At 40.7% G+C, this 130798-nt stretch overlaps 3 protein-coding genes across 4 annotated transcripts; 1 reads left to right on the top strand and 2 right to left on the bottom strand.

Moving 5' to 3' along the window:
* Nucleotides 1-23760: 23760 nt before the first annotated feature.
* On the bottom strand, nt 23761-26976 carry LOC115903074 (vitelline membrane outer layer protein 1-like). Its single transcript, XM_030947235.1, has 4 exons — nt 26919-26976; nt 25318-25433; nt 24754-24851; nt 23761-24046 (listed from the first exon to the last, which is right to left on the bottom strand). The coding sequence occupies exons 1-4, from the start codon at nt 26974-26976 to the stop codon at nt 23761-23763; spliced, it is 558 nt and encodes a 185-aa protein (XP_030803095.1).
* A 17512-nt stretch (nt 26977-44488) lies between these two features.
* LOC115909266 (vitelline membrane outer layer protein 1-like) lies at nt 44489-46168 on the top strand. Its single transcript, XM_030958442.1, has 3 exons — nt 44489-44659; nt 45217-45320; nt 45874-46168. The coding sequence occupies exons 1-3, from the start codon at nt 44489-44491 to the stop codon at nt 46166-46168; spliced, it is 570 nt and encodes a 189-aa protein (XP_030814302.1).
* Nucleotides 46169-67948: 21780 nt separating this feature from the next.
* Nucleotides 67949-127343, bottom strand: CWF19L2 (CWF19 like cell cycle control factor 2). Of its 2 annotated transcripts, XM_030949029.1 has the most exons (18): nt 127252-127343; nt 115499-115609; nt 114649-114768; nt 113148-113255; nt 111610-111729; nt 110419-110512; nt 109054-109169; nt 108035-108765; nt 104161-104254; nt 101079-101168; nt 89324-89449; nt 87943-88080; nt 78417-78629; nt 76775-76891; nt 72512-72667; nt 71078-71158; nt 69105-69206; nt 67949-68217 (listed from the first exon to the last, which is right to left on the bottom strand). In XM_030949029.1, exons 1-18 carry the CDS (start codon nt 127315-127317, stop codon nt 68077-68079), a joined length of 2724 nt encoding a protein of 907 aa, XP_030804889.1. In that variant the 5' UTR covers nt 127318-127343; the 3' UTR covers nt 67949-68076. The 2 variants fall into 2 exon arrangements, with proteins under 2 accessions (XP_030804889.1, XP_030804899.1); XM_030949039.1 differs by lacking the exons at nt 67949-68217; nt 69105-69206; nt 71078-71158; nt 72512-72667 and adding an exon at nt 76370-76541.
* Between the last annotated feature and the right edge of the window lie 3455 nt (nt 127344-130798).

Below are 130798 nucleotides of genomic sequence, written 5' to 3'. Positions count from 1 at the left end.
CAAGGTTGTATCACAGTGACTCTAGCAGCACACACCCCACCTGCCCCTAATCAGAAGGACGTGGACAATCCATCCTTGTAGACACCTCTGGGACAAGTTGTCATGCAGCTAGACCCTGGAACAAGTGTTTCAAAACTATTGCACATCCTCACAGTGACATCAAAACTGGTGACAGAAAAAAAGAAAGAGAAAAGGAAGATCCCACCTGGGTGTCTTCACAGCAAGAGCAAGAGAAAGGAGATGCTTAGCCATGGCTGTCATGCACAATATAAGTTCTCCTTTGAGTATTCATAACATTATCTTTGGTCCCCATGAACTAAAAGCAATTAGTACATGCAGCAGTTGTTAAAATATAATAGAAGTAATCCATATGGGACATGCTGACTTCTACAGTGGTTCTGCTGCTTCTTAGCAAGCAGGAAGAAATAACTCATCATTATAATATTTACACCCCATTCTACAGTCTGTCTTAATGCAGGCTCCCAGAACCATAAAAAATCCTCAAGGCTCTCAAGACTAAACTTCATATCATTGCTCTAATTTGCCTTGTTGAGAAATATAATGATGTGTCAACACACTAAAAAAAATGTAATGCCTGCATTGCATAAAAGAGAGCTACTTACTGTCACTATCCACAGGGTTTTATGAGTAGTTTGAAGAGACGACTTTGCATCCATGTTGGCAGCTGGTAGTCAAAGTTATGTGCATGCTTAGTCTCAGGGGCACATTTTCATCCCACGCTGTACTGGATTAATGCAGGTAATACAGACAAAGAGTATGATGGAAATAATCTACAGCACATATAGTCAGTTTGCAAAGAAAGGAAGGTATTTCTTCCTCCTTGCTCAGGAAAGAAACTAGCACAGCAAGCTGATATGAGCTTCATCCTGTGCAGGCTGTGCTGTGGTGGCTGCAGTGTCACCTTCTATGAGGAACACAGAGGGAGGATGGGAAGCTGTCACCCAGCTGGGAGTCTCTAGGGGAGCATGGCCCCCTGCCCTTCAGCACACACTCAGGGCTTCATTTAGGCAGGGAAGGAGTATGGGCCACTTCTCACACGTTGCAGGTAAAAACAGCTGGGAGTAGGTCATCAGGTAAATGAGAACAACTTATGATAAGGCTCAAGTAGCAGGTACAGTACAGGCTGCCCACAGTCTCATCTGGGGCAGGCTCAAGGCAATGAGAGCACTATGGAATCAAATGCACCTTCTCAGTGGGAAAAGAGGAATAGCAACCACTATGTCTAAATCTTTGTAGATCCTTGAACTTTCAGGTTATGGTATTCTCCCAGGTGGGGCATGCAAAGAGAGTTTGATATGTTTATACCCATCAATTTGGAGTGAAACCAAGTGATGTGACATGTAGAAATCTCTTGCTGGATCTGAATCTACCAGCTTGAGTCCCATAGGAGAAGGGAGCCATTCTAGTGAAGTCTTGGACAGTCTCACAGATTTCTGTGCTCTGCATTACATGTGCCTCACAACAACTGAAAACGTGGTCACTGACATCAAGATGGGACATGCCACTGACCTCACACACGGCCTGTGAGTGCAGCCATAGCTGGCATGGACATTTTCTCACTGGAACTGGGCAGCCAGGAGAGCCAACCCTGTCCTGGGGGCATCAGGCACAGCATGGCCAGCTGGGCAAGGGGGGGGATTGTCCTGCTCTGCTCTGCACTGGGGCAGCCTCACCTCCAGTGCTGGGGGCAGTTCTGGGTGCCACAACATAAAAAAGACATTAAACTATGGGAGAGGGTCCAAAGGAGGGCAATGATGAGAGTGAAGGGCGTTGAGAGGAAGCCTTATGAGGAGCTGCTGAGGTCACTTTTTCTGTTCAGCTTGGAGAAGAGGAGACTGAGGAGAGACCCCATTGCAGTCTGCAGCTTCCTCATGGGGGAAGAGGAGGAGCAGGCACTGATCTCTTCACTCTCATGACCAGTGACAGACCCGAGGGAATGGCCTCAGACTGTGTCAGGGAAGGTGTAGATTAGACATCAGAAAAAGGTTCTCCACCCAGAAAGAGGATGAGCATTGGAACAGGCTCCCCAGGGAAGTGGTCACAGCACCAGCCTGACAGAGTTCAAGGAACATTTGGACAATGCTCTCAGGCACATGGTGTGAGATGGGTGCTCCTGTGCAGAGCCAGAAGTTGGACTCAGGGGATATTGATGGGTCCTGTCCAGCTCAGCATGTTCTGTGATTCTGTGAACTCAAAGAGGGATGTTTCACACTTCCTGCTCCCAATGGTCCTGCATTTCACAGGGCTGACAGCCGCCAAGCCCTCTCACAACAGGCTTTCTTCCAGAATGTCACCAGATGAGTCACAGCTGTGATTCTGCCTGCTCTGCCACCCCTGACTTGCAGGGGTAAGAGCACAGCTGACATGCAGGTCTATAGACTTGCTCCCAGCCAACACTTTCTAACTGATCTTCTGAGAAGGAGATGTAATTTGGGGTATATTAACCATGCTGCAGCAGGATAGAAAGGAGCTTTTCTCCACCTGCAAAGACAGACCTCCTCACCAACTCAGATAGTTCCCAGATACAGTTAGATAAAATTTCCTAGTTCCAACGTGTGCTGAAATTATTATGGCTGATAGATTACAGTTGTCATTTAATTTATTCTGGATTTTAGTAGTGACGTTTTTCTTTGGAGAGTTCAACCAAGTATGCTGGAAAAATTAGCATGACTGAGGTAAGTCCATGCTCAGCAGCCCTTCAGTTCTTAATCAGTGAAAGCAAAGCTCTCCCAGAATAATTTCATTTCCTCAAAATGTCATTTGCCAGTATTATTCTTCTGCCTTTCTATCCTGTAAACAATCAAGTTGGTCACCTGCCCTTGATGAGTGCTCTGTCCTTGGCTCAGGTGGTGAGGCTCGATGCCTTTACTGCATCCCTCATACCCAAGTTGCTTCAAAATAAGCAACCTCTCTCCTGACTGTGCTTTGTGACACCTCATTTACTGATTTGTTTCTCTCACAAAGTCAAGCCACGTACTTGCATAAGCTCATGGAAGTTTGACTACAGTAAAAGCTGTTCTCCAATGTGTGATCCATGGCTGTGCAAATCTCCTACAAAATGCTATTGCCCTGCCTTGCAGGAACTGACCTATTTCTGTGGCTAGGCTTTTTTTTTTTTTTTCCAGTCTAATGGCTAAGACTGCTTTTTGCCCAGGTGATAAACACCCTGTAAATAAGAAATAGAAGTATTTGCCCTCTTGAGATTGGAAAGAGAGGTCATATCAACTTGACAGGTTCTAATAAATGGCCTCAGAAAGGATGCTAGCTGGAAATTAGTTTCCATTTCTACTGACCAGGGTGAATTTCTAAGTGCTAAATTCTTCATAGCAGCCTCCATACACTTGCCCATAGTTTGAGCCATTCAGTCCCCTCTGAGTATTGATTTTTTCACCCTGAAATATTTCTATTCTGCACAAACATGTTATCCAGTAACTGTTCCATACAAAGAGTTTTTATTCTTACTTACAAACATTGAATTTTGCAATAAGTTACAGAAATATTTAAATCAGAAAGAAGAACTTTGTATAATTACGAATGTCTCCCTTGACACTTTCCCTATTTTCAGATTTCTTTTTCCTCCTTGCTCTTTCTAAGACAAGAGTTTCACATCTGTACCTCAGCAAGTTTGTGGGCTGTGCTAGTACAATAAAGAAAATTTTTTTCCCCTCAAACCGTGGCAGGCAGGAAAGAAAACATTGTCAAGAGCTACAGACCCCCAAGGAGGTTTAAGTACCACTGCGGGTTATTTTGCCTGAAGAAATGTATTGAGAAGCAAAGGCAGTGCCTAAATACCATTTTATTTGTTCATCGCTCATTTGAATAACATCAGCATAAACATCCCTCTGACGTGAGCCTTTTCTCCCTTCTGAGAGATTGAGGGGGGTCTGGGAGAGGCAGGAGGGAGCACAGTGTTGCTTTACACTGTGCAGCATTCAGGCACACCACGGGACCCTTCCCTCTCAGCACAGTGTGCAGCAGAAAATAGCACTATGATTACCATAGGGGAGTGAACAAGAGAGAGCTGCCTCAGCCAGATTTTGAAAATGTGCATCCCCCACAATGGGCTTGTGGGAATCTCACAGCACAAACAGCTCAAATAGCACTTGTCGGTCCTGGTGAGAGTGAGCCACGTGGAGTCTTTTCCTGAAGAGATTGCTGGCACTGAGCATGCAGCAGGAGAGCATTTTCTAGGCACAGAGCTGGGCTGCCACAGCATGCCTGATGCTTATGTCCACCAAAGGCTTTACAGGTTGATATAAGAAGAAAATGGATTTGGAATGATTTCCCCTGTCTCTGAACCCAGCATGTTCAGCTATGTCCCTGAAGTTTCACACCCATCTTTTCCACCAAATCCCATGGCACTAAAAATCTCTTCGTTCCTAGAAAAGTTGTTATCATGTAGGGGGTAAAACCTAATACATCTGCACTCATTCTTCACTGCTGCTAGCAGCAGCAATCATCTCCCACTGTTACCTTTTCAATTCTTCTCATTCTAGGTGCAAAAAGAATCCAAGCCTGCAAGAGAGCAAAAATGTCCCTAAAGGGTTTGAGTGCTTCCATTACTCACCCAACTGATCTAGATAGATATTTTTATATTCATTAAAAAGAAGAAACCACTTAGTGTCATTCATCTGTGAGGATTCTCTTTGCTACTTGTTCAAATTACATGTTCAAACAAGAACTTCCTCCCATATAGCCAGATTCTTATGATTTCACCTTGTGAAGAAGTCATAATCCTTTGTTACAGTGGCTGTACCTTACTTCTACCTTACATTCAGCTCAATTATAAGAAAAAGCAACCTTTAGTACACCATAGAGGAGTAAAAGGTGACTGCACTGCTCAAGGAGGAAAAGGCATGGCACAGACTCCTGCTCAGAGTGGTCCCTTTACTGCAGCATGCATTTGACTCTGGAAATTAGGGGCATGTTCTGGGCAAAATTTGAGGGATGAATAATTTACCAAAGATTCTTTTCAGAAAATAGGCTGCTTTTGTTTTATGTAAATCATCATCATCCCTCAGCATAATAATTATAAGATCAATAATGTCACAGAAGCCAGCAATGGGTAATGTTCATACTGCAATCTGTCAAATGCTCTTAAGGTACATCCCCACCAGTGCTGCAGATAAGATCAAGAATGCACACTGCAGCCAGCCACACACTTTTTCTGCACACCACAAAGTGTGTCTCAGGGGATACAAACTGGATCCTTTCAAATAAAGGTTAGCTAGAGGGCCATGCCTGTCCTCCCCTCCCACCACTGTCAGCACCAAAAGGACCAACACTGAAAGCAACACTGGTGTCCATAAATGTTCTTAGCCTGCTGAGAGGAGCAAGGATTTGGGACCACAATTGTGTTTCTGCCCCAAAGTTACTGGGATCAAAGTGTACTCAAGTAAGCATAGGGAGGGATAGGAGTGTCCTTTGTCCTTGACATGGCCACAGTAGGGAAAGGTCTCTGAAGCTACTAACCTGTCCAAAATGCTGTGTCTGTATTTGGAAGGACAAATCCCACTTTCTTCCTCTGTCCTTGGATTGCAGGAACAGACTGGCTCTCATACAGACACCTAGAACTAGACCAGATCACTTCTATCTTTCATGGCCAGGCACGTGCAAAGAGCAGAGGACAACTTGACTTTAAAAGTCAGACATACCTATGAAAAACACATGTTTCTCTGGAAAAGGCACAGGGTCTGATGGACAGGGACAACCTCAGCCATGGAACCAGTGCAGCTGGAGGTGCTCAGGGCCCCTGAGAGCCTGGGGCTCCCTGCATCACAGGATGGATACTGCCTGTGACTCAGGTGTTGTCTGGCATGGGGTAGGAGACACCTGACAGCGGGCCAGCAGTACCATGTGAGCAGGAGGCTTCTGGCAGGAACAGGCTTCAAGACAGGAGCAGGCTTCTGGCAGGAACAGGCTTCAAGACAATCCAGAGAAGTTCTTTTGAGTGGAAAGGGCAGATTGATTCAGCAGTATTAAAAATGTATGCGTCCCAGTGAATGTAAGTTAGCACTGAAGCTGTGAGCTGGGCTCTGTCTGCCTCCAATCATTAAATGAAATAGGCTTGATTTTAAAAAACAGCCGTGTGGGGCAGCGGAAACCTTGGGCTGCTGGGCAGGAGGGCTCTTTGTGTTACTTTGAGCCTCTCAGTCAGACAGAGATGCATCCTGGGAAAGTCCCTTACTGTTCTGTATTGCTTAGGATGACATGTTTAAATAGCAGAAAATGAAGTGGGTTTCATTTAAAGAAAGCTGTGAACATCTGCCACAAATCCCCCAGCAATGCAGCACCACTCAGAAATGGCAAATTTACCCCTGGATGTACTGGAGCAATTTTTTCCACATTCCAGTTATTTCCTTTTCAGATGTGTCACTGCTGGTCTGTGCTCACCTGTCCCTCTGCAGATGGCACCCACAAGGTGTCTCAGGCTTCCCTCCTGAATGAAGGACCACGCTGTGACAGTCTGGGGCAGCTGGAGGGGCTGCCACCGGCCAGGCTGCCTGCACGGGGACAGGACAGAGCATCTCTGCTGCCATGGAGAGCTGTGACACAGCTGAATGTATCAGACAGTCACTTATTTTTCACCTAGTGCAAAAGGTTGTCACATACTTGTCTCAAGGTCACCGGTGTCCCACTCCACCTGATGCTTCTCATCAGAGGAGAGAGCTGAGGAATTCTGCTGTGATTAATAACCTTATCTATCCCCTTGAGCTTATTTTTTCCCTCCATTTTTAATTTTATGTTCTGCTTACCAGCTGCTGTTGCTCATTAAAAAAACAAACCCTCTCTAGTTCTCATTAGCACCATATGTCTGCTGGTTATTTGAGAAATGAACGCAAAATATATTTAAAGGATTAGTCAAACCATGATAGGCAAAAAGACTGAAAGGCAAAAAGCTAAGGAGATGCTGTTAGACTCTGTCTTCTTGCTGCTTGCTGCTTGCTGCTACTCTTGCTGCCCCCAGCTAAACCCAATACAACACCCCACCACAATCCTCCCTCCCTGCTCCATCAGTGCCTCCACAGCCACAAGGAAGTTACAGCCATGTCTCTGGCTCTCATTTAATCCCCAAGAGAGGTTTTTTGTCTTCTCATTCCTTCTTCAGGGAAGTTAATAGTGACCCAAAACTGGCTTTCAAATAGGAGCCAAGAACTAGTGTTCATTGGAGACAGTTGTTTCTAAAACTTGCAAAATTTCTCAGGGCTGCTCTGAAGCATTCAGAAACCTGTGCAGCACAAAACACAGCTGGCTGCTGTTCTCTGCTTCCCCCCTGACAGCCCTCAGCACGTGCTGTCTGAAGCATTCTTCTTCTGAAATCTCTCTATCACTCCACAACCAAACATATTTATTTAATTTAAACTGTGAACGCAGATAATCACTTTTCTTTGAGGCATAATAAGGCAAAAGGTCTAACCTATATGTCACTCTCCAAGATCTTCTGTCATGCAACAAATCCCACTCCAGTATTTATAAATTCAGTCTGCATCCTGATACCCTGATTGGTAAAGAAGAATATAAACAGCCGAGAATTTGGCTTGTCTTAACGCCTCTGCACTTCTTCTGAGAGTGTGACATCTCATCTGATGTGCATTACCTCCAGCAACACACGATCCCTTGGCAAAATGAACGTGTCCAGATTTCTCAGACAATCTATTACCATCAGACCCAGAAGCAACAGAGCTGCTGAGCGACGCTTTCACAGCGCTGGCATTGAAATTCTTTGTTGAATGCAGACCTGCAAACGGCTGCGCTGACGGGAATGAAAATCTGTATGTTTATGTATACATTCACAGAAAAATTTTAATATACCTAACTATATATTTCCTCTGGCAATTTAATCTGTAATATGAACAGCATTACCAGTGAGGATCCTTTGGGTTTTTGTTTATTGTTTATTGTTTTTCCATAGGAAAAAATAGCAAGCGATTAATAGCCTGAGAAGAGACTTCCTGCCCAGAGGATACAGGGAACAGTAATGGCTCTAACTGGATCTTCTGAAACAGAAAATCTTGTTTATAGTAATAACAAAAAACTTGCAGTTTCTCCTAAGAGGCTGAGTCTATGCTAGAGGTGGGTTATTTTCATTTTTCCCTAAAGCACACCTGGAAAAAACTGAACCATATGAGTCACTGAAGATAATGCATGAAAATTTTGAAAAGGAAGGAAAAAAATCCAATTCTTCTGATCACTCAGTCAGCGTGCTGCACAGAGGACTTCTTACAATCCATTACAGAATATTCATGTAATAGATGGATAGTAATAGTTTAGGGGACTGGACAAAAGCAGTACGGGAGAAATAGCTTGCAGTGGGTGCTGCATGATTAATACAATGTTCATACTGGCCATGGGGGAAATTATAATATCTGGGTATAATGGTTTATAGCATCAAATCTTCCGAAGGTTTGCATAAAGAATATTTAATAGCTGACTTGATTGATGTGAGGGAAAACTCTAAATGCAATTTAATTATATTCAAACTATTTCAGACCATGTATTAATTTCTTAGATGTATGATTTTTCCTTATTGTTCCTATTACTCTCAGCAAGGTTTCACTAACCCTGCCTCAACCCAAGGATGGAGACCTCTGACTTCTGCAGCTGACAGTGGATGCCAGACCCATGCAAATATAGGGCTGCACCCAGGCTCCTTTCGGCACTGCACAGGGCCAGGTTTGCCTGGAGTGGGTCCAGGAGGCAAGAAACATCCCAGGACTGTGCTGTACATCCAATCACCCCCCCACTCCTGACTTCCTATTGATCCTGGGGCTCTCTCTGCATCCTGAAGAGCCAAACTCACCCAATCAGGCTCACCAGTCCAAAACCCAGCATCACCCATGGCTCCAGTAGGACTCTGTGGGTGCTCTGAACTAACTAAGAATTTCATCATGGGCAGAAAGGCCAGGTATACTTTACCTTATTGCTCCTCTTGATAAAAGGATTGTTGCTTGTAAGAAGGAAAGCAATGCTATGTGGTGATGGTTGATAGGTTTTTTTTTAATAAGTCTATTTGGGGATTGAATTTTAGAGATTGTAATTTGATCTGTTTTGGGAAAACTGATAGTTTGAAGAATGCATTGAATAACTGCAGCATCAAGAACAGAACTAGTTGACTTATGGCTCTCAGTACCAAGAGATCTGTCTGCACTCTGTTGCTAACCAAAATGCATCTGTTGGTTCCTCCATGGGCAAACTGTGATGAAAAGAGAGTACATTTTCAGTTTTTTCTTTCTCAAATCAGAATTTCAGGCCCAGATTCTTTAGGGTGTCTAAGAATGACTAACTGGTCTGTATCTCAGGGGACAAGGAGTCTGTGGTTTTGTATAGCTGACACAGCATTTTACGACCAGTCTAAGTTGTTGAGCAGTTGTAAATTAAGTGTCATCTCCCTTCCCTTCCCTTCCCTTCCCTTCCCTTCCCTTCCCTTCCCTTCCCTTCCCTTCCCTTCCCTTCCCTTCCTTCCCTTCCCTTCCCTTCCCTTCCCTTCCCTTCCCTTCCTTCCCTTCCCTTCCCTTCCCTTCCCTTCCCTTCCCTTCCCTTCCCTTCCCTTCCCTTCCCTTCCCTTCCCAATCCCTTTTGGCACAACTATTTTATTCTCCCAGAAAAAAAACCTGCACCATGGTGCATTTCCAGACACTCACAGCTTAGACAAATTTTTCCTTTACCCATCTTTGAAAAATGAAGGGCACTTGGGATGAAATTGGCAATGAAAGGCACTGAGTGTACCAAACCAGTATAAATCTGATATTAGAACAAAGATTAAATACCACTATTACCATGTGTCAACAGATTTATAGGAGTTTGTAAACTAAGCTGGTGTAGCTGTAATTATGGAAAGAACTCTTCTGCCTTTTTTAATGCTCTTTCAAATTGACATGAACCCTACCAAAAATAATTTTATTAAACATAAATAATGCATCTTCCAGGGGTTGCTGTGCTCAGAGGCAGTTTGGAGTCTTTTCTAAAAAGCTGCGCACTTTTCAGGAGGGAAGGGTAAGAACTTAGCCTGGATTTCTGCTGAGATTCTTGCACAATTGCAAGCACCCAGGCAAGACTGCAAGATGCTGTTATGATTCCATGTGTAGGACACTGATGGAAGGAGAGCATTAGCATGTGAAACCATTCCTTCGCAATGTAATCGAAGAGCAGAGTGCTTCTTGGTATCCATACTAATAGATCAGCTCAGCATCACACTGCCAGTTTATTGTCTGAACTGGCTGGCCACCAAAAATACATTTATTATTTTCTTAAAAAAACAGACAAAAATAGCTTCTCTTGAGAGAGAGTCAGACCACTTCAAAAGGGTTTGTTCATTACGGTCCTGCAAAATTTAGTATTTCTTTCGTATATTAAAATTACTGCATTTATCTTAGTGTGAAAATTAAGGCAAGCACCAAATCAATGTCTGAATGCACAGATGTGTGTTTTTGCACAGGTAATTTAATCCCTTACCTGGATTTGGTATTGCAGGGGAACCTGTGGCATAAAGCTGAAACTAGTTCATTCTACTAGGGCAGAGGTTAATGCTGTGGTGAATCTCAGAATGCAAATGTAAGGTCTCAGATTCTCCTGTGCCATTCCTGTAAATCCCTGATGACCTCCCTTTCAGTGCACAGGCAAGGACGTGCCTTGTCTTTATGCAGCAGAGATCTCAGCACAGAGTCTCTGGGTCAGGGACAGCAGGAGATTGATTTCAGCCTGCCTCTGATTAGGCTGCCCTATTTTCTGCATCTTCCACTCAAACCACTCCTTGGTATTTGTTGTACAAGGCTTACTGGCACATAATGGTTAATTTTAAAGGAAAATGGCACCTCTAGCAGCAAATTATCCTTCTGGAAAACTGATCAGTCTATCTATTATAGAAAATCTACTTATTGAATTAAATTAGTACCACCTTAGTGGTACTAATTTAATTTAATAAGTAGATTTTGCATTTCTATAGCTCCCATAGGTGTCAAGCTTAGTGAAGTGACAGGCAGTACACTCAACCAGCCTTTCTGCATGTGCCTCTGCTTGATGCATGTGTCTAAACTGGGGACTTCCAACACAACAATTGATGGCTGCAGCAAGATGAAATGAGGTCCCATTCCGTTTACTCACTGATCCAGAGTTTAAGTCCTCTTGAGAATAGTGGATTCCTTCACCTCACCAGGGATGTCACAGTTCCCACAGGATATTCTTGTTCTCCTCCTCAAGCCTGACAATCTGTGTTCAGTCAATCTTCCAGAGGAATATCCTGCTGATGTTGGGAGTCCTCCAGAGGTGGAGACCCTGTTCTTTCCCTGTCTGCCTCCTCTAACAACTATTCATGTCAAGTTCATATCAGCACCTTATTTTTTCCTACTCAAAAATTTTCCATTTTGAGCATCCAACTACTGTAATTCATCCTACCTTCCTCTGCCCTGAGCTTAACGAGCCATTCACTAACTGATATTTTCTTCCTTTCCAGGTCACAATCAAACAATGCTTCAGTTTTATTTCCAGCAGTCTGAACATCTCAAAATCTTTGAAGCTCCCACATTTCAGCATTTCCTCTACATGTTACATCCTTTTTTATGGTGCTTTCTGTGTTTTCAGCAGCCTTTCTGCATCCTTTATAAAGCCCATGCTTTAGGCTGCAGCTTGTCCCTCCCCAAAAGCATCTTCAGAGACAGAAAAGACAGCAGAAAATCCTGGCTCAGATGACTACCACCCTCATAGTGAAGAATTTTTTCCTAATATCTAATCTAAACCTGCCCTCTTTCACTTTAAATCCATTGCTTGCTGTGCCCTTGTAAAGAATTCCTTTCCAGCTTTCTTATAAGATTTTGCTGTATTTGTGCAGTTAAGTTCTTTGAGCCAAATATTTAACTTAAAACAAGATGAGCGCAATTGTTTACTAAGAGAAATTGAAGTTTGAGCTGTTAAAGGACACATATTCCTACATGCTATTACAATTCCTGGACAGGATAATGTCTGGTAGAGCATCAGCAACTGAGGAGCAGGGCTGTGAAACACAGACAGAGTACTCCCAAATGTTTTGGTTGCTCCACATCTTCACCTTTGATATGGGGGCCATGCCTTGACATCTGATCTATGGCAGGGATTTTCCTGCTGGCCTCGGTGTGTGGGGAAGTCTGAGCAGAGCAGATCACAGAAAACATGAAGAGCAAAGGTGAAGAGCAGCAGTCCTGCAGCAGGACAGGAGAGGAGAGGAGAGCACCAGTGTGGTTCAGCAGCCAGAGCTGTCTGGAGGAGCGGGAGAGGGGCTGGGACATGGTTGTACGCTCAGTGGAGACCAACAGCAGATACCAAGTGTTAATGCAGATCTCCCTTGCTATCATTTTTGGCTGGAATGGCCAGAATAGAAGATGGATCCTCATTTAAGGGAGAAAGAGGTGAGAAGTGAAGCATGGAAAGAGTACCCAGTGTACTAATGACAGGTAGGTGACAGTGCATTTTGCAGAGCAGGGCTTAGAGCACAGTCTATAAAATCCTTGCCTAGTGCTTATCAGGCCTGCCTCACCACATCCAAATCATGTATTTCCATACAATTTGCATTCCTTCAACCTTTTTCCTGCAGCCCCATCTTACAGGCCCATTTCACATCAGCATCCTTCTGCAGGAGCTCTGTACTGACAGCCAGCCATAGCAATCTGCAGCACGTCATTCCTGATGGGAATCCCCTGGTGAACATACACACAGTGTGGTACTACACAGTATAATGTACAGTGTTGAGGAGAAACTGCTGCAGCACTTCCCTAGCTATTGTCCAGCTGGTGAGCCCAGCAGGATTGCTGCTGCAGGGGTCATGCACCTTGTACATGGTCAGTGTGATAGCACATGGCTTGTGCTGTCAGCTAAAACACAGCAAACCACTTCAAGACAGGTCAGGGATTTTGAAGAACACTGTTTGCACATTCTCTTTCATGATCTCCCAGCTCTAGCTGGAAGCACAACAGAGGAATCTCACTCTGGACTGGGAAGTTCAATGTTTGCCGCTTTTCTTCTGTGCATTTAGACACCAGTGTTTGCACGCTGACAAGGCAGCTCACAGGTCACAAGTGTGCTCTGTAGTCAGAGTCACTGCTGACAAATGGATCAATTCACAAGGGGACAGCTGTTGCCATCAGGGGTCCAATGCTCCTCTCCTCAAAATGCCACTTTGTGGGGGTGAAGGCAACAACCTGGCAGAGCCAAGATGTCACAGGGATGCTCCTGCAGGTAAGGCAGGTTTTCAGGAGGTTTCTTGCCCTTCCCAGGAATGCGTTCTCCTCCTTCCCTGCAACAGCATGCAGAAGGAGACTTCTTCCTCTGGAGACCTTTTGCTGTACCTTGGTGAGTTCAGATGAATCTTATGGCCTCAGTGCTCCACAGGGTGACTGATGGCTGGACTGCTGCCTGTGTTGGCACGCAGCCATCATCTGCATGATTCAGGGCTCCAAGAGACAGAGTAAAGAGGGTGCAGGGTGAGTGACCACATGGATGGCATATCTCAAACTCCAGTTATGGGTAAATTATTCCTTTTCTGCAAGTGCTTAAAAGGGCTGTGAATAAACCAACCAGTACTTCTTTTGAAGATCACCTGGAGGTGATTCTCAGGGTCCACAAGAGAAAAATGCTGTAGGAAAGTACTTGGTTCCCTCATGGTGACTGACAGAAAGAGTTCATGGAAAGAGCTCTACTTCTCCTCAGTAGAAGTCCAGAAAAAGTATCCAGGCTTTAAAGCATTCCCAAACCAAGCTCTAACCCAAACTGGTCCTGCCTCACAGGCATTTAGCAAAGAGGCACTTGGTGCCAAATAAACATTGGGTCATAAAAGCAAGATTGACTTCAGACTGCAACATCATAGTGAATAGTCATCTAAGCTGTGGCTCTAAACAGTTCTTTCCCAAGAAGTTGGATTCCTAGTAGCCTTTGTCCTTTAATCTAAGCAGAAATTGGACTTCTTTGTGGTTAATGTTGCTACAAAGAAGGAAAGTATGCATCCTTAGCACTCTGGAAGTTATCAATATGTTAGGTGTGCCCCAGTGTGTCTAGGGTCCTTAAGGAAGCTGACAAGTGCTGCAGGCAATGACTGCTCTGTTTTGCCATAGGGATAGTGAACTTTCCTCCTTTCTCCCTATGTCTTGGGAGAGCTGGTGGCATTGCCTCACCTCAGATAAAATTGTCATCCAGCTTTGGCCATTTGGATCAGACAAACCATGAGATCTGACTTGCAGCTTACCTGATTAATAGCTTTATCCTCATAGGTAGCTCTAAAACTTGAAAGGGAAACATTGGCATTTGCATGCCTCTGGTCTTTTAGTAAGGATTTAACTTCTACTTGTGGAGTTTTGTGATGTTTTTCCCCTTCTCTCACAATCCCAGGAGGTGGCATGCACTTGCAGTAATGCAAGAGAAGCACTTTCTATCCTGCTGAGCTCTCTGTTCCTTGTTCAATTGGGGTACATATCCTACAAGACAGTGGCTCCTCTTATTTCATGGTCTCTAGCAGAAATTGGGAGAAAGGTTCATAAGAACATGTCTCACAGACCCACTTCCCATCAGACATACCACAAAGCCTTCAAAATCCATGGCTGTGGCCTGCATTTGCCTGCATCCAGAAGTGATGCTGTCAGGCAGTGCCATTCCTAGCTGGTGCATCCAACCCAGCACAGCAGAGAACCTGGCTTTCCATATCACCACCAGTTTGGTGCTGCTCCTGCAGCATCACTGTCAGTGCTGACATCAAGGACACAGCTTCCAGGGAGAATGGAAACAGGACACTTGTCATGTTATTGTATGAAATACACTCTAATTAAGTTACTTCCTTGTATTACTGTTCTTTATTCATCTCATGAAGCTTAGTCCCTCAAAGGACAATTATAATGCAGACTGCATACTATAAATATCTATGCAAAGAGACCACAGGTCTCCTTGGGAAGAGGAGTTTAAACTATAATTGCCTATTCACTCCTGGTTTTCCTACAACTTTTATGCCATCATTTCTTCCACTGATTTTTTTGGACATCATCAAAGATATTGCCTCACTACCCACCATTGCCTGTCCATGTTTTTCCTGTATTGATTGACTCTAGGCTGTTTGAGAACAGGATGGTTTCTCAGAGTGGGAACACACATAACACATCTAAGAGTGCTACCCACTGATACCTGCAGCTCAGGGACATGCATCCTGATTAGCTTCTTCTTAGGAAAGCCCCATGCAAAGGAGCAGAAGCAGAGCAGCAGGAAGCTTGCTGGAAGTGACAAACACCACTTCAGAGGCTCACACTGCTCCAGAGTACAGATCAGGCTCAACCAGCTTAGACTCCTACCCCAATACAACCTCTGGTGTCACCTACTGAGGTCCTGCACAGGTGGTGAAGGAGCCTTTCTCCTGCTGCAGTAGCTCACAAGCATCCAATCAGTCCCACCACAGGAATCCCCATCCTCTACTTGTTCAGGGATTGCTCTTTGTCATCCCCCCCTCCACGCAACACAGGGCTTGGGGTCTTGCCTCAAGGGAGAGTTTCCCTTCCTCCTACCTGATGATGTGTAGTGCGTTCAGCTCCTCCATCAGTCCCTTCACCTGGAGGTCCAACAGTTTGACTGGAACCTAACCCTGGCAGAGATGTGTAGATCATCCCTGCAGAGTTCCCAACAAGCTCGTAGGATACCCTGGCCTTGCCAGAGCAAATCTGTATCAACTGCCAACCTGCCTGGGACTTTCTGACATTAAGCTATCTTGAACTACAGTTTAAATTAATTGATTTAAAAAAAATTAAAAACCCAAACTTTCAGGAAGTAACTCTTGGAGGCAAGTATGGGGACATGAAACAATAGCTCATCTCACAGCTATTTCTCAATCTATTTTAGCTTCAATACACTGTTTGTGTCCTCTCTCAAGCCCCACTCTCTCCCGTTTTGCAGAGTCCTCATGAGCTGGGTGTCACCCCCAGGGTGAAGGAGGACAGCTCTAACAAGGGCTGCTCACCCCTCCTTCTCTCCCCACGCCAGGAGCATGGAAGGCACAGCCCTGCTCCCTCCCTGTCTGCTCTGCCCCAAGGAAAGCATGCAGGACAGCCAGTGAACCGGGGAGGGATTTCACCTTGTGGGAGCAGAGAGTCCCCAGAGCAGCTGCCATTCCTTGGGTCTCCACCAGCCAGCCCTGCTTTAGCCCAGCTGGGAAGGTACTGAGTTCATAGACAGGGATGTAATGAGAGCTGACAACTGTTCTGTGCTCCCACATGAAGTGGAGATGATGCAGAGTCTGGGAATTTTGTGTCCAGCCCTTGATACCCGCCTGGCTCCTGGCTGTGGATGAGGCCATCTGCTTTGCAGAAGGGACTGCATGCACAGAGAGCCCCCAGGGTCTGGGGGGCTGTGACCAAGCCATCAGTTGCTATTAATACCCATTGGTCATCCACAGCCAGCAGCCCTGAACCAGCTCCTTGGAAGATTTTTATTTCTCTGCCTGGATTGTGTAACCTAACTACAAGCTGAAAGAACTGCACTTACCCTTTAAACAGGGTTAGGTTATTGCTAAACATCAGACCTGTTTCCATAACAGAAGCAGAAGACAAGAACATTGTCACTGATGGACTATAAATGACAGGTGTCCATATTCACTCAGATAAGTTCCACCTGAGGGCACTGCAGCTCATATATTTGTCATTCATAATAAATAATTCTAGCAAGCAAATTCAGCCCAACACCTGCTTCTGTTTAAGTGTTGAAAGTGACAAAACTATCCGTGCACCTGCATTAAACTTCTGTTCAGTTGCTTAAATGAATTGCAGCAGCACTGTATATTTAAACTTCAAAAAAAATAAACAACTTCATACAGTGTTAATTAGATGAATCATTATAGTTTTGTCCAGATTTTATTTCAACTTGCTCTGCTCACACTCTTGAAAACACTAAAAGAGCAGGCAGGGCTAAACACAGATCTGTAAGAAGTCATCCTCCTGGTGAACTAGCAGAATTATTAAGGTTGGAAAAGACCTCCAAGATCATCAAGTCCAACCTTTGACCAAACACCATAATCCAAAGCGCTAAGTGCCATGTTCAGTCATTTCTTGAGCACTTCGAGGGCTGGTGACTCCACCACCTCCCTGGGTAGCCTGTTCCAGTGCCTGACCACCCTTTGGAAAAAATTCTTCCTGATGTTCAACCTGAACATCCCCTGGCACAAATTGAGGACATTTCCTCTTGTCCTGTCCCTGGCTGCCTGGAAGAAATGACTGATCCCGACTTGGCTACCTTCAGGGAGCAATAAGGTCCCTCCTGAGCCTCCTTTCCTCCAAGCTAAAGGAAGTCTTCAGCCATGGCCTAGGGGTCCTAAACTGCTAAGAGAAGTGGAGTGAAACTGCACAAGAGGAAACAGACTGTTGGGGGAAATCCTTCTGCCCAGAGAATCCCTGCTGCATGCTGGCAGTCCCAGCTATGAAGGAGAGCATTTAAAACTCATCATGAAGAACACTTGAAAATGTACCACTGAAAGCAATATAGGCCTGGGGAAACGATCATCAACATAATTATTGTTTCTGTTCTCATGGGTTTTGCACTTGCCAACATGCTTTGGGAAGACAATTAAGGTCTTTCCCACCTATAGGTCACACAGTTCTGTAAGGTCTCTCTAGAGCTTTTTAAAACTGAACTTGCAGGGAAATGGGATTCCAGAAAATGTCTGAATGCTGCAAGGCAATTCTGCTGTGTGGGATTTAAACTTATTTTGCCCCATGAGAGAAACTTGACTGGGTGACAACTGTGGCATTCTTTTTGTCAGCATAAAAAATTATTTGACTGTTCACTGTGTATTTTCCAGGTCTCTGAAAGCGTTTGGGGATTATGCTGGAGGAAAGATTTAGTTATGTTTCTATGGAAACCATAACACTTATATAAAAGCCTGCTTAACAAGCAAGAGTCTGACACTGTATCTCATTCAAGGTGAGCCACCTCTGAGGTAACCCATTGATAAACTTCCAGCTGGGTTTTAAAGCCCAAGAGGACACCAGTGGATTCCTTACAGCTCTAATTAATAGGAGTAAGACTCAGCAGGTACTGCTGGATAACTACTTAGCACCGCAGCATGGGTGTTATAATCTCACATGGAAAGTTGCAGTCGTTCGGTTGGACTTGAAAGGGAAATTTTTCATCAGGTTGTTTATACAGTAATGATTCCTAAGTTTATGTCTTTCTTCCTTCTCCCCTGCTTCAGAGATGTGCAACTTCACTAGCATGACCCAGAGGAGAAACACAGATATGTTTTTTCCATACACACTGGTGTGTTCCCAGATATTTGTTTGAAAAAACCTAGACATCGAAGTAATATTTCCTTCATTAGGTACTACTTTTCCTGAGATGAAAGTGTCCTTTAAAATTAGAAAAGCTTTGTCCCCTTGACACTGCTCTTCCCAGCAAGCACACAGAAGTTGCTGTCACACTGAAGTACAAACACTGTAGCTAACAGGAGACAAAATTTATTTTTGTCTTTTCTCCTCAGAAAAGGACATGTTCAAATCAACTTTTAGAATCTACTTCATGTTTTCAATTGACAGCACTTCTAGCCATATTGTGGATTCTATAGCAATAAACTAGAATTACTAAATGTGGTCTTATTTGATAAGTGGCAAAAGCTGAGACAGAAAGTTGCTTTTTCAATTACTTTTGGTTATCTCACTATAAAAAGTTCACTGACATAAAAACTGGTACAAGGATTGAAGGTCATTCCAGGCACAACATCAGATTGGGGAATTAATCTGTTAATCTACTTCTACTACTTGCAAAAGTGAAATTGGTTAAATTGTTTGTGAATGCGTGAAGAGACTCCTTTAGGGTAAGAGCGGCCCTTTCTGGATTTCAGTGAAGCAGTGATGTACAGTTTTGTCCATGGATTTCTAAGTCATTCATGGACAGTGGCAGAATGCTCCCCCTGAGAAAGAGAACAGCAGAAACACAAAGGGGATGTCTTGGGCCTGTTCAGGATCTGATCCTGAAATGGCTCCCAGAGTAACCTGACTTCTCATACTGTCCTGTCCCCTCTGAAAATGTTCCTTTTCACAAACTGAATTATTAAACTCCTGCACGTGTTCCTGTGGCACTGTCACTTTTCCCATTTCTACACAGCACTAAAGAGGTCATTGGTGTCCATTTTGTTTGTTTATGTTCATTAAGAAATGCACCAAACTACCACTACCCCATTGCTACTGTTGAACTGCTTTTGGATGATCAAAAAGAAATCTCTGTTGGGGATTTCAAAAAATCCTCTCTGTTGGAGAGGTCCAGGTGCTAGTGGAGCCAAATGTCACCCAGCTAGGTGGCCTGTGCCAACGCCACCAAGCCTTAGCAAGCAGTACAGAGGCAGTCTGCGTTGGAAGGGGTTATGAGGTGACTGATGTCTACCAAGTTTTGCTCCAGTAGAACATGGAAAGCTCAGGAAAAACACACCAAATGCAAAAGTCTCTAAGAAAGATTCTACATTATCTGCCCAGGAGCAATATGTTTGCTATATATCTGGTGTTGCTGCCTTGCTGCTAATCATGTTTATGCATTGCCAGACAGCTCATGCGTTTCCCCCAGCTTTCACTGAGCCAGCTACTCCTTCTCCCTGCTAGGATAACAGCTTCCAACATTACTTTCTGGACCCTGGACTGCCTTGGGAAGGCTCCCTTTCTGCAGAGATGAAGACAGAGCGGGCAGGTACAAACGTCAGAACAGCTCCTCAGACAAAAAGTAAGGGTTCAAGCTCAATACCATAGATATTCAGTCCTGCAGGGCACAGGCATGCCCACAGTGTTGTGGGGAGCATGGAAGCCAGAATGCAATCCTTCATGAATCACCTCTCCAGAGTCCTGATGTTTTTCATTTCATGTCCCATAGGTTAATGTTCTCTGCTCCTCACATTCTGTAACAGCATTTCCAAGTAATGATACTCAGAAAATTCAAAACCAGATGGTTTTAGTTGTTTCTTCATTGGCAATCACGCTAGTTAATTAGGGTTGGTTTTATGGGGTTGGAAAACTTGTTAACTATGACAGGTTGAGCTGCATGGTACACTCATCATGTAGAGTATTATCAATGAAATGTAGCTAAAGCATCTTCAGGTGTTTCCCCTACCTCTCACAAAAACTAACACCTTAAGCCTCAGAGCACTTTTGATGGATGGAATATCTATTTTCCTTGTGCAACAGGAACAATATGGCCATAAAAGCCAGGATTTCTATGGCCATCTTTCTCAGAGGCAGACTCAAAGCTTGGTTCACTGAAGCATCACTAACATCAGGTCTGGTCTCAGTCTGATTCAGTCTTACTCAATAGAATTGGCTTTTAAAAATCACTTTGGGAAAGCTCCAGGCCAGCTGCTTCTGCCAGTCTCCCTGGGAGCTGTACCATGTATGCATGGATCAGTGGAAAACTCCTCCTTGCCTTCCCCAAGCCTACTCATGCTCCAGATCCAAAATTGCCAGGTTATCAATAGATTCAGGATAATTCTTGCTTGGTCCTTGGTGTCGCCACTAGTCCCACCAACATTCCACAGGGACTATGTGATACTTCTTTAGCAACATATTCCTGACTTGTAGATGTGCCAGAGACACACAGTCACTTTTGTGAGTCATGCAGATGTAGCCACTCACAGATTCCAGCTAAGCACATTTTCAGCCACACCAGCTCCAGCACACTTAGATGATGGTTTTATACCTTCATTTCTGGTATAAGAGTGATTCCTCCACTCTGAGTGAAGTAAATGCCTGAGACCTACTTTCTAGTTTGTGTATGATCCATGTTTTGCAAATGGACCCTCAGAGGAGACCCAGCTGGTTCATCAACATTCAGATGATAAAAAAATAGCCATTCAATTTTCAAGTTGCTGATAAGTACATGAGAAACTATGTGAGGAGGAGATGGTATTCTGTTTTCCAAACATTTCTTGGAACAGCTCTCATTTGGAGTGTCTATTCACATTCCATTAGGAAGCTATGTTACACCTGGCATAACAGGAAAGCATAGAAGGTCAGTTTTGCTGGCCCTGTGAATAATTCTTCCCACAGTGAAACCTCAAAATTTAACTGAATAATTCATCATCTGCAAAGAAAGAGCAGATGATCAGAGTCTTCCAGCCTGAATTACCCTCTGGAGAAGAAATGCACAATATGAAGCTCCAGTTTTCCATCATCTACATTTACATATGCATACGCATATATAAGAAAACAGATACTGCTTCTTGAACAAGTCACTCAAAAGAAATGTCATTCCTTTTTTCAAGCACTTCAGCTCAGTGGCATCGGTCATTCCAAAAATTAACTCTCTTACAAACCTTCTCTAGATGGAGATGATGAACTACCTGACCTTTTTTCCTCCACATAATTGGCTGCACACACAACTTAGGTCCACTCAGTATATCTTTCACAAAACCACAACTTACTCACATGCTACAACAAAAGCACTTGGAATGTCCTGTTGCCAAATTTGCTGGTGACACCGATCACAGAGTGTTATAGTATTAATACTTGATGGGTTTTGCTTGTCCAGCGTGCTCTGGTAGAAGGTGACCAGCAGTTGGCCCTCTAAGACTGCATGGAGCTGCCTCTGCCTCAGCAAGGGAATTCCCCAGGCTTTGGAAGATGATGCAGAGAATCGTGTCACCACAATTCCTGCTCACTTTCATCAAATTAAGCCTGTTTTGCTTAGATCAGTGCAGCTATTTTTACTTTTATGTCCCCAAATATTGCCTCACTAATTACATTGGATGTCAGCTTGCAAGCTGAAATTATTCCTGTTTCACAAGAAAATGAAAGCCAAGCAACTAGATGCAAACTAAAATACATCCTCTTGTGGGGCTTGAAAATAGTAATTTTGGAAGTTAGGATATGGTGTGGGCACTACTAACTCCAGTTAACTCTGATAGCATCAGAATTTAGTTTTAGTTTAGTTTGGTTCCCCTTGTTAAGTAAAGGTTGAGATTTTGTGGTTGTTTGTTTTTGTGTTTGTTTTGGGGTGTTTTTTGTGGGGTGAGAGTTTGTTTTGCTTTTTTTTTTTTGCTAATTGCTAGAGCTGAGGGATTTATATGTTTAGAGAGAGCTGAATATATGATAAATAAGGATTTTTTCAGAAACTGCCAAATTGAGATGGAAGCTACAAAACAGTTCCTTGAAGCTAATAATTAGTATTTCAAGTGATGACTGGGGTGATTTTACAAAGTAAGCATTTCTTTAATAAAGCATTTGCACACTTAAAATGTCTGCAATCAAGAGGAAGAGAGAAAGCAGTTAAAGGATCATTTAGAAATAACAAATGTTAAGAAATAAGTCAAATCCTGAGATTAAACAAATCAGAACTATGAAAATTCGCAGCAGAAGTTCTGATTAGAAAATTTCATATTATTTTTTTTAAATAAAGTCATTCAAAGGCAATAATTTTTCTGAGATTCTTCTTACACTACAGAAGCTTTGCTGAAGTGCTTCAGTGGAAGGAAATACAGTTATTATTCGAGTACTTTTTGAGGTAAGCAACAGTAAGAAAAATTTGTATGCCTGAAGAGCCAGAGTGGTGATGGCTACTATGTGTGTGCTGAGGAGAGGATGTGAACTGGCAGAAGGAACCTCCACCATCAGCTCTGAGCTGCTCCACGTGGCTGTGGTCCCAGACACAACATCCCATAGCCCAACCCCAGGAGTCACCTGGAGAATGCCAACACCATGACCCTACCTTGTTTCAAGCACACAAAGAAGCATAATGCATTGCTTTGAGGAAAAAGCAACAGCTACACTTCCTAGGAGGTGCCCAGAGAGGCAGCAAGTCTTCTCAAGCTCTTGCCAGAGAGGCTTGGTGGCTTGATAGAGTGTGATAATGATCTCCAAACATTATTTTTCCCTGAACTGTGAGTACATTCTTTACATCTAGCATATCAGGACAAGGTAATAACTTCCAGCTTACCCAGCAAATTGGAGCATAAAAAATGGATGAATGACACAGAGTTTATTTTTAGTTTGGATTCTCCCCCATTCTATTCAAAGCATGAAGCCCAGAGGTGACAAACAAAATCCAAGTCCCATGAAAACGTTTTGCACTAGCAGGCAGGTGAGCCAGCAGAGCACACTGCAAAGCAGCTGTTAGGGAGGCCTGGGAAGCTACAACCCACCCAGGTGGTTCAGTGCCACACAGATGAATGCACAGTGCAAACACACTTTCTAACCATGTTTCCTAAGGCAGGAGCTCAGGCAGGAGCTAACAGATTGCTTGCAAAAAGCATGTGCAAATCTTGAGGCAATTCAAGCTAGGAGTGGGAAATGACAGCAAACCTTTGATGCTTCTCATGAACCCACCCAAACTTCTGTTTCACCCTGCTTATCTTTCATTACTCATTTTGGCTTTGGTCAGAAGCTTCAAATGCACTGAAATACCCATTCTTCCCTGTTTGTCATATTGACAGATCAAGTGTTACTTCAAATAGGGGGAAAATGGGCAGACCAAACCTCAAAGAAACTGGCCAGTCAGAGAAAAAGAAAATTGAGAAATCTGTCAGCTCTGAGCAGTTGCTAGAGATTTAGCATTTTCACAGCAACATACCAGCAGTACATGATGTAATGATTTGGCTATGCTAACTTAGCAGTAGCTGTAAAAGACATCATCATCTAAGTCATTGGCCAGGACAGCAAGATGCAAGCAGTCAAAACATCCTGGGCATGTCCCAGGATAAAGCTAGAGCAAAGCCTTACTGGCACTTCGCTTGCTGTGGGATATGGGATGTGTAGGCAGTGAGGAAGGTGGAGCAAGTGCTCATTTGCAGCAGAAGAACTTCACATCGTTGAGTGCTGTGTCATCCTGAAGTCCCTGTGGGGGCTCTACCTTGGTCTGGAGACCACATATCTTGCAGCTGTTGGTCCACGGGCCAAAGCTGCCCCACGAGAGTCCATCACCAACCAGCACAGCTTCATCTGAGCATCTGAACTGGATGTTGTTGGCTGCTGTGTCATCACCTGCTCTTTGGGACTTCTCTGTTCTCAGTGAAAAGGAGATCAGGTAGCCTCCAGGGCAAACTTGGAAGCTGGTCCAGGAACCCCACCTGACAAAAAGCAAATGGAAAAATGTCTGGGCTCTGTGAGCTGCTGGGAAATGCTCCTTCTGCTTGTCATGTCACGCTGCTCTGAAGCTTAACACTTCTCTGACACAGCATCCTGCTGCAGTCTGGGGCCCCTTACTTTCTCCTTTTGTTTTCCTTGCCTTCCAAAGATGTAGTTTTCTCTTCATTGATATCCCATCAAAAAAACACCAGGAAACCTGAGATATTTATGGTTCTGGTGGAAACTCCAAAGGCAGCCTGAGCATAGGTTTTATGATGCATCCCTGACAGGTGTGACAGGTACACAGCAGGCAGCCAGGAGAACAGCCAAAGGTGCAGCGCTGTTCCCTGCAGCATGGCCAGGCCTTGGACCTGGCAGTTTCCAAATGCATGGTTAGAAACCCTTCCAAAGGAAGACTCTGACCCTGGAACCATACTTCAGGTGTTCACAGTGCTCTGCAGGAAACCCAAGGGCAAACAAAAAGTAGTAAAGTGAAGTTATTTTAACTTAGGTTAAAGTAATTAAACCCTGTTTAATAACTCTCAAAAAATAATGAAAAACAACCCCTAACCATCTGATTTAATTCACTATACTACAGCACTATGAATACAGCGAGTCAGAGAGAAGAGACCCCTGCAAATGGTCACAGCTATGGGTGTTTTGTGAGCTGGTGCATGACAAACAGGAGAGAAACCACAGTGTCACTTACTCCCCCACCAAGGACTCAATGGTTATTGAGTCATCCTGGCAATGCAGGCGTATGCCATTCAGAGCCGTGTCATCACTTCCAAACTGGTCAGGCTCCACCTGCAATGGAAGTCACACAGGGACAGAGGTAAAGGCAAGGGGCAAAGGACCCAGGAAAAGTCCTTTACATGCCTGTCATAAACAGTCCCACCTCCTTTTTGTAATGGCAAAGAGAAAATGCTTTGGGAAGCACATTGGAAAAGACAGCTGTCAGTGGGAAACCACCTAACCCTTGTAACATGTTCTTTGTGTTTTCCAACTATTTCTGACCCAACAGGTAAGGCAGAGTCTCAGAGTCTCAGGAGAGACATTGGTGGTGGATGCTTCTCTCCCAGAATCCAGATTTTTGCACCCACATGACTTCTCCCAGCAACATCAGCCACATGCAGGCTATTCTGGTGTAGCTACAGCAGCAACACATGCCAGAAGACTCATAGCTTTATGTACAGAGTACCATACTCAAGAAGAGGAAAAATCTGCAGAAAATCCTTAGGGACAGGGCAGTAGGGAATGGAGAGAATTTTACCTTCAGTGCAAATCCATTGGCATAGCCATGAGGGCAGAACTGCTGGCTGCCCCACTTGCCCCAGTGGCCCCCGTTGGGCACAGAGAGGACAGAGGTGTAACCACGCACCCCTGTGCCTGGGGGCACAGGAGGAGCAGGATGAGGGTAGCTGGCATGAGGAACTTCATCTCTCGTGCTCTGCTTCTGCTGGAGGAGAGCTGGTGTATGGACTGCGGAATTTATACTCTCCCAAGGCTGCTTGCCTTTCCTTATCCGTCCATTGCCAAACACAGCTGGAACAATAGTTTCCACCCAGCAGTGACACAGCACTTGCTGACCTGCTCACAGTGCCCATGAGGAGATCCTCTGGGAGTTCAGCAGCTGACATGCAGCACATACTCTGGCCATAGATGCATCCACCACCACTGGAAGGCTATGGAAACATCTGTGTGCTCCTTCTGTAGAAGCTTAATATTGATTTCTGCTTCTGGCTACACAGATATTTGGCCATGGGAATGTTTGCCTTCTGGGAGTAACTGCCATAACCATTTTACCTCTTGCTATTTGGCAAGGAAGGTCAGACTAGATGAAGAAATACAAGGGACGTGGTCTGGAACAAAGAGTAAATAAACTCAAGGCCTGTGTCTCCCAATACCTTCTGCTGAATAGGATTCCTGGGAATCTCAAAAATTAGGTAATTTATGATTTTAATATCCTTCTTTTCAACAGCTTTCTTTAATCTTAATAGAGAACTGCATGCTTTGCTTTTGCAGCAAGCTTCACCAAAGTCAGATATGCTGGGATGCCCAAGTGATTCTCAGGGCTAAGCCCCACTGGGGAAAAGTAGAAAGGTGAAAAGGTGATACTGAGCCTGAAGGCACCATCTTTGAGGATGTCACGATGCAGAGAGAGGTGAATTTAAAACTCTGGAGCTGAGGTTCCCTTAACATAGAGTTAACCAGTGCTTCAGAGGGCCCTTGGTTGGTCTTGCAGCATCTGGCAGAAGTTTTCATTCAGTTCAATAGGCAAAGGAGAACACATTTTAGAGAAGTATCTTGATCCTCAGGATGTTAAAGCAAGATGAGGTGTCAAACCTTGAACTAACAGAAGACAAAGAATTACCCTCTTCTAAGTTTCTCTTCCAATCCCTGTTCTGCTCCATCTGTTCCTGTCCCACTGAAGGATGCTGCTGCTTTTCCCTTCTTGACTCTGCATTCCCCTTACACTTGTCAGTGGTCTGTACAGGTGGCAATATATGAAAATTAAGATGATGGGAAGTTGGATGATCCATTTAGTGAAAGGCACTGAAAGAGCACAGCACATGATGAAAGCACAACCTGTTTTCCTTTTTAAACCAGAACTTTTGTTTTACTTCTCCAAAGGGATGTCAAAGTCCAGAGGAGATTTTTCCCACAAGGACTGTGCAATCACATCTGGCAAAACCAGGTGTGTTTGTTCAGGCAGGGTCACACAGTGGTAGCTGAGGACACTCAGAACTGCCCTTGGCAGCAAATGGATGGAAAGGAGCAGAAGGAGTCAAAGGAAATGGCTGGGACCTAGTTAAGGCTACAAAAGGAGCAGAATTCCCTCTCATTTCTCCTTTGCTGGCCCTAAAACATCACCCTTGATCACTTCACCTCTAGCAGCAGTGATGCAAGTCCACAGCCTGGCAGGACCCATCTTCCGCCCTCAGACTCTGCTGAAATCATAAGATTCCTGCCTTTTCCCATTGCCAGAGGAGGATCCTGGGGCACAGGGAGCCCAGAGTGTGCAGGGGAGCAGGACGAGGCAGGACGTGAGGCCACCTTCAGGGATTTGGCCATGAGAAATGACTCCCGTGCAGAATTCACTGGTCCAGGAGAAAACCCAAGCCCAAGAGGAGAACTATTAGAGAACTATTATCCAGAAGCTGGGAAGGATCATTTTCCCATTTATAACCAAACAGCTGGTGACCTGGGCTGCCAAATGTGAGATGCCTTGGACTTGATTTCACAGTAGATGGCTTAGATAGCACTTAAGATGTGCAGAGCAGACACTGATTTTGCTACCACTTAACAGTGCCAATTTTGCTTGGATGCCTCAATCAGTTTCCAAAGATCACCTTACACAGACTACCAAAATCAAAAAAGTCTACAATGGTGAGATCCAGATCTCTTACTGACACACTCACCCTGCTTTCTTGATCCCTCTCCTGTATTTTAATATCCTTGAAAATGTCAGAACAGTTTTAAAGAAAATTGGAAATCTGATTAATTTGATTAATGAAACATGACTACAGCAAAATGATGATGATACAGGGTATTTCATCCTTTCATTATTCATCCAGCTTAATACAATTATTTTTGCAGGCAGAGGAGCATAAAAATTTTGCCACTACTTTTCAGCTTTTATAAAAACTTCTAATTTTTTCATAAATAGATTAACATAATGCTAATCAGTATATTGATTTCATAAAATTATTATTGTGATGTCATGACAATTTAAAATCTATATGGAACATGGAAAAATTGTCTATAACATACAGAAACATGTACCATACAAAATTTGCTTATTTTATGATGTTATTGAAAAGATTATGTATTAGCTGCTCTTGAAAATTCATTAATTTCTGATTTTTACACCTGAAAAAAACACACACTTAGCAATACAAACTTAGTTTGGCAGTGTTGTGTTGTCTTTCTCATATTCTCAGTTTCTCATATTCATGTAAACCTGCTGCTGCCCAAAGGATGGAGATCATTTGAGATGTTGGACTCTTTCGAGTGAGTTGTAGGAAGGGTTGAAGGCAGCAGGTGCCCAGGAACTCCAAATAGGAGGGGAAGTAAATAGCATTCCCTAAAAGAGAAGTCAATAAATAGAGGGGGTGATGGTTTTTACTAAATGACTGTGTGCTTCTGGGTGCTCTGGGCCATTTTACACTCCTCCCACACTGTTACCAAGGCACTGGTTGCCACCCATCAGCTCTCAGGAGCCACATTCCTCATCATCTCTAATGCCAAAACTGACCATTGCAATTGGGTAGAAATCCAATTGTAAATCACACAGCCTGGCTCTGCCAAACCTTCCTCACCCGCAGCTTGGAATGTAGATAAGACACTCCACAGCTAACTGCATCCTGCAATAGACACACTGTATCTCATGGAAATGGTACATCAGCAAACCCAGGAATCACACCTAGTGCCAAAAAACCATAAAAGGGCAATAAAGAATCTATTCTCTTCCATGGAAATATGAATTAGCAAAGGGTTGCATCATTTAGAAAGAAGGGGTAAGATTCTGAAGGAACACAGAAAGATTGCAGATGTCTCCATCTGAAATAATTGCAGTGGGCAATTGTTCATAGCTGCTGAGACAACATGATGACAATAGAGAGGAGCAGATATCTTCACATGAACCTCTCCCTGAAATCATCTGTTCATCACCACTGACTACAGTGAAGCATGATCCCATCTGAACTAGTCTTATAACCTCAGAATCTGTTTAGGCTTTTGCAGGCTAAAAATGGTAGTGCTGGATGAGAATTAGTTTTCAGTAATATGGGTAAATGTTTAAGGGAAAATGAGTAATCAAATTATGTGCTATCTGGTCCTCATTTTCTCATTTGCTAAATTGACTCAGATTAATAGGAAATCGAATGGCAGGAAAAAATATAAGTGAGAGATCTCAGAAATGAGACAAGACCTGGTATTTTCTAGATGCATGAGCAGAGAGAGAAGCTTTAAAGCAAATAACATAAGTATAGCCATTTCTCAGATATAAGGGGAGATAATTTCACATTAGTGAAATGATGGGATGTAAAGATGACCTTCATGTAGAGGTGGCTCTCCCCTTCTTGTGAAGTTATTTTCAGGTGGTTTCCCACTTGTCCACAACCCCCAGCTTTCGTATAAAACTTTACCTTGAAAATGTAGACAGTTATCTACTAAGCTGAGGATACATTATTGTTTTTAAAAGAGCAATTACAGTCTATAAATTTAATAAGCAAACTTTCTATTCTACTGTGCAATAAAATAAATAAAAATATCGAGCAATTTTAGACCTGGAATTGCCTCCTGTGGGACATGGCTTGATATGTGTTTTTACAGGCTTTCAATATTTTTTACTATTAATTCAAATTGCTAAATAACAAAAAACCCCACAAAGAAATGGAGAGGCAAACCCTCCTGCAGTGCAAATTTACTGACAGCCAGAGACCAAATGCCAATTGACACCCACTGCAAGTCTTCAACTAAAGATCACTTCACCTATGAAAACTTTAGCAACTTATTCTGAAAATTCATTGGGAAAAGTTCTCAGGAAACCTATCCTTAACCATGGCCACAGGGCTGTTCCACCCCCTTGAAAGTGAGGCTCAAGATTGCCAAGACAAAAAAAAAGATTAAGCTCTACTGAGGGTTGGGGGAGGGAGGGAGAAAAAGACTGGGGAAAAGAGAGAGAAGAAAAAGAAAAAGAAAAAGAAAAAGAAAAAGAAAAAGAAAAAGAAAAAGAAAAAGAAAAAGAAAAAGAAAAAGAAATTGCAAAAAGCTCTGAAAATAAAGTTGAATATTTGTAGATTATTTTGATAAGTACCAGATCATTCAAAGCTCCCTTTATTTTTTAAATAAAGGAATTTATTAACATATCCTGAACACAGGTGAAGGAGAGGATGAAAAGAAAGAGGGCATGTCTTTCTTTGACATCAAAATGTATGAAAATGTTTAGTATATGTAAATATATTTTTCCTATATCAACATTTTTTATCTCCTAAGGCAATTCAGATGTTGTTTGAAAATACTTCAGCCATCACTCTGAGCTGCATGCTGATAAACAGCAGATTACACCCTGATCTATGCCCAGAGCAAGGCAACATGATGGTGTAGACTATGCCTCCTGTTTTGACAAAAAAGTCTTGATGCCATTATCCATGGAGGAGAATCCATATTCTTCCAGGAAATCCACACATGGAATTACAATCATCTTCCAGTCCAGAGCAAGGTAGAAATAAATAAGGGTCATTGGGAACTACCATGTGCAATTACTGCTGGCCACTGCAATCTGAATGTTTGCACTTTGGGGGAAGACTCAAGCAAGAATCTTTTGTCTCCCACAAGAACTCTTCACAAACAGTCATGCTTATCCAGGGAATTTACTGTGGAACAGACCCTATTGTCTATAGTTATCTACCCGCCTCTGGAATTCTTGCTGCAAAGCCTTTAAGCACTGCATTAATGTTCTGGATTTCATTTATATTCCTAAAGTTCACAAAGTGTTAATAAGTTTTCTTCACTTGATCTTGCAGTGCCTTAAAAGCTCAGATCTTCAGCTATCAGCTTTCAAATCAAGCTCCCAATGCCCTCACCACTGACCAGTGAAGTGATGACTTGGGAGGCAGCCCTGGTGCTGCCACAGCTTCAGCAGCTTTGCCTGAGGGGTTGCTCTGGGGTCTCTGTCAGGAACAGATGAATATGGGGGAAACAGTGGTTAGGCACAGGTTAACCCAAGATATCCCATACCTGGGAGTAGTTTGGAGTGGAAACATGAAGAGTATTCCCACTGAGTAATGAACAGGTATTTCTGCTGTGGTTTTGAACCTGCTGCATGCTTGACTTCAGCTCCTACAAACACACTAATCCAGACCTACGTCCCTCACCCAGCTTCCATCACGGCTGTCAAGAGCAAGAATTGGTCACCACCTACAAACAATGGTAGCTGTCTGGGGCATGATCCATTTATTATTTACACTCTGTTAAAACCTTGATCTAGAAAGGTCCTGCTTGCTTGGTGAGTTTCCATAGTGTCCTTCACTGAGGTATCCAAGGACTCCACCAACATTACTTTCCCTTGGGAAGCAAGGGAGTGACATTTCTGCATGCAATAGTCCAGGCACCAAGGTGCACAGACTAAAGACAGAAGCATCCATTTACTCACAGTGCTAGATTTCTTTGACTAGATTTCAAAATTTTGAGTATTACATTGGATATAATAGTTCAAGGCAAAGATACAACTGCTTGTAGAAAATGCTGGTCTAAACTTGAGACCACAGTGCCTCATTGCAAACAATTCAGACAACAACCAGTGATGAGGAATTCATTTATAAGTGAAATAATCAACCCTGAACCACCAAGATCATGACAGAGATGCCCAAGGCAGCATTCACCATCAGGACACAGGTTTAGGTGCCCAAGCCCTGTATTGGTGACCTGTCATCCCAGACTAGACCATATCTAGACCCTGACTCCCTGCACCTGATCCCGGTTCTGAGATCCAGTCCCCTTTGCATTATTAAAATTGTGGGACTAAATGGGGCATGTGTGCCACATCCCACTAGCTCATGCTGTCATGGGTGATGTTGAGGGTTGCAGAGAGCAGGGAAGTCCTGAGGAGGCAGAAAGGATGTTGGAAGGGCAGACAGAGGAGGCAGAGCTCTCTGTCCTGGCACCAAGGTGCTGAACACAGACAAAGCAAGGAGAGGGCAGAACAGCCATGGGTAGGAGGCAAGAGAGACACTGTCAGTCCAGGAGAGGGTATCATTCACATGCTTGCAGTGCACTGTGGGACACAGGGCCCTCTCCCAGCTCTTTCCCCAGCCTTGTGAATTCATGGAAGCCCACCTGGAGAAGGCAGTATTGGCTGGGACCAAATTGCTTGCTGAGTAATGGGAAGCTTCTTTTCAATGGCTTACTGCAGCTCGCCTATCTCCTCACCTGGGGTGCTGGCTTGCAGCCAAGTGTTGGGGAGGGGAAAAAAATTGCTATGGAAGAGATGTTGAACATGAGGGAATCCTGCATCCTAGAAAAGGCAATGGTTTTCCTTCACCCCAGCTCCTACCTCCTGTTCCATGTATGCCTATTTTTTTCCACTCTCCCCATGTCTGCTTTCTGGCCCCTCTGTATTTTATTTGGGAATTGCTGAAGCTATACTGCCTGTGTACAGCTCAGGCAGATTTCAGGAACAGGGGAGGCTGTGTGTCTCCTTTCTGTCCAGCACCAAGGCAGGTGAAGTTGTGCAACCATATCTGCAGCAATACTCCTCCTCTGCTCAGGGCTGGAGTTTACCTCCAGGGATGGAATAACAATCCAATTAATGCAATTGCTGCCAAGGCACATCTGCAGAGGTGAAAAATGTTTTTGTTGCATTCAATGTTCATGCCAATTAGAGATGACAAAGTAATGTGGAGAGGGAATTCATATGATGGATACACTGCCGGACTTCACATTGTTCCAAAAACACCTGTTCCTGGAATTTTGACATTTTACAACATTGAAAAGTCTCCTTCTAAGAAAGGCCTGAACCCAAAGTTGAACAGACAAGTACACAGCACAAGAAGTTTCACCACAAGCCTTTCCAATGTGGCAAAGCTACAACCCACTGAAAATCATTGGAAAGGAACCTGGTCAGGACAGCTGTCATTCCTCCCCTTCAGTTTCCTCCAAGTCCTCTACTGCTTCTGAAAGACTCAAATGATTTATATCTACAATTCATTTTTTTCAGAAGCCACTTTCCCTCATCCCTACCCACTGTAACTTGCACTGAATCCAGCTGGTTTGTATCACTCTCCTCCTAGCTGAGCCAATGGGCACAAAATTCCTGATCCCTTCCTCTGCAGAGTCACCTCAGAGCAGAGGTAAGCCCCACACTCATGGGAGCTGGCAGTCTCTGAATAGAATTGGAATTCCTGTGGCAGTATCCATGAAAATCACCCGTCCTGACAACTTCTCACAGAGAGCATGGGTGCATGTAATGACACCTCATCCTTATACATGTTTGTAAATTTATATGCATGTAATAAGAAAGGGTTAAATCCTTTAGCAAGTTTAATATTGTTTAGTCCCCACCAAAGCCTGCCACTGCAGCTGATGTGTACAGGGCCTTGCCCACAAGCAGGTCTTCTACAGGAAGCCCACCCAACTCTTTCTTTCTCTTTGCTGCCACAGGCAGCTTTTCAGACAGCCACAAGAGCTCCTTCTTTTGGAAGACTCATCATGGCCATGCTGGGCTCTGCTTTGTTATCTCACTGCTCCAAAGAGTCTGCCTAAATGCACTTGGCAGTCATGCTGGTTTTGGCATGTCCTTGAAACCCTGACACTGCTGTGTCCGTCTCTTCTCCCAGTGTTCATCCCTCGTAACATACTGGACAGGGGAGAGACCCTCACGTTGAGCACAGGGGCTGAGGGAACACCAGAGCGCTTGCAGGGTGGTCCCTGCCCCCTTGAGGAAGGACCTCAGAAATAGCAGAGGGAGAGGAGAAAGCAGACAGCTTCTTTTTACTCCTTTTATGGCATCACCAGCAGGTCAAATCCCTTTCTCAGTGGTTCTCTTCACTACTCCAGTGGGCTGCACTCAAACAGCAGGTCTGGGTGTCCCTGGCTGCTGGTGTGTCACTGCCTGAGCAAACACACCTGGCCCTTCAGCTTCTCTCTGGGGTTCCTGCTTGCTTTCTTATTTCAGGGAAAAAAAGTGAGTGCCTTGATGAAAAATCTCCCTCTCGCTGCTGTTTTCTATGCTATGGTCCCTTTTCTTTGTGCTCAGATAAAACTTTGTGACTTCTTATTTCCTCCAGGGGAGGAAAATGCAGCTATAGACTGCTTGCAGGAAAACTGTTCTTGCCCTGCCTGTAAGAGCTGCCTGTGCGCAACACTCCAGGTTTCGCAAGCACAGAAACATTCCTTGGCAGAAGGTTTTGTTCACCAAGTACTTAATCCTCTGTTCATTTGGGGTTACCCCAGGTTCCACCCCTCTCTTCAGGACTGCCGGAAGCCCCCCACAGGGCTCCCCATTAGGGCTGCCAGGCAGTGGAGGGAGCAGAGGGAAGCTGCTGATGGAAACCGCTGCTCTGAAGCTGCCCAGCCTTCCAGAGCCCAGTGTCAGTGACAGCCAGGACAGGTCACTGCAGACCTGCTCAGCTCTGCCAAGGAGCAGTGGCTGTGCTGCCACCAGGCCAGAGCTCACCGACACCAGCACACCCAGGGGCTTGGTCTCCTTTTCTCCCGTTGCTTCCAGGGAGCAGGAGCACAAAGCATGTTTTTGTCATCCCAGTTCCTAAGGACAAGACCCTTGGGCAACCAGGGGAAATCCCCACTATCACTTTAGTGGATGCACTGGATTTGTACTACAGGTAAAAGCCTTCTTTGCTGCCAGTAATGCTTTATGCCAGCTACCCACATGTCTTTAAATCCCTCTGAAAACCCTCCTTGATCCCAGAACATGACTTTCCAACTGTACCACCACCTGCAGTGACTGCAGCAGTTCACAGTTCCTAGGCTGCATGCCAAAAAATAACTCATATCTAGGTTTCCCTCAGAATGTGCAGTTTTTCAGTAATTTTATGCAGCTGGAATATGGATTTCTTCCCTTTCTTGAAAATTTATGGACATTTCTCAGGAAAATCTTTCACAAAAATAGGCCTAACCATGAAGACACGAACCCTGTTAACCTCCCATACAAATGCCCTAGAGGTCAGCCTCTGTTTCCCTCACCTTTACCTATTTGTCCAAGTAGGAGTGCACTCAGTCTTTGGAGGGCTTTGAACACTACAAATGGTATCTGCACACTTCACTTGAGTAACACCTGCTTTGAGGAACTTCATCAGTGCTTCAGTCATTTTGTCCCTTTTTCACCCATAGTCAGGTATAGAAGAGCAAAGCCCATGAGCTTCTTGAAATTCAGGTCCAACCAGCTTGGCCACAGTGGCTTCACCGGTGAGGCTGATGTCTTTTTTATTTTAACTGTATCCCTACATGAGATGCAGTTACAAAAATTAAAAAACAAACAAAAAAGAAATTTCAAAAAAAATACCACCACAATCTTCTCTCCAAACTGGGTCAAGTCTCTGTGGAAAAACACTCCATTAACAGCATGAGTCTCTTCTGTGGCCACATCTGCACAATTTTATCACTTAATTAGACCTTGGCTCTGGCCAGTGAGGGATCTATTAGCTAAAAGTACCTCAGACAAAAGGGAGCCTTTGTGCATAAATTAATGCAAATCAAGCCTGGGCTCTTCCCTCCCGTGATGCTGGGAGCTGTAATGTTCTGTGCTGCTGCAAGAAATGAACACTGCTGTAGCCTGGGGACAACAAGCCAGTGAGAGGGGAGACAAGGGCAAGGCAGAATACAAGATCCAGGACTTCAGCTTTAAAGCCCAGATGAGAAAGAAATACTCAGAAAACAGCCAGCTTTGTGGATTGGTATTGAAACCACACCAACCATGGTGTGTCCACTTGAGCATCACCCGGAGGTAACAATTCAAAAGCTAGTCAGTGAAAATGCCTTCTTAGACAGGTTAGGAAATGAACCTGCCTTGACAAACTAATCAGGGATGGCTCAAATCTCCTTATCAGAACAGCCAAGTTCAGCTCCAAGACCCCAACAAGCCCCCAGTGAAATACACTCCACCTCTGCAGAGGAGAGCAGTGTTGATGAGTCTCAGCTGCTGCGAGGGCTCTGGCTGCTACTGGTGCATTGATCTGATGTCCCTGCTCCACCACATCAGGTTTTCACTGCTGCTACAGCAGGGGGACACAGACTGGAAAGGTCTTCTGGTCTCACAAAGCTGTTGCAAAAAAGTGAACATATACCAAAGCACACAGTGGGAGTCCTGTTCCCTAAATCATTCCCTTAAGTAGGTAGTCCATGCCTGGCAGTAGCAGAGAAGCTCAAGTGGGATTGGTTTTTTAGGTCTGGGTTTTTTTGAGAGAGTTTACTCAAGCAAACCACTGTTTCTACTCTCCTTTCCCCTGGTTGACCCACAAATGTCCTTTAACCTCCCCATCCCTCCATTAAAAAAGAGCTAGTGCCAGTCTGAGGGGGCGTTCCCTAACCACAGCCCAAGCCAGATCTGTGCCAGCGCTCAGGCAGGCTCACTTGGGCTCACCCAGCTCCATGAACAATGCTGTAGCTGGAGGAAAGAGCCAAGTAGCCCAGAAAATTGGCTCCATGGTATTCCTTTTATGTCAGTGCTAGGCAGGATTTATTTCTTTGTTTTCTTCAGTGCTGCTTGGGGGATATTTACCCTTTGCTAGGCTCACATTGCTGGTCAGGAAAAGGACTCCCCAGGCAGCAGGAATTTGATGTCCCAAGTTTCTTATCGGCAGCTCTAGTCCAGCTTGTATTAATAAAGGTTGAAGATTATTTAGGACTTCCATTCTGCTGGCCAGTTGCAGAGGGGCTGGGAAATTCAGGATGGGCTTACACTCACAGTAAAACATAACACATGCAATAATATGTGATTTAACAGATATTTTCATATATTTAATCTAATAAACACAGCATATGCTGTAATGTATATGTGGCCCTGGCTACTTACACTCTCCTTTAACAGTTTGTGTAAACAGATCCCAGCTGTTCCACTGCTTTTGCTCGTTTCTCGATGTTTTCCCAATTTTATCCTGGAAATACAGAGAAAATAAACACTTTGCAATGGTGTTTCTGGCAGCAGCCTTCACCCATTTACTGGTGTGAAGCTCCTGCAGTCTCCTGTCACTTGGCATTTCACACTCCCCTCTCTGAGGCACCGGCGGAGCCTCGGGTGCCTGGGAACACCCAAGTGATGCAGAGGCAAGCAGATGAGCAAGGCCCCAGGGAAAGCTGATCCCAGCAAGCCTACAGGCAAGTGTGACATGATCCTGCATGGCTGAGGGGGAGAATTGGCATCCCCCTCCCACCCCATGCCTTCCCTCTCACCTGTAGCAGGCAATACCTCAGGCTGCAGCGTCCCTGTGGTGCACCCATGAGAGCTGCACTGCTCCCCATCAGGCTGTGCCCACTTGGGTGCCCACCAGCCCCAGGACAAGCTACGTGCCCAGAGAGTCTCCAGAGCAGAGGGCAGCTCCTGGGGGCTCTGCCACAGCTCAGCAGCTGAAGGTCAGGATGGGCTCCTGGCTTGCAGAATTAGTTGTTTGATCAGAGCAAACTGGTCTGGAAAGATGCTCAGGAGGTCTTCTAGTGCATTCCTACTCCAAAGCAATCACTGCACACTAGGCACCACTGATGCGATTCTGCTCAAACTTTCCCAAAAATCCTGCAGTGATAATCTTGCAGCCTCCCTAGGCTTAATTATTGTTATTAAGGATACTCCTTGGCCAACCTTAGCCTGCTGCAGTACTCATCCATTAGTCTTTTTTTTCAGACAGAGTCCAGACCATTCCCTTCCACTGTACAGCAGTATTCTGCACTGTTGCAGGCTCTTATGCCGTCCTCTCCCACAGCAGCTGTGAGCTGTTTGCAGTGCCTGGGGACTTGTTAAGCTCCCTGCAGACCCCAGGTGACTGCATTCCTACTCTGATATGGTTTCTAAGTCCTTGGAGCAATGCCTACCTCCCCAACCTACTCCCTGCATCCCCCCCTTGAACAGGAGTCCCTGCACAGCCACCAGCCTCCCCCCTTGGCTCCTTCCAGCTGCCACCCAGCCTGGCTCTACATGGCATGGAGGGAGCCCAGTGAGAGAGAAGACAGACAAACCTGGGGTAGACTTTCTCCCCTGAGCTCCCTGCATTGCCCTTCCCACATGCTCCCAGGGCAGCAGTGCCTGCAGACCCCTGACTGAAGGGCTACTCCCAAGAACCCCTCTCTCCTGTCCTCCCACAGCCCAGTCACACAGTCCCAGCTCTCATGCTCGTTATGCACAGATCAGGTTTTCCAGACTACTGATGGTTTTTGTTGCTTTTTCTTGGACTCTATCCAGCCAGGCCATATCCTGCTGGAAGTTCAGTGCCCTCAGTGGAGCAGAGCAGCCCCACTGGGAGCTCACACTTGCTGAGAAGAAAACTCACTCCATTTGTCTCCTAGGCTGTAATTTGGTTCACATTTCTGAGCATGGAGACCACCTGACACCGCTGACTCACGCATTGCCATTGATCCTTTATGACCCCAGACCCTTCTCTGCAGACTGATGTCATTGCAGGTGTTTTAATTCATGCAGGTGCTTATTTCTGCAGAAGGTGGGAGCTCACCCTTGTCCCTAGAACAGAATTGCATCCTATTTTTCTCAAACTATTTCTCTAATTTGACAAGACCATTTGTCAAGCTCAAGCTGTGTCTTCCAAAGTACTTGCAGCCCGTTCCAGCTTGCCGTGGCCTGCAAAGTTAATAAGCTTGTTATTTATTTTAGAGTCCACCATTAATAATGGCCTGGCCTGGCCTTTCCCTGCTCATGAATTTCTTCCCAGAGGCCACCCTGCTCATTCTTCATGAAACTTTTCTGTGGAAATTGGATTTGGTCAGGCAAGAGAGAGGAGGAAACAATGCTAAACTCAGATTATTACTCATTTCCCATCTGAGGGGGAAAAAAGATAACACATAATGCATGTCATCTGCTTCATTTAGCAGTGAGAGCCATAGCAAGTCACAAATGTGTGTCCCTGTGCTGTGGGTGCGTCACACAGCCACCAAATCAAGATCACCTGCCATGTGCCAGAGCGTCCCAGAGAGGAGCTGAGGGATGGAAGAGGATGGTGCATGCAGTGCCTGGGAAAAAGATAATCAATGAGCCTGGGGGGATCACCAAAGCAGGACACTGCTGGAGGCAGGGGTCAGCAGGCAAAAGCCATGGAACCATAAACAGGGCTCTAAAATGGGAAAAGCTCTCTGGCTGCACCTTTGCTTGGCCAGCTGAGGATGTAACTTAGGACCAGTCTGTCTGTTTCTCCTATAACTCAAAAGAGCTGCCCAACTCTCCCAGGGCCTCAGCAATCACTGCCAGCTTTCCTGTCCTGCTGCTGCACAGAGCAGTGGCTGTCCCCACCCTGACAGCCACCACCTGACAGATGACACAGGGGCAGACAGCAGCAGCAGCCACAGGGGCTGTATTACCCAGTGGTGCTGCAGTAGAAATTCTCTCATTCCCAAAGCCAGGAGCTACCCAGTGACTGCTCTTTCCGTGGGCTCAAGATGAACTGTTCATGTGCAAACCTTCTGCTGGCTCTGCTCCTGTGTGCTCAGGAAAATGGAGCCCAGCAGCACAGCCCTGTCCCTGCTGTGCCCATGGAGGCTCCAAAGGGGCTGCTCCTCCTTGGCTGCACCAAGGGATTTGCAATAACAGTAAAGAACCTCTCTCCTTTTCCATGATCTACCTTCTGCCCTTGTACTTTCAATATCCTGTCTCACAATTCATTTGTGCTTGAGGTATTTTTCTTATGAGGTGCTCTGGGATTTTTTCTTCCCCTCTGTTTGCAATCAGCAAACGGGGCCTTGGAGTATAACAGCTACAAGAATATCTGAAATTCAGGTTTTAGACTGGAGGGATGTTATTAAAGAAGAATTTTGAAACTTTGAAGACAAGAGTAATGGGGATTTAACTATTCAAATATCCAAAGCTCCCAGACAACACAGAAAATACCAGAAGGAAATGCAAAGGAAGAGCTCAAAAGGATAAATCTGTGTGGTTTAGCAAAGAGAAGGGATGAGATAATGTCTGGAAATTGATTAAAGTAGAGAAGTGACTCTGTAAACTGTGAGGAAGAGCATAAATCAGGCAAAAAATGTGTTCAGAATTAACTCAGAGGACAAGTCCAGAGAAGAATGTTGCTGTCACAGTTATGGCAGTAACACTGCCATATATCTAGTTTTACACCAGTTCAGTCCCAAACAACATCTCAGCAGACATGGCTTTTCCACAGAACCTGAGCACCCTGCTCAAAGGAGGGACAACTTAAAAGAAAGGTGAAGATTCTGAAGGTCATATCTAGGTTTTGAAGATTATTATCCCCACCAAAAAAAAATATTTGTCAAATTTGTTTATTTTCAGTCTTCAAAGTGAGCAAGAGCTGGCAGCAGTATATCATGCTAGGATAGATAGGGCTTGGCTTGGAATGAAATACCAACAAAACTTTGCCAGTGATAAAGTTCCCAGGGCTCAGCACCTGGAAGAAATTTCTTGGTAGATTTCATACACAAAGAGAAGCACTTAATTCTCAGTTAATTTTAATTCACTTTTGCACATCTTCCCCCCAAACCCCCTCCCCAGTCCTCTCTTCAGATCTTCAGAAAAACTCTCCTGGTAATCTCTCCAGGCTGGCTGTGGGACGCCATCAGAGCTGCAGGATGCCCACCTCTCTCTGTATGTCAGGGCTGAGACCATGCTGCATGTCTCTGTTGCCAGGTCCTCAGGAGTGCTCCTGGCTCTCTGCTCCCCTTGCTCACTGAAAAACCACAGATACAGATCCTGCACAGGGTCCTTCTCCATTCCTCCCACCCAAAGGCAGCCTCCTGAAGGAAACCCATGGGTTTTTAGCCTGACTGACAGCAGGAGCAGCCTGAAGGTTGTGGTGCTGGAAGTACAGGACCAGGAAACACAAGTAATTAACTTTTACTTGGGAAAGGGTAAGAGAAAATTATCAGTGTTATGCCATAATGTAAAGGAGGCTGCAGGAGACAGTGAGTGCTAATATTGCAGCCAGATGGAAAAAATAGAAGTAACACATCTGGTGGTAGATTGCATGTGAAAAAATGGCAGACAAAAAGCACTTTGAGGAACAAATGGCAAAGGGAATAAATACTATTAATGTTTCTTCGCATCAAAGATTCAAGACCTTGTCAGAAAATCTGTAGGGCCAGCCTAATATTATAAAACATCACAGCAGATATGGCCATTTTAAAATTATTTATTTGCTCAGTGCTCCTAGTGGAAGAAACTTTGTGTTCAAATTACTCCAGCCATTCTCAGGGGTTATGGTTCTTAAGAATGATTAGGTAGAAATCGAAATTACTTCAGAAGAGAGATTATAAAAGTCACAGAGTGAATAGCAATGAATGACTAAGACTGATAATAAGTACTCAGGAGATCTATGTCTCTAAACTGGAAGAGCTAAGATCACAGCAGTGATGGATGTGTCATTTAAAATTACTGGAAAGTTAAACAGCGGCAAACATGAGGTCAATTTTAAAACTTTGCTCCAAAGGTGATGGGAGTAATTATAGAAACACAATGACCCCCGTGGCAGGGAGGAATGATGAGGAGGACTCCATCTTATCAGAAGGCTAATTAATTACTTTATTATACTATATTATTCTATACTATATTACATTACATCTAAACTAAATCTGCCAAACACTCAACTCTGCACATAACTGCACAGAATCCTGTGACTGTCAGCTGACAGTCCCGACACACAGTCGGCCCTGGTAGGCCAAGGAAACAAAACACCATCACTTTGGGTAAACAATCTCCATATTGCATTCTACTTTTGCACAAACACAGGCACAGCAAATGAGATAAGAATTGTGTTTTCTTTCTCTGATGTTCAGAGAACGTGAAACCCAGAAATATTCCTGGGAAGAACTGTGCCTTGCTTTTCTCTATGAAGAGAAATGTGGTGACAAGTAACTACATGCCTCTTATTCCAGCTTAGATACTAGAGCGGGATCAGCCAGCCTGTGCTGCATCTGTGTGCTGTGGCAGGTCTTTGTTAGGAAACTGCAGGGGTGGCTTCTGTGAGAAGATGCCAGTGGCTGCACCCACGTCAGCCAGAGCCAATGCCAGCCTGCCCCAGGACACAGTCACCAAAGCTGAGCCCATCAGCTATGCTGGTGGCACCTCTCTAAAACATATTTAAGGAAGGGTAAAAATCCTGCACAGCAGCTGGAGAGAGGAGTAAGAATATGTGAGAGGAACAGCCCTGCTGACACGGAGGTCAGGGCAGAGGAGGGGCAGGAGATGCTCCAGACACTGGAGCTGAGATTCCACTGCAGCCCTTGATGCAACCCATGGTGAAGCAGCTGTGCACCTGCAACCCATGGAGGACCAAAGGGAGCAGAGACCTTTTGAGGCACTGCATCTGCTTTTAAACTGACATGACAGCCACAGGAGTTCAGTGTCAGTCAGCTTCAAAGGCTGACTGATGCCCTTGGCAGCACTGAAGAATTCTTGATACAAGGTCTTTTATCAAAGAACTATCTTTAGTTTATAGATGTGGGAAGAGTTTAACTGGTTTTATCTCCAATGACATTACAAAGGCCATTGCAAGAATGTTTTCAGCCCACACACAATGTAAAATGTCTGTTTCCCACCACCATCTAAGAATGTTTATGCTCTAGAGAAGGTCAGCTAAGAACACAGCTCCTGGAGAGCCCCATCATCTTATAAATGGGCAGTAAATGACAAAGTACCTTCTGCCCTAGGAAAAGGGGGATTCACCTAACTGCACTTAGCTATCTACAATGTAAATGTGTACATGCAATGTCAATAAGGCTCCTGCAAGCTCTTCATTCTCTTTAATCTTGATGTTTTGGGTGTGTGATCACCTTTTACTGTTCTGCTGATTTCTGATACTTTTGAGTGCCTGCACTGTTTTTAAATATTTTGTCTTCGTTGTAACTCTGTTCTTTTTTGTCATAGGGTGGAGGACTTAAGTTGTCCAAAAAAAACCAAAATAAAGATATTTCCTTTTGGTTTATATGCTTGCAAAATTGCAGAGCTGATCTTCACTCTGCACTGGCCATCATGTCTTCAGTTGCTGAGTCTAACACTATCTTGGCCTTCCAATAGCTTGATCAAAAGAAGAATGGACATGTCACATATGAACCCTACCTCTAGCTGCCATAGCTTACCAGTAGAGAAGTTGCCAGACTCGCTGAGTTCAAACTCCAGCTTTCCAAAGTTACATAATTAAAAACCTACCCATCCTAGGCTTGCAGGCTGGTACTTTTCCTGCCTGATTAGCAAACTGCAGGTTAACTGAAAAAGAAGCAGTGGGTGAAGAGCAAGAGCTTTCCCAGATGATAAACTGTTAATTAGCAGGGATGTTAGAGGCATCACTGGATGCTCAGGGAAGTTCAGTGTATCAGCAGATCTACCCAAAAGTACTCATTGTCCCTGCACTCCAGCAGGACAAATTCAGCAGCTGATACTGATCCCATCATTTTTATTTCAGTCCATTCCTTCCTCCTAGTGCTGGGAAAGTTTTCTGTAGGGAAAGGGGTGAGAGAGGAGAGGAGGGAAAGTTCTTTGACCCACGAAGATTCCTCACTCTGGAAGAGTTAAAAATTAATGAGAGAAAGGGGAGGAAATATAAAGCTGAATTAGTTCCTTGTTTGTTTTCTTGCTCCCCACCGTGAAGTTATAGAAATGCAGCCAGTGTTCACTTTCTCCCACAGGCAGTTAATTACTTGTGTGAATAGTTTTCACGGCTTCCTGCTGCAATATCCCAGAACCAGCGACCCAGTGTCACTGTCTCTGCCGCCTCCTCCCCACACAGCCAAAAGGAATAACAAAAAATCAGCTTAGCAGGGTCTTCTTGCAACCAGGATCTCCCTTCTGCCACCTGCAGTGGCAGGACAGCTCAGACTGTTAGAGAGGAAACAGGAGAAGACGTGTGAAAGCAGAAGACAGAGAAAACAAGCCCTGTCAATAAGTGGGACTCAAACAGAGAAGGATTCAGCTCTGTGAATATAACTACAAACTGTAAAACATCTCTATTTTTTTTTTTATCAGTCATCTTGGAGTTTCCTTCTCCACCTAGTTTCTCTTTAAGATTCATGTACAGTTGTAGGTACCTCTGACAATGCTCAACCCTAACTTTCCATATATCCTAAAAGCCTTATCATGTAGCCAACATGGTTAATGGAGAGGGCTGATAATGTCACTTATTCACAGCTCTCCTCTGGACACAGAACCTGGCAGCAGCCCATTGCTCTTGCTTGTGCTTGCAGCCAACTCTTATGAAGAAATCCAGTCAACAACTCCAGCTTAGAAAATTCTATGCCACCAGGAGTGGCAAAATATCCATGAGCTACCCATTCTCCTGAGCAGGACCCTGATCACACAGCCCTTCATTTGTGTTTCTTTTCTTTCTGACAAGTTCCTGCTGCCCATGAGATACAATAACACAATAGGACATCTCTCTCTTCGTTGGCTCCTGTTGGGTGCTGTCAGTACCTGAGGTCCTTTACAATTCCACCCAAGGGGCAACCTCAGAGCAACATTCCCCCTTCACCTGCACTAAGTTGGCTCTTGCAGAAGCAGGCCGTTCCATTGGTAATTGAAGCTGGAATAACTTTCCTTCCTTTGCATCCTCAAGTTTTCAGAGCCCTGCAAGTCCCCCAGCAAGGGCAGCCCAGGAGGCCTCCGCAGAGAGGGCAGGCAGGCAGCAGGAGCAGTACATAGCAACAAGGAGCGCTCCCCGGGAGCTTTGCCGACACTCCCCACTCTCCAGGCCAATAAATTCCCCTGTGCCAGCCCTTCCATGTAGCGAGGCAGGGAGCTGAGCTGGTTCCCTGCGATGCAGCTGCTCATCCCAGCCATCCTCTGCCTGCTGGGCTCCTGCTGCCCCCGGGGCACCGAGGCACGGCAGTATGGGTCTGTCCTCACGGTGCCAAATGGAGGTCCCTGGGGCTCCTGGGGACGCAAGCAATTCTGCCCCAGAGGCTACGCAAAGGGATTTGCACTGAAGGTAAGCTTTGACTTCTTCTCCAGCGTGGAGAGCAAAACCTGCTGTGAGACAATGCTATTTTGTTCCAATCGCAGCAGGGCTGGCCACGGCACTCTGCCTCATCACAGCAGCTTGTGCTGTACCTGCAGCGTGCAGCCTTCTCAGCAAGAAATTTATAGTGCAGAGAATCTCTCCAGGCTCCTGCCAGTAGGTGATCCCTTAGCAGAGGGGTCTCGTGGGTAAGAAAATTCCTGAGGCTGGTACAGCAGAGCATGTTCCCAGGAGCAAGTCCCACCTGCCAGCGCTCCAGCTCTGGGTATCACAGCACGTGGTGGGAGGGTGGGCATGGCCTGGGACAGCAGCCACCAAGCATTCCTGTTTCCAGAGCGCCTGCTCCGCTGCTTGGAGAAAAACAGAGGTGGGCAATGGCAAAATGGTCTTCCTGAGAAATATCACAGGGCTGCCTCACAGCCCTGCTCAGCTGCACTGATGTTCTTGCTCTGTCCCCAAAGCCTCCTGCCATCCCTCATCACCTCTTTTGAAAGGGTGACCTCTCCCTTTTTCTTCCCTCTTCCAAGGTGCAGCCCTTCCAGGGATTTTGGCTGTTTGGTGATGACACGGCTCTGAACGGCATCCGCCTGCACTGCACGGACGGCACGGTCATCGAGTCCTCTGTGGGGGGGTGAGCGGCCTTCGTTTCCTCATCCTCCTCCCGGGCAGCAGCTCCTGGGGGGAAGCTTTCCTGAAGGGAAGCCAGTGCAATGGTTTCTCTGTAGGCAGCCACACCGCCTGTGAGGGTGGCTCAAAATCCCTCCTGAGGAGGTGGGTGAGTTCCCCTTGGCCACAAAGGGTGAAGGTTTCAGGGTAAAGGTCTGTTCCCAGGGAAAGGAACAGTGCTTTGGAAAATGAAGGAAAGATCAGAAATTACAGATCTTAAAGCTATGCTTTCCCCTTTTCCTCAAATGCTTACTTTGGAAAGCACATTGAGTAACAGGGACATAGCAAGCGCCTGAAATTGCCAGGGGGTTCTGCAGGAGCAGGGCAGACTGGAGCAGGTGGTGGCTGGGCATCCAGGGATGATGGGGAAGGAGAGTGAAGCAGGTGCTCCTAGAAACCTGCCACCCCCATGTACGCCCCTTGCCCCAGGACTGCCAGGACCACGAGCAGGTTGTAATGCTGACTGCAGCACTGCAGAGGCCGGACAGGCCTTGATAAGTTGTTTTATCCTCTGGCAGGTGGGGGAACTGGACGGAGGCCCAGCTCTGCTCCAGCAACAAGCTGGTGTCGTTCTCGCTGCGCGTGGAACGGTGGCAGTACCTGCGGGACAACACAGCTGTCAACAACGTGAGGTTCGCCTGCTCCAATGGCACCGACCTGCAAGGCTGGGGGCTTTCTGGGGGTCACTTCGGCCCATGGAGCGGCAACTGCACCTCTGGGGCCATCTGTGGGCTCCAAACAAAGGTGGAGAAACCCCAGGGAAAATGGGATGACACAGCTCTCAATGACATGAGAGTGTTCTGCTGTGAGTAAGCCTGGCTCCCCACCCTACGCCAGCATCTACAAAGCTGCACAGCATTAAACCTTGAATCTGTCCTTGCACCAAGAGGAGTGTACTTTTTTTAATGTCTTATTATGTCAAGGGTAGCCAGGTCCCATGGCTACAGCACTTCATAAGAAGGGTCTTTGTAATTATTGTGATTAAGCTTCTTAACAAATTTATAACCCACAAAATTCCTGTGAGGGAGCACGGGGGATTCCCACACCTGTTGGTAAGGCAGGAGGTGGGACTATAAGGGCTGAACATTGAAGTAGAAGAGGGATCATCTGCCCTGGCAGAAACTGTGGTTTCAAGGGAGGGGAAGGGGAACTCTTAATCCTATTTCCATTATAATGCTTAGGATATTCAGGGATCACTGTCAGACATCCATCCGTCCATCCATCCATCCATCCATCCATCCATCCATCCATCCATCCATCCATCCATCCACAAATGAGTTCAAATATACCATGCAGCCTGTGGTCCCAGCTCCACGCCTCTCCTTCCAGTCTTCTCAGCACATCTCCAGGTGCCCTGTGCAGAAGAGGCATTCCAAGGCATTCAAAGGCTGCAGTACATCACATGTATTGCAGTCAGAAATGTACCACTGCACAGGTATTTTTCCTGAACCCACCACCATCTCCTTCAGCATCCAAACCTCCTGCTCAGCTCTTCTCTGGAGTTCATATTTTGTGTTGCTGCCTGGGGCTGTAGGCAATGCCTTGAGGGTGAGGACATAACAAGTATGGGGCAGGGATTAGCCACAAATCCAGGTCTCACAGGGCATTGTGCAGGAACAGGTTGGTTGGAGAGCAGCTTTCTGGTGCACATGTGCAGGCAGGACTCAAGAAGGAAAGGAACAAACAGTGAGGATTAGGAGAGTTCCAGAGAGAATTGCAAATATTTCAGCAAACACTTTCTTCAGTCCCAGGAGTGCAAAGAGGACACAGAAATCTGAGAAAGACATAAAGGGGAAGGAGAATATCCTCAGCTCTGTAAAGGTCATTATGTTGCCCATAATCATGTATTTGAAATTTGTTTGCTGCAGTATTCTCTCTGATAAGAAAGTCTTGCTTAGGAAGACTGTGAATGCTGCTCAGTACCACCTGTGAGCCGAGGCTTAATCCCTGCTGGGATCCCAGATGTTCCAGAGGTTTCTGAAGCATTAACTGTACCATCATCTGCCCTTAGGCATCCAAAGGGACTACTTGCCACTTGGCATGCAGCCAGGAAAAGCCTTACAAAAGGTACATTTACAAGTATATTTAACCCTTTCTGCCAAGTTTTTGAAAACAGGTGTTTGAAAGTCCAAGCAGTTATATTTTTATTGCCAGTTTGGTCAGTTTCCACATGCTTTTCTTATTCCACACCTAACTGGTAAGCCCCACAGAGCCACCTGTTATATCAGGAGAGTACCAGATTTAAAATCAAAAGAGAAACACTGAATACGTGATCTGACAACAAGGTCGCACATCCTTATGGGTGATTTCCAATTTTAAGAGATAAAGGCACTCTGGAGACAGCTCAATTTTTGTTACAGGAATCTCTCTGTACAATTGGATATGAAAGGTAAATGCATAACTCAGCTTTTTTTCTGGAAAAAAGGTTCCCCTATGGCACTTTGAAATACACTGAAACAAAAAGGTGGAATTCTTGTCATTAATGTCTCAAGGGTTTTTATGTTATATTTGTGCTGTAATATCACTTTCATATTACTCATTATTCATTCACTTAAGCAAGTTGCTGTACACAGCACTTTACATGGCATTAAACATGAAAGAGTTTCTGTCAACAGGGAGGTTCCTGCACGAAAACCACTCTTTAAAGTCATTTCATGGTCTTCCCACTCAGGTCTTAGCCCTCCCCATCATAACAAAAACATTTGATTGGGCTGAATCCAAATGCCCTGGCAGATCCTCTTGAGTAATAAATATCTCATTTTCCAGGCAGAGAATATCTAACAGTGAAATGCTGGAAGAGATATCCCTGCCCATTACTCCTTCAAATTCATTATTTGACTAATATCAGATTTTCTGCTGTGTGTGTCACTAGTCTGCAGCAGTGAACCTCAGGGCTTGTCACAGCCCACCACAAAGTGTGGCAAGGCTCATGTCAAGCGCTCATTTCCTGTGCACTCACACCAGCATGTGACCACTTTTCTCTCAGGAACACGTGAATGGAATTCCAGATGGAAATCCAAGGCTCTTCCATAATCATCTTGCTTCTTGTGCAATTACTCACCCTGATGCACCAGCAAGAGCTGGTTGGGATGTTTAATCCCTCACTACATACATGTTTTGCCTTTAGGCATCTGTGGTGAAAAACAGCCAGCAGCACCCACTTTACCCCAGGCACCGGGAGAACACGCATAGTGCTCAAAATTGCGTGTAAAGACATTCACAGCCACCCTTCTTCAAAAGACACAGGTGATGTGCAGCAGCAGCTGTTAATGAAGTAACACCAGTTACTCACATATGGACGGGTTTGAGCATCTGGGGGGTGAGGCATACTAATAAAATAACTCCCAGGGCTCACCTTGTACACATTTTGTTGGATAAGGGGAGGGATGGTGGGCTTGTTCTACCCAAAATAACAGCTTTCCTCCTCAGAAAGTCCTAGTTACTTGTCCAATATGGACTTCAGCCAGAGAAGTGCCAATGGAGTGTCACTGCAGTAAAGTTCATCAGAGGATATCCTTGAGCTACAATCTTTGGAAAGGCAGCGAGTAGTAAAGGCAATTCAACGATGTAATTTACACTCCAGTGAGTGAAATACAAACTGTGAGGGTCTCTCCACAGCTCAGACATGCATCCAACAGGAGCATTCCTGTGACGATACTGGCATGTTGTCCTTAAGGAGACAGCTGATAGCCCCTGTTCTATCAGAGGGGCTCTGTCTCACTTTTACTGTCTGTTCTGGTGGCAGACTTCATTCATAAAAACCACAGTAATGGACCAGGGCTCCTGTGGCATTTGCCTTTGTGCAACCAGGGAGCAGAAGGAAGGTCCCTGCTCTAATCTTTCCTGCAACTCAAGCACGCACATCAGCAGGCATCCTCTTCACGTGCTACGTGAGGTGACAGTGCACTCTTAGAACGCACAATCCTGTCCCCCAGCTGTCACAACACCTGCAGCACCCTTCCTGGAGTGAGAGAATAAATGTGAGTAATTAATTAGAGAAGGATGAAAAACACCTTGGATATCTTCCTGTTGTTTTTCCCAAGAGCATTGAAAGAAGACACAGAACGTTTGGATCTTCCCCATTCTCATTCCAAGGTTTGGTTGTCCTGGTGCATTAGCAGCCTTTGGACATTGCTGTCACATGACACAGCTGAAATAATGAATACTAAACCTGGGAAAATGCAGTATTCAAAGCTTTGAAAAATGTTCATGTCATACATCAGGAACTCACCTCCAGGCACTGAGCATTTCAAACACACTACCTCTGTAACAGAGGTCAGCCCCAAAAGTCTCCTGGGAAGTTTGTTTCTTCCCTAAAAGCAGCAAGGGCTGGACTCCACTCTAAATTGCATATGAGATGTTGCAGCCTAGGAGATCTCTGGTGCTTATCAGCATTCTCATCCTCTGAGACCACCACATTCCCTTCAGAAAAACTGCAAAAGTTGAACTTGGCTCCACACTGAGCAAATGTCCCCAAAGTTCAGAACTCTTCCAAGCCAGTTTATTTCCTCTAGAACATCTTTAATGAAGTACTTATTTATATTTTCCTTGAAGTAGAAATACTGTATCTGATTTTATCTCTTATTTTTTATTTTAGTAGGAGATTTGGTTTTGCTTCCACAAGTGTGTCTTTGACCTGTAATAAAATCTGTACTGAAGTAATGGCTAATTCTGAACAAGTAACAATTCCAGTAAATCCAAGGAAGGGTACATCCCTCTGACCTTCCTGTGCCCCTTTTCAGTAACAAACATGTACTTTGAGCAAAAGAACAAATTTTCTTGTGCTGTGGTTCTGCAGGGCCATAGCAGAGTGCTGCCTATACCCACATAATTAGAAGGAAGGTTAATGAATTGCTAAAGCACATGTTTCCAGTGGATAATTCAGATAGAAAGCATATTTATGTGGCCTAGCAGTTTGTTAAATGAGATTATAATGGACACTATCCTCTTTGGCAAGTGTCATTTCAAGATTAATTGATGTAACTCTTTACCTCTGGAAAGTCCATTAGTAAAAGAAGGGCTGTAATCTCTACTGATGCAAACCAGTGTTAGCTGTCATTTCTTTGGTATTAATGTTTTTCCTTTTTTTCTTTTCTATCAGTTGATATTTTATATCCTCTCTTTGATTTTCTAGCAAAAATAACATTCATCCTCAGCCATGAGCTCAGATACACAATTTCTAACACTTACTGATGTATTGGAGATTTCCTTCTTCTGCTCAGCTTCACCACAGTGTTTGCAGGGAGTATCTTAATAGAAGGGGAAAAAATCTCCTCTCATTCTTCTTCTCTCTGGAATTATTTTCAACTATAGTAAAAAAAAGCAGAAAATTGATTATATGAACAGCACCATTTGCTGTTCTCATGGTGCTTTCAAGTCTCACATCTGGTTTTACAAGAACAATTTCATCATCTTGCTAATATCTGTGCCTTGTATTTGTACCCTTGTACTGCATCTACCAGAGTCTCATTATGCAGGTATTTTTTGCCATTCCATTACAATGGTCTGGCAAAAAACAACTACTGTCCAAGAACCCACTTGCCCTTCTTCTCTAAATATTGATTGTCTGCTTATACAGCTTTATCTAAATGCCCCTCTGTCATGTGTAATAAGGTAATAGGTCTAAAAAGTACTTAGTGTCATCTTGTGTCTTCCACTTTGGTACAGAACCCATTTAAAACCTCAATGATGCCTTTATTACAGATCTTTCTTTCTGCTCCTTGTAGCAGTTTCAGATGCCATGTCCCAGTAACTGCATTAGGAAGAAAGAACATAAAACCATTCCAGTGTTAGTGTAATTTTCTTGGGCTGAAAAGTCATAAAATCGCAGAACACCAGGTTGGAAAGGACCTCGAGGATCACCTTTCTTGGCAAAATCATCGTGTAGACAAGATGGCCCAGCACCCAGTCTGACTTAAGATCCACAGCTGGGCAGGAAGCATTTGTCCTGCTATCCATAAATGTCAGTTTTCCCCAACTTCTTTCATCAGTTTGGGCCTCGTTTTCTTTGGGCTTTAAGCTGTTTGGGCCGAGCGTAATCTTATTTTGTACATAGGGTGTTTACTGTAAGAGGACATCTAGACCCTGCAGCAAAGGGTTTGCCCCCTTCCCCAAGGCTTTTCATGCAAACTCAGATAATGCCAAGAGGAGGAAATGTTGTGTCTCAGAAGAACCTGCCTTTAACTAAGGAATCTGCATCTTTTATACTCCTGGATAATATTTCTAAGAAAATTAGGCAACGTCTTGAAGGTTGAACATTAAGTTGATGCAAATTTCAATAAGTGAGTTGGAAATCCCTCAAAAAATACAAGATTAAAATGGTAGAGAGAGACAAAGACCACAAAATTGGCTGCAGAGCAGCCATTACGGTGTCATACGTCTCCAGCATTAATTTTCATACAAAGTGAGTAATATACTTTTAGTCAGGCCCAACAGCTACAAAAACCTGAGTCATTCCTTTGCACAGGAGGAATAAATTTTGCTAGGGGTCAAATTGTGCTGAGGTTCCTCAATAGAAAAACATAATTAATAAATAAGCACAAGTCCTTGTTGGGTGATGTCCTGACAGCACAGAAAAAGCAAATCAAGAGCCAGTATTGTCCCTGGACTTGCCAGGAAATCTTTGTTTCTGACCTGTAGCCGATGTGTCAGGCAACCCATACCAGTTTGGTTAAAAGGCTGGTGAAAAAGTCATCTCCAGCTCCTCAGGTTGGATGTGTTTCAGTTATTTCTTCCTGTATCCTCAATTTAAACATCTAAAGAAACTTCTTTTAGTTTCACAAAGAACGATTGGCCAATGAAGATTTTTTTTTAAAAAATCAGATTTTATTTTCTTTCAGAAAAACACATTAAAGTAAGCAAGACCAAATCCCCTGCCAGGGAAGTGCAGACTTTTTTGTACCTAACCACACTGTTAAAATCACTAATTAATGGAGAAAATGTATTTCAGAGACACTATGATCTGCAGGTCCAGATTAATTAGGATAAACTTTAATTATTCAGTGGTAATACATGCCAGCTTTGAAACCAAAATCATCAAAAGTGGGTGCTTGCAAGCTCAGCAACTACCCCCAACACACTTCTTTCTGCTTGCACTAAGGCAGCAAGTAGATGTAATGCAATTCCAATTTTCTCTGCAGGGCCTAAAGCCACCTCAGATAGGCAGACTGATTCCCAGAAGCAGACCCTGAAGAGGAGAGAGGACTGTGCAGAATACTTCTCCCCCACATTAGAAGAGATGACTCAGACCTCTTGAAAACAGTTTTGTCTCTCCTAATTTTCATATTGATTGGGGTGAAAATAAGAGGGAAAATATTTGCTCCATGCTTCTTCTCTCAATTGCTCTTCCAATGTTTTGTTTTCCTTGTTATTTTCAAAACCCGTTTTTGTACTTTCTCCAAGCACCCTTAGCATCCGCACCCAGCATATTTTCAGGGCCAGCAGAGTTTCTCCTTCGTCCCCTCTGATCAACTGTGCCAGCATGCCTGGAGCAGATTCCCCTTTTGTGTCTGTCTCTCTTTTGGGATTCGCTTCTCTTCATGTTGGCAGGACTTCCTAGCACAGAAGCATTATCACCACCAGTGCCATTAATCAAAGTTCTGCCACAGGTAGGAGCAGGCATTAGCAGACTACAGGCAGTCAGGAAAACAAGAGTATTTTATTAGCAAATTTCAGATAAAAGCTGGACATCAGTCAACTGGATAACTACAATTCCTTCTGGCATCCAAATTACAGAGTAAAACAGTATCATTTTCAAGTCTGGGTCCAGCAGCACTGTGGGAAGTGCATAATGATGGAATATGAACCTGGAAGTGGTCATTTTCTTTATGTGGCTCAGCCTGTACCACCACATAAATCACCGATTTCTCCCTTAAATCTTACCGTTTTCTTGCTTCACTTTCTTGGCAGGTACAGCAGTTCCCTCTGAATTTTCTTGTCATTTTCTCTTCAGCTCTGAGTCAGTAGGTGCTGGAGCTGGGGATGGTGGAGGCATCCATCACTGGAAACCCCACTGGAAACATTTTTCCCTCAGCCTAATTCCATGCTTGAGCTCAAACATGCCACGGAGCAGAGTCATTATCAAAGTCATGCCAGTGAGACATGTTGTCGTAAATTGAGACCCCCACATAGGAACTTTGTAATTAAGGAATAAACAGAGGCAATGAGTCATTACATTTGGTGCTGTGGGAGTTTTAGGAAAGCATGTTTTCCGTAGCTCACGGAAATGAGACACGACCTTTACACAACTTTTCTTTTCTTTTATTGTTAGCAGTCGTAGGAAGCAGGACACAGATTTTTCCAGTTACTGGCATTTAGGTATCTCAAACACAGATGCTGACAACTGGATCTCCTCAGTCCTTCTCCAGATGCTGACACTTGGACCTCACAGTTCTCACAAACAGCCCAGGAAGATTACCAAGAAAGAATGGTTTGGGGAAAGGATTTAATACAAAGATAGGACAGGAATGCTGGGCAGGCGCTGGGTTCAGTGTGTTGAGCCATTTATATCCCTCTTTATCATTGCTTCATGCTTCTCACCCATTTACCCTGATCCCTTTCCTTCCCCTAAACTTCCTGTAATAAATTTTACATAATCCCACAAACCTCTTCTGAAATTCCATAATAAGCTTCACATACACTCAAAATCCCCCTCAAATTCTGAACACACTGGCAATAATCATGTTTTCTCTCTCTATCAGTGACAAAGCTGAGGCTGATGCCTTCAAGGCTGTGCCGGAGTAGGTTTGTAGGTTTTTGACTGGTCCATTTATCAGCAACTAAAGTTGCTTTTTTATTAACTGGATTGTGTTGGCTTGAGTTCCAATTGTCTCTGTCTCACCAAAGGAGGAAATATAATTCCGAGGTATAAAGCTTTTGATACAGGTAGTTAAAAGTTGTTATGTACACATCAGATCAAATGTGAAAGACTTGAAAGTACACAACAAACATGTTGAATACAAGTATCACAGCTGTAGCATAAGAGGAAAAGATATCTTTTTGTACCTCAGTTTCCCATCTCTCAATAACAGGCTGCGAATCTTTCCCATAGATTATGATGTGTTTGGCATAGAAACTGCTCTTGCTCTGTATAATCACAGCATTTCTTGTCTCATCCTCTTGGAGACCCAAGTAGTAATCAAATAGTGTATTATTTTCTCTGTTCTGTTCTTCAAATAACTTTTGTTTCAGCAAAGAAATAGCTATTAGACAATAAACTCATCATGCTAACAGAAAACTGAGTTAGAGGTCTGAAATCGATATTACCAGGAATGAGCAAAGTCAGAAACACCACTGCATATCATTCCTAAAGTCTTGAGCCATTCCACCAGAATAAAGTTATTAAAAAAAACAAAACCAAACAAAACAAAACCAAACCAAACAAAACAAAACAACAAAACACAAGGATAGAGGAAACTTCTTCTGTTGCAAATGCAATCACAGTGGCAGTCAAGATCCACAAAACAGTCATATAATCTTCTCAAGCTAAGGGAAATATCTGTGCTACTCTTTGCTTGGGGAACTTTGGAGGACAGATGCCACTTTGTGGGCTGTTTAGTCCGGAGCCAGGGACTCTTCCCAGCCCCTCAAGCAATAATTTTTAAAAAATAGAGACCATTTTGCAAATGTAAGCTGTCATGAATTCGTAATCAAACTTTTGACCTTTACAGCTGTATGTTGCTTTTACTAAATTTTCCATTTCCTGATGCTCCTGCAGCACATCCAGAAATATGAGCCACAAGGAACACTAGATCTTCCAAAGACACATATCCTATCTGAAATAACAGGTTCACTGACAGCATAAGAGCCCAGAGCTCCACACCAGCAACTCCTCTTTTTTGCTGTGCTCAGAACAGGTACAGAGACCAGAGCTATTGTGCCCCTGGGATTTCTGATTACTTGATTGAAAATGCCATATTATCCACAATGGTGTGAAGCAAGACATCTCACCTGTTCAAGGGCCTGTCCCAGGGAAAGCAAAAAAAAAACCCAAACAACTGAAATCATTAAATAAAATGGTTCATAAAAGTCAGAAAAAATTAAACACAGGGGCTTATCCAGTCAGAGGGAGAGGCTACTGATGTGGCCTAGGGGAATATGTACCACCATTTGTGCAACAAGGACTTGAGAACTTGAACCAAGCAGAACACAATTGGTATGTTTAAATTTGACCTAATTGGGGAAAGGAAAAAAAATCATATTCTTTTCATTAAGGGCAGGGAGACAATAAGAAGAGGCATCTGACAGCTTCTGTCCAAACTACATCCTTCATTATTTTCTATCACCTCTTCTATTTTAACATCTTGTTTTTATGTGAAAGGCAGCAAAACTACACTTCAGAAGCCTCACGTGTTGCTACAATGCCTCATTTCATCTTGAGCAAAATGTTTTTAAGAGGTCCTTCATCTTGATTGTGGATTCGAGTACAAACTGAAAGTAATTCCCATTCTGCCAAAATAACCTCCTTGTTGTTCTTCACATTTTCAGGATTGTGCTAAAGCTATAAAAAACATATTTCCTAAACCTAACAACCACATGACATTTAACAGCATCACACTGATCATCTGGATCACAGTGCTATCCAAAGATGTGAATTGAATAGTGGAATGTACCAACATTTCCAGAGCTTCATTATCCTCCTAGGTTGATTATGGAAGTATCACACATGAGTAACAGAATCATAAAAATTCCAAATGTGTCATATCTACTGCTTTCTCTGTAGGCCATTCAAACAAAAAACAGTCTTGAGGAATTTTCAAAATCCTTTTTGTTTGTTTTTTTCTTACCTATATACATCAACCATTAGAGGTTTACTTGCTTTTTTCCCAGTTCCAAGGTATGGGTTAAAAGAGTGCAGGTCCCTAGGTTCTCTTTAGTCTGATTTTAGAAAAACATTTTTCTTCTGCAAGTCCTCTGAGACCTCGTCCAATTCCTTTGACTTCTGAAATATAACTACGGGTTTATATGAAAACACCCTCATTTTCTGGGGACTGGCCTCAGTTAAAATCCTGTGGCTCTAGACAGAGGAGCGCTCAGTTCTCCCTACATACCTCATCCCTCATTAGAACATTAAAATAAATTACCAAACATCTAACATTCAATTTGTGAAACATATTAAACTTTCCCACCTTTAATAAGACACAATTTGCCTAATGTCTCAGAGCAAGAAAATTTAATAGTGTTCTGATGGCTGCTGCAAGACTCCCAGGAGAGAAGTTACATTCTAAAGGATGTAACTCCTATATAAGAGTAAAAATTAATGACAGTGATTTTCTACATAAAAACACAGGCTACAATCCACCCTTCTTGGATTTGGGTTTCTACAATGTAGGTGCCTCTGTGTGAGGCAGGTGTCCAAGCTCCCATCACAGCCCATGGAGAGCCAGGCAGGACAGGACAGGCTTGGAGTCCACTGACTCATCCCAAGAACACCACCCACTCTGAGGAGACTGAATCACTCTCAGCTTTGCTCACTATACTGACTGTAACAGGAGTTCAGACACCTTCCCCATACTGGTGGCAAATCACCCCGCCCCAAACTTAAGCTGAGATTCTACTGAGTATTCTACTCATTGCATCTCACTGCTGAGCAGCAAAAACCCTACACTTTTTGAAACATTTCTCAGTGAAACTGCAGAAGTAAGTTCCAAGTAAATTCTGATGCATTACAGAAGAATTGAAGGCTGAGGATTTCCTGCCTGCATGGGTAGCACTGCCTTTGGTGGCTTCTCAGAGGACAAAAGGTAAATTGTTCAATGTAAAAACTGAATTCAAGAGAGATAAGGGGTCTTGCTCAAAATACATCTACAGTTCTGCAGTCACATATCAGGGTCTCTTCCAGAGGATAATGGTGGACATTTGAAAGATATTTCTTTCCACATATGGACAAAAGTATCAAGCAGGGATACTTTGATCAAGTATCCCAGGTAACCACTGAGGTACTCAGAAATTTACTACCTCTTGCTGATGTCTGCCTTGGAAAAAATACACAAATGGTGCCAGCACTTTATCCTCTCAAGAAAGGTTGTCCAACAGAAGGAAGAGATGCAGACCTGGAATCACAGCTCATTATTTTTAATTCCCAAGGGCCATTTTTCTGTGATACTACAAAACTTGCCAAAGGTGACAAGAAAATGCTGCAGGACTCCTGCCTGCCTATGGCAGTTATTAAACATAAACAGAATGTCACGAGAGATTTACATTTTTTTTCCCCCAGCAGTGGTAGAGTACAGTGGAAAGAAGAAGAAAATTTTCATAAAACCAGAGAGTTAATGGAATATATCCTTTTGGAAACAGCTGTGGATTATTTGATTTTAGGAAAAAAGCACACAGATGGCTTTCAGAATCTGAACATTTTGCTTCCTGCAACAGTGTGTTCTGTCTACTTCAGGGAATTCAGGACTAAAAAAGAAGCTTCACAGCCACTGGAGGGTGCAAAATTATCCAGCACAAAGAGCAGGTTTCGTGCACTTCAAAACAACCTTTCTGCTGCACAATCTCCCAAGAGGAAAGTGAAAATTATACTCTCTTTCTTGGCAGTAAAGCTCTATCTGAAAGAAATTTTTCAAAGATGAATTTTATTTAGACTGCATAATGACAGAAAACTCAAAGTAGAAATACTGAAAGCCTTGCTTAGATGGAAAGGTAACTTTCAAAGGAAGTGTGAAGATTCTCATGAAGAGAACATAAAAAACTTTGAAAGTTTGCTTACTCTCCCACTCCCCTCAAAAGTCCTTGAGAACAGGAACAGAGCTATGGGATATAGGTCTAGGCAGCTTTACACATACCATATTTGAATGTACCTGTAATAATTTATTAATGGTATTTTCACATCTTCCCCAAATATTCTACAGCATCCAGATAGTTTCTTGCTGATTATTTTTTAGTTTCTTGCTGTTAATTTTTTTTTTTTGACACGCATGTAGAGTTACTGAATATTTTGTTCTACCTCTTCTTTCCTTACTGCTGACAACTATTTTCCCCTTTGAAAACTTAATTGTGTTTAGAGTCTGGTCAAAATTATTCTTTTTTATAAAGTTAAAAGCAAAAATTACTTCATATCTCTTTTGCACCATCAGTTATTTGAGAGTCTTCCTAAATCAGTAATGATGCCATGGTATTATTGCCTTCCTCTTAGTGCAGGTGTTAAACTTCTCTCCTTGTCTTTCATGAGCCTAAAAGTCACTGGATCCACTTCACATTTTAGTCCTTCTGATTGTATCCCTACACATTCCTGTTATGCCCTAACATAGCTCTCTAATAGCTTTAATTTCCCTAATTTTGAGTGGATTAGCATCTCTCCCATCAAACACTGCCCTGTGCTGCCCACATCTGCCCAGCAGGGACTGCACACTGTGAAGTGGAACCCCACCCCAGCTCAAACCTTCCTGTAGGTCACTCCTCATTAGCAGCATGGTAATGAAAAGTATGAACTTTCCTCTGCTCTGGGTGGGGTTTTTGTTAATGCTGTATGACATTCATGGCCTAATTATGTGACTGGGCAACAACCAGCACAGCAGCAGATTTGGTCTGCAGTGCGCAGATAGCAGTACAATATTTGTAAATTCCAAGTCATAACATGTTTGTGGCATTTGAGAAACAGTTTCAAAATGCCAAAATGAATACTACTCCTTTCCCATTATAATGAGCAGAAAGATATATCAATCAGAGACCTAAAATAGTATGATTTTGTTAACCGTTCTCAGTCTTCACTGCAGGCTGCAGATACCCAACTTTTCTAAGCCAACCAAATATTCTGAAGGTCAAACACTATGAATATTTATTTGCTAACTTCCAACTTGAAGACCTGCTTGTTCAAAAGGATTCTTTCCCAGCTTCAAACTCCCTACACATCTTTATATTCTTTGTATATTTGTTTAAAATTATAATACATCAGGAAGACATCCTTTGTACGAATCCACTACCTCTTCATGACTACTAGTCTCACTGGCCATTCATGGCTGCTAAAGTACAGTCAACCTCTGGACAACACAAGCAAAAAAGCAGGCCTTCAAATACAGGGATCTGCACCACAGCATGGCAAAAACAAAGATTTTGCCCAGAATTGTGACTACTCACTACATTTACCACAAAAGAGAACTCTCCAGGTTCAAATGGCGACTATGAATCAGTGGGAGAGTCAGACTTCCATATCTCCAAACAAAATAAAACTCTGAATTAATTCATTTCTTTAATCAAAGAATTGAAAGGATTTGAAATTTTCTGCCAGGCATGCTGTCAAACTGACAAAGTGACTCAGCGAGCAGAATAATTGGTCTGTAATGTGATTATATTTGGGGATTCAGGTTGGGATTTAAACATGCTGTTAAAGACTAAACTGAAATAACTGATTATTACAAAGTTGTCAGGCCTGCAGTTTTAAAAGGTCCTGCTGTCAGTCATTAAACAAGTGGGAACTCAGTGCAAAAAATAATTGGCTGTTGTGTCACCTTACTGGGGCTTCATTAGTAAATATGCTTAATAAGCTGATCCAGATGTGAAACACGGTTCCTGAGAAGGTGACAGTGATAGTTCTTAGATTATTCCCCAAGACCTGTCCTCTTGCACAACAGACCCCTTTCATGAGGGGGAGCCAATCAATAACCACACAGCCCATCTCCAATAAAAAAACCCTCTCTCCAAGACCCAAGCCATTAGGAAAGGGAGCAGCACAGTCTCCAAGGACTCCCCAGGATCAGGCAGTACCAGTCTACTGAACTGAGAGTCAGTGATATACAGAGGAGCTAAGCACAATTCCATGCAGGAGAAGCCCTCTGGTTGGCACCCTGAAAGAGATACTGCAGTCAGTGTGTTACAGGTGAAAACAAAACCCAACAAAACAAAAATTTAAACAAAAGCAATGAAAACTGCATAGCCAGAAATCTTCTGTGAAGCAAAAACACTCAACTAGAAGTTGCCCAAAGATATCTGCATAAACCAAGTAATGCATATAGGGTAATCTAAGAAAATGAAACATCACAATTTTACTGCCCAAATAATGCAGACGTGAAACACCACAGAGCCAGCAGCATCAGAACTGAGGAATTGCATGATGATAAAAACCAGAGCAGAGGGTCAGAATCACCTCCCTCACCCTGCTGGCCATGCTGCTTTTGATACATCCCAGGATACGACTGGTTTTCTGGCATGTGAGCACACAATGACAATTGCATCCAGTTTCTCATCCACCAGCACCACCACATCTTTCTTGGCCAGGCTGCTCTCTGTGACTTCCTTTCCCAGTCTGTTCTCATGTCTGGGATTGCCCTGACCCAGAAGTAGCACTTAGACTTGTTGAACCTCATGAGGTTCTCATGGGCTCACTTCTCAAGCTTGTCCAGCCCACAGGACGGCGTCCCATCCTTCTGTTGTGCCAACTGCACCACCCAGCTCACAACCTCTTGTGAGTCCTCACAATCCTCTTGCACGTCCCCACTTCCCAACATTAAAAAACAATACAAGCTTTCTAGCAGTGCTGTTTTGTTAGGAAGAGATTCACTGACCTTTTTAAAGTTAATTATTTAATATGCCAGAATTATATTACTGCTCTCATCTACCTGTACTCCTGTTTGATTTGTGTAAAAAATAACACTAAGGAAGACAACCACACAGTTTAACTGCAAGGCTGTACTTGTTTTTTATTAGTGGAAATGAAGACAATAAAATCATCACAGACAGCAGTTCCCATCAAGATTTGATTTGGAAGCTTTGCACAGAAGCTAAAAATAAAAGACTGTGCAACATAAATAATTTAAAACTGTTCATGGAGCATTTCAAGGATGATATGTACAACTGAAGTGGATGGGATCCCAGAGATACAAAAGGAGATGGAATCTGAGAGTGTTTTCTAGGTGCCCTAAACAACCCAAATCCCAGGAGCTGGGCTGGGGCAGGGCATGTGCAAAGGCTTGGGGGGAAATTCACTTGGTCCAAAGAGACAATAGATTCGCAGCTGTCAGAGGGAGCTGTGTCTGTCAAAACCTTCAGACTACAAAGTTCATGTTTGTAAGGAGCTCTGAAGATCAAAGTCCTGCAGATTAAGAATTCCTTGGAGGATGCTATTCTTTTTTTTTTTCCACTTTAAAACAAAATTTTTTAATGTTTTTTTTTTTAATTTGATAGGAAGTATAAAATGCTATTTACCCACAGACTTGCAGCCAGATATATACAGAGACAAGAACTACTCACACTGATGTCAGATGAATTCTACATCCTCTGTTTCTGTTCTAATACTGGCCAAAGTATTTTTGCTCTAAAGAGAAAATAATTCAAAAGCTTTCCACAGAAGACTACACTTCAATAAAAGTGGGGAGCTGGTGAACAGGAACCTCTCAAGAAGTCATGTGCTGTTTGTAAAGAGAGATAATAGCCAAATTCTCTTTCCACTCTGCCTTCTGAAGCCTATCAAGTTGTTCAGAACTTTTAAACCCCTGAATCTGTGTTTTCATTACAGAAAATATTTTCCTCAGAGTTTTCAAGAATGACCAGTAGTATATACTATTAAATTCAACCAACCTGACTGTAAATCACAGCAAGATCTCATGACACATAATTTCAACCAAGCCTCTCAAAACTCCTGCTGAGTAGTGGCCCTGCTCTGCCAATAGCTTGCTTGGTGCTGTGAATTAGATCTGTGACCAAAACAATGCTGATAGGACACTGCTGTTTCTCATATGGCTGAGCAGTGTTTTCACAACATCTCCTGTTTCTCCTTCTGCCCCCTCAGTGCTCTGAGTGTGCAAGAGGCTGAGAAGGAACCCAGCCAAGCAAATGACCTGAATGAGAAAGGTATAACAAGTCTGAATTTCAGGCCATTTTTTTCCAAAGGAAAAGCAGAATATAATCCTGGATAATTATTCATTTCCATCTCACCTTTTACAGATGATACTAGATTCTGACTCTACTAAAGCAACCCTTCCTATTGCATTTGGCACTTGAGGTGCCCAGAGCAGACACATCTGTAGCAAGAATAATGGGATCAGAAGTTGCAGAAGCAACAGTCCAAGTGACAGCAGGGAAACAGTTTACCCAGTGCACACAAATATTGCAGGGTGAACAAGGATGTGGCACCAACTGCTAGTTGTTGCAATACAGAGTTGCTCCTTAACTGTGCACATGACTCAAGAGAGTGTAAAAAATAATTTAAAAGCAGAAGTAGAATTCAAAATTATCTCATCAAAATGAAAATAAAAAAGGTCTATAAAAAGGAAATTAAGTCAGTAACAATAAGAGCAAGAACACAGACTTGGGTGTAATTTGCTATATTAGCAAACTGTTGACTTGAGAGCAGGAGAGGATTTGAAGATTGCAGGGAATAATGGGCTTCACTATGTTGTAGTCTCCTCAAATAGGCAAACTGCTCTGGGTGTGTGTCTGTGTGTGTGTGTCTGTGAATAGGAGGATATTCCACCAAGAATGGCAGCAACCTCTCGTTTCAGACACAGTGATAACAACTCTCTGATATATCATATCCACTCTCGAGACTTCCATCACATCCCATCTTAATGAACCAGAGAGACTCCAGAGCACAAAAGAATGAGAACAGAAAAAAAAACCCTACAGGAAAACATTGAAAGAAAATGCAGTTTAACCTGAAGACAAGAATTTGGAGACAGCCTAACTGCAGTCCTCAGATATGCAATAGCAGCCTCTGAAGAATGAAATCATGTTTCACACATCTGTAACAGACAAGACAATAAATACTGAACTTGAATCATGGACAAATCAGATTAAAGATAAGAAAACAAATGTTTCATTATGAAAAACAGATCAGGAATGCCAATATCACAAATGTACCTGAATTTCCCTTTGGATCAGCTAGATAAAATTATCTCCTGTTCTCCTCTGATTCTACCACAAACCATTTATTAAAGGCTTAACGCCTACTTAATACATTTTATAAATCCAGTCTTAGCAGATGAAGTACATAAACAAGTGAAGTAGTAATTTCTTTCACACACTTAAAACTACCTTCTCCTCATGATAAAGGACATACTCTGACATGTTTAATGGTGTACAGCCCAGTGTAGCTCTAGTGAAATCCCATGAAGCCTCAGCACTTATTCCCTAAATGTAATCAGGACATATCCCAACACACATTTACACAGGGACCTGGAGTGCTGGTGTATAACAAACAGGTGTATAAAAGCCATACCAGGCTTTGCACCTTTTCCACTACCTAACACTAGCAAATCCTCACTGTCAGCCATGGGAAAGAGTGATTCAGGCAACGACCCAGTATTGTAGTACAGACTGGTCAGTCTTAGTGGCTAAGAGGCTGACCCAGCCATTCCTAGCAAGTTCTTACTAAGTCTTAGCAAGTGTTGCCAAGATGAGTTACCTAATGGAAGAGCAGCTTGGATAAGAAAATTAAAATCTAGCAGGAAAGAAGAGCAGGGGACTGGAAGATCATAATTTAACCATTCTGATTCAATTTGCCCATGTTAACTCTGAACTAAAAGCCTACATACCCAGTTCCACCTGGAAAAGCCACGATCCATAAAGCCATTATGACTGTTCATTTTCGTCTTCCATCCCACTGGCCTCCTGAACTGTGGTCAAACATTCAGAGTTGTTCTACACTAAAAGGGAGAATATTGGAAGAGCTGGAAGAGCTGTAATGCTTTCAAACAACTACAAAGCCCACAGCTGAAACTGGCTATAAAACCATCTAGAGACGTAAGAGATCACTTGGCATTCCCAAATGAAGCCCTGCAACCTGTGACAACAGGCAAGTAAAAGCTGTGCAGCGGCAACTATGTATTTATGCTCCATTAAATATTTATCAGCTGTTCGCTGCTCATATCTTGTCCTACAATGCTGTTCACTAACATTTTCACATAAAATATCAGAACCAAATAACATCTTAAAACCACAGAAGAGCTGGGACAGACTTGGAAAAGTCATCTTGTCTAGTCTCAAAACCAAACTGTATCTATCCTTCATTCCAGATTGGCAGGTGACCAACAGCTGTGCATCAATGGCCAGAAATTGCAAACCAGAAAATTTGAATAAAAACATTACCTCAAAAATAGTGGCACAATAAGAAAACTTTCAACTTTATTCTAAAATGTTAATTGTGCTTGTGGATTTTTGCTACATTTGTTTTTACTGCATGTATGCTCTAGGGTGCTTGCTTTAAAAAAGCTAAAAATTTTAAAATAATGAATTGATGCATTTTTAGTTCAAATACAGAATTAACAGTCAGCTTATCAGAGCAATTTCAGGCTGCCTGCTGCCCTCAGACCACATGTACAAAGGCACATGATTGAGCACTTTTACAACTACTCACACATCATGAGCTCAGACTGCTTTCTCTAACATAACCAATGTGTGAGATGTGGCTCTGTGTACAGTGTATGGGTCACACCCAGGAGCCAGGCAGGGTAAAGATTCTTGTAGGTAAGCATGCTTTGTACTCTTAGTATCTAGTCCTAGTTTACTCAGGATATTAAAGATCCAGTTTACAAACAGTTACACTTAAAGCAAGAGTATAGCAGCCTGTGTTTCCATGACTTTTCATCTGTAGTCCATTAGAAAAACATATTAATGATAAAATGACAAAATGTATAAAATGTAGAAAACAGGAAACGCTGAAGAAATTTCAACCTAAGAAAGAATTCTCAGGCGATCCAGAAAAATCTTTCTTCTTTCATGAGATTTCAAGAGATTGGTGAACTACCATGAGAATTACTGTATATTTTAACACGTTTTCCTTTCAGAAGAGTAGCAGCACCTATTACACGATCTTCTTGTAACACAGGGCAAGACATGGATATAATCCAATACCTGTTAAATCACACACGTAGATTCACTTGAAGAAAGAAAATCCTTCTCTTCCCTGGTCACACAAAAGAGTACATAGAAGCCCATTTATAACAACATCTAAGAAATCAAGCTTCTAATCTTTGCTTTCCCTAAAGACACCTGCATTAATATTTTCCATCTTACTGCTAAAGAACTTAGTTATTGGGTATTCTTCCACATGAAAGAGATCTATTTAAAATTTTTTTTAGTATTTATAAGAGTAAGGACTGAAGTCTAAGCACACCATGCCTTCCAAAAGTGTCCTAACAAGCTGTGTTTACTGTCACAGCCTCATGAATATTTAGAGATACTTATGAGGAGGAACAGCTTACCCTGACAATACGCTTTTCTGGTCTGTGACCAATTACAACAAGATACTCTTCTCAAGGTATGTGGTAAACACAGTCTCCCATTTTGAAAACTTCTAAAAGGGTATGAAACATTTTCCTGTATCACTAGCTTGAGTTACTCTTACCCCATATTTCAGAGTCCTTTCCAAACAATACCAGTAGTTTTGTAGTTTTGCTGAAAGCAGAATAATAAAATATGCATCGACCATGAGTCAGAGGACTTTTCTACACACAAGTTGGATATTCTTTGTGAAACATAGCACTTCCCTTGAGGAACACAAATTCTGAGAGAAGTGATGTAAGAAGAATTCCATTTCCAGCACAGCATTGGATAAAGACTTTTCCACAGCCTTAAAAGACAGTCACCTCTGCTGCTTCCAGCTATCATCCCAGGAGGCAGATGAGACTGGAGGCTACATATGCTTTCAGAGAAAGCAATTTTTAGTCATGCTTTATACCACCAAAGACTGCGCTTTAGCTAAATTTGGTTCAGTATTGCTACATTCTAAGCAACTATAGCAGTTACCATTTCACATCCTATTTGCTAAGCAATCTTCCCAATAGCCTAAGGAGAACAGTAGAACTGTCCCTTTATCCACAGCTTGTCACCCTGGTTTTTTAAGATTTTCTAAGCCTTCTGATGTTGACATTCTTGTAGTGAACTTTATCACACACTTTCTGTAAATAACCCACTGCTTTGTATTCCTTTATGGAGGAGGAGAAAGTTGATGGACTGTTGGTTTGTCCAGTGTGATTGGAGAGGTGTCACTGTCACCCTCCAATCCGCTGTCACTTTTGGAAAACTATAAATGTTGGAGTCAGAAAATAAACTGCCTCTTTTTTCCTTCACCTTGAGAATGGTGGTGTGCTTGTGTTCTTTCATGTCCAATAGTGACAACAGCTTGCTGGTGAACAGAGTGTAAATCAGATATTAGATCACTACAATCCGCATCACAGCTTACTTCTCTTGCAGTGGCACCAATTGACAAAGATCCTACAGAAAATAATTCACAACACAGCAGATTCCTATCTCTACCAGACTTATTTGCCAAAATGTGGCAGTAGGGTAGAAACAGGGAAAGCACCAGATCTTCAGCAAAGCTGCCAAGGGACTACAAATAAACACTTATTCAACCCTGTAATATTTAATATGCATTTCTTAATCTGAGCAGTTCACAATAGTTAACAGAGCTGTACAGAGCAATAGTTCAGAAGGAAAAGAACAAGAAGCACATTGAGACACTTACACAAAGCCTTAACCTCTCCTATGCCAAGGGCCTTCTACCTTGCCCTGTTTGCAGCCTTTCCCTGAAGCACTGCAGCATTCTGTTCACAAGTCTGCACCCTTTCCCTTGTGCCGCTGTAATGTTTCTATCCATGTCCTTCTGTCCTTGTCTCCTGTTCTCCTTGTTCTCCCAGCTCCCTACCTGCAAAGTCCAAGCCTGCTATGTTAGGGTTTCCATAGGAAGTGGTGGACACTGATGCAAGAATCATCCTTTCCCCACCACGTCACACTTCCCTACTCTCATTTCATATCTTTTACCCAAAAGAAAAAACAAAATAAAAAAAAATAAATGGTGGTAATGGTGGTAAGCGGTCCTTGAAGCAGCATGCAGGCATTTCCTAGTGACATCCATGCTTAACAATCAATTAACATGCAACTCTTCCCTCTGGTCAGAGCGTGCTTCAACCAGTTCTAACAGCATCACAAGCAGGATAAACAAGCAGGGATTTTGAGCTGGTCTTGATGAAAACTATTAGGGCAAAGTATTACCAAAAACCACCAGGCATGACAGGGGATACCCAGGGGAGAAGAGTCACCTGGGGAGATCCCTGTGATGATTTTCTTCTTTGCTGGCCATCAGAGAGCGTTTTCTCTTGAGATTCTTCTTTCACTGTTACCAAAAGTAACAGTTGCTATAAAAGTTGTCATTTGCCATCAGCTACGGACTGTCTCATTATCCTTTGTGCTTGAAAAACACTACTTCATATTGAAAGAAAGTAAAAAATTGCATTCATTCTTGTACAGTGGAGCAACAGCAGGTTTATCAATCACATTCTTTGTGAATGTTTGTGTTACTGCAATGACCTCAATTTAAAGATCACAAGGACACAAAATCAGAAGACTATTTTCTATACAATTTCCTTCTGTAGCAATGTATTTGTATTAATCAAAATGTTCTTAAAATGTACACCATTTTCAACAAAAATTCACCATGACAATTAAACACTGGCTTAATACAATATAAAAAATATCAGTTGTCTCAAAGATTATAAAAACTCCAAAAGCAAAAGTTACATTTTTAAGAACTCAAATGGCCACATGGATATTATCCTTTTGGCTCAGCTGAAAAAGGAAAAACTAAACTGACTGTACAAATCTGGTTTTTCAGGCTTGCAGGTACATGTGATCCAGTGTCCAAAACAGAAACAGATCATCAGTATTTAACCAATATCCTATATTTTAAAATATATTAGCCACACATAACACATTGGTGTTATTCCTAACATTTAAAGTATCCTTTAGTGTAATTCATGGCTTATATAGTCCTTGATTCCAGGTTGTTCTCATTCTTTCTTTTTGGTGAAGTCATATGGTTTCCACCACTGTGCAAACTGCAACACCTTTTTCCGCTGCTCCTCAAAGTTCTGTCTGATTCCTTTTCTCCAGAGCCGTGGTTCCAAGTCCAGCATGCCACCAATAATTTCCTTTGCAAGTAAAAGTAAGATAGATAATGATAAATGCAAAATTACATATTACTTAACACTATTTTATCACAGAAGAAACATATATTTTCAAATTATGAGATTTTCCATTTTCTTCAAGTGCTAATTAAAACCTGAAATTCTGAAAAATACACCAATTTAAACACAGAACTGCAGTTCTTAGATGGTTGCCTCAGCAAAATTCTTGTAAGCACAGCACATTGATGTACTGCTTAAATATCCTAACATTGCAAGAACGTTAATGCATTAGTGCATTTGTGATTAAGGTAAGTTCAGAGAAAGAAAGCTGCTCACTTTGCTGTTTCCAGTGTTATATTTCTCCCCCAATTTCTCCCATGTTTTTGCAACACTGACTCTTTCAAAAAAATGTTTTCTGTGACATAGGAAAGACAGGAAGAGTTTATTACAGCTCTCCCTGTATATACATTTTACACTATACATACCATGAGTAGTAATTTAGCCACATGAGGATTTTAGTAGGGAGTTGTCTGTAAGTCTGTATGTGTATGCACACTAATTTATACAAGCAGGTGTCAGTGCACCTATGTATCAATACTATGGCCATGAAAATTATTAAGTAGATATAAGTATCTTCCATCTATAATATTATATACTCATAATTTCATATATCAGCAGTTCAGATCAAATTAAAAGAAATACCAATTTAGAATCACAATCTCAGTATCAGCTAGTGAAAAAATCAACTACATCATTAAACCAGCCAAGTTACAATGACTCATCAAGAAAAGACAGATAATAAACTCAGATAGGGAACATCAAAGTAACTGTTCTGGCAGCATCGTGGTTTAATTACTTAAATTTTCCAAAACGGACTATAATTGGTAAATTAATCTTTTACATAACAATACCTTTCCAAAGTAATGAGGGAAATTGTGTTGATCTTCAATCACATGAGCAAATCCTCCCTGAAGGCCAAAGTCCACAGAAAAGTACGGCAACCCTTTAGGAACCTACAAATGCAAAACCACATTTTCAGATGTTTAACAAACATTGCTGGCATTTAGTCAACCTCCTCAAAGAAGAATGAATTTGAACATGGCGTTGCAGTTTTATAGTATCATGTTTTATTTTAAACTATCTATCAAACCAACTACATGTAGAATAAAATTGCGACAGAGAAACAGTAAAGCAAACAGGTAAGGGAAAAGAACAATTTACAGCAACTGGACAAAAAAACGCTGAAGAGAGAATGACTGAGTGGCAGAACGTCCAGAGGCCACAGCTGGAATAGCAGGTAAGAGATGGGGACACCAGGCAGCAGTGTGCACAGTGGGCAAATGCCTCCCTGACTCCACATTTATGAATTATATAAGTTTAACATAAATTTTAAGATAACCACTGGCAAGCTGCATTTATTAAAGATGTTGACTTTGGTCAACATTCCTATGGTAATAGGAGATATTTACCCAGTAAAAAAACTGACTCTCAAGGGAAGGGAAAACACCTTTTTGGACAACAGATTACCAGAAACACCCTCTATGTGAATGGACTGACATTATCCTTAGCTTGTCAAATCAGACAATAATTCTGTCAGCCTGCAGGGGAGATGCTGGATATCTGCCACACCAAAGACCCTCCGGTCTAACAGAAGTGGATCCATTTATTGCTGCAGTACTGCAAATAATTTCTGCTGTTTCACTGCAACAAGTTATTTTCCCCTCCTTTAATTGCTGAGGACATTTCTCTACTGGTAAGATTTACAAAGCTTCCAATTCATAAGCATTTCCTCTGCTACAGTCCAAATAACCATACAAATTTCTGGAGGAGGGTTCAATCTATTGCTTGCAATACTGACTCTAAAATTAATTAAGATTTAATACAGAGGAGCAATGTAGCATAACAAGAAACATTTAACACTTTAAATGGACTTTAAAAAATCATTAAATAAGGAAAAATGGTTTGGCAGGTGATACCTTAAAGAAAACGTCAGCTTTGTCTTATTTCTCACAATTTCTGCACACAATCCACCCACTAGGTGATGTCTTAGCCAAGTCTGAGCTTCTAGCCAGGTACCACCATCTCCCAGTACAACTCCCCAAATTCCCAAACTTCAGGTCAGTCTCTAAGCCACACTCTCCAATCTTCCTGAAGCCTACAGACATTTCTTACCCAACAATAATGTTAAAATCACACAACTGTGTAACAATTTATGTTCAGCTACATTGTATTAATGTGAAGAACTGTCCTGACTTAAATCTGAAAACTGGCCTACCTTAAATAAATATATAATAGTCACAAAAATGTATGGTTATATAACACACATCTTCCACCTCAATATTAAAATGACAAAACAATCTTTGAACCTAACCAATCCAGCATTATTCCTTTAAGATCTGTTTATATAAAGATGTTTCATCTCAGTATCCAGGAGACAGAGGAGGTACTGTTCCCTTGTTTCACAAAAAAAAAAATCATAATGCTATTTCTATTTTCATTTCATAAACTTAGCAACACAAACAGCTGTTCTAGGTTAATGAAAAGGACAAATCATATTTGTTCCAGGAAAGTAATTTGCAAATCTTTGATCTACCTTAATTCTTAAAGTTAATCAAGAAAATTATGCCAGTATATGTCCTCAAAGTGTCAGCTTTGTTCTCAACTAATGCCGGCAGCTTAGTCCACCAATTGTAGAAATAAATGGGAATCTTTTCCCTAATGTCATTTAAGAGTGCAGACTGGCAATTCTCCTCATACCTATGCCATCCTATGATGCACTAATCTAATTGTGTTCCCTTTCTTCTCTCTTTGAAACAGTTAATAATGGAAAAATGTTAGAAGAATTTGATGATAAATTCGGGATACAAAAAACTCCATTACTTACAGATTTCCGAATGTCTTTTGAAGAAAGATCAATTAACTTCTTGTTCATGGACCACTCTTCATCAGACTCCATTATAGCTTTCTGTAAAATTATTTTATCTGAAGGTGAAAACAGTCCTTCATACAGCAAATAAAGAACTAACTGTAGTGAAGTACATTGTAGTAGTGCAAGCAACAATAACTTCTTAACAAACTTTATTTTTAGTAACCTGTCTCATTTCCGCAAGCTATTTTATAAAGAAATTATATATCTTCAGACCCACCCAATTCAGATCATCTGTTTCTTTATTTTAATTTAGGTTTTGCTTGACACAAGTTTCAAAGAAAAGGTCACATTCTCTTTTTACTCACCCCATACAAAACCTTATGAATTCATTACACTAAATTAGGCTTTTTTCTATTTTAAACACCAAGAGAAGAATCCAGCTTAGAAGGATGATTGCCCTTAAAAACCCACAGCTGACTCTGTATTCCCCATAGTATAGAACTGGGTATATTGTAGGGTAGGTACCTTTAAATTTCATTTGCAGTGCATTTTAATGGTAGATACTTTCCAAATAAATGACATTGCATTAAATCTTGTTCTTTCTCTTTCCTTGAGTATTCAAAGAAAACACAAGTTATACCAGCACCTGAAGCACAGCAGTCAGATCTGACAGGTGAAGGGTTTCAAATGTGGTAAAAGTTACTGTATTGTTTTTTGCCATACTGCTGCCCCACTTCATCAAAACCTAATCACATTATTTCCAGAAAGCACAAGTAGTATTTCAAAAATCAAATAAAATAATTTACTTATAAAAGGCAAATAATGAGTCAGTTGCTGAAAGCTGAAAGGACTCAGTTCCAGGCAAAAGCTTCCATGAACCTTCTCTTAAAAGGGCAGGGTAAAGAGACCAGAAAAGCTGTAGAAGAAATACCTATCCTGCTGTAGGACATTCATCAGAAGCCTAAGACACGTAAAATTTGGGCTTACTGAAATAAAATGGGAATGAAACACTATCTACATTGGTACTTCTTAAAATAGCTAACATTATTTTCTCATTTAATGCTTGCCAAGGCACAAATATTGTGTTTTAAGTTTATAGTACAAGACTCAAGTAAGAAGTACTGCAATCCTTAAAGCACTTCAATAGGCTACAATTCTCTCATCTTCTTCTAGTTATTTTCAGTGCAGTCAGACTTCGGACAAAAGCTCAGTGAAAAACTCTTCCACTGACTACTTGAAAAAAAACTCTTCCACTGACTACTCGAAAAACTGAATTATTTCACACTGCTTATTTTAAGATCAAGGAATATTAGCAAAGAATGGTCCAGAAGAAGGATCAAAGAATATATATTTTCAAAAACAGCGCTTGAATATAAACTTTTTTTCCAGAAATAGATGAATTATGATAAATTCATTCAAATTACTTTATTAAAAAACATTTTTATGTACCTTAAAGTAAATTGGGGCCATATCTCCTACTTCTTTTGGAAGAGGAATGCATTCATATACCATATGATACCTCTTCTTCATACTCATGTTTGTTTCTAGGAATACACAGTCCAAGTCTTTAGCTTCAAACATTTTCACCAATGCATTTCGGAACATCTGTTTAAAAGAAAAAATTGTGTTATTTAAACTGACTTTTCAGAACTTTCAGACAGAAGGTATTATTTCACTAGTTTATTATATTTGTAATAAACTAACAATAAAATGGAAAATAGTAGCAATCATACTTGGAAAATTATTTATTCTTTATTATTTACTCATTTAAGATTAACGATATTTCCTATGATAAAAACATAGGAAGTCTAGGAAACTATTTTGAAACACACAATATAATTAACACTACAAACTTAGTTTTAATAAATACCACATATTTTTACAGCTGAAATTGAAACTATGTTGAACTTCTTAATTGTAGTGCTCCATAAAACAACATGGCTTTAATAGTAGGTCCCAAGCTTGCAATTCCTAAGAAGGTAATGACCTGGCTTTTACTGACTATAGTTACAATTACCCTTTTACTACTCCTTCCAATTATACAGTTCAACAAAAAAAAATTTAAAAATGAAAGTATTTCACTAGGCATGCTTGATCTTTAAGTAAAACACTAATAATTGCCTCAAAAAATAAATCCACCATCTTCACTGTTTGGAAGCAAACCATACGTAATACTCACTACATGTGGCCTCAAGCTGTATTTACCAGTTCCCTGTCAGAGGGAGGAGGTGCTGCACCTACTCAAAGTGTATTTCAGTCAACAATTATGCTAGTTCCAGTGTCAGGGTCCTGCACACACCCAAGAGGCCCTGCAGGGGCTGGGCCCTACCTGCTGGGGCTCTGGCTGCCTATGTAGGTGGGAAGCTCTAATGTGCTTCAGTTGTGAACTGGATCAGGGTCAGCAGAAAGAGATGGGGTATTAAAGAGTGGTGAGAAGTGTGGCCCCCTGTCACTCAGCAGCTGCAATTAAGTCCAGGCTGTCTCTTTTGGTCCTTGCCTGAGCTGTTTCAGAAATGCCTGTGCCCAGCCAGGTACCTGGCAGTTCTTGGCCCTAACTTCATCTCAGACCTAAGTCACCACTGTAAACCTGCCTGGCCATCATGGGGCCATGGATGACCTTGCCTACCAGCACAGGAACACTCCTGGCCTGGTACCATGGGAGTGTGCCTTGTCATGAGATGACCTCCCCCACCTGCCTTGCCCATCACCTTGACCCCCTGACTTGCTTTCCTGCAGAGCAGCTGGCTCTGGCTGCTCCCTGGCTCTTGACAGTTGGCATTTGCATCCAAGATATGCAAGAGCATCATTCTATAGCTTACAATGTTCAGATGCTGAACAAATTATCAAGAACAAGGGATGATTTCTAAGAGTCATTCAAACTCATTTTCAAGTGCACAAAAAATCTAACTTTCTGATAGGGTGAGTGTTTCTGAAAGTTTCTCAAGATCTTGAAAAATGCTTTTTAAAAATGAAGATTTTTGTCTTACATGTGCTTCTATACCATTTCCAAGTGTAAGCCAAGAAATCACTGAAACTGTAGGAGCCTCATAACCAAGGTACCATAGCCCTAAGACTCTCATAATTCATAGGTAGTCCTTTTTGCACAGATATTTTTTTCCCAATTAACAGTGCTCAGAAGTATAAACAGCACCATTAAAAGGTAAATCCCATCTAAAGGTTTAAGATTCTTTATCTTAATGTAAATGGAGAGTGGTGAATCAAACATACATAAACAAATACACATCAGCAACATCAGCAAGTACTGAAGTAAAATAGAAGGAAAACAAATCACTACCAGGTTTTTAATACAACAGGACTAGAAATTGAGCTCTCCATACTTTTGCCTTCTTGTTCAGTATGAATCAAACCAAGAGTCTAAGAAACATGGCCAAATATATATCTAAACTAGGCATTTAATCTCTTCAAAGCAGGGCCTTGTGCCCTGATTTTTTCCTCACTAATGAGCTTCTCCATGCTGTGACAGAAGAATGCTGCCATCATTCCCCTAAAGCAACTGATGAATTACAGCCAGAAGACACTGACCAGTGTTCCATGACTGATATGCGACTCTACAGCACAGTGACAGGCTACTCTGGATTAACAACTTTTTGTATTCTCCTTGTCACTCCAGCCACCAGAACTCTCCTCCAGAAACACATTGAAGCAAGCAATGTGGTGAGACACCAAAGGCTGACAAAGACTATGACTTACAGCTGCTACCCCACAGTATCAACTGAAATACAACATCCACCAAAAAGTCCAGAATATCAGCAGATGTTAGCTAACTTTCCCCAGTTGTATTTTCTTGTTTTAAAATACATTGGACTTTTCCTCCAAATTCTGAGCAGGCCAAAGCATCAAGAATAATTAGCACTGGAAAGGAGAAAACCATCCACAAGGGGAAATAAGAAGGCTTGGCTTATGCTTGGGTGCACACAACATTAATACATGCAACAGTTCAGTCAACACAGAATGTGTAAAGATTTGTATCTTTTCATATTAAAAATATTCCATGCATATTTGCTTTGGCAAGTGAGCACATTGGTGTCTAAACTACACAATACATTAAATTCAAGAGCTTGAAGGCATACAGCATAAAGGAACTCTTTGCTTTACTCCAATATATCCTAAAAAAACCCCAGCAAAAACAGTTAGCTAAAACACATACTTCACACAACCTTTTGTGAATACTTAATTTTTTTCCCTTCAACAGTAATAAAAAATATGTCTCTTGCATCAGAAAGTTACTTTTAGTCATTGACAGTCTGCTTATACTCTTGCTGATGTTTTCCAGACTCCTTCTTCTGTAATACATAAATGTTGGGGGAAAAAATAATAATGTATCCATCACTTTCCAAAATACTTTGCTGCAAAGAAATATCTCAGAATATCTACATTCTGTCGATGAATATATTCACAGGATCAAAGGATAATGGTTTTATCAACTAGATGCCTTTTCTAACACGTAAAACACTAATGTTGAAGACAGGGACTGCATTTACTTATCTTTTCATTATCCTATTTTCTTTCTCATACAATTTAAAATCCGTAATTGTTTAGTTAAGAGCTTGGGGTAAACAGAAGATTGAGGATAAACACATTTATCACTTTTCCGCCTGCTCTTTTGTTTCTCCTAAACCTACTTGCACTTATTTGTTTCTTATCCAATTTTCTTAGGCATTTCTGTCATATGTAAGAGAACTCCTTTTCTTTCTGGTTGTAAGGGAGCAAAATTTATTATATGAAACAACATCAGACATGACAATCAATGTGGGGGCAAATTTGAAAAGTTAGAGAATCCACCTGCCAGACTTGAGGCAAGACCAACGTTATTTAGATTATTAAAGACCTATAAATTATGCTGGTTTTAAATCTCTAAATCTCACAACTACAACAATGAAACCTTTCTCTAGTCTGATATAGTCTTCAATATTTCAATATAAGAGGTAGCAAATTGTTTTCCCCTTGTAATAATCCTGATGGCAGGATAGGAGATTGAGAAACACAGTCAATCTCTTAGACAGAAGCTTGTTACATCCCTCCCTTGATTTTCCATCTCCAAAGAAAACAGAACTCCAAATCTTCAAAATGTCTTCATAAGAGACTTGGAAAGCAAAACCCATCATGCCTGGTGCTCTATTTTAATAATTCTATTCAAAAAAGATAGGAAGTTGGATCTGAACAGGGATCTCATTGATTTTAAGAGTAAGGTATTTATCTTTTAATTAATATCCACCCAAAAACAAATTTAAAAACTGAAGATATGTAAACAGCCTATCTGTATTTAATTTTAAGTGATCTGCCTGCTCTGAATATTCTTTTCTTTTCCTTGGCACTCCCAAGAAAATCCTATGAAGCCAGTTATTCTATTTTCTGTAAGGGATCAGCTGTACCTTCTTCATTTCCAATAGACATTCCTCTGACATGGTTTCACAGATCTCCAAGGATGCACATTCTGCAGCATTCCAGGAAACTTCTTCTAGTGCTCATAAATGGAAAATATGCTTCAGTATTTACCCTGCCTCTCTTTCCTGTAAATATTTGACCACTAATTTTCATCCACAATGTCAGAAGGTTCTGCCCCTTAGTGGAATCAGGACAGAGCTGCCAGACTGCAAATTATGAAAATGTGTACTTATGACAAGGATGTTATTATCCACAAGAAAATTATTTTACAAAAGGGTTAGAACAGGAGACAGTTTCTCAGCAGACCTGGATTTCTTCCCAGATGTCTTCATCCAAAAGAGTAGCTGCAGTATGGTGCTGTAGAGGGGCTATCAGGCAGTGACCTTCAGTAAGGGACTGGCTGCTTGGTAGAGACAAGTACACCTAGGAAAAGGAAACAAAAACTCAAGTGCCCAGGTTTCCAGCATTAAAAACCTTCCCATTGCTGAGGCTAAGAAATTCATCATTTGCTAAATTCAAACCAACAGAAGCCATTAGCTACTAACTGCAGCAAGGTATTAGCAATTTTAGTACTTTTTAAAAGGGCCCATTATCTACCAGTAAATCAACCAAACCAGTATCCTGAGAGCAGATCCACCAGCAATGCAGTATTATCACCCTTATAAATCAACTGGTATCATAGCTGCTATGAAATCACACTGTTTAGTGCACTCCAGTATTTTTTAATACAGATACATGGCTGTATACATGTTTAGTAATATGTATATTTACAGATATATACATATATATATACATATATATATATATATAAAATGCGTACTCCATGTCATGGTTTAACCTAGCTGGCAGCTAGACATCACACAGTTGTTCACTCACTCCCTGTTCCCAGTGGGACAGGGGGAGAGAATCAAGAAAAAAAGTAGAATTTGTGGGTTGAGATAAAGACAGTTTAAAAGCACAGGAAATTAAATAATGATGATGATAATAACAACAAGGTACAAACCAAGTGATGCACAATGCAATTGCTCACCACCCACTAACTGTTGCTCAGCCACTTCCCAAGCACTGGCCCCTGGCCAACTTTCCCCCGAGTTTATCCACTGAACATGATGTCATATGGTCTGGAACATCCCTAAGGTCAGTTAGGCCAGCTGTCCTGGCCATGTCCCCTCTCAACTCCTTGTGCCTCCCCTACCTTCTCACTGGCTGGGCAGTATGAGAAGCAGAAGAGTCCCTGAGCACTACTTAACAACAACTAAAAATATCAGTGTCTTATTAACATTACACTCACCCTAAATCCAAAACATAGCACTGTATCAGCTGTGTACCTCTCAGCTGTATAACTCTGTATACCTGTACCAGCTGTGTAACTCTTTACCCATAAAGAGTTTCAGATCAAATGAAAACAACACTGATAAATGAAAACTGTAGTAAAAAATCTACAAAAAAGGCTATATTGAAGTATTTCAGTTGTTATAAATCCAAATATTTATGTAATTCTTAAAAGCATTAACAGAAACAGAAAGGTTTCCAAACCAAACTTCTGTCTATTTCAAAGGATTCTAAGCTTAAAATTTGAATTCTCCACTAGTTTTCTTTGATATCAAGACACAGTTCTTCACCAGTCCAAATTTTCTTCAGTGAAGTGTGATTTAATCTTCCACAAATCCACCGACAGTCTAATCTCTGCACTGAGATCTTTCATTATTACTCTTGTCTTCTACAAATGTGAAGTCCTGACATCAAAGATTAGCTTTAAAATTCATGACAGATTTATTTCTTTTTCCTCCTCACCCTTGATGAAGTTGTGGAATCAACTGAAAGAGCAAGAAAAGTAAAATGCAGAACAATAAATCCTTCCACAGAAGCAATTTCATTCCTAATTTTAAACACTCTAACATCATTTCTCTTTTATTTCTATGCTTGTGTTAAATTGCTATTTTCTTACCTTGGTGCCAATTGCAATAATAAGATGTTTAGAAAGTTCACTGCTATCAAAGCAGTAGGGGCACTTTTCCATGCATGCAGCGAGTTGCTGGTGCTCACGGATTGCTTTTCTTCTTTGTACTTCCTCCTCTTCCCCACTGCGTGCTCTCTTGGCTGCTTTGGAAACAAACATATCATCCAGAGTGTAGTACTCTCTGTCTGTTTTCTCCATGAGCTGAAAAGATATGCAGAAAAATTGCACTTATTTATAAAGTAGCAAGAAAAAATACTTAGCTCTTTGAAAAAGAGCTTCCTTCCTTGAAAAAAGCATAAAGTACATAAGCAGTAGCATTTCTTCCTTTCATATGGTATCTGCTGCAGATGGAATCATCAGGTACCTCTCCTGAGAGCTGTCATACACAGATATTAAAATATAGATATGTCACAGCAGTGAGAAGAGTATATTACTATATTCCATTTCAAATTAAAGGCTACGTATTTCAATATTATCTTGACATAACTTCGGCTATCTTTAAATAGATGCACAATTTTATATATCATTTTTATAATATATTTTATCCTCTCCTGTCTCCTCCTCCTCTCCTTTTACAACTACCATTAAATCATCTTTTGTGAAATAACTAGATCATGACTCTGCACTTCATATTCACATTCTGTGAAAATATTCCAACAGTTATTCTTACCAAGGGAACAGGACTAAGCCATTTTGGGAAGAAAACAGTCTTTGCCTTCAATACTAAGTCTTTCTGAGTGCACCTGTTGCATGCCACAACAAATCTTAATATATTTTAGGATACTGACTAGGATAGCCCTAGAAAAGGTCTAATGTTAACTGGAGGCATTTGGAAGGCATGCCTTCATAACTGAGGCACAGTCTCCAAATTAAAGAAATACTTCCAAATATCCCAGACATAGTTTCTGTAGATAATCTGATATTAAAAACAAAAAAAAAAGGACATAAGTAACTTTTAACTTTCCCCAAAAAAGACAAAAGCTCTTGCTTTTCCCAAATACTGCAGTCCTCTAACACAGACCAAAACCTTGTTTTAAATATGTTCAATACTCTTCTTATCAAACAATTGAGGAGGAGCCTCCTTAATATTACTTTATTCAGCTATAATACACTTAACTGCTTATGTGCATTTCCTACTGGAAGCCACTGCAGACTAAAATCAACAGTTCAAGAGTTTAACTCCATTCTTCTTCTGCCTTGCTGTAATTCTACATTTAACAGAAAAAGGAGATTTCTGAGATTTAGAAAAAATATGTAGTGGTTTGGGTGTCTAAAATCAAGTCTCTGTTCTTCTGTCATAAAAGCATTAATAAGGTAAAGTCAGACCTGCAGCCAAAGCACTGCTTGGAGAATAGCAGCATTTTGTTATTACTAAACATTAAGTTTGGGATTTTTATTTAAATCAAAATTCTGTCATGAGACTGGAAATACAGAGGAAACATGACAGTTGGCAGACTAGAAAGGAAAGGAAGAGTGGAAATCACAACATTCTGGCTATCAGGAGTATCACATGGAGCAGAGAATACCATTACTACTCTGCTCTGCTTGCACTTAGAAGTAGCCATGGAAATTCCTGGTTTGTTACACACAACCTCCACAACCTCTTTTAAATAATAGTACTTTTCAAAATACTCCACAGAATCCCTTGTGATAGAATAAATATTCTTATCTTATCTTATTAAACAGCCTAGATAGAAGATGCCTCCCTTCAAGATGGGTAAATTGTTGTATACAACACGATATCTGAGATCCAAAGCAAAATTCTTACAAACAAAGTAGAAAACTTCAATAAAGTAGGCGCTGTCTAAAATCCAGATTTTGTTTCTTCTGGTACAGTCATGACCAACAGATCATGGAACCATACAATGGATTAGTTTGAAAGAGACTTTGAAGAGACACCTTCCTCTAAGCCGAGCTGCTCAGGGCCCCATCCAGCCTGGTCTTGGATGCTCCAGGGATGGGGCATCCACAACTTCTCTGGGCAACCTGTCCCAGTGCCTGATTTCCGTCAAAGTAAGGAATTTCTCCCAAATAAATAAACTAAATCTACCCTCTTTCTGTTTGGGGCCATTAACCCCTGTTTTATCTGCCTGATTTCTAGCCCCCTTTAGGTACTGGAAGTGTTGTAAGGTCTCCTTGGAGCCTTTTCTTCTCCAGGCTAAACAACCCCAACTTCTTCATAGGAGAGGTGCTCCATCCCTCTTTTAAAATATTTATACTTCTATTTGTACAACAAGGTGGCCAAGTGAGTTCTGCCAATTGTATTACTTGGCTATAACTAAATCTCTGAAAAAGAAGTTAAAAGGGAATTGAAAGAACAAGAAGAAATCATTCTCTAAAACGCCAGAAGGAAAGCAAGTAATCATTTAGAAACCAATTTCTTTCATACATATATTCTTCCATACAAAAGACAGGTCTAGTACACATCCAAAGAAGGAACTATGCTGATGTATTAGAGTTTCTGGAAAGCTTTTGTTCTGAATCATAGGTGCAGCATCACACCTGCCAAACATGAAAGCCAAGGCATTTTGGATGTTGTGTATTTAGTTCTCTCGCCATGATTGATATTGTTTGGTATCACCCTGGTTGCTCAGGTGCTGCGCAGAGATCAGAAAGATGCAGCAAGTCATTCTGATCTATTAGTTTGAAGTTGGGATGTCCTACAATACATCATTGAATTACCTAAAGCTAACAAAGGAAATTCAGGTATCTATAAGGGCAATGCACCTGAAGTTCTTGTTTCTACCAGACTCTGATTAAAGCCCAGAGCTGTCCTGAATTGACACATTCATAAGACAGATCAGCTCTACAATCCCCAGTCTTCTTTTTCCTACTTCACTTTTCTTTATTCTGGGCTTATCTGCCACATTCTTCCTTCATATAAATACTCCTTTTTTCCAGCCTTCCCTTCTCTTTTGGCAAGCACTGATTAACCAGAGGAAAAAAAGGCACCTCTAGGACTCTTAGCACCAGGCAAAACGACATGGCCTCCCACATCTCATAACATAATTGTGCAACTATGTCATTGCTACCATCCATCTGATTTTCCACAACCAGAATGCACAGTTTTCATTTAACCAACAGAGAAGAATCACAATTGTGCTTGCCCTGACCAAGAGAGGCCCGTTATACACAAACATTTAAAGAGCAGTCAGGGAAGGCATCCAAACTTCTCACAGGAGCCCTCTGGGCTTTCATTTGGACAGCTCAAATACAGCGCAAATGTGGCTAAAACCCAAGAAAAGGGGTGAGATCTCTAACCATTCAGCACAGGAGTTTAGAAAGAAATCAGCATCTGACTATGCATAAATTAGAATGATTTGAGAGAGGGAAAAATTACAGTGTTGTATTTTCTGATTAAATCCTTATCATGGTAATTACCATGAATAATATGAATAAATTATATGAATTATTTCATTATATAACATCCTGTTTACTAAATAATTGAAGCCTTTTTTAATTTGCTACGTTAGTGAAGCCATCAGGCACCATGGCATGGGGCTACTTCCTGAAGTAACTCTTGCAAATCTGTGCAAGGTATAATCCAGGGTCAGCCTCATTTTTCTGCCAACCTATGTTCAGGCCACTGGAACCATATCTCACAGCTTGATTTTAAATCAATTCTTTTTTTCTTATTCCACAGTAAAACCCCTGGAGTCTTACACACTGCTGGCTTCCTACACACTCCACCTGGAGCGTGCTGCTCGTTGTGTCTCTTATTGCTCCCTCTGCTGCTACTACTTGCTTTTTGGGTGGCCCCTTCAAATAAAAAGCCCTGCTAAAGAATTTAGTATCACTGTGATACTGAAAGGAAACCTTAAGAGACAGAACTCCTAATGATCGAGATTATACTTGTATAATACCTCAAGTATACTTTTTTCCCCCACTTCAAATTTCCTTTGAAATTTGTGGATGAAATGGGAAATTCTATTAAACACAATTAGCAGAGGAACAAAAGATACCTGCATGGTTCCAGTGTGGGTTATTTTCAGCTTTTTTGTACCGTTTCTCTTCTGCTTATTTTCTTGTTCCAATTTGTATTCAACTATTGAACTTCTGCTTTTCCTGTTTCCTTGCTAACGCAATCATAGCTGGAGTTACTTCCATATAAGCTAATAAAAGTGCATCTGCTTGAAAAATTTGTCCAAAAAAAAGTCTATAGATTGTATAAAATGTATCAGTTTGGTTTAAATTGTCATGGCAACACTGACGTCTTTAAATGACAGAGCTAATATTTGTGGAATGTTGTATCATAATGTATTTCAGGAAGCTGCAAAGAAGAATAATCTATTATTTTAGAATACAAACCTGAGTGACATAAGAATACATCTCATCACATTTAAATTTATTCAGCATTTAGCACCTCTTCTGAACAACAAAATCACCTCAGAAAAGTTTTTCTGATCTCAATTAGTATTTGCTTAAGACAAACAAAGGCAGAATTTTATCATGTAAAACCTTATTACAATTCCAGTCTCCCTGTGAACACAGACATTTAAATCTGTTGGTTTAATTCATCATATAATTCAGTGAATAGGCATTTTCAAAACCTATCACCACACTGAATTAAAGAATATTTTAATCACATAATATCAAAGGATTTAAGATACCAGTGCACAGAGCTCTTTTAAGGCCTGTGTCACTGACAAGAAAAGACTACCCACCATGCTGGTGAGCAAGGTAGCTCAGGATTACTTTGAGCAGCAGAAGTCAAGCAAAAAACAGATGACAGGGGACTGCTTAGTGTCTAGGGACCAACCTCCTGTTTGTTTCTGCTATAAGAAATGAAAACTGTAGATTTTCCTATAAGTAGTTATTAGGACAGATAAAACTTTATATAAAGTCAATGGCATAAAATGTAAACTAAACAAAAATACCTTCAGCCATAGAATTCTACTTTTAAAATTCTGATTAGCATTTCACTTTACAGTTATTCCTGGCCATAATTTTAATGTCTAGGAAAGACTGTCCTGCACAAGTCTTCAATTGCAACATATCTTGTAATTTTAACATAATTCTGGCAGAATCCTAAATGCTTATGAAGTAATTTAATATGGGCTACATTTACACAGTTCTTACTCTTCCCAGGTTTTCTTCCCTAATGCAGCTGTCACTGCTGTTGATTTGTTTCCACATGCAGAAATAGCTTTAATTTTGTGTCCACACAATATACACAGAAGGATGTTTAGTGAATTGAACTGGAATGTAGCAGAACAAGGTGTTGCAAATTATTTCTCTTAGGTTATCGCTATAATTTTTTACAATAAACCATGCACATGGTCTTTAAGTAAATGTAAAAAAGCAACAGGGCACCAGAGCTTTGCTGGCTTTATCATGTCTATTAAATATTGTGCTAAAATTGCTTCACCATGTGAACAAGGAGAAGAAAAAGGTCCATTACACAATAGTAGCAGCAGCAGCAACATTTTGCATTTTTACTTTAGCTTTGAAAGCTTTTTCAAGACTATTATTTTGGTTTATGATGACAGAAATGCAAAACTGTGAACAAGTAGATTTGCACAGCAAGCAAAAATGATTAGGCTGAAAGTAATTTTCCATTTTACAGACTTTTAGAGAAGCAAGGAAAGGCAACATGCAAATTTCCTTTTTGCGAACCTATAATACCAGAATACCACTCAGCTAAATCCATAAAAGAAGGTCAGCATTACTAATAAAGCATTTAATTTTTCACTGCTGAATTCCTCTTAGGAATTATTGCACATATTTTAAAATAAAATTAGTTTCTGGCCAAAATTAAAATGTCCTGATGAACAACTCAAATTAATTGTTCTCACTTTCTTGAAGTAAAATATAAAAAGGAAAAAAATGCTTTAGTAGAATTAATACACACAAATACAAGGTAACTTCTCTTGAGGTTATGTTCCAGGAATCTGTCTCTAAACACCCACAAGCATCTATTGACATGAGTGAAAGGATTACATAAGTCTTAACAGCATGAATTTGGGAAAATTGAACCACTTACAACAGTCAAAGACTAAAGAAACTACAAACAGGGTACTTAAAGCTATCAGTAGTGAAAATCTAAGACTGCGCACATATTTTGTACTCCAGAAATGTCAGAAAAAAACAGTTTTCAAATGTTTTATTGACTTCTTTATATCCTCAAGTCATGCTCCTACAACAGTGAGAACTAAAACCATTTTCAGATGTGAAGAAAATAAAAAGTAGAAATAGTGATTTAAACGGATGTTTTTTTCATTGAGATATAACAGCAAAACATGAATAAATCAAACTCTAGGCTCACTTTTTCTCCATATATCAAATAGATTAGTGTTGGGTTTTAAAAAGGTTTTTTTTCACCACTGTAAATTAAAGATTTGGGCCTGTTTCGTGGTATTCATAAATTTGACATAGCATGCAAGGGACGGCTGTGGGAAAGGCAGCATTTCAAACTGCTGAGGTGACACCCACATCAGCCACCTTCCAAAAGAGGCCGAAGGGGAACAGGAGGCAAAAGCCTCAAGCACAGCAGGGTTGCCTTAGAATCATGACTACAAAAATAAGAATGGACAAGAGGGCAATAAGTCAGAATCTAAATTTAAAACAAAGACTCAACTGGTAAACAAATAGCAAGGAGACAACAAAATCCCTCCATCTCTTCTCATTGAGCTCTTGAGAAAAGGAAAGGTGGGAAAAAGATTTAATAAGTACAGGTATGGCTTGAACCTGGCATGAGATAACATACAGACTTTCACCTCCCAGTGGGATTAGACAGAGGTTTCATGAACAGAGACTTTGGGTCTTCTACATACTGATATTTCTTCCAAGTCCTCTTCAAGAAAATAAATCCTTTCATGAATTATACCCTTCTATTTCAACATCCCCATCTCTCTCTACAAAACTGCAATTATGTTATTATCTTCAATAACAACTAGCCTGTATTTCATTTGAAACACTGTTAAAACACTAAATATCGGGAAAGTAGCACTGATCTAGAGCAGAGCATTCAGCTGTGTAAAAGCCAGAAAACATGCTGGTCTGTCATTCTCATTCTATTCCCATTTGTGAGAGCAGCACCTATTTCCTCCATCCTCAACAGCTGTGGGGATGGAAGTTTCTTTTGGGCATAGTCTGGGGAAGTGATAGAAGCCCTGGGAAAATCTCTGAAGGAAATAATAGTGCCCTAGGCAATTCACAGTGATTAGATGAATGAAATTATTGAACAGAATTTAAGGGACACAATCTCCCTTCTCCCATCCGAGGCAGGATATCATTTGTAGACTTGCAGCAGTTTCCTCCCACCACTCCTCTGCAATACAACAGATTAATTTTTGTGGATAATTTTTTCAGTTCTCAAATGAAGGCAGAAAGAGAAAGTAATTTGTATGTGTCAAATTTCTGTACTATGTTATCAAAATAAAACTGGCAAAAGAGGTTTGTTTGCTAGACTTCCTGCTGGAATAAAACACCTTGCTGAAACCACTGTGGAGACATGCAAGAATTTTGAAGACTAACTTAAGGAGCCCCAGATCATAATGCAGATACTCCATGTAGTAAAGGCTTATAAAGGACATAAATAATCATCTAGATTATCTGACATCACACCCACATTTTTCAGACTGCTGCCAACACTTCAGTGGTAACACTGATCTTGTCCTGTGAATAAGAATGCATTTCACAGACATGGAAAGACATGGAAACCTCAGGAAGGCCTAGGAGCCAGTTTCTTAACCTAAGATCAAGAAACAAACATCATCTGGGAAAGACCATCGCATTTTGTGGTGACAGGATCTGGGAATCACCTGCACAGAAACTACCAAGAGCATTTTAGATCTTAACGGAGAACAACAATTGGCATCTGAGATGCTTCTTTTTAAGCAAGTTGAACAAAAATACCTTCAAAACCTAAATATGACATCTCATAGGACTGAGGCTACGGTACCATAAATTAAAATATGGACATTGCAACAGTAATGGCTTTGACAAGATATCTACTTTGAGCATATGCTCCAATACACTTATCCAGTAAATAAATATTATGGCTGAATCTTAAAAGGTCAGTCAAGGAACTTGTTCTAATAAAACAATGTGATGTACTACATCTTTGCCTAGTAACAAAAAAGAAACACATTACTTAGCACCTGATCCAAAACTCACTGAAGTTGGTAGAATTCAGAGCCTTCCAAAACTACAATAAAGTATTTGCATAGGCTAGGAAACACAATACATTCTTGTAACGTTATTAATAAATCCTATCCTTCAAAAAACCAAACAAAAACAAAAGAAGAAAACAAAACCAAAAATGAATCAAAAAAAAAAAAAGGGAAAAAGCCGTTACAACAAAACAGTTGCTTTTTCACCTAGTGTGACCATTTAATGTTGCAAAATCAATCTCCAGCAATGGAGAAGATGTATGGGAAAAAAAGTGGGTAGAATTGACTCTTCTGCTACACATTTGCAGCTCTCAGCATTTACTGTGGAAATCCTGAGCCAAAACCTATCTAGACCTCCCTATTTAATATTTAACAATGAAACTGTATTTCACTAAGTTGCTATATCTTTTTTTGCTCCCACTCACAATCAAGGCCTCCACTGCACTTCATGATCTAGAACACAAGTTCTACAATTACCTTCTTCAATTATCTTCTTCACTGAAAAAAGATCTCAAACCACTCCTTCATGTTATCTGTTCTGTGGCCACATCTCATATGAGAAACAAAAACAGTTGTATTCTATTAAACTTTTATGCTGATTTTTCTAGTCTAGAAGCTGCCTTCCCTTACACATCCACCCATTCCCCCCAAGCTGAAGAAATTTTGTTTACTTAGGTTTTCTTCAAATGGCAACTGCTCTGTGCTCCTGATTACAGAGTATGCTTTAACAGCTTGGGCAGCATTCAAGATATGGGTGCATGATGCATTCACTAAATGCCTTAAAATGCTAAATACTCCCTTTTCATAACCTCCAAAATTCTGATTCTCCTTTTAATCACACCAGCACTGAGACAATGTTTGCAGACTCACAACAACTCTCAAATCAAGCTACAGCAGCCTCTTCTGTACATACAGTCATGGCCTCACTCAGCTTCAAGATTATCAACACTTTGCCTTCACCAACCCTGTGTTCCATCTGAATTTATTGCCTCAATACTTGTGATGGGGTCTCTTCCTTTTTATTTGAGAGTTCTATAGAATAATCTCCTGTGTCTAAACTAGACATTTTAATTCCTTTTATACCCATAATGCCTTTCAGAGACCATTTAAAATAGGACAGGTGACTCTCATCATTTAAATATGTACGTCTCTCCAGCAACTCTCTAAAGTGGATCTTAAGAATCAGTTCAGATGTTTCACAATGTTAGAAAAAGCCTCACTTTGTACTTGGAAATGCTACAATTTACAATGGCCCCTATTTTTGACAGTCCTGCATAATTCTGTAACCATAAACAAGTCTCATCTTCCTTCAGGCCTTCCCTTTACTCAGGCCTCATGTCCTCCCTGATATTTCTAATAATAACATGCTTAATTAAAAAGTCATACACACAGCACCTTACCTTTGATGCCATACGCATGAACAGTGAGTTTTGATCCTCTGCTGTTCTCATCTTCTCATTTTTGACCAAATCCTTCAGGTTCATACTATCATCATCCTGAAAATACCTTACTCTCTCTTTATCTACATGAGTAGGCATCTGGAAGCAAAACACATTAAAAATAAATATTCACCTAATCAGAAGCATCAGCTAAAAAATTCAGACCCTAAAAATTTCAACAAGTTTAAAGAATCATGAATCAAGCTAAGCAACTCTGAAACACCTGAGCTAACAGCTCCATTTTATCTAAGGAGAAAAACATCTTTCCTTTTCTTCAATTGCATCAGTACTTCTAAATAAAAATGTAGCCTCTTCCCAAAGTCACTATATCCTTAACACACTTAAGGTATCCAAGCTACAACATTAGCACACAGGAAAGATAGACAGTAGTTCACTGAAACAGTTAATTAGCTCATAAAAATGAAATATCCTGAAAAGTAATTTTCATTATTGACAATTCTAAAGCTTTTGTAAAGTCACAGACATCACTGAAACACAGTAATCACAGACAGTACTGAAAATTTGTGTAAATGTGGTACCTCTGGGAAATGTTGCCACCTTAGAGTGCACAAGGGAACAGAGATATCCCTTAGGATAGGAATAAACTAAATTCCAAAGGAGTACAGGGAGTGGTCATTAACATAAAGCAGGACAGCATTTTCCAAAATGGAAACAACAGGACAATGACAACAAATTCCTCATCCTCTTGTGTCTTTCACTTCTCCACAGCAGTGTTGCAAACTGATCTGTCCTACTAATCAAGAATGCTTGCTAGAATTATGAGGTACTGTCACCTCCTCTTGTCTCAAAAAGATCAAAGTGCTACTATATTTACTGTTGGAAGCAATTATCCTACGAATAAAACACTGCTCCAGCTTCCAAGTTTCTTATTGTTCCCCAAAGCGAATTTTTTTACAAAGATTAGGTCATAATTATTATTGTCATGAGTAGCCATATTTTTTGTTAGAACTAAAGTGAAATTAGCCCCTGAGACCAGAGTATCTCAGTAAAATCTCTCTTAATTTGGAAATATTGAGCACTGCTAATCTTTGTTATTTACATAACTTTATGTAATATAAACTAAAGAGACTGATAACTTTTCCTTGAACATGCATTTAAATAAGCCCTGAAGTGATCCCTTGGGAAATGTAACCTGAAAATAAACTGAATATATGCTTAATAAATGTGTACTGTAATACTTAATTACAATCATCTTCCAAAAGGAACTTTTTAACTACCTACTGACATGCTGATAAGCCACTCATTAATTATGGCATCATAAAAGTAAAACTACAAAATCAGTTAAGAGGTGCAGTTCAGTACTCAGATTTGTAAAACTTACCATCTGCTGCCTTCTTCGTCCTCCTTTTGGCTCCAGTGGCTCTGTTGGTCCCATCACAGGCCATGCCCTTCCACTTCCATCTGTTCTCATAAGGACCACTTGTTCATCTTCTTGACGGCTTGAAGCCTGTCAGGTTTTAAGACACATTTTAAAACAGATGGCACAGACAAGCCAAAAGAAATACCTAATGCACATGAAATAAATGTTTAAAATCCTAAAGATTAAGTAACAGATTCTTTACATTTTGTGTGTTCAGTATAATTCAAAGTAGACAGTTTCACCTTAGTGAGGTATTCTTTTCACATTCTAAAAGAAAAAACGTATTAAAAATACATTCAATTAATTAAATGCGGAGCTTTTCTTTCCATAAGAACCAAGTTTGTATTCTTGCTTTTTTCACATAAAGCTTTATCTCCAGAAGACACACAATGCTTCTGAAAGAGTTAAAGAGATAATACTGAATTAATAAACACCACCATCATTATAATGGTGTATTCCTGAAAACCATCTATAGCCCATGACCACTTCTTTTATGGATTGGAAATGTGGTGAATAAACACCCTCACCTCTGTTCCCCAAAAGGTTATAGAACCTGTCTTCATGGAAAGTTCTTTATAGAGCCCTCACTTGAGGGGGGTCCCTATATAGATATATATAGGAGATAGATATATATACACACACAAGGGGGAAAAAAAAGGCAGAAATTCTTCACCAAAAAGTAAGTATTTCACTTTCTAAAATATTAAGAATAATTTTAAAAATAATTTAAAAGCCTGTGAACTTCCTGATTATACTCCAAAGATGTTAAGGTAAATCAGTTGATTAAATTAGAGCACATAATGGGGCCACTACTTAATCAGATGGTATTAGGACAGCCTTTATCAAATCTTATAAACAACTTCATTAATCTCCATTTCAAGCTATTTTCTACCAAACTGCTTTCCACCTGCCATCCTTGCCTAAGGAAAGCTTGTCCCAGAAACCCAAATAAAGTCTGGAAAGTCTGTAGATACTGAAGTATACTTCAACAGCTTAATTACATTTTTGCAAGGAAAGTCATATGAAGGTAAAAGTTATGGACCAAAAAGCTGCCTGGGTAAGCCAGACCTCTCTCTTCTGTAACAGCAAAGGCAAATCTCATTTTGCAAAGCAAACCAGCATGTCCAGCACAACTTTGGCTCCAATAACAATACTGATATTTTCAGAGAATACAACATGACTTATTTCCAGCATCAGGCAGATACATGTTATTCGTGTGTAATCTGTACCTCAAGCACTCCTTTTTCACAAGGTAAGGGCTTTCGTCCCTGTTGGGAGGGGGAGAAAAGGTGGTTCATTCCAATAGGAGAAAAAGGATGTGTGCATTCACCCCACACATGTAATGTGATAAAAAGGTCACAGCTGACTGAGACACAAACAGCCAGACTGGGGGGACCAGGTTTTACCATGCTATAGAACCTTATTCACAGCAGATACAGAAAGCAATGATGGAAGTTAACTACAATAAGAATGTATCACAGGAAACTTCTCCAATACCACAATTCCTTTAAAACTTGGATGACTTTACAAGTTTGGAGGGAGATATTGCAGCGAAATCTCAAAAATCCAGAGCATTGCTAATTAGTCTGAAATGACACAGGCCTTTGTAGAGGAAAAACTCACCATACCCACATGGTCAAGTAGGGATACAAAGCTCTCCCAAGAGGACTAATTGCAAATCACTAAAACCAATAGTCATTACAACAGCAGTGCTTCAACAACTGCAAAGAACAGTAAATACCAGATTCTTATATCAACTTACAAACATTTAGTTCCTTTTAAAGACATCCATCCCAAAATTTGTCTTCACTACAAGTCTTAATACAGACGTTTCAAAAAGGATGTCATTGATGTGCAGGCTGTTATTTTCCCATAAGTGAATGGAATTCACAAGGTGTTCTTTGTGTCAGACTTCCTTTGCCTTCCAAGAAGGGCTCTAAAATGTTAGATCCAAGCAACATGTGCACTTTCTTTTTTCTTCCCATTTCTGCATGCTTACACACTAACGTCCAAGCAGCAGAAAAGTATCTTCTGGATCCGAACCATGGAATGAGTTAGGAAAGGGACGGGGAATGGAGAGGGGAGCAAAAGATATAATACATACTGAATTCTTTGGGTCAGAATCCCACAGCTGGCAAGGTTTTGTCTGCTTTATGAAGCTTTGAGGTTTTTTCTCCCTAATTTCCAAGAGTCCTGAGTCCTGACACAAAGCATGTAATACTGACTATAATGAATTTAGATTCAGTATTCCAGAGGGGGAAAAAAGGCAAAAAATTATAGTAATTTTTAGCTTTAGAATACAAAGTACAAAGAAATCAAAATTGTCCTTCAAAGAGAGATTAAAGGAAGCAGATAAAAGGATAAAATAACTATGGACAGTATGAAGACCAATGTGAAGTCATGTTAGAGACTAACAGCAAATGCATACCAGGAATCAAAATGAATTCAATGGATGCAAGCCAAACATGATTATTCAGAAGATTAAAGATGTTATTAGAGGTAAAAACATCCTTCAAAACTCAAAACCCTATCTAAATAGAACTGACTTAAAAATATAGCATAACAGAAAGTTAATTGTATTCACACAAAAATGGATTTTTAGTAGAATCTTACTAACAATAATTAGTAAAGCTATTTCTAAACACATCAGAAACAAAAAGCTTTCTGGTAGAAAAAGATGCTCAAGTGGTTACAGCTTTATCAGAAGGCGACATTTGAATAATATATTAATTAACTGTATTTTAGTCAACTGCACTTTTTGAAATTAAAAAGAAAAAAAAAACTAGAACTTTAGAAATAATCTTTAAACTGAAATATCAGTAAAAGGAGTTTTTTTAGTAAGCTGCCATGAAGTAATGATTTTCACTAGAGCTTCCAAAAAAGAATGCTAACATATAATGTCCACATCCTTCAGTATATACTATATCCCTTAAATAGGTCTCAGTACAAAAATAATGGAAATCACCCAATATAATAAAAAGCTTTAAAATGTGCCAAAGGCTGATCCTGGGAATTCTGGAGCAATGTATCTAACATTTGTAATGGACAAGTTCACACAAGCAAAATAAAGACTAGACTTCCTCTACACTTGAAGAATTACACCATACTGAGAAAGAGCCTTTGCAGGAAAAATCCACCACTCACAGAAGTAATAGACTTTTTCAAAGGAGTGTGGATATCAATCTAACTGCAAGAGTTACTTAATGTTCTCTTTTTATCTTTTGGTATTTTCTTTCCACTTGTATTGCCATGAGTATATGACATGGTATATGGTAACACAATGTGGTCACTGTGATATAATAAATACTCATTAATAATTATGATCAGATAAATAATATTTCTGTTAAGTACAATAATAAGTTTAAAAACATATATTAAAGTACTTTTAATATACCTATTGTTAAATGTTAAAATTGAAACTGGAGAAGAGGCTCAGTCACTATCCCTAAATCTTGTGATGATTGCTAAACAAACAATATAATTTACAGTCTGAAATGAATAAAAATAGGGTCTATTTCCAGAATGAGTGAGGAATTGTTTGTTGCCATTAATTAAGGAACATGACTTTTTTACTTCAGGCCAATTAAATATGCAAAGTACACAGTTGTTCCCACCAAATGTACAAACTGCTATACAGCAATTAAGACTCAACTGAACAAAACAAGCAGACAAGTCTGGTTCTGAAAGATAAAAGCTTTAAATTAAATACATAAATAATAAGATACAGATCTGAATAAGAATTTTGAACTCTCCAGAGATTATCCTTATTCCATAATCCAGCAGGAGGAAGTGGTAATCCTCTGCCACATCAGGTGCACAGCTTAATTTGAGGAGCAAATGAAGTAGTGAGGTGAACAAATGAAGTAGTCAGACCAAGCATCTGAGATAAGATCCACTCAGTTTTCAATGCTAATAGCTATAGGGAATAAAATATATTTTAATAGTCAGTGTATTGTAGGGTAGGGAACAACTAAAGTTAAAAAAAAATTTTTTAATTACTGAGCCAACAAAAAAGCTGGATGCTGCATGATTTGAAAGCTTTCTGCACATGTTTGCTGAGAGCTACATTCAAGTGGCACAAGCACAGTGTAATAAAGGAATAACAAAGGAACAGTCTTTAGCAAGCAACTAGCCTCTACAACCAAATGCTAGCTTTGTTAAATCAGATGCTGCATTAAGCATGCCACCTGTTTCCTTTCCCCTACAGTCTCTGGCAAAAGGAAATGCTTTGAATATTGTCTTATTCCTCTACTGGAAAAGTCTGTCCTTACGTTATAGTATCAGTAAGCATCCAAAACTTATTTAGCACTTCTCAGAGTGCTGGACTCAGCTCTTTCTCCCATCTACTCTCTCCTGTTCACTTCCATTGCTCCTTCTCCTCCCACTCCAGTTACCCTTCTCTTAGACTCTCAACTCGCACTCAGACACAACCACCAGTTAGCAAAAGGACGGGTAAATCCTGAGTAGAAAGAGCATCTGCCTCCTTCAGTGCTGGCTAGTCCTAGGGGCACCATGTCTCATATTCAGGACTCATTCTCAACTTGGAGTCCCCACGTAACAGGTTTGAAAGCATCTAAGCTGCCCTTCAGGCTCTAACATTTGCCGTGAATAGTGGCACTGTAGCCTCCAATGTAATGCTTATAAAAATCAGTAGGTTAACCATTCTCTATGGCAAAACTGAGGTTTGCATCTCACAGGAAGATGAAATTAAAATGGTCAGAGGCCTATAACAGCAGTCCACTGTATACATGTTGTATCTTCGATCTGGGTTTCTTAAAGTAGAAAAAAGATAAGACTAAGAGAATTAGCAGCATGAGGAAGGAAAGCAAAAGCAAACTTCTAAAAACTAGGTTAAAAATTTAGTATTTCAAGAAAGACTTCATAAATATATTGATGAGTCACTATTACACATTCAAAAGGTGCTAACACAGTAATGGGATTTTTAAAAGGTTTTACAAGATCAGAAAGTTGCACTGCCATAATTAGGCCCTTGTGTTTAACAGTGAAGAGAAGCATTAGAAAATCTAATGCAGCCTGCAACACAACGGTGAACTATTCTACAGAAGAGCATCTGTATCAGGTAGTGCTTGGTTTGTGTGTAAAACACTGGACTAAACAAAAATCCCAAAAACTCCAAACCATGGAAAAGGATTAGGTCTCTATACTTTTTTTCTGCCAGTAAGTGAGTGACACCGATTACTAACACAGTAAGTAAAAAACTTAATTTGTTCTTATTGATATAAAGTCAGTTGCTCCTTAAAATTCAGCAATTCTTTGTCCTTATATTACAAAAAGGTTATTTTGGCTAAACTGTTTATTACTCAGAATAAGCAGTTTATTAATCTTCATTAATCTCCTTTTCACAATGAATATCTCTGACATTAGCCCTGCACGCACAAATCCTTCTATTTCTGCTCAGTACTTATTTTCTTAGAGCATCTTTAAGACAGGGTGATCAGAATATCATCTCTTGAGTACAATGGCCACACACACAAATCTAGAACCAAATTCATTAAGTCATACTGCCAGCCTGTGGAAGTAAAACTGCAACTAGTAACATATAACTTACAGCAGCTTGTAATGTATCTGTCCATTGATGCACCTAGAAATGGAGAAAACCAAAGCAATTAAGTCTAATTTTAAAATAATATCCTGGATTTCAGGAAACCACATAGCCTTGAAAATAAAACCTTAAAAAAAGCTCTAAATATTGTTTGATACTATAAATTGTTAGCTACACTTTGAAATGGTTAGTCACTTAGCCACATCAACGAGCCACTGTAGGTATGAGAGGTAAGAAAATCTGTAAAAACTGTAATGACTAGATGGCTTGTTTTTACAGCAAGAACATCTGACACAAAACATATATACTCAGACCATAAGAAAAAAGAGAAGTATTGAAGCATGTTGGTTCTTAAATCCACAGATTGCTATCTCATCTTATCAACTGATTTAACACAGTGAAAAGGTAAATACAGCAGTAAAAATAGGTAGAAATTTAAGATGGTGTTAACACAGCCAGAAAAAATGGTACCATCAGTTACAAGCGCTGCATGACACTTGGATGTGGTTTTTGTCTCTGGTGTTCAAGCATACTTGGAAGTTTTTGTATTCTCAGTTTGGATTCTAAGAAGTTTTAGTCATTCTGCCCTTTTACACTTTTTAGGTGCACTGAAATGGTAAGATATTTTACATCATTTACTTACTGATACAATTTTTCCAACATGTTTTAATTGCAAAAGCCACATTCCTATGAATTACATTCAGGAAGATAAAACTTTGACTTAATATGTCTTTGTCTTAAATAATTGTGTAATACACTCTTACTGACATCAACAAGAATGTTCAGCAAATAAACTAATCAATAACAGCATACACCTACTATTTTTTAAAAGTATGCACTAATGATATGAAAGCTATTCTGCAGTTCATACTCCTTTCATTATTCTGTGCTACATTTAGAGCTAGTCAAGTCTATAGGGAAAACACAAACTTTTGCTGGAGAAAGAATGGCACAGCCATCTTGCAAACAAGATTCAAGTGTGATGGAACAGCAGGAATCAGGAATTATGATGAGCTGAAAACATCTGAGAGTAAACAGGCCATGAGCCATCTGTTGCTGTATCTCCCCACCATCTGAAGTTTCAAATAAAATCTCAGATTTTCACTGTGCATTTAGTGAGGATCAGTAATCCCCAGCCCTCTAGTTTTTGCACAAGCGTCTCAGCTGTACTTTTACGCCAAGTAATTTAAAATAATTTTTGAAGTATTCTGTATATATAGGGTAAGTCTATCCTACAGCTGTATTTAGATTCTGCATTGGTTAAGTCAGAATGAAAGTTATGAAAACGTATTATCGGTAAATTTTGACAACCAAATATTTTCATTGCAGAAGAATATCTGTGTTTATAGTCTCAATTCCCAAACCTAAAATTTAACAACCTGGTACACCTGCAATTTTGAACATCAATTTTCAGGGTGATTTGGCTTTTGCTTTGTGTTTGCTTAGCACTGGCTTGGTTTCTTTTTAAATAAAAACCCCCACACATCAGAAGCATTCTTTTCCCTCTTTCTTTCATTTCCTACTCTGGAGTACTAATCACTATCTAAATTTTACATGTATACACACATATACACAAACACACATGTCCACACACACCACCTGACTTTGAGATAACTGTCTCTTTCTCCAAGGAATCACTGCCATTTTTAAGCTATTTGTGAACAGGTCAATCTTGAAAACATATGAAAAATAAACATACATTCTTGTTTTCCCCATTATTGTTACTGAAACCAAGAGAACATTATTTCAGGCTTGTTCCACATCTGATTCCTCTCACTCCTAATGCCACATGGTTTACTTGTCTCAGGATAGTAACTGTGCAGCAAATCATTTCTCCGGGTAAAGATCCAGCATGTTCCATCCTGTCTCTCCTAAGGCAGAACTATACACAATGGGATGCAATGGATGCAATTTTATAGGATCAGAGAATATTAAGCGTTTGGAAGGGACATTAAAGATCATCTAGTCTCAACCCCCTGCCATAGGCAGGACCTCCCACTAGACAAAGTTGCTCAAGACCTTGTCCAACCTGGCCTTAGAACACTGCCAGGACTGGGCCATCCACAACCTCACTGTTCCAGTGCCTCACCACCCTCACAGTAAAACATTCTTTCTAATATCTAACCCAAATTTTGTCTCTTTCAATTTGCACCCATTACTCCTTGTCCTGTCACTACAGCTCCTAACGAAGAGTCCCTCTCTGGCTTCTCTGTAGGCCGCATTCAGACAAGTAGAATTTGAGATTTAAGCCAAGCTGTTTTATTCAGTTTCTTTTCTAAAAACCAGTGTTAGTTCTTCAAAAAGAATTTTTAAAAATATTATTTATAGTGAGCTAGTTTCCCTAGAATTCTCCCTCAGTCTGGAGTCTAATGAATCTCAGGAATCCAAATTAAATATCAGAACTTCAATACATCAAAATTTGTGTTCAGGCAGGAGGTGTTGGAAACATAATCAACCTTATTATTTATATTCAAGAAGAATAATTAAATAAAAATAGCAGAAGTGCTCAAAGTACATGGAGTTCTTAATATTATGAAATGTATTCAGTAAAAGATGAGTCCCACTTATGCCATAAAACTCACCAAATTAACTTTTCCTTGCACTATAAATCTTCTCCTCCTGAGATATACAAGCAATGGCCTGGAGTCTGTTACTCTCACAGATGCAACAGGTAGCCTAGAAAACATTTCCTCCTTTGAAGCAGCACCATGTCAGCCACTGTAAAGTGAAATGCTGTGCCTGCCAAAATTCAAGTCTTACTCTACGGATATCTTCTATGCCCAAGAGGCTTCACAGAAGCACTGAATACTCTTCAGTAGAAAAAGACTCATACTAGAGCAAAGGCTGAAGGACTTCCACAGAAAATTCAGTTATTCAAATGAAGATTTTCTGTGATTAAATAATTCATATTTTCCCTATATATTCTCAAATGCATAACAGAAAAGCCTATAGCTGTTTCTATTTTTCAGAACTCTCTTCTTTTAAATAATCAGTGACACTATACCCTACCATGTTATTCTGATTAAAGTACCACCTTCCAGCTTTCATTCAATTTTGTATTGATTTTTGTCTTTCAAATGCAATTCATCATTATTGAAAACTGTCTCTAGCATTTGCTCAGCAGAAACTACTTTCTGTTTCCTGCATACTAATTATGTTCTATGGAATACAGAAAAAAGCTTAGGGTTGAGAAGCTTTTCTTCTAAGCCATACTTCATTTGGGATTGAAAACACTTTTAAAAGATGCATACTCTTATACTATATTCATCCACCACCATGTTGTTGGACCAGATGTTCATGATAAGTACCTTCCAAAGGATATATTCTATATTCTTCCTCTTCCTCATTTAAATTTGTACATTCCCATTTTTGTAGTAGCAAAACCCGCTGCAAATTATGTGCCCCACAGGAGTTCCACTGTTCCAGACAGAGTTTGTTAAATAAAAATACTGAATAAAAGTATAAATTACATCAGTTGTGACTGGTACTGACAATGGCAGAGGTGACATCCTCATAATCAATGCAACAAAATCTAGGGTTGTGTAGCACTTTCAGAACAGAAACACAAACTGTATTTAAGCGGTAAACTATGAACACATGGAAGTTGTTTTGTAAATGCTGAAGTCTCCACAATTTTCTGCTGTCTCCTTGCATTCAATAGGTATCATTTTCATCACCTATCCCAACTCAGAAACTCTATGGTACAGCAGCCTTCTCTTCACAGAGTTTCACCAGGACTCAAAGTGCAGTTTTGCTTTCTCAAAATGCCCATGACAAATTAGACAATAAGCATCTGAAAATAAGCACAATTTCATTCTATCCCATATGAAATCAAAAGTTTTTTGATTTCCATAGACCCTGAAGGTTGCCTCCTACTCAAAGATAAAATAAGCACAACCTAAATGTGGCTCAAGCATTTAACTACAATACCCATTAAGACCCCAAATTCCATTAACAGATAATTTAACTGTATTCATACTAAAATTCATAGGGTTACATATTTAAGGCAGCCTGTAGTGAACAACAGAGGAGTTCTACCCAAGCTGAGACATAGTGAAGTATACCAGCTGAGAAACACAATGTTTTTAAACTCCAAACAACAGTTTTTGAAAACTGTACTTCACAACCACATTTTTGAGATTGCTTGGGGTAGAATTCTTGTCTAAGTCAAAAAAATTACAAAACTAGTCACTAAGTCTCACTGTAAAAGCTATATTTGCCTCTACTCCCACGGACAAACAAAATAAAATGATACAAAATTAAAATAGGATTTAAGCTAACACTTTATAGTCCCTTCAGTCTGTAGTTTCTTGATCACTTTAAGGCAGAATAAACTAGCACCACTATCAAAAGAATTGATCCTGTCCTCTGTAGAAACCCCAGCGATTCATACACCCCCTTACACTAGTGTAAGTCTTCACTCAGTCACACAGGGAACAGAATTGAGAAATTGATCTGTGTCAAATTAATTAAGAAAAAAAACTTCCTAGGGAGATGCATTCAAAATTGCCTTCACTGCTTCCTGATTTATCTCCCCAGCTCTCCCAACAGAAACTGAAATAAGGTAAAGCCACACTTCAGGACCACCCAGCACGACACTAGCCATGCTGCTCAGCAGAAGCAGAGACAGACCTGCCTGAAACAAAATGCTTCATGCTTGTTACTGGTAATGGAGGCACAGCTATCAAACTGTGGGATCAATAGGATATCTGTTCGGAAAACCATTTCTGTGGCAACTGCCTCAAGTACCTCACTTGGAGTACGCCTGTGTGAAGTGGCTGAGGCTGGCACTTGGGTGGTCTATGCCACAAGAAAGCTGAATCACGCAGAGCCAAACAGCCCTTCACAAAGCAGCTTCCCTTGTGCTATGGGATGGCTTCTGAACATCTGGGCTGCTGACACACAGTGTGACATAGCTGGCCCTTGGTACACAGGAGTACCAAACACATCCTCCTTGTGTCCCACTAGTCAAAACCAATTCAAAGCTGTAAAATCAGTAAAAATAGCCTGGCATCACAAAGACAGGGCTTAGGACAGAGCAACTGTAAGCTCTGATGGACTTCTGACACTCAAACACCACTTAATACAGACTAGAAGAAGCCAGGAAAGAGGCACAGGCAAAGGATATTCATAAATATTTACATCTGGTATTTTTGTAATGACTGTTAGTTGTAAAAATGCTCTAATTAAAAATTAAGATAAAAATCAGAATATGGTTGAAGACCAGATCTAACCAAAATTGTTATCCATAACTCAGTACCTAAGGAATAGGTGTCCACCAACACTTGTGAGGCTCACCCACAACATGCTCTTTAATTCCCAATGTTAAAATCTAAATGGATTTTTTCCTGTGTAATTACACAACTCCAGTCTGCTTTATTTAGGGGTTTTTTTACATATATGAAAAACATGCCAAAGAACTGCACTGCAATGAAGCAGAATCTACCTACACAGAGCTTTTGTAATTTTGAATTGTTGTGAATTCAGGTGTGAGACTTAAATACTATCATCATAAGGTAGTCAGGCAGAGACCACACACAGTAATTCAGTTTAATTTGTCTTCTAAAGACTGGACAAATACTAGTTGGCTTATGAGGTCTCACATGAAGCTTTTTAGGACAAAAAAGTTTAGTGGCTTTTAAAACTCAACTCACTAGCACCTGAGTTTTTACTGTGGAATTGGGGTCAAATTGAACACGAACATTAGTTTTTATCTGAAAGTTTCCTCTCCAACATGAGGACAGAGCTCATAACTTAAGGTATTAGCCCTGTTTTCTTATATCAGTGTTGCTACAGAAGAAGCTTTCTTACATTTCTTAAATACCACCCTTCAAAAGGAATAACATTTGAAGTGCCAGCTTCTTCAGAGACAGCAGTCATGTAACAGCCAGCACATACCAGTTTCATTTTTAATGGAAAATATATATCCTTGCTGAGGAAATATTATGAGTAAAAAAAAACCATTGAATTTGCTAAACTTCCATGGACAAAGTTTTGTTTACCAACAAAAAGTACAATTCAATTTGGACAGTCACTCACCTGAAGTCACACTTTCTAATGTTCCTGAGTACATCTGATGTTCTCTAATTCAGCTGTAACCTGTATCATACATATAACATTAGTGCAAAGAAAAGAAAAAATTTTCCCACTTACCTCTCTGCCAGCCTTTGCTGGAATCTGTCCCTGAGTCTCTCTCAACTTGCGAGCACTGTCAAGTTTTGCTTGAAGTTCTGAAGCTAAATCCTTCAATGAAGGTGATAGTACTCCATTAGTTTAGCTATCTAAAACTCTTAGGATATTTTTATATCAAAATGAACTATTCATTTCATTTTTGTGTGTTTTGATATAGCATTTTTAACTATAATGACACAAAATAGTGAAGAAAATGTCAATATAATTCACACAACTCTTTATAGGATATAACATGAAAAAAATGTTCAGAATAGAGGCATCTGAAGTATAGGAACAAGCATTGCCCATAAAAAGACCAGAAAATGTATTCTTAAGCATTATTAAGTTCTACTAATAAATGCTTTGCATAACTAAGCATAGGTATTACTTTATGTATAGGAAGCTAAATAAGGAAGCTTGAACACACCCTATGCTTTTTTTTTCTTGTACACACACACATACACACCTTTACACACATACATCAGCTCTAAGGGTCTAGGGAAGTATCTCTCCGAAATTTTTGCTATGAAGTTTCACAGCTCTCTACACTCCATGTCCAAATCCTGCACTTCAGATCTTATTTTGAGAATTATAGTGTACAAGAGGTAGAAAATTATAGTGTACAAGACGTAAGAACAGTTTACAGTCCTGTGCAAATTGGTTTTGATGCTCCTGTGCTCCCTTAACCATCTGACTATTAACTAAATAGAAGTATTTCAGAATATCTTGGATTTCAAGGAATTGCCAGCCTATCAGCCTGTAAAGAATAGAACCATTTATACTCTAACCCCTTTGTCAGTTTCACTGACTGGACTCCAGCCATCATGTCCATACTTGCCACCCAAAATTAAGTCATTTGATCAGCACCAGGCAGCAAATCAGTGACAAAAATAGATTCAGAATTCATTTGGCCCACATGGCCAACCTCAAGCTCCAGCCACCAGAACATGCTGTTACATAATCATCTGTTCTGGTGTGTGGGGATGAACTTGCTTAAACAAGCTGCATTTTCAATCTGATTAGAGAAAGACCATGAAAAATATTTAAAATGCCACAAGGCTATTATATATTATATTAGCTATTTTATTATTTTAATTGTTGTTGTTTGGTTTTAGGGTTTTTTTTAACTAGGTTGATTCAGAGTGCATATATAGAAAATTGTATCTATAAAAATAATAATAAATTGTAGTACTGGTTTCTGCCACATGATTTGGGTCAAAACAAAACAAAATGATCCAATATTAAATGAATTACACTGTCTCCACAGAATACATGTATATTTTTCATCAAGTCACTTGCATTCAGTTTCCATCAGTTTGAAAAGAAAAAGACAGATTTTTGCCTGAAGTCTTGTTTAGGCAATGCTACTGAAGCTGAGCAGAATTAGAAAAAAAAGTTTACAAATTTTTGCTGCTTTCCATCAGTCCTTGGAAACCCTTCCCCTCCACAGTACTTTAGCAATTAGTGTATAGATGGCTTATAGACAGCTTATAGATAGTGCATAGATAGTATATGGTAGACACCAGTCCCTCACAACCCTATCATAATTACTTTCATATAGACAGCTTATAGATAGTGCATAGATAGTATATGGTAGACACCAGTCCCTCACAACCCTATCATAATTACTTTCATAAACATATTTTTCCTCACTAGTGTATGTTTTTAGTATCTACTAAGAAATCTAGAGATTAACATATGAACACATCTATTTAAATCATTAACACTGTACCTTAGTAGGAAATACATTGCTTCAAGTAACTTTTAATTCACCTTTGAGGATAATAACATTTAAAATGGACATGATTTCTAGATAAGGTATAGCTGTTCAAATGTTTAAAGCTACATACCCACATCTATGTCTAAAGCCTGTGAGAAAAGAATTCATAACATAAAATTCGTTGGAAAAGAAAATATTTGTAAAATGGACACTTTCTCCTAACAAAATTTGAATTATCTGATAGGGGCTTTAACAAGGATCAACACCATGTCCTAATCCAGCAATAATGACAAAACATACTAAAACTTTCCACCAATCAAAGAATCGATAGCTCTTGAGAAATATTTAATTACCACTTGGAGACTTAACATGTTTTGTATATTACTATAAATAAATATTTATTTATTATTCCTTAAAGATGCAGATTTTGGTGCAAATATTATGTCACAAGAGGCAAACTAAACAGGTGCAGTAAAAATTAATCTTAAAAAATCAATACAAAAGCCCACAGTGATAGCATTTGCTTCTAAAAAATATGAAAATAGTTCCTTAAGAGTAGCTATTCAGAGCCAAGCACTTGAAAAACACAGCTTAAAAACTAACAGACTCTGACCTTGTTATAACTGAAGCTTCCAGACAGTACTACTGAAGGGAATTAACTCATTATAGCCATGTTTAATGTACTAAATAAAATACATAAACCTCCAAATTTTGTGTTGCTGAAGAGTGAAATTCTTGTTCCTTCAGGTAGCTGGCTGAAATAAAATGTTTACACATTAAATATGCAGCTGTTTCTCCCAGCTCCACAGACCAACCTCAATCAGGGCAGGACCACACGGCATTTCACAGCTGTTCTCAGTGCAGAGCTGGCTGCAATGGCATATGCTATTCCTTTCAGTTTTACAATTTCCATATCACAATTAATAAGCCTGCTTATACAGCAGAGCTATGGACCACAAGCACCTACGTGCGACAAAGCTGATGAAATAAGCAGAGCTCCAGACACTGTTTACCTTATAACAAATACAGGGAGCTTTGTAGTTTTCACCGGCTCCATTTTTTATAAAAAGATAATAAATACTATAAAAAGGGCAGAGAACAACTGGCTTAGATACGCTGCTTATCCTAGAAAGCCCAGGGTCCTGAATCCTCTATTTGAGTCTGCGAACTACTGCATTTAAAACAGAAATTACTGCAAAAGCAGTATCTTCAAATCCTACCAAATTTTGCAAGTCTTTATTTGCTTGAATCAATACCCTTTTAAAAAACACACCCAAACAATTAAATCTCTGTGAGCTTTGAAAAAAACTGCATTAAATCATGACAGCTTTTCAGAGCCATTACCGTGTCTCCCATGAGTTCTGCTTTCACAATCCTAGCTCCCAGTCTGTTCATCTCCTCTTCACTAAGGACCTGGGGCAGCACATCCTTTGATGATCTGTAAAACAGCAGCTGCACTAAAGCCACAGAAAAACAGTGCAGTATTCACCTGTGTAATTCAGTATGATAAACCTACTGTACTTGTACATATGTGTCTACTGGCAAAATAATTGAAAACAATGTATTATAAAAATGTATTTACAGACTTAAGTTGCTCTGAAACCAAAGACCTAGAATCAAATTTTTATGAGGTTTGTTTCCTTTAACTTTTGGGAACAACTGAAATGAAAAGCACTATCTGTGAACATTCTCCCAGCATGAAAAAACAGTCAATAGTCAGTAGCAGGTATAAGCAGGAAAAAAAAAAGGGAAAGAGAAACAGAAAGAGTTATTTTAACCTAATCTAATTCTTCTTTCTGGCTTTGGCCAAGCTTTTACTTCTCAGCTTCTGCAAAATCACCCATTTCTGAGTTATTATGTTTGTCAAATGGCCTTCCACCTCTTGAAGATTACTTATTTTCCCATATTTGTCTGCTCACAGTACAATCTTTGCATCTGAATATTTTACGGATGATACAGAAGAGATGCCATGGAAAATTAACTGGTACCTTTTAAAAATATGAAGTCCCTCTAGAGAAGCCACAGCTGGTAATAAAGAGTATTGTACCTTAATGTTGGTATTAAAAACTCAGCATACAACTTTTTATTTTTATTTTTATACGACTTATTATTTTTATTATATTTATTAAATACAGATTCAAAAAAATACTGCAAAGAAGCATCAAGGAAGTTTTGCTGTTTGTTCTCTCTTCCTTGAAGCATCAAGGAAGTTTGATGTTTGTTCTCTGACCCTAGGAAAGACTAAAACCAAATAACTCTAAAAGTAAAATACCTAACACAAAAGATACATAAGAATACAGTCATGATAGTGGTTCCCGCTATTAGAGACAGAACTCACTAATTGATATGGCTAAACCCTGTAGGAGTTGAAGAAGGGGAAATCTTTGAAGATGGTGTCCTCTTTAAGCACCAGATCTCTCCAGTCCTGAGAAAATTACTAGAGTTGCTTTTCTTCATCTTCAAGATGTCCAATCCAAACCCCCAAAATTCAGCAGAATTTACTTTAATTTTACAACAAACAAAACATGCAAAGTTTAAGTTCCCACTGCTCCTTAAGCTGTATCCTTCAAAGCAAGGCAGACTACTTCAGAAAAGGGAACAAAAGGTGTTTATTAATTCATATGTGCTTTTTTTTTTAATGGTGCTAGTGCTTGAATCACTGTCTGAACTTTCTGAGACTTGAGACATTGCTTTGATTTGCTTTTTATCTTGTCTCAAATTAAACTCTGAAGCAGTCACATTATTAAGTGTGACTTCCAGTAAACACTAGCTCATGGACTTTTCTCTGGGGAGATCCCTTGGACATCCAATCAGCACTTTTAATTAACCTGTGTCATAACTGTCCAAAACACTTTGATTTATAGGCTGAAGAGACTTCCTCTGTGCTTTAGAAAAGATAAAATTTAAAAGCCATACTTTCAGCATGAAAGATGAGGAACTGAACCAGCAACACCTATTAATTCAAGGCTTCACCTCAAAGATTTACTTTTTGTGACTGACAATATTACCAAAAGAGTACATGGATTAAAAGTCTTGAAACTTTAAGAAGAAAAAGAAAGCAGCAGCTTATAAATTACTCTCAACAGGTATCTGCTGCACAAATCCAAACCTGAAACATTCCAAAAGCCAGAACTTTCAACAAAATACAATACCAAAAAAAAACAACTTCTGACTGCTAGAAACAGGAAGACAGGTTATTTACTATTTCAAAACACACAGAGTCTCAGGAGTTAAGAAGTCATCTTAGAAGAACTTGGAAATAAGTTATGTCAATAAGCAGAGGCTATATGGTTTTGCAGGCCTAAGTAATCCCCAGTTTACTAATGAGTCAGCTTAGTAATTGCATTGGCTAAGAAATATAATTAAAATATCAAAGAAGATGGACAATTGAGTTTAACAGCACCAGAACGGAAAACACATGCAAAAGAAAATATCAGCTGAACAGTTTCTACATCTAGCTCTCTTCTGTGAGGAGAAGAACTATCTTTTTTATCATAATAATTGAATTCTTTGAACTTGAGCAAGTAAACCACTTCCGCACACAATCTCATTTCCCAAAATTTGTAGCTTTGTCCAGTTATAATTACCATTGCACTTAGTAAATGCGGCAGTTAGAAAAGGTACTGTTTTTGTACCTGCAACTAAAAAAAGTGAATCACCATTCTTTCACACAAAAAAAAAACCAAAAAAAAAAAAGGACTGAAAAGAGTAGCTGCTTGTTCAAAGAAAACAATACTGAGGTAATGTTCTTCTTGGTCTGGCTGGATGGGATGGAATTTATTTTTTCCACAGCGATGTGGTGGTGAATTTTCCTCCACATAGTGCCTAGCCCTCCCCTTCCCAGGCCATCCTGCAATCCCAGGAATTTCCATTATGCTTTGGCCTTTGAGGACCAATGAAGTATCCCTTGACTGCAGCAGGAACTCTTGCCAGGCTAAGGCGGGAGAACTCCTGGTGCCTGCCACAGTGGGGAACAAACGCAGAAACACTCAGTCAGCCCCTGACAGCCTCTGATCATTACTCACCTGAACCACAGCCTGAGCAGAACTGTACCATTGCTACTGGAACTTTCAAAATTCCAGTGACTGTGCCAGACTGTGGCCAGGATGTAAATTTACTGATGACTGCAGCCCAGCACGCTGAGACCCACCAACAGCAGAGCTGTGTGAGGCCCCCTGAGCTCTCCTAGCCCACAGAGGGCTGTGCCAGCATTGCACTGAGTGGAACACCTCTCAGAACTCACCAACTCCCCAGTTTGCAAAGACTAGAGCACCATCATAGAAAGCTGAAACCCTCCACTCCTTGAGGCTCAACTCCTGCTTGTTGATAAACTCCAATACATCTGAAGTATTTCACTGAACTCAAAAGGAACTCTTAATAGGCATCTTTTATATATTCACATATGTATTTTTTTATACATTTAAACACTTCTATCCCTATGTATCTCTTTTTATCCATGTGCATGCACATGTGAATTATTGGGACAATCTGAAAGAAAAGATTCATAGTAACAACCACACTAGGCAGATCACTGGAAGAACCAGCAAGCTGCTCATACTGGAGAACAGGAAGCCATGAGCAGAGCAAAAGGTCAGTTCTCTACAAATTGTCTGACCACCTCTCCTTACTACTCTCCATTGTCTTTCACAAAAGCAAATCATGGAAAACCAAATTCCTGCTGCCTATTGTGTTTCTTTTCCCAGTCCTATTAATGCTTCCCCTTCACCACAGAAAACACACTTTCTATTAAACACCTTCTACTTTTTTTCATATGCTACTACTTTAGCATATGAGCTCATCTCACAAGTGGCAAACCTATCCCTGCTGTATTAATTATTTCAGGTTTTAGTCAGCATTTTCTACCATTTCAAGGTTGTATTTTATAAATTCAATGACTATTAAGACATTTTGGAGGTTTTTCTGCCTAAGAGGCCAATTTTACCACAGTGTGAACTAACATTAGAAAGAAGCAGAAAATAACCTAGCATTAGCAATTCTCAAATGTGCTGAGGAGACAGATTAGGTAGGGGATATTCACTACTTCTGCTGAACATACTTCTTCTAGCTGCCCTTAGCTGGAGGCTAAGACCCCTCCTCAAAACTAAAGAGATCTGATATAATCAGTGTTCATAATGTCAAAAAGGAGACAGAGCCTTCGTTATATTTTGTCATGAAAAATACAGCAAATAAAAACCAAGTAAAGATGTTTATAAAATACCTAGAGGATGATGTTTTACTGTCAGATAAAATTTGTTTCTTCTCAGGGGTATCACTTGTGTGTTCCTGTCGCAACTTCTCTTTTTCATCACTTGGAGTTCTTTTCCAACTCTTGCCATCAATTTGTCCCCTAGTACCTGATGATTTTTGATCAGATTTTAATTTCTCATTGCTATCTTCTGTGTGTGTTTTGGTCCATAGTGCAGTATCCTCACCAGGTTTCTGGAAACGGCTGCTTAAAGAGCTATGAGCTGAGTCCTCCTTGGAAGAGAACTGCTTTAACTTGGAGTCTCTGGATGCACTGTAAGATGTTAAATCATCTTCAGAGGGTTTCAAAAATTTGTGTTTCAAGTTGCTTAGAGATGAATTCCTCTCCTGATTTTGTTTTTCACTGGAGTATTTTTCTGCTTTGGAGCTGTAGCCCCTTGATACTGAGTCCAAGCTACTGCGTCCACATTCCCGGTCTGCCCTTGACGCATCTCTTCTGTAACCCCTGTCTTCCTGTGCCCAGCCCTTGCCATACTTTTCCCTGGAATAGCCCCCAGACGTGCGTCTGTCTCTATCATCTTCATCTCGTGTCACCTTTTCAATATGGTGTTCTTTCTTGTCTTTCTTCTCTTTCTCACTTTCTGAATAGTCAGTCTTCTTCCATCCTCCACTTCTATGATAATTTTCCTTTTTGGATGCAGCTTTTTCAGCTTCTTCTAATCGTGACTGAAATACCTCCACTGACTAAAAGAAAAACCAAAAAAGTCATACCACTTTTAAGGCAATGGGATATTGTGTAAGTATTTCAAATTTGCTATAAGATCCCATATATTAAAAACATTTAACAAGAAAAATATATAAAAGGCTGGGTAGCTCTAACCCCTTTATCACCTGAGAGAAGCTTCAGGGGCAGTTTTTTCTTGCTTCTTTTCACATGTTTTACTTTATACATTAAGTACTTGTGCCTTCATATGAAAGTAATCTTTTGCAAGCATCTATTAATATGAAGAAAATTTAACTGAAGATCCTTACCCCATATCTCTCAGCTACAATTTCATCAAAATTTCGCTTCTCTCTCTCAGCCTGCTCCTTCATCCTTTGGTATGATTTTCGCAGCCAACTTAATCCAGCATCTTCTACCACTGTAACTAAAGTAGGAAACAATGAGAGGTTGTAGTTTAACATCTCAAGTAATTATTCCTATTTCACCTTATTCTGTATGTGACATTAAAGCACATTCACATTCACATTAGGTGACATTCACCTAAACTTATTGTAAAAATTGAAGGAGTGCAGAAGAAAAACAGAATTCATATATAGATACAATTACATATTTTCATAAGTTAATGCTGGTTATACCTCAGCAATACCACTCATTTAATTTAAGCTTCTCCAGTTTATCACAAGCAGTTTCCAATACAGGAGTGACATATGAGAAGCTGTAGAGTTTCTTTATGACATTAAAGAACCTTCCTGTCACTCCCACATCCCGCGTCATTCTTGGGCATACCCCTTAAACACAAAGCGAATTCCCTTTCTCAGAAATTGACTGAGTAACCCACTGCTTCCCATGTGAGAAGCTAGCAGTGGTCTTGACATTCTGAACACACATTCACTGATGCCTGCCAACTCTTACAGATCTCTGATCTCTGTGACTCCTAAAAGTGGGCATGAAGCTAATGGTTTCTGGGGCAGAAACCTAGAAGTTTCTGTCCCAGAAACCATTAGCTTCATGCTAATGATTCACAGTGAAAGGCTCTCAAAAAGCAGACCCCACTCTTCTTTGTTGACAGAATATAAGGATCATTCTCAGCACATAATAAATGTTTCATGACATTGTGAAAAAGGCTATTGTTACTGTGTTTGCTGGAAATGAGCAGGATAACCCTGGGGTAAAGAAAAAAGTGAAAAGACTACAGAAATACTATTTTTCACCAACTGCATCTGTAATGTTCTTCATTTTGACGTGACTCAGACTTCTGTGGGTGAATACTTTAAAACTGTAATTTGTGCAATGGAATGAAAGGAACCAAATGAGTTGACAACAATTTATCTTGTCTTGGTTAAATCATGCTTTTCTTTAATTAGTTCAAAATGGAGAATTTTGTAAGGATATTGAAGGTCAAACCACTCAAGATTTCGTAAGGATATTCGAAGTCAAACCACTCAAGATTAAAACCCAGTAAAGAGAAATTCTGCCAAACACATACACTATGATACTAACCCAATATCCACTATGGAATTTTCATCCAAATTTTACTTTATTACCTACATTATTAATAATATATATATTATTCATAATCCTGTTACACAAACATTAGGAGTCATTTGTTAGCAACACAGAGTCCAGAAATTGGAGACAGAAACTTAAGATTTTTACTAAAAGTTGTTCTTAACCTTTCTTAACTGAAGCCTCTTCATCCTTCTCTGGTGGCAAACCTGTACCACCATCTTTCCAATAGGGATTGAGTTCTCTCTCAGACAGCACGGCCTGAAACAGAAATAATTTAAATGTTTGCATAGCATATGGTTTGTATTTTATAGAAGATCTATACATTTTGAGAGACTTGTATGTGAAGTCACACAATTCACCACCATCACCACTTTCATGGCCTAAGCATCTGTTGTACACATTGTTTTGTGTACCAAAGAAAAAGCACTCAGGCACAGAAAACACAGGAGTATAAACCTACGTGGACAGCAAGTAGTTGGGTGGGAGAGTCTATAAAACCATTCTTTTCTAAGATTAAAGACTACATATAAATTGTCATTAACCATATAATATATGCTGACATTCTGGTGATTTAAGGTCCTCCTGAAATAATGTTCAGGAAAAAAATTGTAGACAAAAAATTTTTTTAAATATTAATCCCTTGTCCAAAGACAATAACCAAGGTACTGCATACTACACAAAAACAGTGACCTAGGTCAGCCTGGTTCCCAAGGACAACACAACTAACTGGAAAACCTAATGGCAAGAAAGAGCCTGCTGTGAGATGTGAGGACAAAGAAATATCAGCTAGTGATCCATCACTATGCTTTCAGATCAGACTACGTAGCATGTAACAATGTAAATGAACAAATGAAGGAGCCATCAACTGTATGTAAAAAACGTTAATTCAATGACAGCAACCCTTTCTCCAGCCAGACCCGCAGTCACCCATGTGTTCACCAACATCTGAGACATGAAAGGCACAACAACTGCTCAGAGCTCTTTCTTTAGGAGAAAACCAGCCTCTGTACCCTTCACTTAAATACAGTAACTTAAATAAGCTTTTACCATGCTACACAATGGTGCTCCTTTCACACATCATGGAGAAGGCAAGACCAACAGTCTGTCATTGTTATTAACAGAACTTAGTACTAACAAAAGTAACTTTCTCCTTACCTAGAAGTTAAAAGGCTTTTCTCCACAATGATGTATGAAGCCTTCCATCCAAACAGACCAATTTAATTAAGATCATTATCACATCAGGCATTAGTTTTAATAACAATAAAGACTTACATATTTGAACCAATTCATTACTTTATTCATCACACAAAATTTAGTAAAAGGCAGAAAAAAATTAAGATATTAATTCCTCCTACCTGCTCAAGTTCTTGAGCTTTCTGCCGTTCCAATACTTTTTCTTTGTGTCTTTCACCTTTGACAGCTGCTACTGACGTTGTTTTCAATGACATGAAGTTTAAATTCATCCATTCTTCTCTCTTTAAAATAAACACAAAGAATCAGTGCTCATAATTCCAACAAAAACATGGCTTATGTGCCAAACCAAAGCAGTGCAACTACTGACAAATGTTGTTGACAATAAACAGTATAGGTTCTACAAACACATATTAAATACTTCAATGAAAAGCAAGTATGATTTTAAGAACTCTAATCTTCAAATTTTTTAATATTTAAAGAAATTTCATGTCTCCCTGTAATATGAAATACAAATTTACAATATATTTAAGACATTAGTAAACATGCATATTTTTAGACAGCTAATCTTTAGAATAAACAAATACTGTACATCTCATTTAGCTACCTCTAATCTCATGATCTCTTACATCTCTTCTAGCGTATACAAAATCTGCAATCGGTATCTGAGCATAGTTCACATCTCAGATATCCAGGCACTAACTGCACCCTCAAACTTAACAGTTATACATCTAAATTCTGTGAACTGTACCCATGATAACAGCTAGAAAACTGCATTTACAGAACCTAAGCCATATCAAAGAGATTCGAAAAATGAGGACAAGACTAAAGAAAAGCAGCATATTAAAAGCCTAGATATATCCACTACCTTTATACAGGTAAAAATCTGAAGCCTCAAAAGCAAGCAGTGACATACACATTGTAAGCAATTACTCTATAAAGGCAAGTATTTCAGGCAATTCTGTAATTCTAGTATAGCAACCAAAATGACCAGATTACATCTATTTTGAAACATGTCCTTGCAGAAGAATCTTCCTATCTTCAAGAGAGTTCAAGACTCAGTTGTCAATCTGAACAGCTGCCATATGTCACTTTGTCTCTTATTTTAAAATTATGTTAGACAACATGCCAGAGAATTTCAGAGGTGAAACACAACAGTCCATTTCTCAGATCTCTTTTGAGAAAGAGAAGGAACTGAAAAATTATCTATCTCCAAAGTGATTCCATAATATCTATGTCCACATCAGCAAGCAATGTGCATCAATAAATGTGGATGCGCACAGGATCTCTGGTGGTCATCTGGTCCAAACACCCACTAAAGCAGGGTCATCTAGGGCCAGCTGCCAATTTATTAAATTGCAGAACAGCCACCAAAATTGGGAATTGTGAAGAAAAAAGTAATATGTCTACTTAAGACCTTTAAGATGATGTCTTCAAGAAAATCAAACTACTAAGAGCCTCAAGACTTGATAGGAGCTGGTGCTGGGCAACATTAAGAGTAGTGCCTTATTAAATACTCAGAACTATTAGGTAGAGAAGTCTTCTAATCAATGAAAAGTAGCATGTGTTTGTAGAACCAGCTAAACAAAGACATTTGTCTGTAAAACAGGTTTTGCTCAACACTCTGCAAAAGAGCTCCCAAGAAACCTAAGCATGTTTCACAAGCTGAATTTATCTCCAGAGTAGCTGTGAGTCTGCCCACCTGCAGGGAAGATTCTTTCGCAGCATCTGGCTGCTTGTTGACCTTCCAAGCCTCTTCTGTGTCATCTGACTGTGACACATTTGACTCAACCCATTCAACTGAAGAATCCTAAAAAAAAAGTTTAATGTAAAGAATAAAAACAATACCTTAGCACACTACTTGATAACATGCAATACTTAGCAATTATATTGATAATCAAAATGAATGCTGATTAGCATTACTAATATAATACTAATATTTAAAAATACTGATAATAAAACCAGAACATTAATATTCCCATAGGAGATTGCTCCATCGTGATCAAAACATTTCACTTCATAAGCACATCACAGCATGCAACACAACCTCATACTGGCAGCTTATTTGCGTAACTCTACTAAAAGTAAAACAGTCAGAATAAAAACAAAATCAAAACCAACTGGGTTTATCACATAACAAAAACAAAATTATAAAAAATCTAAATTAATTACTAAGTATGTTTCACATTTAAAAAGTTAGAGCAGTTACACAGCACAATATAAATCATGGTACATGCTATTGCCTGCTATTTTGTATCCAGCTTCCTACACTTGCATTTGCAAACAACATACTGAGATTTTTCACTTGAATCCAATAGGACTGCATTGAACAGAGTTTGTTTGCTATTCACATGAACCTGTCTTAGGAGTAAAAGAGTTTGGATGGAAGTTACAGCCAGGACTGCATTGCATCCTAGGAGTCCCTGTTGTGATCTGAAGGGTTTGGTGACTCCCATGGAGAATGTGGGACATTAGTGCCTTTGGTTACTTCCCACACTGATAATATAGTTTATCTCTGGTATTAACCCCTGAAAAATAAGTCTCATTATAATGGACGTTCCTTCACTCCATAAAAGCAACTCTGAAAATTACAACTAACAGTGCCGCCTGACTTGCACCAAAAATGCTGGGAAGATGTTTTCCACAATGTGGCCAGAAGGCAGCACCCAGATTTCAAATGCAGTCTCTGCACTGTTTTTCCAGAGTGCCCTTCCATGTGAAGGCATGTCCTTACAGATTCAGATGCACAAGTCCTTCAGACCCATGTACAACTCCCATGCTGTTGGGAGTGTCCATGGTTGAACATCTGTGGAAAAAGGCGCTTAAATTCAAAGTCAATTATTTCCAATTCTAGACACATCTTTCATCATATACCATTCACTACAGGGTATCTATGATATTTTTTCTTCTCTATATCAGAATGAGGATTTTGTTTTTCATTTTCTCTCTGCTGAAAAACTATAAATCCTTTAGTTCCTAATGAGTGAATTTAATACCATAAAATTCACAAGCACTCACATAACAGCCTATTTTAAATTGATTAAATACTAAGTACATGAAAACGATAAAATTTTGTTGCAATTTTTCCCAACAGAAAATGATAAGAATGAGCCTTAATTTTACTAACCATGCATACCCACAGGGACTAAAATATTTCAAGTTTTAAGACTGTAATTTGAACTATTTTAGAATTTTTTACTTACAGAAGAACTATCAAGTAAGTCATCCTTCTTTTCAGATTTCTGTTTCTTACTTTTCTTCTTCTCCTTCTTAGCTTTTTTGGAATGTTTATCCTTTTTCTTTTTTTTCTGCACAGAATGTTCCTACAAGTAAATGCTTGTAAATGAGATCCAGTAAACCAAATCATCCATATACAAAAAAAACAATCAAAAGCTACTTACCAAACCTCACTGAAAAAAGATGAAATACACATAAATACCTTTTATTTTTACTACCCTCTCTCTCTTCTATGGGGGAAGGACTGGAGTGTTAGGGGCAGGGAGGGCATACTTCACATCTATGATCAATTTTTCTTCCCCTTCTCAGTATCTTTTTTATTGGAACTAAGGCACTGCAACTAAACAAATAATACCTACTACACTACATTTAATTTGGTCAAACCTATTTCTTCAGGTATCACTACATTATCAATACACATATTTGCATTGTTGAAATATCTGCCCATTAAAAGGATGTGATATTTACAGGCTCCATTAAGGCTTCTCCTGTGAATGAACACAATTGAGACTGCCATGAAGCCTTGAATCCTCCAGACTTCTCACCATGGGACTATTGTTGTCTGGTATCACTTCCTCTTCTGCTTTTGGTAGAAATTAAAGCTGGAATTGAATGACAGAATTTTTTCCTCCTGGCGAATAAAAGATAATGTCTACCTTTAAAAGATAATGTCTACCTTTAAAAAAGCTAATATCAAAGCATAAAGAAATCATAAATTGGGATGTATTTAAAGATCGCCTTAAAGCCCACCAAGTCTTCTGTTCATACAAACATTCTGTAAAGGCAATAACCCAATTTAATTATTTACTATTTCACCTTTTCCAGTGGTGCCACACGTTCATTCACATCAGCAGGCATCCATGTATCTTCCCCTTGCAGACCCTTTAGCAGCTTGCAACTCTCCTTCTTCTCAGAACTAATTCTGGCCTAAGAGAAGAAAAAGAATCAGGTGGAGCTCAGTAGCATTTCCACAGACAATGTTAAGAACTGCATTTCAGGCATTTCTGGCATTTCAGGATTCAGAATGTTCCTCCCTTTGTAGTTACAGAGATAAAACTAGAAATACTTTTACTACTTCTTCTGAAAAAATAACCATCACTGCAAACAGTTCCAATTCCTAAAAAAGAATTTTTATAAGCCACATCAATAAAAACAATTATTTTTTCAGCCTCTGAAGTTCACTATGTTATGTTCAGCATAAACATGACTTTCAGAACAAGTTTACTTAAGTATAACTTGTCTTCAGTAAATTCTTTATCCCATATATCACATGCCATATATCATCCTACCCTGATTAAACAGGAGGAAAGTTATTTTATATTATTACAGCCCTAATTTTGTGTTAGATAAGTCTTGCAAATTTCAACACACTTTTGGGTTTTTATTTATTTGATGACTTTCTTTTAAAATAACTAAAAACAAAAACTAAAGGTAGAGTTTGAAATTCTTATCCTAAAACATGAACTTTTACCAGAAAGTGTTGTCAAACATAAGCCAAGAGAACACATACAAGTTTAAGAAAGACCAATATTAAAAACAAACAAATAAAAAAGTCTCAGAAGACTGGACAACAGCTGAGGTCTTTCCTCCTGGCCAGCTATTAGTTCTCCAGATCCAAGCCTGGGCGCTGCACAAGACAGTAACCACCCTACCACAGGGCAGTTTCTCTTTTTTGATATTGACGAAAATCTGCAGCTTTCGTCCTAGCAGAAAACAATGTTTGCAGGAAGATGACAAATACACTATAAGGGTTCAAAAGAACAGAAATACATACTAAAAAAATAAGATTAAAAGGAGATTTTTTTTAAAGTGTTAACTCACAAGAAAGGATTGCTGTTGTGTTTTTAAAAGTGGCACAACACAATGAACTCAAAAAAAAAAAGCCCACTTCATATCTGTGCCCAAAGAAAGCACCCTTTTAAACTTTTCACTGCCTACTTTCTTAGCAGTTTATCCATGTGATAAACTTTCTAATGCACTTAAATGCAAGCAAAGCAAGGCTGCTACCCAGACTCCTTGATTTTAAACAAAGGAATATTGTAAAACAAACAAAAAATAGTATAAATCAGCTTGAAAAAAGAGGTCAAGACTGAGACTTCCATCTCTAGAATGAAGCTGACAGTCTACAAAGGTGAATGCTACCTCTTCAAAAGGCAGGCATAAAGAAAGAGTTAGAAACACATTCAGACATCTGTTCCAACATCAAATTATTTTCTAGTTTACAGGTAAACAAAGTAAGAAAAGAATGAGCAGGACTACAATGCAGTGAGAGTGAAATAGCTGTTAAGTACAACATAGCATCACTAAAACCACCCAGGAATCCAAAAAATGGAGGTGTGTTTCCTGCAACTTCTCCATCATACAGAGAGGTAACCCTGGCCACCCTACGACATCTGGGACAACACCCTTGAAAATTCATGCAGAAATGTATCAGACTGATACATTCACTTCTAGTCTATGCAGACAATGATGGCTCTTTTGTCTTAAAAATATGGTCATCTGACTCAAAAAAAGTAACTAAATATGCCACATTTTTGGACAAGTGAAGGATAATAACCTCAGCTTCACAACTCACAAAATGTCTACAAGCCACAGACTCCAAACTTAAGCTTATAACTGGACAGAGATGAAACAGTGCAGATAAAGGGAACCTAAATATAGTTCTAGATGGAAAAAAAAAAAAAAAAAAAAAAAAAAAAAAAAAAAACAAACAAACAAACAAAAAAAAAACCCTGACTCCAAGCTTGTTCACTCCACAAGCTACACAAAACAAGTTGCCAATATGTAGATTGGGAAAAAAAAGGCAGGCTTTTCCTGCATATTCCATTTCACTTTTGGTTGAGAAAGAACTGCAGCTGGAGTCAGCTCCCTTCCACCCTTTTTGCAGTTCTCCAGCCCATAAATCTATAAATGCCACAAATAAAGGCCACTCAAGATCAGCTTGTCAACATTTCTTCATCGTAGATGTTCTCTGCCTGTCATGGAAGATTTAGCCTCTTACCATTTCCCATAATAACAAGTATATTTTAAATAACATTACTATTTTCTTCATTCTGCCAAAGTTACAAATAAAATGAGGTAATGTTATCAGTAAGGCACAAACTGAGCTTTTATACTTTTTATTAGATCTAAAAATAAACAGAATAAATGAAGGCAAGTATTTAAGTAATTGAGATACATCATTCTAATGAAAGAGGTGGATCATCATTTTGGCTGAAGTACACAAATACTCATTTAGAACACAGATTGACTAGAAATCAGACTACAGATTGCTGTCTCCTGAATACTAAACTAAACAGGATTGAGCAAGATGAATGGGTAGTGGCAGATTGACCATCAGGCTGTTAAAAAGAGAAAGACAGAAACAAAAGCATCAGATGGAAGTCTGTGTCTCCTAGACAAGGATACAAAATATAGAAGATTCTTAACAATATATCTATGCAAGATCAAATAAAAAGAAAGAAAAAAAGGAGAAAAATGAAAAATATAAGAACACTGCCTAGACATCTAAAACTACGCAAGAAGTTATAATTTCACCTAAATTATCATTTTATCATTTAAGACTAGAAAATTAGCAGCAATACCCTCTAAATCCTTCTGTCTCTAAAATCTAGCTCCCTCAAATTATAATACTCCATTTTTATTGTTCATGATACTTTCCCCTCGCACACACACAATTACTTCAAGTGCAGAAGTGAGTCGGAAAATCTGCCTACACTGCTTTATAAGCTTCAAAACTTACCTTCATATTCTATTTTTCTTCTCAAAAGCTGCAGGGCTTACTAGCATATCATAAAATGTAAAAAAGAAAGACAAACTAATTAATTGTCCTGTCAGATTTACTATTCTATCTATGAGGACCAACTCTAATAGTTTCACATCTGTCAACCCAGAGGAGTCCAAGCATTTAATTCACATTAAGGTTCATTAATACTTACAATACCACAGGAATATCCAATAATTTATACTTTCCCCCTTTACAAACGAGGTACATTTTAGGTCACCAAAGCAATATTTTTCGGTTTTTTCTCCATAAATAGTGGATGACACATTTTCTGAAATACCTCTGTTTCAAAAGTAATGCTTTAATTATGCAAATGCCTGTGCATGTACACATGAACATATTACAAGAAACAACCTGTCAAAGAAGCATCATGCTACACCATATACTTCTGCAACACCCTAACAAAATTGCTCATGGTCTCCTTTGCAACAAAAAAGGTGAAGTCTAAGGCAAGGCATTCTGCAAGGTCTGTTGTTACAGTGCTATAAAAACAGTAATTATTCTGCAGCACTAGGTCAGCAATGCGTGCCATGGTTGAAGAGAGACAAATTTTACAGACTTTACCACAAGTAGGCAAAAGGGGTTTGAATTTCACAGATCCATCTGAATGTGGGAGGAAACCAAGTTCAAGGAAAGTGCTCTCTGGTTTCCATCAAGTGGGTCATTAAGGCCAGCCTGCCCAGTAGCTGATCTACTAAATGAATAAAACTTGCTCCAAAGCAGCCTGTAACACACTGCAGATGCAAAACCCAAAAGCTATAAAAATTACATCATGCCACAGCAGGAAGAAGCAGAAGAGATCACAGACAGTGCCAACAGCCAAGCTATAGGTCACACAACAAATGCAGCTTGTTACACAGCAGTCCCTCAAGGATGTCCGGAAGGGACGGAGGGATGAGGTAAAAATTCCCTCCCCAGCTCACAGAAACCCTGACCAACACTCCTTCCTGACCCCAACTCTATTTACTGTTCCAGCTCTCATGAAGTCCAGGGAAAGTTTTCCATACCATTACAAAAACCTTGCAATTTTCCACCTATAACTGTGGTCAGCCTCTAGTTCTTTAAATTATAATCCCCATGTCTCAATAGTCAACTTCTTCATCCAAAAGAAGAAAGACTCCCTTTTCCTCCACAAGCAACCAGAAGAAAATCTACAGCAGATCAGATCATTACAGTATGACAAAAACATTCAATAGCGAGAGCACCAGCTAAGCTGCTGTCCTGGCCACCTGCCACTGAAGGGCAGGGCTCCATCCCACACCTCTCCTCTCTGCACTGCCCCTCACATGTTCACACCACTTTACCCACCCAGGCCTGTTCCTGCACTCCAGTCTCAGGCAAAGTCACTTCCAGGAACACCCTGACACAAAATAAATCCCACCAAAAGGATGGTGCAGCTTCCTGCAGAACACGCTTACACGTTGCCACTCTAGCAAGGTCATCAAGGCTCAAGGAACAAAGGGGCAAAGTGCACTTAGGGGAAAAAAAGTGTGAAAAAAACTTCTTTTCAGCAACAGCTTTCTGTTAAGAAAGTTCAAAAAATCTAACATCTAGCTAGTCCTTCAGACACCAAGATAAGACATTCAAAGTACCTACAATGAGCTTCTCTTTCTAATTTCAGGAGCATCTCCCATGCTATCATACAAACTGCCCCACTATTTTAACTGTTTTGATAATCAAGTATCCGAAAGGTTGCTATGCCATGTGTTACCACCCCATTACTTTCCATTACCCCAAAGCTCAGGGACAGAGAGCCAAGGTTACCTGAGTGCTTAGCTCCAGGGAACTTGAACATACCCTTCTTTGCAGCTCTGATGCTTTTATACCAACTCTCTGTCTGAATAACACACTCATTTTGGTGAATGCTTAGATTATTTTTCGAGTCTCAATATTCCAATTATTGCTACATCCACGAAGATTTCCCAAGGAGGACAACAGTGGAAACACAAGAAAGAGCTTAGCTTCCAGCCCAGCTTGGGAATTTGCAACTGATTTCAGAGAGCTGCCTATATCACCACCTCTTCCAGACACAGCTTTGCCAACTGGAAATATCACCACTCTTGTCATTTTCACCTGCCAAAAGGCACAGAAGAAAGGTCACTGAAGTGACTATCACTTCAATCATTTAAGCTTCTTGTGACCAATAATCAAAAGTCAGATGTGATTTAAAGAGCAGGCTACAAAAGATGACAGCCTTCAGTCAGAAACATGTGGGAGGCAGCAGAGGTTTTGCTGGTACACCGGCAGACACAACAGATAACTAGAAGCTCTTACTGCTAGGAAACCATAAATAGGTATTTCTTGTTAATGTGATATCTGTCTTCATCATCAACCTTCAAAAATGACCTGTCTGTTCAAAGATGCTGCTTGCAAAAATGCATAGAGGTGCTCTGACAAAAATCCAAAAATCTTTTGTGAAAAAGCAGTATTCATTTCTCAGTACCATTACTCTTCTAATACCACATACTGAAGTGCTGAAGTGCTTATTTTCTTTGGCAGATAGAGCTGGAGATTTAACACTTCATGAAGATTTAAAAGGGAAAGAACAAAAAGGAGGTGCTTACAATTACAGCACAGAAGCAACTATAACCCCTAACCGAGACATGTTTTGCTCCTAATTTCTGCGTAAGGAGAGATTTCTGTAATTTTCCACTGAAAACTGCAATGTAAAATACTGCCAAGCACTCCATCACCTCAGCAAATACTGATCACTGCAAAAAGCCAACTTTTCCTTCCAATAGGAGGAAATATCTGATCATACTTCACCAGCAAAACCTGCTGATTTCACAGCTTCTTTAGAGATCTGATACTGTGAACTCAGGGATACTGTTATGCACTGTTTGTTGTTTGCTTTTCTTTTAAGTCGTATTTCCAAAGAAAATAAAACAAAAAATGTAAACCAAAAAATTAAAGGGAGAAGTCTAATCAAAAGCATCAAATAATATGTTTCCAAAAATAATGGCTTGCAAATATCAAATCAATTTTTTCAGAAATATATTTATAATTTTGATTTTTTTTTTCAAAAATATAAATAAGTAAAACTAAACATGCAATTTCTTGTTTGTGCAATGAACTTGTTTTATGGTATCAATTTATTTTCATTGTTTCAGTAATATACATTATTTGACCAAGGTCTTATTTATCTATACTCAACCTCCACTCTGTCAGTAATCCTTAAAAATTAAAAAGCAGGATTTTCTGCACAAGGAATGGCCAAATCACATCACCCTCAGAGGCCAAAGAGTGAAAGACTCAAAGTCCATGGAAAAAACTCCAAGTAACAGGGGAGCAACCCTAAAATACAAAAATAATATATGAAACAACAGATGCAAGAATAATCCAAAATTTGAAGTTTTGATAAGAAGTGTTCATGTCTAGGAAAAATACACATCTCTGCAATTACCACAACAAACAATCAGATTATTTTCTTGCTGTAAACTTGTAAACCAAAATAGCAGTGTCATGAACTACCACGCTCATAAAAACAAGATGCTATTTCTGAAGCTTTCTAATTATTTGCATGCCAACACTTAATTATTTGATTACTGATCATTATCATAAACACTATCAGCCACTGGGTTTTATCAGTGCAGTTTGGAAGACAGACTACACAAATAAAAGAATACACTTCCAAGCTATAAAGAGAAATCTTGATCAACGAATTGTGCGGCATTTTGGTTCATAGAAACAAGTGCAAGCTCAATATTTCATAACAAAAAGCTCCTTAAGGTGAGTTGGCTGAACATCTCATCTTTCCAGAAACAGATCTACTAAAGTACAGTTATTGCTGCAAATTTCTCAGATTACCAGAAGCAAAGACTATACAGCTTTCCAACTGTCTTTCCCAAAGTAAAAGGATTCCAAGATTACAATCACCAAGTAACTGTCTTGACAGCAATAGCCAGCTGTGATAAATTCCTGATAATCTCTTGCTGCTTTTCTAAGCAAGACAAACAAAACACATTGAGAAAAAGTGTCACAATAGTTTTCTCCCAGTTTTGTTCATAGAATCATAGAATATCCTGAGTTGGAAGGAACCCACATGGATAATCAATGTCCAACTCCTGCCCCTGCAAAGGACACCCCAAGAGTCACACCATGAGCTTGAGAGCTTCTTGAACGCTTCCTGAACTCTGCCAGGCTGGTGCTGTGACCTCTTCCCTGGGGAGCCTCATCCAGGGCCCAAACACCCTCTGGGTGAAGAATCTTTTCAAAATATCCAACCTAAACCTCCCCTGACTCAACTTCAGGCCATTCCCTCAGGTCACCACAGAGCAGAGATCAGTGCCTGCCCCTCCTCTTCCCCTCACAAGGAAGCTGCAGACTACCACGATGAGGTCTCCTCTGAGTCTCCTCTGCACTGAACCAGCCAAGTGAGCTCAGCCAGTCCTCGTATGTCTGCAACCTCTAAGCCTTTCACTGTATTTGCTGCCCTCCTTTGGACACTCTCCCATAGTTCAATGCCTTTTTTATATGGTGGCACCCACAACTGTCCCCAGCACTGGAGGTGAGGCTGCCCCAGCGCAGAGCAGAGCAGAGCAGGACAATCCCCTCCCTCAACAGCCACTGAAGCAGGCAGTCCAGCCATAATCAAAGTAAAGCAGAGAAAGTCAATACACTTGGGACATCAATCTATTCTCACACAGGTAGCAACAAGTCCATTTCTGAAAAGCAGACAGCAGAGTATTGACATGGCAACTATGACATCCTCACACTTTCACATTATAAAATGCTAAATTGACTTTTCACAGAAATAAAAGAGTATCTACAGAGGAAGTCTTAAAAATATTGGGCTTTTACATAGCTATATTAGGTTATTTGGTCCATAAATGGGAAGAAGAGACATGAAATGAGTTTTAAAAAAGAAAACTTTCATTCCTAAATTTCCCTATCAGCCAAATAAGTAATAAAGGAATCTCTACAGCTTCCTTTGGCCCACATGGACTTGTATAGGATAAAACGCCTATGATACACTTCTGCTAACATGTTCTAAAACTCTGGTATAGAAAAGGGGGGGGGGGGGAACTCCCAAACTTCAATATCTCCTCTCCTTACATCAACTTTTTGTTCTTACTGCAAGGAAAAGAAACAGTTCAAGGACATTCATAAGATGATGAACACAGCAATTCCACAAGCAACAGCAAAGAAAACCATTTGATCATTAATTTATATTTCAGTATTACCCCAATGCACCCAAGAGAATCTTTGAAAATCAAAGAATCTGACTTCACTTTAGGTTGCTTGGAAGAGAAAACATAACAATGTGAAAATATAACACAGACTCTATACTGTGACTTTCAGTAAGAAGGTGAAAAGTCATATCAGGAAGGTTTCTCATCAGCCATACAGGGACCAAGCATCTCTAATGGCTTACTTCTGTAGAAAACAACGTCACTGTCTCCAGATCCATTCCTACGCTCCACGAAAAATGGACTTGAAGAATCATAGTGGCTAATATTTCACAAATTATACTCCATTCTGTTTCCCTGTACTGGATTTCTCGGTGCTCTGACATTCTCAGAACTGAGACTCTAAGCTAGTATCCCAACTAAAAAATGTCCAGCAATGCCCAGGGAAGCTGAAGTGTATACAGGCTTAAGTTCAAAGTGAGCCATCTCCAAAATATTTCTGCATCCTCCAGCAATTTGAGGCTCAACAACTTTTCAATCTACAGCTTCCAACATATACTTTGCATTTTAGGCTGTTCTTGTCTGGATGAAGTGCAGTGCCAGTATTTGCAACATGCTATACAAGAGACTCTAGAATTTCTCTGTGCATCATCTGAAAGTTCACTTGTTTGCTTTAAGCTGGCTATCTGCAAAACCTTAATACAACCTAGTTCTTAACCTGAAAGAACCAGCAGATAGCACTTTCTATTCCCTTCTCCATACCATTTAAAAATTTGACACAACTATCTTTCCTTATCTCAAAACCTCTAGAGTCCTTGGCCAGTCTGCACCATGATCATCTCTGCACCTTTCTTCCCACCTTCTCCAAGGTTGTTTGGTTCTTCTTGAGATGCTGGGACCAGGGCTGCATAAGCTATTTGATATTACATGGAAATGGGTAACATGTCTGTGCAACCACTTCTTTTCTTCTTCATTCATCTCACAGTGGTTCTAACACTTGATCAGCTTCTGTCTAAGCAATGATGCAGCATCTTTATACAGCTATTTATTTCCATTTCTGAGTTTTGAATGGTAAAAGCCAACGCTGAGCCCACTGCTGTACAAAAAAAATCAGTTTCCCTTACTCAGAAAATCAGGGTTGTACGCTGGGTTTTCTTTTGTATCATACAAATATTGCAGATGCATTTTAAAGATGTTCAAGTAGGAGTAATTTGTATTCATGGCATTTTAAAAATATGCTGAACAATACAATGATGGTCTGTTTCTTGCTCAAGTCAAAGAAAATTACAGAATTCAACAAAGATCCTACATGCATACCTTTTAATCCACTACAGCTTAGCAATAAGAAAAAATATCAGATTTTGTTTCATTCTAAAAACTCCAAACCACTTTCTCTAATATTCTTCAGCAAGGCTGATGAGCAGAATCTAAACCTACAGGAATATATTAACACTGAGACTTAGGACCTATGAAGCTACAGTATCATCAAAGAACTCTTTGAGATATATCCTAACAGCATAGCCCGGGTGCTGAAGTGCAGCAACTCTTTGAGACATATCCTAACAGCGGAGTCAGAAGTGCAGCCCCCCTGCTCAAGATACCAAACTTTGTAGCAACTACAGGAACTGTGCTAAAGACAACCTGTGCCCCAGGAAAAAGGCTGTGAACTGGTGCTGTCCCTCTGCACAGCAGAGAGACCTCAGGGGCCAGCCAGGAGAGCAGGCACCCAGAGACACTGCAGGAGCCAAGGACTCAGCAGCAGGAGCCCAGACTATGGCACACTTACACTGCAAGGGTATAAAAGCTCAGGGATTCAGTTGTTCAGGGTCCCTCCTTGGAGGCACTGAGCGCAAGGTGGCTTTGTGTTTTGCACCATGATTAAATTGTTGTAAGGATTCAGATGTCTCTGACTCTTCCATGGAAAACCTGGGGTACAGCTGGTAAGGGAAACTTGTCTGAGTGTGAGTGTTGTGTATAGGCAATCAAGCAGAGCACACATTGGCTCACACTGGAGCTGCTCTCCACAAAGGGCTTCAGTGGGAGTGACAGCCTCAGGTGGTGGGAGTGCATCCTGGGTGGAAGACTGTGCTTCCTGAATGGTCAGCCAGGAGAGTTTCCTCAACCCCATCACTGGAGTTTTTCAAGACATGACCGAATAGAGGACTAAATAATCTCACCTAGACTCCCTTTCTCACAAGGGGTTGCACCAAGTGATCTTTCAAGGTCTTTCCAGCCAGGGCTGTTCTAGGATTCTAAGCCAGTGGCACTGGCCCAGGCAGCTTGCTGTACAAGTGGCACCAGCTGAGAAGGAAAGGTAAAGTAGGACAATAGTGCCCCACATAAGCTTTCCTTGCTGTTAAGTGTATTTTCTGAACATCCAAGAGGTTGAGCTGAGCAAAGGAGCAATCTTAAACATACAGCAGTTCAGGTAAAGCAACAGACATCTTAAAAACATCAACAAACTTCTGCAGGGTAGTGTGATTCACTATTACTAAGTTAAAGAAATTTCCCTCCAACTGCTTGTCAAAAGGCGGGAAATCACTGAAGGCAACTTTTATTGTCAAAAAATGGTTCCATAACTGTACAAACAAGATGTCCACATGATATATTCATACATATACATAAAATCCTCTGTCTTTCTCCTTTGCTTTGAGAAAACGCATCACTGTTGTGTAAGCATCAGCCTATCCCGACCATTTTCCCACTACTTTTTTTCTTGCGCTATCTTTGCCCAGGAAGATTTGGCTGCTGCTTACCCTGGCCTTCCTTCTGTCAAAAGCCCATAATCACAACCTCATTCTCTTTCCATACTCTGTCTTTCTCTTACACTTCTCTAGTTATCCCCCCTTAAACCCCAAAACAAGCCGTGTCACTTACGTGGTGTGCCATTTGTGACTTCAGCATTCACTCTACCTACAAGTTACAACACAAATCACCACAAATACCAAAAACAGGCAGGTTTGGAACAAAATGCATCAAGATTATCACGGGTCTCCAAGTCACAGCAGCTCTACCAAAGCACCTGTGAGTGGGAGCCTCCTAATTCTTCTCTTACAGTACAGCAACATATCACCAGGCATCACCATGATCCTATAAAATCAGGCTCCCACTTCTTTACACATGCACACAACTTCAAGTTGTTACCATTCCATGACCAGAAAGCTACAATGGAGGGATACAGGCTCTTTAGGAAAGACAGGCCATAAGACAAGGAGGAGTTGCCTTTTATGTCTCATTTAAGGAAAGGCTGAGAGCTGCGCCTGTTCAGCCTAAGGAAGGCCGGGGAGTGAGGGTGGTGTCATCTTATCAATGTATAAAAAAATCTGAAGAGAGAATGTAAAGACTCCGGCTCTTTCCAAAAGTGTAAGCACAGAAATACATAATAAGTGAAACACCGAGAGGATCAATACCACAAGCGGTAAAATCAGGTGGCTCTCACGCAGAAATTCCAGACTGCGTGTTGCCACTGTGGGTGCCGCAGCCCAGCTCCCCCGGGCACAGGAGGGGCTCTCTCTCCCCTCGGCGTCCCCGCCTCCGCCTGCCGCGGCAGCTTCAGGAGCGCACCGACCCCGCAGAGCACCCAGCACCAAGCCCGGGGAACGGGGGGGGGTGCTGAGCAGCCCCGGGGCAAGGCTGGGCCGGGCCGGCCACCCCACCTGTGCCAGCAGCGCCTCCCGCACCCGCTGCTCCCGGCTCCGCTCGCCCTCCGGCCCGGACGCCATCCGCACAGCCCGCCGGAAACCGCGCAGCGGCCGTACGGCAGCCGCGCCGCGACACTGTCGTGAACGGCGTCCCCGGGAATGGTTGGGGGGGGCGGCTCCTCCCGTCGGGGCACGGCGGGGACAGCAGGGACGGCTGGGGACGTGGGACACGGGGGCACGACGGGGACAGCTGGGCGGTTGGGGCACGGCGGGGCACAGGGGGCACGGCGGGGACCTCCCCAGAGCCGGGTTCTGGTGCCGACTCGGTCTCTCAGCCCCTCTGTTCTCGTCTGCGTCCGTCGCGATGCGCTCGGCTCATGACAGGGTTATAGCATCATGGAATATCCTGAGTTGGAAGGGACACACAGGGATCATCAATGTCCAGCTCCTGCACGGGCCCATCCCCAAGAATCATACCATGTTCCTCAGAGCATTGTCCAAATGCTCCTTGAGTTCTGTCAGGCTGGTGCTGTGACCACTCCCTGGGGAGCCTGTTCCAGTGCCCAACCACCCTCTGGGTGAGGAACCTTTCCTCAATATCCAACTTGAACTTCCCCTGACTGAGCTGCACGCCGGTTTCCTCGGGTCTGTCAGTGTCCACCACAGAGCAGAGATCAGTGCCTGTGGCTCCTCTTCCCCTCACAAGGAAGCTGCAGACTGACTGCAGTGAGGTCTCCCCTCAGTCTCCTCCAGGCTGAGCACATCAAGTGACCTCAGCTGGTCTTCAAATGGCTTCTCCAGTCCCTTCACCATCTTCATTGCCCTCTATGGACCCTCTCTAACAGCTTTGTATCTGCCTTATATGGTGGCACCTAGAACTGCCCCTGGGTAGCACTGGAGGTGAGGCCGCCCCAGAGCAGAGCAGAGTGGGACAATCCCCTCCCTTGCCCAGCTGGCCATGCTGTGCCTGATGCCCCCAGGACAGGGTTGGCCCTCCTGGCTGCCAGGGCACTGCTGTTCAACTGCTACAGACCAGGGCCTCCCAGGTCCCTTTGTGTGGTGCTGCTTTGCATCCTCTCATTCCTCAGTCTGTCCACACATCCAGGGTTGTCCCATCCCACACACCCAGGTGGGTTCCCCACACCTTGCTCAGAGCTCACCAGCCTCACTGATGGAGGTCACCTCCACCTATGCAAATACCATGTGATGGCACAGCAGCTTATTGGAACCCTGTGCTGCTTGACCAACAAGACCACACAGTCCTGCAATGGGCATTACGGAAACTTCCCTGCGCACCCACCCAGAAGCCTCTCCAGAAGTCTCAGTCATACCACCTGAGCTGCCCTGGCAGCTCCACACTCCACAGTCAGACAAGGTTTCCTTACCGGCTGGACCCCAGGTTTCCCATAACAAAGTCTCTGATATTTTAATCCTTAAAATAGTTTAATCACAATACCTCAACAAAATAACAATTTGAGCTGGTTGCCTTTGAGGAGGGACCTCAAATGAAGAAACCTCAGGGCTCTTATACCCTCACAAGCACCATCCAAGCAGAGTCATGTCTGGAATCCTTGGCTCCTTCCTGTCCCTGAGTGTCTGGGCACCTGGCTGGCGCCACACATCCCTGTGCCCTTTGGCAGTTTCACAGTCTCTTGCCTCAGGCTTCTCCCCAGAGCAGCCTGCAGCTCTCAATGTAATCCTCAATATTGGGGATACTGAGGTCCAGGCTCATCCCTCCTTCCGGGCTGAAATTCCCTTGCACAGACCCTGGCCTGCTTGTCCAGAGTGGCATTAATGAGAGTAAACAAGGGAATGTGGCCCAAAAAATGCTCACAGGTTCCAGAGCCATGCAGTGCTCAGTGCTCCCTATTGCTGTGAACACCTCTAGGTGATCTTCCATGCATTTTCTTGCCCATTTGCTGCTGGTTCAGTGCACCCATGCTAGACTGTGACCTCTGTAATGTCAGGGTGCTGGCTGCTCAGAATGTGCCTGGGTGAGCAAAGGGAAATTCAAAAACACGTGTGTTCAATCACTTGAAAGTTGCAGTTGGCCAACAGTATTTGACAGGGCTTCTATGGCGCTGGTGCCACAAATGTTTCTCTGGGACATAATTTCTTTGGGATGAGATCAGACTATTATTAATGTGTCTGACACCAAATGTGTCCACAGCTGCCAAGTAATAACGTTCTTTAGGCCAAGGTCTGAGCGAAGATCTTCGGTAATTTGTTAGCTATTTGCATGGAACAGTATGTTTTCAAAGTGATAACAGTAATTTAATCATCATCTCCATGGTGGTATTAAATGTGTAAATTGAATTTGCATATTTGTTCAATTTATGCTGACAGTTAACAGCATCTCAAGAAAAACCTGTTGTAGATCACCACTAGGTGTAGAATGATAACTGATAGACTTTCATAGGCACCATTTGGAAAAGCAGCATGTGAAACCTCTTCAGGGAGCCATTTACAGAGCAAACAGATGGATACAGAAGATGTTCCAGCAGGATTGACTAATGCTACTTCCAGTCCTTGGCTATATGCAGCAAAGTAAACTGCTTGAGAGAGGAGAAGCAAGAAAAGAGCATGTTTGCCCCATTAAGGAAAGCCTCTTCTCTGATTGTGATGTGCTCTTCTCACCAACTAATTGGTTTCTTTCCATGCCAGTGCTACCACTTGTTCCAGGCAGCCAGCAGAGTATCTCAAGTGGGTGCTCTCTAACTCGCTCAGCACACAGCCAGGCATATGGACTTAATAGATTTATATTAAATCTAAATAGAAAATTGATAGTCCATGAGCTGAGCCAACTACTTGTGACTGAATCAGTTTAGGAAGTATTTGAGGATGAGAACAGAAAGTCTGGAAACTGTGGCACAGCGTGAATAGTGACAGATGTGGACAATTTGGGAGTAAGAACAGGGAATGTATTTTCTACAGCAGAAAGTTACAGACAAAGAAGAGGATTCAAAGTACAGGGTGACCTCTTGCAGTGTTAGGTGCTATTCTTCATACCTGTAACCCTCCATGTCATTGATAGGGTGGTTCTGTAAATTTTAATTTAAAAGCATTTTTTAATACTCCTGGGTTTTGGAAAGAAACTATGGCTCAAATATGCTCTAGAATATCAAAAACTAAAGAACAGTAAAACCTAGAAAGTTATATCTGAGAGCTGCCTTTAATTTATAAGTCAGGGGTTAGGGAAATGGTGGCATAATTTAGTTTCATTTCCTCTCCTTGTTCAAGAAAAATATTTCCTCGAAGGAAGCAGGTAAAAACTAAAGTTTACCCTTATTTCTTTCAAGATATTAGTATGTCTGAGAGCTCCTCACAGGCTCAGGAAACATCAGTGAGCCTAGAGAACTACTTCTTCATATACCACTTTTAATGGTCAGCTGGGCACCTCTGCTCAGTTGTCTAATTTTCTGTGCCAAAATTAAAAGGCTAAAAAACCAGTAATGCCTTAGAGATACTGATTTTTGATGAACTTTAGGGAAGAACTGACCTTTTTTAGTGAGGTATTATTTTCCATTTAATGGTACATTTTACATTTTCTCTGAAAGAAACT

Source organism: Camarhynchus parvulus, chromosome 1 (assembly GCF_901933205.1).
Source record: "Camarhynchus parvulus chromosome 1, STF_HiC, whole genome shotgun sequence".
In the NCBI taxonomy this organism is placed as follows: domain Eukaryota; kingdom Metazoa; phylum Chordata; class Aves; order Passeriformes; family Thraupidae; genus Camarhynchus; species Camarhynchus parvulus.
Note: the sequence above shows the minus strand (reverse complement) of the source record. Positions and strands in the feature narration are given on the sequence as shown.

Coding starts and splice junctions, on each gene's coding strand:
- LOC115903074 (XM_030947235.1), bottom strand. CDS start 26,976: ATGGGTCCTGCCAGGCTGTGGACTTGCATCACTGCTGCTAGAGGTGAA. Junction 25,434..26,918: donor TAGAGGTGAAGTGATCAAGG/GTGATGTTTTAG, acceptor CTGTGCCCCCAG/GCACAGGGGTGCGTGGTTAC. Junction 24,047..24,753: donor ATTGAGTCCTTGGTGGGGGA/GTAAGTGACACT, acceptor GCTTTTTGTCAG/GTGGGGTTCCTGGACCAGCT.
- LOC115909266 (XM_030958442.1), top strand. CDS start 44,489: ATGCAGCTGCTCATCCCAGCCATCCTCTGCCTGCTGGGCTCCTGCTGC. Junction 44,660..45,216: donor CAAAGGGATTTGCACTGAAG/GTAAGCTTTGAC, acceptor CCCTCTTCCAAG/GTGCAGCCCTTCCAGGGATT. Junction 45,321..45,873: donor ATCGAGTCCTCTGTGGGGGG/GTGAGCGGCCTT, acceptor ATCCTCTGGCAG/GTGGGGGAACTGGACGGAGG.
- CWF19L2 (XM_030949029.1), bottom strand. CDS start 127,317: ATGGCGTCCGGGCCGGAGGGCGAGCGGAGCCGGGAGCAGCGGGTGCGG. Junction 76,892..78,416: donor TTATTGCAATTGGCACCAAG/GTAAGAAAATAG, acceptor TCCTTTTCCTAG/GTGTACTTGTCTCTACCAAG. Junction 72,668..76,774: donor ACATCTGGGAAGAAATCCAG/GTCTGCTGAGAA, acceptor TCTTTTAAACAG/ATGTTCCGAAATGCATTGGT.